The 141,186-nt window shown below is 49.0% G+C and overlaps 3 protein-coding genes across 9 annotated transcripts in view; 2 read left to right on the top strand and 1 right to left on the bottom strand.

Annotated features, from left to right (window-relative positions):
- LOC103280896 (oocyte zinc finger protein XlCOF6) overlaps nucleotides 1-4,078 on the bottom strand; it is a 9,347-nt gene extending 5,269 nt beyond the window's left edge. The window contains exons 1-3 of one of the 2 annotated variants that reach the window (XM_062977572.1): nucleotides 1,809-4,078; nucleotides 1,498-1,618; nucleotides 825-986 (exon numbers count right to left, since the gene is read on the bottom strand). The gene's annotated coding sequence lies outside the window, so the exon portion shown is untranslated. Of the gene's footprint in view, nucleotides 1-824; nucleotides 1,619-1,808 lie in introns of both variants that reach the window. The other variant, XM_062977571.1, reaches the window with a different exon arrangement.
- Nucleotides 4,079-5,719: 1,641 nt separating this feature from the next.
- Nucleotides 5,720-20,142, top strand: LOC100557715 (piwi-like protein 1). Of its 2 annotated transcripts, XM_062977551.1 has the most exons (20): nucleotides 5,720-5,963; nucleotides 7,594-7,729; nucleotides 7,823-7,948; nucleotides 9,210-9,424; nucleotides 10,252-10,373; nucleotides 10,882-10,962; nucleotides 11,884-12,081; nucleotides 12,735-12,846; nucleotides 13,806-13,932; nucleotides 14,356-14,473; nucleotides 14,561-14,675; nucleotides 14,803-14,990; nucleotides 15,528-15,600; nucleotides 15,928-16,128; nucleotides 16,545-16,648; nucleotides 17,208-17,278; nucleotides 17,696-17,849; nucleotides 18,383-18,508; nucleotides 18,742-18,889; nucleotides 19,364-20,142. In XM_062977551.1, the coding sequence occupies exons 1-20, from the start codon at nucleotides 5,853-5,855 to the stop codon at nucleotides 19,478-19,480; spliced, it is 2,643 nt and encodes an 880-aa protein (XP_062833621.1). In that variant the 5' UTR covers nucleotides 5,720-5,852; the 3' UTR covers nucleotides 19,481-20,142. The 2 variants fall into 2 exon arrangements, with proteins under 2 accessions (XP_062833621.1, XP_062833622.1); XM_062977552.1 differs by lacking the exon at nucleotides 18,742-18,889 and having other exon boundaries at nucleotides 19,364-19,502.
- An 8,581-nt stretch (nucleotides 20,143-28,723) lies between these two features.
- On the top strand, nucleotides 28,724-93,711 carry opa1 (OPA1 mitochondrial dynamin like GTPase). 5 transcript variants are annotated; one of them, XM_062977547.1, is made up of 31 exons: nucleotides 28,724-28,861; nucleotides 32,810-33,125; nucleotides 33,993-34,089; nucleotides 35,169-35,276; nucleotides 36,624-36,677; nucleotides 37,495-37,562; nucleotides 41,063-41,170; nucleotides 45,963-46,016; nucleotides 47,682-47,786; nucleotides 48,141-48,227; nucleotides 49,297-49,410; nucleotides 49,514-49,594; nucleotides 50,036-50,110; nucleotides 50,267-50,338; nucleotides 51,735-51,834; nucleotides 52,373-52,503; nucleotides 53,672-53,744; nucleotides 53,835-53,907; nucleotides 55,084-55,199; nucleotides 55,803-55,867; nucleotides 59,403-59,479; nucleotides 61,985-62,150; nucleotides 69,247-69,399; nucleotides 70,137-70,245; nucleotides 70,437-70,516; nucleotides 71,178-71,318; nucleotides 71,617-71,733; nucleotides 72,836-72,929; nucleotides 79,751-79,861; nucleotides 91,073-91,153; nucleotides 92,138-93,711. In XM_062977547.1, exons 1-30 carry the CDS (start codon nucleotides 28,833-28,835, stop codon nucleotides 91,138-91,140), a joined length of 3,042 nt encoding a protein of 1,013 aa, XP_062833617.1. In that variant the 5' UTR covers nucleotides 28,724-28,832; the 3' UTR covers nucleotides 91,141-91,153; nucleotides 92,138-93,711. The 5 variants fall into 5 exon arrangements, with proteins under 5 accessions (XP_062833617.1, XP_062833616.1, XP_062833618.1 ...); XM_062977546.1 differs by having other exon boundaries at nucleotides 92,135-93,711; XM_062977548.1 differs by lacking the exon at nucleotides 36,624-36,677 and having other exon boundaries at nucleotides 92,135-93,711.
- The last annotated feature ends 47,475 nt before the right edge of the window (nucleotides 93,712-141,186 follow it).

Raw genomic sequence — 141,186 nt, 5'->3', positions numbered from 1 at the left:
ACTGGATTGCCATCTGTCAGGGATACTTTGATGGTATGGGGTTGGACTAGATAGCCAATGGGGTCTCTTCCAACTCTATTATTCTATGATTCTATAATCTATGCTTTGATTGTGCTTTACTGTGTGGCGGAAGTGGATTAGACTGGACGGCCCTGTAGTCTTCCACTGAAACACTATTATGTTGATTTAAACTGTGTTTCAATTTAAATATAGTATTGTTCTTTTCCTTTTTTTCTTGCACTAAAAATGAATTGTGCATTGTGCATAGGAATTTGTTCATGTTTTTTTCAATTCATTCACACAAACACTCTCCATCCATCTGCCACTGGGCCGGCCCGTCTGTCAAATATTAAAACACAATGCATCAAAAAGTTTTCCCATGTCTGATATAATATAATATAATGTAGAATATATAAACCTTTCTTGGGGCTCCACAAGAAACCTTTGCTTCAAAAAGGCCTCGAGATTTTGTTCATTTGCATGGTTTCTCTAACAACCACCACGTCAAACGACACAGAGAAGCCACTGAAATCCAGAAGCATGTGGGGAATTTCAACAAAAAGGAGGAAACCATGAAAATGAACAAAATCTCGCTCCCAGGTTAGACTTAATGTCAGGGGACTATGAGGGATCGCCTAAGTTAAGTAATGTCAGGGATAAACCTTTACCTTTTAGTATTAAAAAAAACTCTTAAAATCGGGACAGTAAGTTTTTTTTTCATGTCAGGAGCAACTTGAGAAACTGCAAGTTGCTTCTGGTGTGAGAGAATTGGCCATCTGCAAGGACATTGCCCAGGGGATGCCCGGATGTTCTGATGTTTTTACCATCCTTGTGGGAGTCTTCTCTCATGTCCCCGCATGGAGCTGGAGCTGAGAGAGGGAGCTCATCCGTGCTGTCCCCGGGTTGGATTCGAACCTGGCAGCCTTCAGGTCAGCAACCCAAACTTCAAGTCACAAGGCTTTAACCCACTATGCCACCGGGGGCTCCTAGGATAGTAAATAAAAAACACCACTCAGAACGCAGAAGAATTCAGTCAGGGCCTGCTAACGCCTCCCAACAAAGGATTCCCCCAGGCAGGAAGAAGCCAGGCTTTGCAAGCTGCAAGGCTTCTCCATATTTATCAAGCTGCCTCCAATAGACAAAGAGTTTTCTTTCTTTCTCCCACCCTGGTCAATTTATTTTTTCGTGTCAGGAGCAACCGGAGTTGCTTCTGGAGTGAGAGAATCGGCCGTCTGCAAGGACGTTGCCCAGGGGATGCCCGGATGTTTTGATGTTTTTTACCATCCTTGTGGGTGGCTTCTCTCATGTCCCCGCATAGAGCTGGAGCTGATAGAGGGAGCTCATCCGCGCTCTCCCCGGGTGGGATTCGAACCTGGCAGCTTTCACGTCAGCAACCCAACCTTCCAGTCACTTAGTCCACTACGCCATCTGGGGGCTACCCTGGTCATCATTCCACAGGTATATATACAAACCCCACTTGCCTAGTTTCCATCAGACCTCACCACCTCTGAGGATGCCTGCCAGAGATGTGGGTGAAACGTCAGAAGGGACTGCTTCTGGAACATGGCCATGCAGCCCGGAAAACTCACAGCAACCCAGTGATTCCGGCCATGAAAGCCTTCGAAAACAACAATTATTATTATTATTATTGTTATTATTATTATTATTATTATTATTATTATTTACATGTACATAACATCTCATGCACATGAGCCCCAAGGCGGTCTCTTCCCAAAGGCCTGGGAAGGGTCTCTGGGAAGGTCATTCTGATCCTTCTTGTTCCCTCTGCTGGACACGGAGGCCCTTACCTGGGAGGGCGGGCGGGCGGCACTTGCGGCGGTGCTGGGGGAGGCGGGGGGGGGCTTCTTTCCTTCCCTTCAGCTGCGCTTTGCTGGGCCCGGAATTGGGGGTCAGTGGGAGGGCAAGGGGTCAGCGAAGGCGGGGGGGGGGGGGGGGGGGGAGAGGAGCTTCTTGGGAAAGGGACTGGAGGAAGGCAGGCAGGCAGGCAGGCCTTCTGGCCACCCATCCATCCATCCATCCAAACTGCAGAGCGTCAGGCCGCCAATGGGGGCCTCCAGTGGGCGTAGCTTCGCGGGCGCAGCCAATGGGAGAGGGAAGGCGGGCTCCGAAGGGAGGGGAGGAGAGGAGAGGCCGAGAGGGAGGGCTTGACAGGCCGCTGCGGCCGTGAATAATAATAATAATTTTATTTGTATCCCGCCTCCATCTCCCCCGAAGGGGACTCAGGGCGGCTTACAGCAAAATCAAAATACAAACAATGATAAAATATAAAACATCAGGACAAAAACAAAACCAATAAAAAATATACACAATTAGTTAAAAACACAACGCAGAATTAAAACATCAGGTTAAAAACAATGAGGTTGCAATAGTGGATAAGCAAAGTGTACGGTGCACATTATGGGTAACAAATTCATAAATAGATAAAGTGCATTAAAATCATTTAAGGTCACATTAGGTACGGTAGGGAGGAGTCCTGAGTAATCTCAATCAATCAGGAATCGGGAAGAGCGACCAGTGCAAAAGGTCGAGGAGGATAATAATTGTGATGGAAAAAAGATGATCTTAACCAAAGGCCTGAGTGAAAAGCCAAGTTTTCAGACTCTTCCGAAATGCCATCAAGGTGGGGGCTTGCCTGATCTCCCTAGGCAGCGAATTCCATAACCGGGATGGGGGCCACGACAGAGAAGGCCCTGTCCCTCGTCCCCACCAACCGTGCTTGCGATGCTGGGGGGAGCGAGAGGAGGGCCTCCCCCGATGACCAAAGAGACCGTACAGGTTCATAGGGGGAGAGACGATCCCGAAGGTAGATGGGTCCCAAACCAGCACTTTGAATTGGGTCCGGAAAACAAGCGGCAGCCAGTGGAGCTCCTTAAACAGGAAGAAAGTGTGTTGCTTTCAGCGTCAGGAGGAAGAGAGAGGAGGAGGGAGGCCCAGGTCCATCCTTTGCAAGGAAGGATAGGGTTGCATTTTAAGGAGGGGGTGTCTTTGCAAAGGCATGGAAAAGTTGGGGTGGAAAGATACAGACCCCCCCTTCCTTTCTTATTGTCTTGTATTGGGCCGTATGCATATTATTGTATTGTGAGTGAGAGTGTTTGGATGCCTCCCACGTCTTGAATTGCTTTGCAATTTTGCAATTTCATTGCATTGCGATGCAAATCTCTTGGTAGGAAGAAATATTTATAAGAAAATATCTATTCACAAAAATATAAAAACACCCTAACCAATCCCATCCATTCCAGACAAACTGTGGCAATGGGCTCCTCGGCTCCATAGGATCCTATGGAAGGGAACCCCAAAAGGCCATCCAGCTGGACCCCCTTTGTGCAGGAATGCAGCATCCAGACCTTCCCAACAGATGCTCCTCTGTCAATACAGCTTTGTGGCAGTGAGAATAACAATAGACAAAGCTTGGAAAGGACTGAAACAGCTATTGCTAAAGGACTGGAGAGAAAAATGATTAGAATATATCCAAATGGCAATGGCACCCAAGGAGGAAGCAATGAAGACTTTGTTGAGAAGTGGAGGCTTGCATCTGGACATCTAGAAAAGAAGACAGAAAGAAATTTCAAAGTAGTCACAAGGGGAATGAATGTATAATGTAGGTATAATGTAGGATCAAGGTAGGGTTTCCTTTCTTTTCTTTTTTGAAGACATTAGTTCATGCTGGAAGTCATGGGTGTGTCATGTGTATTCTATTAACTCTCAGTGTTTTTCTTTCTCACATTTTGTCTGTCACTAATTCACTTAATAAAATTTTATTTAAAAAGAAAAGGAAAACTATCACCAAATGTGGTGCTGCAGGATGATGTCCCTTCCACGGAAACAACGGTTTTTTTTTTTTTGCAGTTCAAGACACTTTCTCCGTGTTTCTATGGCAGAACCATTTAGGAAATAATGGCATGTCTAGCCCAGGAACAATAAACAGGCCACGTTGGGCGAGTCTGGGTTTCCAAATGCTTCTAGGGCCCCCTCAGGGTTGCTAAGGCTGAACTTGTGCTGCTGCCATTCTTCTAAGCCTGCATTTTAATGACATTCGTAGCCCTTCCTTTGGGAGCTGTCTTGGGGCAGACTCAGGACGGAATAATAATAATAATAATAATAATAATAATAAGTACCACCTCCCAGTAGTAAAGAACTGGTGGGACCACAAACCAGCAAAGGTCGTGGAAAATGAACACGCAAAGATACTGTGGGACTTCCGAATCCAGACTGACAAAGTTCTGGAACACAACACACCAGACATCACAGTTGTGGAAAAGAACAAGGTTTGGATCATTGATGTCGCCATCCCAGGTGACAGTCGCATTGATGAAAAACAACAGGAAAAACTCAGCTGCTCTCAGGACATCAAGACTGAACTTCAAAGACTCTGGCAGAAACCAGTGCAGGTGGTCCCGGTGGTGATGGGCACATTGGGTGCCGTGCCAAAAGATCTCAGCCGGCATTTGGAAACAATAGAGATTGACAAAATCACCATCTGCCAACTGCAAAAGGCCACCCTACTGGGATCTGCCGCATCATCCGAAAATACATCACAGAGTCCTAGACACTTGGGAAGTGTTCGACTTGTGGTTTTGTGAAACGAAATCCAGCATGTCTATCTTGTTTGCTGTGTCATACAACGTCGTTGTGTCTAATAATAATAATAATAATAATAATAATAATAATAATAATCTTTATTTTTATATCCCGCCCCATCTCCCCGAAGGGACTCAAGGCGGCTCACAACAAGGACAAGCCCAAAACGACGACACAAACAACGGAATACATAATGCTGTCCGCACGAGGCTCCCCTTTCGTGGGCCAGCCGCGGACTCAAAGCAGGGAGGAGTGTTGGGGGCGGAGCCAGGTAAGAGGCCACGCCCCTTCAAGGGAAGACACGCCCACTAGGCAAGAGACACAGGATTCTGCCCTGAATTTCTATGGAAGCCATCTTTCTCTCAGGAAAAATACCTCTTACCTCAGTAAAGCCCAATGGAGGTCATTTTATCTCAGAAAAAGTAACTTTTTCCTCAGTAAAGGCCTCATAAAAGGCCTCTTGAGAAGAAACTTTACCTCAGAAAAGTCTAAGAGAGGCAGGTTTCACCTCTGGAAAGTTCTAGAAAAATACCCTTTTCCCCAGAAAAGGCCAATGGAGATCATTTTTACCTCATAAAAGGTTAATTTTGAATCAAAAACTCCAATTGTAGAATGTTTTATCTCACAAAAGTCCAATGGAGACAGGCTTCACCTTTGAGAAGCTCAATGGAAGCAATTTTTACCTGAGGGAAATGAACTTTTACCTCACGAAAAGGTAAATTGTACCTGAAAGGAACGGCCTGCAGATATTATTTTTACCTCAGAGAAGTTACGTTTTACCTCAGCAGAGGAGTATCTTCCCTCACAAGAGGCCGCGCCTACCTCAAGAAAGGCCGAAAGAAAACTATAGTTTCCAGGAAAAGGTGTGGGCGGGGCCAGAGGGAGAGGCCAGAAAGAAGGCCCAGACACGGCTCGTCCCTCAGGCCTCGCTCCCCTGGCGCGCGAGGGAGGGAGGGAGGGAGAGCGCGCATGCGCCCTCTTTCCACGCCGCTGTAACGGCTCCACCTGCCTTCCCTTCCTTCGAGAAGGTTCCTCAGGCTGGCTCAGGGGCGGGGCGGGGCGGGCCAATCGGAGCGCGGCAGGGGCGGGGCGTTGAGAGGCACTCGGCGGAGGATTTAAAAGAGCGGCGGTTGGCGTGGCGGCGGGAGGCCGTTTTTCCTGCCTTCGGAGAGGAAAGCAGCCGGACGCGCCCCGGGAGCCCCGTCGCCGCCCTTCCATCCATCCATCCCGCCATCCCGCCATCCCGCCTCGCCATGTCGGGCCGCGCCAGGGCCAGAGCCAGAGGCCGAGTCCGGCCTGCGCAGCCCCAGGACGACGCCGCCGCCGCCTCAGCCGTGGGCCTCGCCGCCGGAGCCGGAGCCGCGGTCAGTGAGAGGAAAAGGTGTTGTCGAAGGCTTTCGTGGCTGGAATCGCAGGGTGGTTGTGTGTTTTCCGGGCTGCCTGGCCATGTCCCAGAAGCATTCTCTCCTGACCTCTGAGGATGCGTGCCATAGATGTGGGCGAAACGTCAGGAGAGAATGCTTCTGGAACATGGCCAGACAGCACAGCACGGAAAACAACCACAGTGAGGAAAGTCTGCGGGGGGCGGGGCCCATGGCTGGGGGCGGGGCCAGGCAGCGAAGCCACGCCCACCGCTCTGTTTTGGGCTCTCCCTCCCTCCAGGTGTTCCCCCCCCCCCCCCATTGTTATTTGCCTGTTGTTTTGAGAGTTCCCCGGTTCCTAATCCAGGGGAAGGGCTGCCTATATTGCATGGAACATTAGCACATGTGGCCCTCCTTGTGGACCTGTGGAACTATGGGCCAAGGAATTTGGGGAGGAGGAGGAGGGGGGGAAGGAAGGCAGAAATGGGAGAGGAAGCCACCCTTGTCACAGCCCCCGACGCTGCTACAAACCCAGTACGGTTGGATCTCTGCATCCACGGCTTGATCGTACTAAAAACTTCCAAGGGAGGCAAATCTTGATTCAGCCATTTTATATAATATTATTATTAATTTATTTATTTATATACCACTCCATCATCTTGAGAGGACTCAGGGCAGTTTCCAACATGAACATAAAAAACATTCAGTTATCAAAAAAGACTGTGCAACAAAGTTAAACGTCTTCTTTATTCCGTCAATCATTTCCGACTCTTCGTGACCTCATGGACCAGTCTGCGCCAGAGCTCCCTGTCAAGGTAAACATAGTAAACAGAATAAACAACATCATAATACAGAGCCAAAACAATTCTGTTACAAACAGACATAAAATTACAAATCCATATAAGGGATGATATCCTTAGCCATATCGGATCAGCCCCCTCCCTCCTAGCCTTTAGAAAGAGAGTGAAAATATGGCTGTGGGAGCAGGCCTTTGATAAATAAAGCAGTGTACTAATTTTATCTGGAAATTGTGCAATGGGTTATGGAACGGCTTTAGACCTTATCTTTGGATTATGTGTCTCATATTGGAATGCATTTTAATTATGTTTTATATCTGTTTTATAATAATTATAATAATAAAACTATACCACGCTCCCATCTTCCAAAGTACTCAGGGTGGCTTACACTGGGACAAGCCCAAAAACGTATTACATCAATAAAAACAGTTACACAAGAAAATCAGAGTATAATAGCACATCTTACAAAAGTAAAAATAACTTAAAACATAGACAGTAATTCCAATCAATAGTCAATAATTCTATTCATGTCTGTGCTTTATGGCCAAGGCACTGCACAGATGCCATTTGTAAGCTGCCTTGAGTCCCCCTCGGATAGAGAAATGTGGGATATAAATATTGTAAATAAATAAATGCCATTTGCATCTCTTGTAGTATCTAAGGGGACCCCAAAAGCAATCCCCCTGTAGATTCCTACAGTAAAATGCTTGGTCTTCTGCCCCTGTGGGACTCCTCTTCCAGCGTCCGGTGCCCCGTGTGCCACATACTTTAGCAACCCCTCCGGCCGCAGTGTCAGTGATGTGCCTGCCATTGTTCTCTTGTCGCCCTGGATGCAGCTTCAGCCCCTCCTGGGTTATGGAGCCCCTCGGCCTGGGCAGCAGCCGCCTCAGCCGGAGCCGCCGGCAGAAGGGCCGCTCATCGGTCGCGGGCGCCAGAGAGGAGGAGGGCTGCCTGCACAGGGCCCCCCCAAGGGTAAGGACAGGCTCCTATCCCATGGAGATCTGCACTCTTTCCTCACTACCCATCCCTGGATATACCCAAGAACGGCTTCTCTTCCTATTGCAGAACTAGAAATCTCAGCAGGGTTTCAAGAAATGTCATTGGGGGAGAGAGGCGGGTATCGAAGGAATTACAATGACATTGGTGTCTACACCCGCCAGTCGATGGAACATGTTAAGGAGGCTAAAACTGGTACGTGATATTTCTAAGATTCTAAATGTATACAAACAGTGGCAGCAGTGGGCGAGCCCATTGTATTTCTATTCCACAGAATCATTCGGCCCTAAGGTAGGCCACAAGGGCCATCTGGTCCAAGCCCTGAGATCTAGGGCTCCAGCCTGGGATTTAATATGCTTGGGTTTAAAGGTTTCCCAAGAACTGGACCCGCATCTCTGAGGCAGTCTGTTCTACCATGGAAGGACTTCATGGGTTTAACAGTGATCATATTTATTTATCCTTTAGCCAGTTGTTTTCTCATTTGGATCAAGAAGGGAAACCGACCCATTGAAATGCCCCATAAAGCACTGGTAGAAACGCAGGACATACAACAGTGCATATTAAACAGATTAGAAGTCATGGTTTTAAAGTCTTCTGGATAGGCTTGCCAGCAGCAGAGACAAGTCTTTATTGCTACTTTAGATTCAGGTGGCGGATTCAGCTGCCCATTGCCCTTTGTGGCGCCTGAAGGGAAAGGAGGTCCTCTTCTGGGTGACGCTTGTCAGGAGGCTGCTCTCAGAGGAAGTTGCTTTTCATGGCAGTCACTTCGGCGCTTCATTAAGAGAACGGGCATTCCCGCCCCGTGATTCCTCTGAGTAAAGCCAAGAACGTCCCACTGGATTCTTGTGAGAAATCTCATTCTGGGCTGGCTGGGAGGGGGTCTCCACCCTTCTCTGCTATAGGTGGCTCCTTTTCTGCTCTTCTCATAGAGGGTGAGGTCAGAGGGTTCTTTTTATCTGCTCCTTTTCCTGCTGATGTCTTGTCAAAGCTGTTTTATGTGGACGCCTCCTTTTTTCCCAGCCCAGAATGTTCCCCTTCCTGGGAATTCTCCAACGAGGCATTCCATCTCTTCTCTGGTTTTGCTGCTTTTATCAATTTAGCTGCTCTTGCTCGTATACTGTGTTTCCTCTTTATGGTTTCCTGCCTAAGATTGGGTTCTGAGAAATAGAAGATGAACTCGGACTCCTTGTGGGAATGCATAGCCTCCTTGCTTCTTCTGTAGAGTGAGCCACAAGCCAAGCCCTGCGCAGCCCCCAAGGATCCTCTCGGGCCCCAAAGGCTCTGTCTTGTGACAAAGGCATCTGATGTGCTACCAAGTGGCACTGTATGTCTAATGCTTTCCAAGGCAAGAATGGGAGAAGTTACATTATTGTCTACTGAAAGCCTAGGTAGCTGGTGGCAAAGCTGTTGAAGGCACAGCCATAGATGACTAATAGGGGCTGATGTGTCTCTGCAGGTGTTTCGGGGACTGCAATCGCCTTGAGCACCAACCACTTCCGCCTGACTTCGCGCCCCCAGTGGACCTTGTACCAGTACCACATTGATTTCAGCCCACCCATGGAGTCTCGGCGCCTGCGCTGCGCCCTCCTGTTCCAGCATGAGGACATCCTTGGGAGGACACACGCCTTTGACGGGACCATCTTGTTTCTGCCCAAGAAAGTGGGGAACAAGGTTGGATGCCTGCTCAGCAGTCGGGGTCTAAGTGGGCAGGACAGCCTGGCACATCTATGGGAATACCTTTGACCAATGTAGAGTGCTCCTTTGGTCTGTACTTGAATACTTGGTTTTGTAGAACAAGAATGTGAGAGCATTGGGAGGAACTGCCAGGGTCCCATCTTCTCCCATTATGCTATGCAGCCTAAGTATGACATAGAGTGTGAGCGCTTCATTGCAACTGCTCCCTCAGCATCCATATTGGCCATTCCATACGGACAGCATCCCAGGCCTTCTCTTCCATGAAATGCCCTCCCAAAATACCTTGTTTCTCTTCAGAGCTCCAGGGACTGAGGTGCAGCCATGGGGCTCAGCCTCCACCTGAAGCAGGGGCTCCTAACTTCTAGGAGAGAGACCATCTTCTTTGGCTGCTCTACTCAAGGAGCGGGCACTCCTTGCCCTCGGGACACAGGAGCAGGCTCTCAAAGAGCAGGGCAGGCAGGGCAAGGGCACCTCTTCCTGAGGCCTCTGGAGCCATGACCCTCTGGTGGGGGCTGGGGGGGCCCTGGCTTTGTGCCCAGGCAGGCCAGCACTTGCAAGCCTTGCGCCCCAAAACCTGGAGGGTCAGGAATTTTGACGTCAGTATTTCAGGAACATAGTGTTCCTAGAAGGAGGGAGGCCCCTGTGTTTGCATCTGGCTTTTGTGTTTCAGGTGGGAAGGGCAACAAGCACACAGGACCTGGCTGAGTGCTGCACCCCTGGGTCTATGTTTGCTTCCTTTTGAATCTTCCAAATTCATCCAGTTTAGTCAAAGTGTCAATGAAACTCCTGTTGATTTTCTTTAGGTTACCGAAGTTTATAGCCAGACCAGGCAGGGAGAGACGGTGAAGATTACCATCACCTTAACCAATGAGTTGCCATCGACCTCACCAACGTGCCTCCAGTTCTACAACATTATTTTCAGAAGGTTGGCTTTGATGCGTATAATGTCTATTAAAAGTTCTCTCACCAATATGCCTGGGAGTATGCTGTACCATGAATGTTCCTTCTCTATGTGTTGGAGCTCTGCCTTCCTAGATTTTCTTCTGCATAAGGGCAGGAAGTAGGCATGCCTCCTTTTTTTTTTTAGAAAAGCAGTGTGGGGAGTATCCAGTAAGGAGTCAACTGCTCTTATTGCCCCTCTTCCAACCTAATGTTTCCAAAAGGCTTACTCAGTTCTGCTGTGCATGTTGGGCTCCCCTGAGCTGTGACTGTTTCTCAAGGCCATCATGGTGCTGGAGATGCAGCCGCACTCAGCCCTGAGGGGTGGGTGTCTTGCAGTTGGAGGCAAGAGCCCTAGAGCCAGGCTCCTCCACTTTGCACACGGATGTTCTTCGGGAGAGTCCGCTTCTCTATACCTGTTACGTTGGATGTGGTAGTACATTGTGATACACAATATATATATAACAGCAGTCTTTGTGGGTTTTCTTTTTCAGAGTGCTGAAAATAATGAATTTGCAACAAATTGGGCGGAATTACTACAATCCCAGTGACCCCATCAGTGTTCCAAAACACCGGTAATGAATGGGCTTCAGCCATCAGATTTTAAAACAGTTTAATACTGAAGTGTCTTCCTTTAAGGCAGTGGAGTTTCCCAGGACCCACACTTCCATCTCATTTGCACTAGAGGCAGGCTTCAGCATACTTGAGTTTTATTGAACCACGTACTTACAACATCTTCATGTGTCTGAAGGTGTTTTGCCTCTTGGAGTTCAGAATGACATTGACAGCTCCATTGAAATCTTCATCCCATCAGATCCGGGGGGGAGGGGGGGGGGCTCAGTGTGGAAGAGGGCTTGACATGAGATGACGACTGGGCCCTAAGGATAGATCCAGAGGCGGGACGCACATGACATGAAGCAGAAGGGAATGGGCTCTGGCTTTGTGGCCTCTGTAGGCCACACAGTTGGGAATCTTGGTGCCTTTTCTAGGAAGTGTTGTGTTGCTGTGACCATTGCCTGGCTCTTCCCATGGATTGTAGCGGGGAACAATAACAACGTATTATAATACCTTCTATGCCATCAGTTAAGGCATAAATAAGCATACTGTAATTTAAAGTGGTCTATATAAGTGGTCTGTTTTTATTATTGTTTTTATTTTTATTATTTTAAAGCTAAGTGTATTGTTTTAATCTATTTCTGTAAACCGCTCTGAGCCAAACTGGGAGTAGCGGTATACAAGTCTAATAAATAAAATAATAATAAATAAATATAGTGATTGGAATCTGAGGCCTTGGGAGACATTCTGGGGCCTTTCTTTGAGAACAGAGGAGGCATCCGGAGACAGAAAGCCGTAAGACAACAACGGCCCTGGGTTTGTGATCTTCTGTCATGTGGTTCTCATTTGCTTGAAAGGAGTAGCCTCTCTGAGAGTCCACATGCAGTGACCGCTCTCTTAGAGTAATGGGTTAAAGGGCTGTGCCTTGTTTGCAACCACAGGCTGATGGTGTGGCCGGGCTTCACCACCTCCATCTTGCAGTACGAGACCAGCGTCATGCTCTGCTCTGACGTGAGCCACAAGGTCCTCCGGAGCGAGACCGTCCTGGACTTCATGTACTCCTTGTATGAGCAAGTGGGGGAGCAGAGGTTCAAGGAGGCGTGCGCTAAGGAACTGGTCGGCCTGATTGTCCTCACGAGGTAAAACCACCTGGGTGGGTTTCCAGTCATACCAGTGTTGATTGAGGCAGGATGTGCAGAGCAGGAGAGTCGGGTGGGCGTCTCTCTCGGGTAGTTGCAGCGCGTTGGAGCCTCTTTATTTGGCGGAGCCACTTTGTCCTACAAACATGGATGGGGAGGAACCCAGAGAGATTGGTAGGGTATGGTTTGGGGCTGCTCCCAGGTCTCCCCTCTCCATCCCTCTCGCCTTTCAGGTAGCTGCCAAGCCTTTGGGGTAAGGAAGGGGTCTGCTTCCTCTGGGACCCTGTATTCCTCCCAGAGGGGGAACTCCAAGGGAGGAGGGGCAAGGAACAGACCCTACAGCCCCCTCCTCACATCTCCCCACCACCACTCTGTGCCACCTCACAGTCCTTGAACTGCTCTGTATAGAATGGGTCCAGAGAAGGGCAGCAACGAAGACGGGAGGGCAGAGGGAAGAAGGTGGAGGGAGTGGGGCCTGATCCTCCTGCTGAAGAGGCTCCCACAGGGAGGGAGGGAACGCCTGCTCCCCCTTTTCAACCTTGCCCACTTCATAACAGAAGGCTTAAATATTCTGGATGGGAGTTTTTATTCACAGTATTTTGAATATTTTTCTTGGGAAAGAAATACCGTACTCAAACATCCAACACTTGCAGGTATAATAACAAAACGTATCGTGTGGATGACATTTCTTGGGATTCCAGTCCTAAGGATAGATTCAAGAAGGCCGATGGGTCAGAGATCAGCTTTGTGGATTACTACCAAATGGTAAGAAATGCTTCCTTCCAATAGGTTCTAGGTCTTGTAAACAAAGCAAGGGTTGGAGGTAACAAAACTATTGATTTCCCCCGTTTCAGTTTGGTAACGCTTTGTTTGCACGATGCCTTTTTGCCTCTCAGCAAACTCTTGCGACCCCACTGAGGCATCTTCCCTCCTTCCTTCTCAAAAGCAGGAAAAGGGGGCCTGAAAGAGGTTCGGCTTCCTCTGAGAATGGGGATCTCAGTTACCTTGGTGCTCAAGGTGAATTGCCATGCTTCCGGTTCATAGCATAACACCTGGAGCAGGGCATGGCGGGGAAGAGGCCTCGTCCATGCGCTCTAGGTGACCTCTCTCCAGACCCTTGGGCTGCAGGGGGTCTTTTCAGCCCAGAAAGAGCCAGAGGCCCCGCAACCCCCACCACTTTGTTCTGTGGGAATATGAGGAGCCTTCCTGGCACAGATTCTGGGACCGTCACCCAGGCCCCTATGCAGGACACTTGTCTCTCTCTGAGCTCCCGCTGGGCCTTGGGGGAGCTGGGCCTGAGCTGGAGGAGGGCCACTCTGCTAGGGATCCATGCCGCTCCCCGCCAGACAATCCTGCCCCTCTCACTGGCTATATATACTCTGTGGGGAATGTGGGCGGGGCTACCGCCATTTTGTACTAAAAGAGCTTTCTAGAAGATTTCGAAGCTGTCTGCGTAGGCGCAGGAAATACCATATGTGCGTATTTCACAGTTGACCACGCTGGAGAAACAATGCAGAGATATGTGTTTACGATGCATGTGCAGTGTAAATAGTTTGCTTTTAGGCTTGGGTCTCATCTGCATAATTCTGCATAATGTGCATATATGCAAATGCGGATATCCCAAAATCCCGTCCTCCCCAAAAAAAAACCTTAAATCCCTGCTCGAGTCCAGTGTCTTGCAAGTGAAGCCCCTGAACCTGCTTCCCGGTGCCCTTTCCCTTCAGCAATACAACCAGGAAGTCAAGGACCTGAACCAGCCTCTGCTGCTGAGCCAGCCAAAGAGGAAGAGGGGCCCCGGAGGCGCAGTGCCCGGCCCAGCCGCCCTCGTCCCCGAGCTCTGCTTCCTGACCGGTAGGAAGGATGGAAGGAAGGAAGGAAGGGGGCGGCCTTGGCCGTGGTTCCCCTCCCTCCAGGAGGGCTCAGCAGGAGCCTGGGACCCAAGGTCCTTTAGAAAAAGAGGGGCACCCCGGAGGGGAAAGTGGGGGATGAGGAGGAGACCGACTGGGGGGGGGGGGGGGAGTGTGAGGTGTGCCTTCAAGGGAGCTTTCCTGTGCCTGTTTTGGTCAAGGCAGGTGATGCCTGGGCAGGCAGCCCTTGAGGCGCAGGCCTGAGCGCTGAAGGGAGCCCACCCCTCTGTGTGCTCTCTGCCTCTGGCAGGGACCCTGGGGGGGGGGGGAGGAGGGAGGGAGGCTCTCTTGGGAAGAGACTGCATTTCCTGCCGCCCTCGTCTTCACTGTTCCTTGGACCAAGTCATCAAAGGACGCTGTCTTGCAGGGCTGACGGATAAAATGCGGAGTGACTTCTCCGTCATGAAGGACCTCGCTGTCCACACCCGGCTTGCACCGGAACAAAGGATGCGTGAGATTGGGAAGCTGGTGGATTACATCAATAAGTACGTGACTTCAGTTCCCTCTGGTTCGCTTTCCCTTGTAAACGTATAAGGTGCAGGGTTTTTGCTGAGCGCGCCTTGATTTTCCAGGGATGCGAACGTTCAGCAAGAACTGCGAGACTGGGGTTTGAGCTTTGACTCCAACTTGCTGTCCTTCTCGGGGCGAGTCGTTCAGTCCGAGAGGATCCACCAGGGAGGGAAAGTGGTGAGTGGCTTCCAGGCCAAGGATCCTCGGGTCTGGAGAAGAGCGGGCCACCAGCGCAAGAGCAGGGGACAGCCTCCCTCCCCTCCACCCCACCTTCAGGGCCGCCTCTTTCTCTCGCTTCTTCCAGTTCGACTACAACCCGCAAGCGGCCGACTGGTCCCGGGAGACGAGGGGCGCCCCCCTGATGAGAGCGAAGCCCCTGGACAACTGGCTCCTGCTCTTCCCCCGCCGGAACTACGACGCGGCCAACACGCTGGTGCAGAACCTCTTCAAGGTCACCCCCGCCATGGGCATCCAGATGAAGAAAGCCACCATGTAAGTGGCGTAAGGGGGTGATGTGTTTCTGGGTGGGACTAAGTCAGGAAGGGCACCTGTGGGGATTGGCAGAGATGGACCCAGTCCGGAGATGTCCTTCAGCCTCAAGACGGGTGGGTTTGCGCCCCCAACGTGTTTTGTGGGTCCACAGACCTGCTAGAGGGGGTTCCCAGAATGCAGTGGGGGCTTGCAAGAGGGAGGAGGTGTGGGGGAGGCTGCTGATTTTGGAGAAAGAATGCCTGAACCGCTGCTCTATGAAGGGGGGCAGAGGGAGTGGAATAACGCCCAAGGGTCTGTGCAGCTGCATGGCCAGGAGGAAGGATGCCCAGCCCTTCTCCCAGGGCTGCAGACCTGGCTTGCAAGGCCCTCTGTCTCCGTCAGTGCCGGCAAGGGTGACGAGGTTCCGGTCTCGGCATTGATTTGGGGGGGGGGGGGTCACTCTTTCCCCTCTTGATAGTCTGTGACACTATTCTTGAATGTCTTACTTTGGAGTGAGGGCTAAGGAACATGCAGCAAAACTGTGATCTCCCTTCATAGGGTTGAAGTGGAAGACAGGACAGAGGCCTACCTGAGAGCCTTGAAGCAAACCGTTACCTCCGATACGCAAATGGTGCGTATTGAGCAACGTCTTGAAAATTCATGGGTTCCCTGAACTGTGCTAGGAAGAACCCTCAAACTTAATTGATTTGCCTGGAAGGCAGAGGGAGCCTGAAATCATTCTGTAAAACAGAGAGGACTGAAAACAGCCTGGGATTTTCCTCTTGCCTGGAAGATCCTTTGTGGTGGACCCTGTGGCCTTGTGCCAGCAGCAGAGTAGTGCGCTCTGCCAGCTCTGCTTGTGCAGAAGAGCCCAGAAGGCGGGTGGGCGGGCGGGCGGGCTTTGGGGAATCTGCAATCTCATTGTGACGCTGGGGCGCTCTCCTGTCCTGTCCCCCAGGTGGTCTGCCTCCTGTCCAGCAGCCGCAAGGACAAGTACGACACCATCAAGAAGTTCCTCTGCAGCGACTGCCCCACTCCCAGCCAGTGCGTCCTCGCCCGCACTTTGGGCAAGGCCCAGACGGTGATGGCCGTCGCCACCAAGATCGCTCTGCAGATGAACTGCAAGATGGGAGGAGAGCTCTGGAGCGTGGAGGTTCCCGTAAGGAAGCAGCCCCCGTTTCCCCAGAGGCGCCTGGGTGGGCTTGCTGGGTGGGCTTGGCTTGGGGGCCTTCATTGGGACACAGGGCTTGGTCTCAGGAGGAACCTTGCGCTTTTCCTGCACGGCTGATGGGCCTCGGCCCTTCAGTCCCATACGGCAGCCTCTCCCCTCTTCGGTCTTCCCATGTCTTGTCATTGAGATGGGCTTCATTAGCACTGTAGTCAAGTGGTTCGCACAGGACGCTCAACACTGCATTGAGGGAATTCTCTGCAGGGTTTCCATGCCCAGAGAGCGGGGGGGGGATGGACCATTATGCCATTGCAGCCCAGGAGGCCCCTCGGTGGCAGGGGTCCCCTGCGGCCTTTCACCACCCCCCCTCCTCCTCACCCGCTCTGTGTTTCTCTGATGCCTTCCAGCTGAAGCAGCTCATGGTTGTGGGCATCGACTGCTACCACGACACCTCGGCCGGCCGGCGGTCCATCGCAGCATTTGTTGCCAGCTTGAACCAGGGAATGACACGGTAAGGAGAGGGCCAGGCGGTTGGGGGTAATTTCAGCATTAAAAAGGCTTGCATGCTTCTTGTGAGATGCCTCTTCCGAGTCTCTTAGTCTTGCCTTACTCTTACTGTCCCCAGAGATGTTCTCTCGAAAGGTAATAGGCCAGTGCTATTAGGAGCCCTTGAGACATTTCTCTGATCTGGGCCTTGTGGGTGGTGAGCTCAGGCTTCTCTGAGGGAAATCATGCGGCATTTCAAGTTCCAGAACAAATGGGTAGGAAATCCATGCAGGCTCAGGTGTGTAATGGAGGAGGATAGCAGAGGGATGGAAAGCGCCTGGGCCCCATCTGGGAAGAAGGGAAACAAAGATGGAGAGCACCACACCTGGCTTGGGGGCAGCCCCCCAGAAAATGGCCCAGGACTCTCATGGATCACAAGTGGAACATTCCATCTACGTGTGTCTCTCCCCTGAAGGGCTTTAGGCCTCCTCTCTGACTTGCATGCTTTTGTTGCCCAAGAAGCAAGGCCTGGCTGTTTGGTGGGGGGCCTCTCTGCTCAAGCCTTGCCTTTCCTTTCTCTTTAGCTGGTATTCGCGCTGCGTCCTCCAGGACCGAGGGCAGGAAGTGGTGGACGGGCTCAAAGTTTGCTTCCAGGGTAAGGCTCCCCTTATGGGGCAATTTCTTCATGGGGTTTGGGCTGCGGCCTTTCTCCTCTCCCAGAGACAGTTGCTGGGGAGTGCACTGTGGGCATTGCAGCATAAATAAGAGGGCTCCTTGTAACGGAGAGAATAAGGGGCAAGGGAAACCCTCTGGGAGGCCCTTCCTGGGGGAGTCATACTCTCTCAGCCTCAGGAAGCCAACAGCCAGAAATGCCATAGTAACGGCTGGGTGTTTGAGCTGTCTTGCCTTCACTGGGGGAATGTTTAACTATGATCAAACACAGGGCTGAGCCTGGCTGGGCCTGGGCCTGGCAGGCACAGTCCTTGGGACAGAGATAGGCAAGGGCTGCTGCTGCACCTGAGCATCATCCTCACTTACTATGTGCTTGCTTGTGTGGTGTTCTCTCTGGAAGCTGCCCTGAGGACGTGGTACACCCACAACCAGCACTTGCCGTCCAGAATAATAGTCTACCGGGACGGAGTGGGAGATGGCCAGCTGAAGACACTGGTCTCCTATGAAGTGCCTCAGTTCCTGGAGTGCCTGAAAACCATAGGCCAGGACTACAGGTGAGCTCAGTGCGTGGCTGTTAGCAGTGTGTGTGCAGCAGAGAGAGAACCATGAGAGAGATCACACCTCAGGAGCTAGGCCAGCCTTTCCTCCTTCAAGGGCCTCCTTCTGGGGAAGCATGTGCCTGGGTTCCATCCCTGTCCTTGGCCAGCATTTCTTTCCCCTCTGAATAATAAACTGGGAGGCGCAAATCCCTCCTGGGTCCCAGGCTCATGTGGCCGCTGGACCCCGAAGCAAAGGATTGAGTGGGTCTGCTCTGCAAAGGCTGGCATGTGGGGTCTTGCTTCCAGGAACCCTGAGGACTTCGTTATGCTGTTTGCTCACGGTTCCTTGGACTCGCAGTGGCCCCAGGCTTCAGTTGCATTGTGTTCTGTTTTAGTTAACAGTTTGATTGACCAGTAATGTGTATGTTTTTAGCCATCTAGATTTCTCAGGGAAAATAAAGGTCATTCATTCAGTTCTCTCAGGAAAGGCCTTTATGAAAAGCAGTCTTAACTCTCCAAACTAAACTTCTCGTGTGATTTTCCTAAAGCCCAAAACTGACTGTGATTGTGGTGAAGAAGCGCCTGAATAACAGGTTCTTTGCACGCATCGATGGGCGACTCCAGAACCCGCCGCCCGGCACCGTGGTGGACGTGGAGGTGACCCGGCCAGAATGGTGAGTTGTGGGGAAAGAGCCAAGCTCCTTCCTTCTTTCTTTCCTTCCTTCCTTCTCTCCTTCTGGGGCTGATCTCCTGGCTCTGTGAGGAGGGAGGGGAGGGGAGGGGAGGGGGCCTGGGTCCCCGGGGCAGAGAAGGGCCCCAAAAGGGCCAGAGAGAAGGAGGGGCTGTGGCCTGAAGGCATCCGTGTCCCAGAGCAACTCCTAGCGTTCCTTCCATTCCTCCTGAACAGGTACGATTTCTTTATCGTGAGCCAATCCGTGAAGTGTGGGACTGTGGCACCAACACATTATAATGTGATTTATGACAGCAGCGCACTGAAGCCCGATCATATGCAGCGGCTGACTTACAAACTCTGCCATATGTACTACAACTGGCCGGTATGTATGGCGTCCGGCAGGGCCTTGGCTGTTCAGTGCCTGATGGGGGTCATCGTGACAGTAATGTCCTTGCACGGCTTGTCCTCCTCCCACCAGACCTAGGGCTCCGTCCTTTCCCTCCTGGGTCCGCCCTGAGGCCACTGCAGACAGACCGGGGGGGGGGGGGGGCTGGTGTTTCCCTCCTGAATCATCCTCCGTCCAGGCGGGTGCCAGGAGCGCGTGGAGCTCCCTCGTATTGACCCTGCCATGAAATGATTTCCCAATATGGATGGTTTTTGTTCCTTCATTCTTTGAATGTATGAATCACTTTGTGCCTTGTCGGCTAAGACAACAGGCTGCTCCTGCTGAGTAGAGCTGCCTTTGTCCCCTGGGTCGCTTGTGAGAGAGAAGGGCAGAGCCTGGTGGGCAGTGCCTGGGTGGCCCTGCTTCCAGTGGCTGATGAGCCCCCTCCCCTTTTTGTCCCTTTACATGCAGGGCGTGATCCGTGTGCCAGCCCCGTGCCAGTATGCGCACAAGCTGGCCTTCCTGGTCGGGCAGAGCATCCACCGGGAGCCCAACCTGGCCCTGGCCGAGAATCTTTACTACCTTTGAAGAGGAAGAAGGCAGACAAGTGGCTCCTTTTCAAGTCGTGTGCCTTTCGGGGGGGGGGGGGGAGGGGTGTTTTTCTTTGTCGGTTTGGCCTTGCACTTTTTGATATGGTCCTAAGATTGACCATTTCCCAAGACGGCCATGACCTCCCGCATTGTTCTGTTCTCTGATATTCACTTGCAATAATGAGCGTTCTTCAGCTTATTGTCAAAGGTTTTCACAGCTGGAATCACAGCTGGTTGTGTGGTTGGCATGTTCTGGCAGCATTCTCTCCTTTGCCTGCATCTGATCCTCTGAAGATTCCAGGTGAAATGTCAGGAGAAAATGCTGCTTGAACATGGCCAAACAGCCCAGAAACCACACAACATCCCAGTTCTTGTTACTTGTCTAATTTTATTGCTGCCAATGAATTCAATTGGTACAAAGCAAGAGTTGTTCTCTTTGTTTTAATTATACGTGTAAATGTTTTTTCTGACATTGACTGTTTGCAATGTTCTTGTGTTAACACTTGAAATCCGTCCTGAGTCCCTTTGAGGTGCGGGTTAAGAATAACATATTGTTATTATTATACAATAGTGTTATAGTGATGCTGTTTAAGAACCTTTATTTTACAATGTATGAAATTTTACATGTCCAGGTTTGTTCAGTAAAGGCCTTGTTGGGCATCCTTGTCTCTCGTCCTTGTTGGCCTCTCTGGCATGTCACCCTCCTCCTCCTCCTCCTCCGCAGAGCTCGCCAGCCTCCCATTGGCCTGCATTCACAAGGACCATGAAGGAGCACACTCCTCATTGTACCCGTATTTACTCATCTAATGCGCCATCTTATCTAATGTGCTCCTCAATTTTCAAAGCCCTGAAACCAAAAACCAAAGTTTTTGCTGCCGAATGTAACGGGCAGTGGGAAAAGGTACACTCTTTGTAATACGGCCATTGCAGTTCCCGCCTACTTAGAATTCCTTCTTCAAAAACAAAAGTGTTAGAACACCAAAGCTTTCAGCAATGGAAAAGAAAACCTTGGGGTGCATTTATGCTGCAGATTGGACCCACTTTAACTGCCTTCGTTCAGTACTAGGGAGTCATGGGTGATGTAGTTTGACAAGGCCTTGAGCCTTCTCTGGCAAAGAGTGCAGATGCCTCACCAAACTACAAATCTCAGGATGACGTAACATTGAGATTCCATGGCCATTGGATTAGAGATGATGCCCCTCAAAGAAGAGATCCAGGTACACCTCAAGAAGCTTCCCCTATGGCTTCTGCAAATCTAATGCACACTCTAATTTTTGTGAGCTTAAAAAGGTGAGCATTAGATTCGAGCAGATGCAGTAGTTTTTCAAGTGGCCTGTTAATTCACACCACACATGCGCATCATCCCCACTTGCCATTCCTCTTAAACACACACTTCTCAGAAGTTGAATTTACGGGTCTTTCAGCGTGTTCACACTGGAGCCCCCAGTGGCGCAATAGGTTAAACCCTTGTTCCAGGCAGGACTGCTGACTCAAAGGTTGGGTTGCTGACCTGGAGGTTGAGGCATTCCGCAACAAATCCAACCTGGGGAGAGTACGGATGAGCTCCCTCTATCAGCTCCAGCTCTCCACATGGAGACATGAGAAAGGCCTCCCACAAGGATAGTAAAAATGTCAAAACCATCCAGGCATCCCCCTGGGCAGACGGCCAATTCTCACACCAGAAGTGACTTTTAATTTCTCAAGTTGCTCCTGACACGGAAAAAGCGCATTCACAAAGCAGTTCAGAACTGTTGAGATCTTTAGGATGAAACATTTTGGCTTTGGCCCCGCCCACGCTCCCATTTGAGTATATATAACAGTGAGTGGAGATAGAGCCTCCGTTCCTTTTTTCTGTTGCTTTAACAGCAGCTGGGAACCCCTCTCGTCTTAATGCTATAGCTGTTAATGGTGCTGGCTCTGACTTTCTTTTGGACAACAGTTACTCCTTATGGATCAGGCTAGTTCTACTGGTTTACCCTTAATGCTCGAGATGCGGAATGCGACTCGGAAGATTCTGAAGCACCAGAGAATGCCACTGACCTAGATCCTCTCTTGTCGGGACCTGCTGGGATTTTCAGCTCTTCTAATCCGTCTAGCGTGGCCTCCCAACCTGCCTACTCTTCCACCCTCTACTTCTGTGGAGGATCCAGTGTTTCCATCACTGCAATAACAGATGCCGGTGGCGACTGCTGCCGTCTCTGCCATATCTTATGCAGCTGACCAAGGGCAGGTCCCTCTCTCTTTGTGCAGAGAATTTGTACAGTGTGGATCTCTCCATAACAGATTGGTACAATTAACAAGCCTAACTCCATAGTGGTGGACTTCAGTCAACCATGTGCTTCCCAAAGTTCACATTCAGTACCTGTTGATAAAGAAGGGAAGAAGCTAGATGCAATGGGCAGGGAGATATACACACCTCGGTTTGTCTTTACCAGACTGACACACTGTGGGGCTGAGATGGGGGCCTGACAAGAAGATACGCACCTTGATGGGCTGTTAAGAACTGTGGGAGTTGAAGTCTAAAACACCTGGACGGCTGACGTTTGCCCATGCCTGATAAAGGAACTTGGGAGTCCAATTCTATGTCAGAGTTGGAGAGGCATTCTACTCTTGAATGTGTTGTCGAATGGTTTCATGCTCATAATCACAGGGTTGCTGTGGGTTTTCCAGGCTGTCTGGCCATGCTCCAGAAGCATTCTCTCCTGATGTTCTGCCCACAGCTGTAGAACGTCCAGGGTGGGAGAAAGAACTATTGGAGCCAAATAACATCTCCCAACAAAGGTTTCCTTCAGGCAGGAAGCAGCCAGGAAAGTGTAGTTTCATGAGGCACTTTGGGAGAGAAGGATAAGGGCCTTGTGAAACTATAACCCCCAGGATTCCATAGTGCAGAGCCACTGCAGTGCAAGTGGTGCCACATTGTGTTTGTACTATAATGTTGATGCACCCTCTACATTCTATAATGTGGAGTCTTCCGTGTTCCCACTTGGCCACTTTCTCAATGATTTCACAAGGAAATGCTCTCAGTGTAAACTTTGAAACAGACACTCCAGACACCAATAAGGTAGCAATCTCTTTTGCAATTTCAAGGGAATTTTCGAGGCCGGAGGGAAAAGCCTTTCTCCTTCTCCGGGGATGCAGGAAGCACTTTGTTTCTGGGCCAAGTGCTGACAAGGGGATTTCCTTGCCAGGTGGCGCGAAATGAAGGGGCAAAGACGTAAAAATGCTCCTCTTAATCCACAGTCAAAAGCAGGAGGCCACTTTCTGTGGACAGGGAGGGCGAGGAAGGACACCACGAAAGGGGGATCTGCAAACTGCAAAAAGCTATTTATTGCGAGCTTAGCAATAACAACAAAAATGCATACTTCAATGCAATCAAAGGATTTGTCGCCACCTGGAAAATGGTTGCAAGGCTTTTTATCACTTTCGCAGAAAGGAGAAAACATATTCTTATTGGCTTACAAAGATCATTTACCCCATTCTTCTAATATTGGCTACGTCACAAGCATCTTAACCATCATGCAATTCCACTGGTTTTCTTTGTTGTAACACATGTGACTCTTTAGACTAGGGGTCCCCAAACTTTTTAAACAGGGGGCCAGTTCACGATCCCTCGGATTGTTGGAGGGCCAGACTATAGTTGGCCACCGAGCAATAATAAATAAATAAATAAATAAATAATAAAGAGGGTTGGAAGAGACCCTTTGGGCCATTGAGTCCAATCCTCTTCTGCCTTTGTGCACTGAAAGCACAAGCAAAGCATCCCTGACAGATGGCCACCCAGCCTCAATGTTAATAATAATAACAATAACAACAACAACAACAACAACAACAACAACACAGGGTTTTGGAACACAATACTCCTGACCTCACAATCGGGTTAAAAACAAAGTATGGATTGTCAATGTTGCAATCCAAGGTGACAGCAGGATTGAGAAGAAACAACTGGAAAAGCTGACACGATATGAGGATTTAAAGATTGAATTACAAAGACTCTGGCACAAGCCAGTCAAGGTGGTCCCAGTGGTGATCGGCACACTGGGTGCAGTGCCTAAAGGCCTGGGCCTGCACTTAAACACAATCGGTGCTGACAAAATTACCACCTGCCCGCTGCAGAAGGCCACCTTACGGGGATCTGCACGCATTATTCGCCAATACATCACACAGTCCTAGGCACTTGGGAAGTGTCTGGTGTGTGATCCAGTACAACAGCCAGCAGAATGTCTGCTGTGGACTCATCTTGTATTTCAAATAATAATAATAATAATAACAATAATAATAATAATAAGGGCAGTAAGAGAAGAAGAGACCATTGGGTCATTTAGCACATCCCCCTTCTGCCCTTGTGCCATGGGGGCCGGATAAATGGCTTTGATGGGCCGCATCCGGCCCCCGGGCCTTAGTTTGGGGACCCCTGCTTTAGACAATTTAGACAATTTCATGTAATTGACCTTGATCTCAGTACCTGCTTATCTACATCTTGTGGCAAGTATTAGGTTCAAATCCGCTGGGAACCCTATGGAGTGTTGACTAACCGGTTCTGTCTTGATGTAATAATAAAAAATAAATAAATAAATAATAAAACTTTATTTATACCCCGCCACCATCTCCCCGCAGGGACTCAGGGCGGCTTACATGAGGCAAAGGCCCAAACAACATAACGACAAGATAAACGACAACATAATACAAATTGCAATATAAAAAGATAAAACAGTAATACAATATGAAACAAGAGTATTATAACAGTTAAAACCAGTCAATTAAAACAACAATACAAGGATAAAAAATTGCATTTAAAACACATAAATGGTAAAGCCGTAATAAATACAGGATAGATTATTAAAAACCATCTGGGGCTGATTAGTTAATGACTGTTTCACCGAAGGCCTGCCGAAACATCCAAGTTGCTTCCTGAAGGAGGGCAGAGAGGGAGCTAATCTAATGTATTGTTGTTCTTAAAAAGTAACTTCTTTTTCTCTGCAAGAACTCTTTTCCCAGACATCAGCATTTTTTCTCAAACATAGGCCTTTTGCAAGTTAGGTCATAGAATCATAGAATCATAGAATCGTAGAGTTGGAAGAGACCTCCTGGGCCATCCAGTCCAACCCCATTCTGCCAAGAAGCAGGAAATCGCATTCAAAGCACCCCCGACAGATGGCCATCCAGCCTCTGCTTAAAAGCCTCCAAGTGTTGTCGACCGCGTTTCTAGGGGATCAGGCCCCTTAAGGAGAGAGCCGATCCGGTCCTGAGAGAACGGACCTTGGCGGAGCCAATAGGAGAATATGAGCCGCAATACAACCTGGAGCCGAAATGAAGAAGGTCCGCCAAAGATGAAGGAAAATCCGCCAAGGAGTCTTTATTGAGCGATTCAGCTGAAAAGGACACTAGTAGCGATCATTCAGTCTACTAGCATATCATATATTCAAAATAAAGCCATATTTATACAATGTTTCGGTCTGACAGCCCCTTGAATATCCCGCCCCGCTCCCCCGCCCATCTGATCGCGGATAGGCTAGAAGGTTGAACGAGGCGGGCTTTCGTTTCCCGCCTTGCTCTGCTGGCCCAATGGGGAGCCGCTTTTTGTCCCCACTCGGGCCAATCAGAGAGGAGAAGGCGGGAGCTATTGAAACAATGAAGTGACTGAGCAGGAAGGATCGGATTAGTTCTTGTCCGGCCGAATTCTAAAGGGATTAATGACAGCCATCAGGGGTTCCTGTCATGTACACTGATTTCAGATATGCCTTGAGGTGTCAGGGGGGGGGGGGGGAAGTAAGGATGGGTGGCAATGGGCTCAGCAGGGCGTCTTCCTGAGACGTCCTGGTTTTCCCTTTGGAGGAGATATGACAATGTTTGCCTTGGGGGCGAATCACCTTTTATTCGGCGACTCAAGCCCTATATTGTCCATGCAATCTGATTCTGATTAGGTTATGCGGCAGCGGATTAACCTTTTGTTTTGGGGAAGGTAAACCTGGGTCATAGGAGCTGGGGTTCATGTTGGGGTCAAAATATTTCCCATTTGATTTCATGATTTGACAATTATATGAAATAAAATGAAAAATAAAATAAAGTTGGAGCGTAAACCCAGCTGGGAAAAACACATATTTTCCGGGGATCCCAAAGAGTACAAATACATATAGGCAGATAGATAGATTTCAAGGAAGTAAGGGAGAATCCATAGAGGTGGGTTACATTGCATAAAGGGGAATCATGGATGATATAAACAATTGAAAACATTTGATAAGAACGAGGTTTACAACATCTGGGGAACCCAATATGGAAAGTCATAGAAGTGGAGTTCTAGCAGCATGATTTCACAATTCATGAAGTTAGCCCAACGATTAGAAATTCATACAACGGTGGGTCATGAGGGTGTCCAGGTACATAGAATATGAAAATTCACGGATACATGAGGAAAAGAGTTCATCTGTTGGTGGAAGGAATTCATAGAGAGGGCATGGGGAAGAGGCACATGTGGGTTGCAGTCTTTGGAAGTATAAGATTTCATAAGTTCAGGGATAGGTCTGGGGAAGAGTGTTCTTCTCCTTCATAAAATTATGAAGGTATGAATGAAACGTGGAGGGCACCCGTCCGGGCACCCCCTGGCAGCTGTAGGGAGGGTGAGGGTCCTTGGAGAACTATGTCTCCCCAGCGGGAGAGCGATCCCCCCATCCCCAGTTCACAGAAAGGGACCAGGGATCTCTTAAAACCATCCCGCGGGTCGCGGGGAGAGGAAAGTCCGGGATAAGGCTGGAAGAGAGCAGTCTGGCTTGAAAAGAGCAGTCGGTCCCGTTTGACAGTCAGCTGATGAGGTGCCGAGAACTGGACCGATTTTGGTTCCGCTGGTGGTCCTTGGGTCAGGAGCCTTAGAAAGGGTTAGGACTAAAAGAAGAGTGTGCTAGGGGTAATTTTGATAAAGATATGAGCCAATTTGTACCGTCCGCCGTATTAATCTATGGCGGAGAAACCTCCGCCAGGGTTTAAAGATCAGACGGGTTAGTGAGAGGGAGAGAGAGAGAGAAATTGCATGCAAAGGAAGGAGTCAGAGAATGACACAAAATAACCAGATAGAGAGTGTTACTGTTAAAATAAATGCTACTTTTATTGGGGGATTTGTTACATAGTTCAGGGAAGGGGAAAGTGAAGAAAAAAAGTTTTTTTAATAATAGTCTGCTGCGGTCCCACTCCGTTCCTTTTGGTGATGGATCTGCGGAACTCTCCGCTGCGGGTCCAAATCAATTTGAAAGCCGGGGTGACGGTCATCACAAGGAAGGAGCCTCCACCACAGCCCGGGGGAGAGAGTTCCACTGTCGAACAGCCCTCACAGTGAGGAAGGTCAAATGGCAGTTAATCAGAACATATGGGACTTGTAGTCATTAGAAGTATCTCTGAAACTTCTCTTTTTAAACCCACGTCCCCCTCACTCACAGCAACAAGGGAAGCCAAGCAAGCCAGGCTGTGGGTGAGAAGGGCAGGATAGAAGTATTGCAATAAATAAAGATAAATAAATGCCAGACAAGAGTTCTTTTCCCCTCCACCCTGGACATCATTCCACTCCCAGGCAGGAAGCAGCCAGGCTGTGAAGCTGGAAGGCTATTCGCTCCAACCCCCACTGTCTTCCGCAAGCAATTAAAAACATGGCTGTTCCGTTGTGCTTTTGAGAAGGCAAGTCCGTTATAACCTGGCCCGTATCCACATGGAAACTTTCCCTGTCACTTTATAGTTTGATTTCCGTTCAGATTTATCTTCCCTGCTTGTCGTGTCTATTTGATGGATGTTCTGTTCTGTAATAGACGCTCCCTTCATCAGTTTGACTCTCGCCCAGACTGTGGTCCTATATTGGACCTTTTAACGCCTCGGATGATTGTTTAATATTTTAATTATGTCTATTTTAGATCATGACTTGTTAATTTGCTTTTTTAAATGCATTGATGTCTTAACTGTTGATTTTATGATATTATATGATTGAAATTAGGCAAGCTGCCACCTTGGAAGTGTTTAGGAAGAGCCTGAAAAACTGGCTCTTTACACAGGCTTTTGAATAAGTACCGCCAATTTGTATATTAAACTCTTGCACTAACAGTTACTTTTTGATTGGTTAAACCCGCATGGTTAATTTTTTTTCATATAGCTTTAGGGTTCACCCCCCATTTTAAGGTTCTCCCCCATGATCTTATAGCACTTTAACTTCCTCCATGTTTACAAGCCTTACTTAGGGCACTTTTGCCCAGTTCATTTTATGATTTTATTGCTGTATTTTAACCTGTGTTTTATTAATGATTGTGATTTTATTTTATGTCTTTTTAATTTACGATTGCGTGTTTTTTGGGACATGATATATTGTATGTTTGTTTTGTATTTGTAAGCCGTCCCGAGTCCCCCTGGGGAGATGGATGCGGGGTATAAAAATAAAATAATAATAATAATAATAATAATTATTATTATTATTATTGGGCTTGCACCCGTGTGAGCTGCTCCGAGTCCCCGTTGGGGAGATGGAGGCGGCATACAAAAATAAAATTTTATTATTATTATTATTATTATTACAGTAGAGTCTCGGTTATCCAATGTAAACGGGCTGGCAGAAGCTTGGATAAGCGAATATATTGGATAATAAGGAGGCATTAAGGACAAGCCTATTAAACATCAAAATAGGTTATGATTTTACAAATAAAGCACCAAAACATCATGTTAGACAACAAATTTGACAGAAAACGTAGTTCAATACACAGTAATGCTATGTAGTAATTACTGTATTTACGAATTTAGCACCAAAATATGTATTGAAAGCATTGACTACAAAAATGTGTTAGATAATCCAGAATGTTGGATAAGCGAGACTCTACTGTATTATTAAATGCTAATTCACCTAGAAGGCTATTCAATGCTAATCAAGCGGGACATCATTCCACAGAGAATGCCTCCAGCAGCAACGGCCAGGCTTTGAAGCTGCAAGGCCATTCAATGCTAACCAAGGTGGTTAATGGCAACATCCACACTTGCCTCCCACAGACAAGAGTTCTTTCTTCCACAGATATATGAACCCCACTTGCCTAATTTCCCACAGACCTCACAGCCTATGAGGAGACCTGTGAAACGTCAGGAGAGAATGCTTCGGGGACAAAATACCCCACGGCAATCCAGTTCCGCTCTTGACGTTCCTATCTCTATGGGCCGCGCAGGCGCACGACGCGCTCCACTTCCGCCCTTAGGGGAACCTCGGGGAGCGTAAGGCGCAGGACCGGAAGTGGCGGCTGATTTCTCCTCAGGGACGGGCGGCCGGGCCGGAAGTAGTGTCGGAGCGGCTGAGGAGGGCGACGGAGGCGGCGGCGGCACGGCTCCGCTCCGGCAGCAGGATGTGGCGGGCCCCGGCGGCTGCGGCCTGGTCAGTACTGGGAGGGAGGGAGGGAAGGAGGGACCATTATACTATGGAACACCCAGTCCGGACGACGTTCTCTCCCTGGTTTGGACGTGGTGTTGTTTCCCGCTTCATGGCGCGGCCCTGCCTTCGACAGTCGTCGTTCTCCTCATGAAGCGTCGTCGTTGTTGTTTCTGAGGGAAAGACGGGGATTTCCTTCAGTCTAGGACAGCCAGGGGCAAGCTTGGGCCCTCCATGTGTTTTGGACTCCAACTCCCAGAATTCCTAGCAGCCTCAGGCCCCTTTCTTTTTCCCCTCAGCCGCTTAAGCGGCTGAGGGGAAAAAGAAAGGGGCCTGAGGCTGCTAGGAATTCTGGGAGTTGGAGTCCAAAACACATGGAGGGAAGGAGGGCCTAATTTGGCCCATGCCTGATCTAGACACTAAATTCCTAGAATCACATCCGCCTTTTTAGCTGCTGCATCCCTCTCCTTGCTCATGTTCAGCATTTGGTGTCTACCAAGACTCCCAAACCCCTTTCTTATGAACTGTTTCCAAGCCATTTCTCTCCTATCTTGGACCTGCGCACTTCATTTTTTAAAAATTTATTTTTTAATTTATTCTTGTACCCCGCCCCATCTCCCCGAAGGGACTCGGGGCGGCTCACATGGGGCCTTATTTATTTATTTATTTATTTATTACAATATTTATATCCCGCCCTTCTCACCCAACAGGGGACTCAGGGCGGCTTACAATAAAACAGACATATAAAAACAGTACAATACACTATAAATCAGTTAAAAAATTAACTTACATATAACATTCATAAAATGCATTTATAAAATATAGATAGGCGTGTACAAGTTTAAAAGACTGGGTCTGTCAATTGAGTTCCAGTATACATAATAGTAATTAATGCTGCTGATTCTTATTCTGCCTGCCTTGCCCAACATCACAATATAAAATCAAAACAAAAACACAAATTTACAACAATAAATCAACAATATCGGTAAAACAATCGAAAAGGACAATCTTACAAGATAAAATGTTAAAACAGGTATATCAAACACAAGTCTGGGCCGAAAGGTGAATGTGTCAAATCGGGAGGAGATAGTTACACAATTGACATAGTCAATGAAGTACTATAAATGACAATAGTGACAATAAAAGGGCAGATCAGTGGGTCTATTATTACATAGGCAGGCATCTTAAACCAACAAAAGTCACTCATCAAAGGCTTTCCGGAAAAGCCAGGTTTTCAGATTCTTCCGGAAGGAGAGGAGGGTGGGGGCCAGCCTAATCTCCCTAGGGAGCAGGTTCCAAAGCTGGGGGGCCACGACAGAGAAGGCCCTCTCTCTCGTCCCCACCAACCGCGACTGCGAGGGCGGTGGAAGCGAGAGAAGGGCCTCCCCCCGACGAGCGAAGAGATCGTGCAGGTTCATAGGGGGAAATGCGGTCTCTAAGGTAGGCGGGTCCCAAACCGTTTAGGGCTTTGTAGGTAAGAAACTGCACCTTGAATTGGGCTCGGAAAGTAAGCAGCAGCCAGCGGAGCTCCTTAAACAGAAGCGTTGAACGTGCCCTGTAATTTGCTCCAGTTAGAAACCTGGCTGCCGTGCGTTGAACTAATTGCAGTTTCCGGACCGTCTTCAAAGGCAGCCCCACGTAGAGCGCATTGCAATAATCCAGTCTAGAGGTAACTAAGGCGTGGACCACCATGGTCAGATCTGACTTCTTGAGGTATGGTCGCAGCTGGAGCACAAGTTTTAATTGTGCAAAGGCTCTCCTGGCCACGGCCCGACACCTGGGCTTCAAGCGTCAGCCCCGAATCCAGGAGGACCCCCAAGCTGCGGACCTGCGCCTTCAGGGGGAGTGTGACCCCATCAAGCGTCCCACCATACATTTGTCCCATCATACATTTGTCACCATCACTGCATCCATCTCAGCATCTTCCCAATCTCTCCCTTTCCAGAGAGCCTTTTGTGCTGATTAATTCATCTTTTTATTAGTTTTAATTAGTTAAATTTTTTATAATTGTGCATGTCTTTTGTCTGTTGTGTTTTATATTGCTGTTGTTTTTATTCAGGCCTGGCCCCATGTAAGCCGCTGTGAGTCCCCTTTATTTATTTATTTACAACATTTATGCCCCGCCCTTCTCACCCGAGGGGACTCAGGGTGGCTTACAAAAATTGGCAAAATTTAATGTCCAAAATGCAATCATAAAAACAAAGCAATATAAACAGATCTATTAATAACATTGTTAAAACACATTATAAAAACCTTAAAACCTCCCTTTGGGGAGATGGAGGCGGGGTATAAAAATAAAATTATTATTATTATTTATTTATTTTATTTATTATTTATTTGCTCTATTTCTACCACACCTTTCTCTACCCCGAAGGGGACTCAAGGCAGCTTACATGGAGGCAATAATTCATTGCTTTAAAATATATAATACAGACATCAAAATAAATTAGATTAAAAACAGGCGTATTTAACACTTTAAAGCATTACATTAAAATCACGCCATCCATAATCATAATCCAGGCCTTTCCACAGTCAATTCCATATTTCCAAATCTGTTATGGCACTGCCCTATTCACTAAAAGCCTGATCCCACAACCAAGTTTTTATCCTTCTTGTAAAGGCTAGGAGGGAGCGGGCTGATCTAATGTCATTGGGGAGGTGATTGATTTATGGGGCAGACTTGCTGCCCTGTTCTATATCTCATCCGGAGGCTTCCCCCCTTTGTCCCTTGCGCCCTTGTTGCGCTAATGAGCTAATTGTTGAAGAATCCCCTCCAGACCCCTGGGAGGCCTGTTGACAGGCCCACCTTTCTGCCCATTTGGATAGACTCCATCTACGAAGTCGTGGCCCTTCGCTTGCAAAACCTTTAATGCCCTACCAGCTCCTTCCATGCCTTTGTTTCCCTTCCTTCTCCCCAACTGCACCCCCTTGCCTCAAGGAAATCTGATTTATTTTTTTGTCATTTCAAGATTGCATCTTAATCTGCTTGCAACAGGATGGGCACTCTGTGCCCATAAATTAAACTATCCCCAGCTTTAAATGTGTATGTATATAGGTAGAGGGAGAGAGAGCGCAAATTTTATTTAAGGAACATTGTTTTACTCCATCCTCATATATATAGGATTTGAGCACCTATGGAGAGTTCCTAGAACTAAACCCCAGCAGATACTAAGGGCCACTGTTGTTGTATTTTTTTACTTAAGAATTTGATTTGTATGTACTTGGAAGTTAGAACTAGCTTAATCATTATTGCTGTGATAGAACTGGGTCTCCATACTCACAGTTTTAAATATTCAATAGTAAAGAAAAGAAGAAGCTTCCTTTGTATATCTATTTTGTATACCTGTATAACTTGCCCAAAGGCTGGCAAGTTGAAAAGGGTTAAGAAGCCCTGCTGTAGAGCATTTTGAGCAGGAGGGAGCTGTCCAGCATCTTTTGGAGATGTGCAGAAAAGGAGACTGCACCGCCTCCCTAGGCATTTGGCAGTAATGCTCTTACCTTCAAGCGGTATCTTCTCATGTTTGACCGGAATCTGCACTCTTGTCATTTAACACCTTTAGACCTAGTAAAGGCAGTGGAGGGTGGCCTTCTGCTTCCTTTCTGGGGTGGCCCTTGAGGGTGTAAAGAGGGCCCTCCTGTCACCCCTCGGTCTGAATTGAGGAGAACAGGGGAGGCACTGGGGACTCACACGCCACCCTTTAGGAAAGCACAACTGCAGGTGCAACAGTGGCACTTGTGGAGCTCCCTCTGTGCAGCTACAGGCTGAATTTGGAAATCACATTATGGCAAAAAACGCACAACTGCAAGCGTGAAGGGATCTTCCTTGTGCATAAAAGACCAACGAGACACCAACCAGCTTTGTTAGGCTCTTTCAGCATAAAATGGGCAAAGAGCAGGAGGGAATGAGGAGAAGGAACCTGTGCTCATAGGCTTTCTTTCTCTCTTCTCCTTCAGCATCATCTGTCGAAACCTCACAAACGGGGCCCATGGAGTGAGAGGGAAGTCGCTGCTGCAGAAACGGCACCTCGTGTCCCGAAGTATCCATCATTCCCGCCATCCCGTGTCCAGATTTCAGAGGCCTCCATTGCGGACCCCCACGCAGCCCTTCTCCTCCCTCAGCCGCCTCCCTTTGCGGGGCACCCGGCTCCTTGTGAAGTATGGATCCCAGCCCCACCGGACCTTCTGGCTGGGCAGAGTGGCTGCAAGGCTCCTGAAGCTGCGATACATCCTCCTCGGTTCCGCCGTGGGAGGGGGCTACACTGCCAAAAAGGTACCCACCGGGGCAGGCAGCAGCCACTCTTCTGGGCATTCTTTCTTTCTCTTGGTTTGTTTGTGAAATTGGGAGAGTCTGGAATGGTCGTCTGGTGAAGTAAAGGATTTGGTGCTGAAGAGGGCACACCACCCTATTGCTTTTCTTAGGATTTTTATGACCAGATTTATTCAGAGGGGATTTGCATCCATTCCACCCTCGGAGGTCGAATGAATGTGACTTCCAATGGCTGCTCAGGGAGGTTCCACATGGATTCTTGAACTTCTAGTACAAAACCCAAGCCGCTGTGCCATGTTGTCTCCCCAAAATATTTATTCACATCCAGGGTAGGGTTGCTAACATTGCCTTTGGGAAAAGTAGCTTGGTCTCCCCAGAATTAGTAATGATCTGTCTGCCAACATTGATGGCCCCCTCCCTAGTTTTGGGGTCACTGTTTTTGCCTGTCTGTTTCTCACAGACTTTAACTTGGCGTGTCTCTACACTGGTAGATTAATGCAGTTTGAGCTGTAGTTTACAAGGTATTTGGCTTTATCTACCAAAGAATGCTGCTGCTTCTCCAAACTACAACTGCCAGGACTCCATACTATAAAGCCCTGGCAGTTAAAGTGTCAAACTGCAATCAAGCCAACAGTTTTGAGGTGCCCAGGGACATTGTTACGGGGTTCCATCAGACAGCGCTGCTTCACCGATTGCTGGAGGGTGGAAAGGGAATGATCTGGGAAGCTACAGCCCTTTATGCTTTGTTCCTGCCTGGCAGGGTGCAACCGGACTGGGAGCCCCCGCGGCCTCTTCCAACGCTGTTTCTATGGTGTTGTGCTATTTCCATATTGCAAAAGCTTGATCATGTCTCTCTTCTTCTGGCCTTAGACATATGACCAGTGGAAGGACATGCTGCCTGATCTTGGCGAATATAAGTGGATTGTGCCCGACTTTATCTGGGATCTCGATGAATATGTAGACTTTGGTAGGCACTTGGCTTTATTTATTTATTTTTCTTTCTCCCTTGAGTGCTGAGTTTTGTAGAGCTTCGATGTCAAAAACATAGATAAAAACGCATCACTGAAAACAATTTTCTTTTTTTCTGAAAAAAATTGAAGCATTTTTCTGGAGGATAGAAGGTCTGTTTTGGTTGCTTAAAGTGCCTGGGAGCTTTTATTCATAATTTGCCTGGACAAAATGTGGATTTTATGTGCATAATGCATATTGGCCAACAAGAGCAGTCTTCACTGTGCAGAAGCACTCTGTTTTTCTAAGGCACGAAAGCAACCCATGTTAGCAGAAGGCTTAAAAGACAATGTGCAGCTGGGGGGGAGGGGGGGGGGGCGCATGTCACCAGAATTAGAGAGAGAGAGAGAGAGAGAGAGAGAGATTTCTGGGGCGTTTCATTTTGTAAGGTGCCGTACAAAAGGCTACGGTCCCATCTACACTGACCATTGAATGCAGTCTGAAGCTGGCTTCAAAATGCAGCAGTCAGACAACAGTATTTCACAAGAGCATGTTAAAGAATTATTTATTTATTGATTTCTATCATTTCTACCCCGCCCTTCTCACCCGAGGGGACTCAGGGCGGCTTACAGACAGGGAATTTATGCCGATAGACCATAGTACAATAAAATAAACATCAAAACAGTTAAAACAATTATAATATACAATATACAAAATGCCCTGAATGTGCACCAGTATCCTCTTAGTTTATATACTCACCCTCCAGGCCTCACGCTGCTTCCAGGATTCCCTGTGCAATCATCTGCACTGTGAAACCACTTTCTTCCATACTGGTTTGAAACTGTTAAATGGTCAAGGTAGACGGGGACTGAAACAGTCATGGGCAAACTTTAGCCCTCCCTCCAGGTATTTTGGACCAACTCCCAGTAGACAGTTGGAATTGTGGGAGTTGAAGCCCAAAACACCTGGAGGAGGGCTGAAGTTGGCCCATGCCTGCTTTAGTGTCTTAGCGCTGGACCCCAAGGCAGCAATCTCTTACTGTTCCCCCAAAATCCAGAAGTAACTCATGTGCCCCCCTCTTTTTTTTCTCCTTCCCAGAAAAACTCAAGAACGCTCTCCCTGACTCTGAAGACCTGGCTAAGCTGATGCCTGACTTTGACAAGATCGGAGAGAGCATCAGTTCGCTGACGGGGCTTTTCACACCAGGTAAGGACATGTTTCGGAACAGCAAATGGGAATGACAGAAGCTGGAAAGGAATAACCTCCTGTGCTAATCCGAAACGTATTTTATTCCTTCCTCAGTAGAGTGAGTGCCTGTTTTTTGGGCTTTGGTGCCAATGTGTGGAGGTGGGAATAATACCTAACAGCTGTCGTATGTCGTGCTCCTTGTGCCATCTCTCTCTCTCTCTCTCTCTCTCTCTCTCTCTCTCTCTCTGGGTTTTGTTTTGTTTTTTTGTTGTTGTTTTTTTTGCTGAGAAGACTTTATTCAGAAACCTTGCTGTCTTCTCAAGGCATCTGATAATACATTCTTATTCAGGGTGCTCTAAAATGAAAATGCAAAGGATGAATGGTTTGCTTTTAAATATGTGGGGTTGGAGTGATGCTGCAGATGTAGCTAGACTTCCCAACCCCCTAGCAGCCTGCCCCGTGGCCGGGGATAATGGGAATGGCCTTCTGGCAGTTCTAGTGGCTCACCCTTGGAGTCTGAAACCCTCGCCAGTCCTTTGCCTGCCCCCCAGTGCCTCCCCCTGCCCTCTTTCTTTTCCTGTCACCCACTTTCCGGAGAGGGCCCTGTTTTTGCTATGCCAAGCTCCTATTCCTAATTCACTTCCGCTTCCAACTCCGGCGGCCTTTTAATATCGAGCTTCAGAGCATTTTGTCTATTTGCTGACACTCATGTTGCAGTTGTGGTGTGGCTTCTTGTGCCTTCAGATTGCCTGTCCACTTCTGGGAGACCCGTGGATTGCACAGAGGTTTCTTGTGCAAGGGCTTCTCAGAGATAATTGAACATTGCATTCCTCTGAAACCTATCCTGGTGTTCTTTGGCTGTTGTGTATTGGTTGGTATTAAAACACACTGTTTGTGTATGGGCCAACTTGGGCCCTCCCTCCCTCCAGGTGTTTTGGACCTCAGCACTTAAGCGGCTGAGGAGGAAAAGGAAGGGGCCTGAGGCTGTTAGGAAAGGTGGGAGTTGAAGTCCAAAACACCTGGAGGGAGGGAGGGAGGGCCCAAGTTGGCCCATGCCTGATATAGAAGGCTCTGTGGAGACCTGTCTGGGCGATCCCTATGAGGAAACAAACGACAAGTAGATGAGACCCTCCTATGCACTTTGCTTTGTTTTTAAAAAGCGGGAATGTGAATCCGCACTCCACTGTGGATTTTCATTTTGGCCACTTCGACCGTCCTCTGCCTGTTGGCCTGCCCTCTGTGCCTGAATGTGCCACTCTGTCTGTCTGGCTCTCGCAGCGTCCAAGACCAAAGGGTCTCTCATTTGCTTCGCCATTTGTTTGTATTTATAATTTTTATTTCCCCTTTTTTGCTGGTTCTCCACAGGTTACAATTTGGTTAGTGAAGTCATAGGAGCTTCTGGTCTACTTCTCTTGTTGGGTGTGTAAAAAGCACTTTTTCTCTACCATCCCTTAATATTCCCCTTCCCTTTGAAAACAAAATAAAAGCTTGGCCAAAGCAGAAAAGGGTTCATAAGTTAATATGGAATGTGTCTTTTATTTTCATGAGTCATTTTGGACCCCAAGTTGGGAGAGAGGCAGTGTGTACAAATAAATGTAGGGACTCCTTGGGTTTGTTCTTGGTAGACTCCGTTCTGTTAAATAATTTGATTTTTGTGCGCATTAGAAATTTTGATTCTCAGTTTGAGAAAAATCTAAACACAAATTCCTATGGGGAAGGTCAGTGCTTCTTGTGAGAGCCTTATTTTTTCTTGAAAAAACACCAGTTGCTTGCATAAAGCTAAACCTTTTGAGGCAGAACAACGGAAGAGAGCCCTGGGCTTCTCACTAAGCATTTCCCTGGTTTGGGAATCCCTGCTTTTGCCATTGACTTAAATGTCCCTATAATATACTGTATGTATATATACTTGTAAACCGCCCTGAGTCCCCTTCGTGGTGAGAAGGGCAGGATCTAAATGTCACTAATAAATAATAATACATAAATTGAGGCAACTGAAGATGGCTGTGGTGCCCTGTATATGTGCTGTCCTTGCACCTGAAAGCCTTTTGGTCAGTTCGGCTGCACTTTTGCACATAAGAGAGAGAGAGAGTCTTTTAAAGAGATTCCGTTTCTCATTTACAAAAGAGTGTTATTAGAAAGCTGGGCAGTCACACTGCCTAATTGATGCAGCTTTGTCTCTTTGCTGTGCAAAACGAGGAGGAGTGTGCAGTGTTGAGTCCTCCATCTTCCTTTGCAGGCTCTCCCGGGGACACGGCCTTCAGAGCCACAGACCAAGGGAGCGATCGCGAGAAGCAGTTCAAGAAGGTGAGCTTTCAAGGAGAAACGCTTCCGATTACAGAAGGGGAAGGGCAGAGCAGTCCGCCTGGCAGAGCGGCAGCGCCTGGGCTGCCAGGAAGGGGACAGAGTGCCTTGGTCAGATCTGTGCAGCTGAGGGGATCCCTAGGGGCAGTTTGTGTGTGTGTGTGTGTGTGTGTGTGGTGGGGAGCGGGGTGTTGCAAGAGTTTTGCCTGCAGGAATTGGGCTTTAAGCCACACGGAAGGGAATGTAGGCTAAGGTTTGGTGGCATTTCTTCTCCGTCTCAGGCAAATCTTCCTGAAAAACTCAGGCTTTCAGATGTTCAGTGTAATTGCCAGAATGAGCCAACTGGGTCCTGAAAATATTACTTGGGCTTCTAACTGTTAATTTGGTGTCCTAGTGACAAAGGCATCATACTTCCTTTTTTAACCGCCATTGAATTGGCCTTGACTTCTAGGGACCCTGTTATCACAGACCCTGATGAGATCTTGCAGAATAGGGGCGGCTGTGGCTTTCTTGCTTGGGTTTATCCATCTGTAATGCTGTCATCCTCTTTTCCTTCTATCTTCCACCTTTCCAAGCGTTATTGCCTTTTCTAGGGAGTCCTGTCTTCTCTTGATATGTCCAGACATATGTCCAGGCTTAGTCATCTGGGCTTCTAAGGAAAGTTAAGGTTTGGTTTACTCCAGGACCCATATATTTGTCTTTTTGGCGGTCCATGGCATCCATACAAAATCCTTCTCTGCATTTCAACTGAACTGATATTCTTCTTAGCAGTTTTCTTCGCTGTCCAACTTTCACAATTATGCATAGGAATGGGAAATGCAACAGTGTGGGCCATCCTAACAGTATTCAGTGAAACGTCTTGACACTTCAGGGTCTTACCTAGTTCCTTTACAGCTGTCGCTCCAAGTTCTCACCATCTTCTGATTTCTTGAATGTAGTGTCTGTTCTAACTATGGAAAAAGTACAGAAAATCCTTAGCTAATCAAATGTTTTTGTCATCTAATGTTATGAAAACAATCTGTGGTCATTATTTTTGTTCTTAATGTTTGTACTTCCTTCAAGTTTCTAGACTTTGCTATTTTCTGCTATTGGTATAGTTCATTTGCATATCTCACATAGTTGGTGTTCCTCCCTCCATGTCTCCTCTGGGTCCAATTTATTTTACATATGACATGTTCAGTATACAAGGCGCCAATTGGAAATCCTGAGTATAGGTTGCGCGTCAGGACAGTCCAGTGTGGTGCACACCCTTTAAGAGAGATCCATAATTTATCATGATATAGCATACACAATCAAAGACTTTTCTCCAATCTATAAGGCAGAGGCTGGTTGTCTTGGACATTCTTTGGTGCGCTCCATTTTCGAGCATATGCTTGCAGCATAATCCCTTGTGACTCCTGCTTTCCTGAACTTCTCTTGGAGAGCTAGCATTTCTCTCTTCGTGTATGGAAGAAGTCACGCACGTGGTTTAAGATGATCCTGATGGTCTGAGAATCTGATCTGAGCCAAGTGGAGCAGGCCTCAGATTAGGAGGCTTTTGCCTGATGTAGTGGCAGTGCAAAGCATAAGAGGAGTACCCAGGAGCATGGCATGCTCTAGCCAGATCCTTCCCTAGATGGATGCTATTTGGTTTTATGTGTTCCTTCATGCTCATTCTTTTGAGTTATTTATTGTTCTTGTGTTTTGATAGTTACTGGTTTCCCCCCAAAGTGTTGCTGAGCCCCAGAATGATGTGAAAGTCAGACTTTAAGGGTAACTGAAATCACTTGTGTCCATTTGATTCAGCATGTGCTGTTAACAAAGGAGGCACAAGAGCGCATGCTGAGAACTCCTGCTTTTGTCAGTCAGCCCTGCCTCTTTGTGTCTGATGGCTCCACTTGGTCTTGTGTTTGGCCTGCTGAGCCTTTTTATTTTTAAGGAAAACACCCCAAGGTCCTCTTCTAATGCAGCAGTGGGCCTCTAATGATGTCCAACTTTCAATTTCTAGGCAAGGTCCTGGAGCGTGTGGTGGCTTCCCAACTCCAGGGCTTTCTGGATGAAGTGGATTATCTAAATCAAGCCTGCACAACTTGTGGCTCTCCCAAGTGTTTGGACTTCAGCTCCCAGTATTCCTGGCCACTGGGCAAATTGGCTAGGGCTTCTGGAAGTTGGAGGCCCAAACATCTGGAGGGCTGCAGGTTGTGCTGGCCTGAATTAGATCCATTTCAGTTTGATCCCAGGCAGAGGCAGCCTTGGTCGCCTTAGTGGATAATCTCCACAGAGAACTGGACAGGGGAGTGTGTCCCTGTTGGTTCTCCTGGACTTTTCAGTGGCTTTTGATACCATTGACTGTGGAATCCTTCTGGGCTGCCTTTCTAGAACAGGGCTTGGAGGTCCTGTTCTTCCATGGCTCCATTCCTTCCTGTCAGAAGGAGGTGCTGGGCGGCTCCTGTTTAACTCCTTGGCCTGTGGTGTCCCTCAGGGTTCCGTCCAGTACCCCGTTCTGTTTAACATCTGCATGGAAGTTTTGGAGTGCAGTGCCACCTATATGCAGATGGCACCCAACTCTACTAATCCAGACAAGACAGAGGTGCTCCTGGTCAGTCAGAAGGTGGGTCAGAGAAGAGACATCCATCCTGTGCTGGATGAGGCCACATTCCCCCTGAAAACACGTCTGCAGTTTGGACTTGGTGGAGAACTTGGAGGCCCAGGAGCTCCTTCTTTGCACATTTAAAACGTGCTCCAACTATGCTCATTCCTTGAGAAGCCAGACCTTGCCACAGGGGTTCATGCCTTAGTGACATCCTGTCTGGAAGACAGTAATGAGCTCTCTGTGGGGCTGCCTTTGTAGAGTGTTTGGAAACTCCAGCTGGACTAAAGGGCTGCGGCCAGGCTGCTTCGTGGGGCTGGCAATGGCCACGCACACCTTTCGGCACCTCACTCCTGTTGCAGCAGCTCCACTGGCTGCCAGTCTGTTTCTGAATTTAAAGAGCTCATTATGGTCTGATTTCTAAACAGCTCAGGTCCAGATGATAAAACCCTAGAGTTCTCCTTGGTTTTTGTGGGTGCCCAGTGTTTGGACACAAATGATAGATGTCTGGGAAGAAGAAAAAAACCCTGAAGTCAGTTGCATCCTAAAATGCAGCTGGGCATTTTTCGTGCTCTCTAGAGAATACCTCATGTTTTCTTGCTTTACGTGACACATTCCTGAGAGAGGAATCTGTGTGAACTGTTGAGGGGGCATTTCAGACACTTCTGTCCCAGCAAAGCGGTTGCAGCCTGTCTCTTTTTCATTCAAAGTGTTGCTAAGGAGCAGAAGCTCCGTCAGCGTGGGCTCCGTTTGCTCTCCTTTACCTTTGTCTGCTGGAACCTCCCCAGCCGCCCCTTTTCACCCGCCTTCCTCCGCGTGTGTCCACCCATCTGTCCGTCTGTGTTATATTCCTTTGGTTTGACATTACGGCTCCCCTCACCTCCATTTTCTTTTTCCTTCTCCCCACCTTCCTCTCATGGTAAACTGGCGGCAGGGCCTCCTGGGAGAACTCATTTTCTTGCAGCAGCAAATCCAGCAGCACGAAGAGGAGACTCGCAGAGACCACTTCGGCTCCTCCCAGCAGCAGCAGCAGAAGCGAAAGGTGATGCCTCGGGGACACCCCCACCCCCAAATAACACAATAACACACTCTGGGTGCCCTCTGGTCCCCCTCTGCTCCTCCTCTCCCCCCACCTCAAATCAAGCACAGTGATTTGCAACCCATCCACAAATCACTGATTTGGTTGTGGGTCTTGGCAGTGATCTTGCAATCCATTTGTTTAAAAATCACAAGAATATACTTGATTATGCTTCTCTGTAACCTTCCCTTCTAGCACAGTGGTTTCTGTGATTTTACTTCTAATGACAAAAATGAGATTTGTGGGAGAATTACACTTGACTTTGTTTCCAGGAGTTCTGCTGCTCACTTGAGTGTTCACCTGTTCATAGACCCAAAGAATACTCTCCTAGAATCCTAGTGCTGGAAGGCCATCCAGTCCAACCCCCTTCTGTCATGTGGAAAGACACAACCCAAGCCCTCCTGACAGATGGCCATCCCACCTTTCATGGATAATAGCTCTGACTGCAAGGGAGAGGAGGTACTGCTTGAAGAGCCAGCCTTGGAGCCAGGGCCCAGCAGCTTCCTCAGCTGAGCTTGGAAGGAGGGCCTATGGAGGACGCTACCCCTTCTCAGCCTGCAGAGCAAAAGTCCATCTCACAGGCAGAGGAAGGAACAAGTGTTCTGGCTCTCTTAGGCTTGTGAAGGGAAAAGGCTCAACTTTGCAGGTGCTGCAGGTTTGCAGAGAAAGAAGCACTCTACAGGCAACACCTGAGGGCCTGGTGCAAAAAGTGCTCAAGAGTGGCACCTTCTTGCTGGCAGCAACTTCAGCCTTTTGAGCCATGACCTTGGCTGTTGGCCATCTCTGGACTGTGGACTATCTCTTGGGCTCTGCAGTTCGGATTTTTGGATTAACCCTGAACAATGATTTTTAGATTAACCATTCGGTATTTGTTGGAATCGACTGGATCTGGAATGGACTACTGGGTTGCCTGGTGTTATTCCCTGCAGTTTGTGTCTCTGATTATTTCTGTGGCTTGGACTTGGACTGTTTACTGATTTCCTGTTTGAAAACCGGGCTTTGGCTTTACGACACAGCCTCTGCTCAAAGGCCTCCAGAGAAAGAAGGCTCCTCCAACGGACTCCTGGGCATCAGCAGCCTATTCCTCTCTCAAACAGCCGTGACCCCCAGGGAGTTCTTCCTAATGTTTACATGGGGTCTCTTCTCCTGAACCCATTGCTCCATTGTGTCCCAGTCTTCATCCTCAGTGAGACCTCCTTTCAGATAGTTATGCATGGTTCTCATCTTCCCTTCTTTTTCCAAGCTAAACATCCCCCTGCTTCCTAAGCCCCTCTTCAGAGGAAACCATAGTTTCCAGATCTGTGGCCATTTTGGTCGCCCGTCTCTGGCAGTCTGCCTTTCAATGCCTGGCAGAACCTCAGGAAGGCAGGCTTTGCATTGACTTCTTCATTATACTGATAATTCCCACCCAGCCCCATGAACAGGTTTAAGGCATCATTTCACTTACAGAAGAGGTCATTTGATGGAATTTGTCAGCTAGCCACTACGACTATCAGTTTCCTCTCATGATCTTTTGCCCACTCTGACTGCCAACGCATGTACCATATTGTTCAGATGTTTCTCCCTTCTATCCAGTTGGGTGCGGAGTTTCCCTGGCCTTCTGGTCTGCCTCCAGAGAGACACCTTTAACTAGTCACCCTTATTCTGGTTACGTGCCTTTGCGTGATTGAATCATGTTTAGTGACAGTATGACCAAGTACCACTGAAGCCCACTTTTTGGTTTTCCCCTGTCTGAAGTGGACTCTTCATTTTAATCTTATATGTGTAATGCCGAGAACGGTCTCTATCAAATGCTCTTAACTTTCTAAATCTAGAGGCCAGGCTGCCATGGCACTGATCCAGGTCAGGCTCCCGAGGGGCCCCTCTGGCCTCACCCCTCCGTTGCGCTCAAGCCTTCCTGTTTTCTTCTTCCTTTCCCCGTTTTTGACCCACAAGTGGACCTCGCTTCTTCCCTGATACTGAGTGGGTGCAAAACACCTTTGTGTGGGATTCCAGCAACAGCCTTCAAGGAATCTGACGGGACAATGTCTCCCCGGTCCTTCCTGGCCGTGCATTCACTTCCAAGGGATCCTGAAAAGGTTCTGGAGACAGGGTTGGGTTTTGTAACAGAATAGTTCATTCAGCTTCTCCGCAGTCCCTTTTCCTCTCTTCAGGATGCCTTTAATACCAGTCATGTTGGCCGTTGAAGATTGTCACACCTTTTAAGTTCATATCAAGAGAATTGGCTTTTCATCTAGTCTGAATGCAAGCCAGGGCTTTATGGGTTATCACTGGCACTGTCATATCCAGAAATGAACTGGTAGCCAGTTAAAGTGTTAAATGTGCTCCACAATGTTGATTCTGCTCGTTACGTAGCTGTCCTCAGTGCGGCCGCATGGCTCACCCAGAGGTGCCTTCGGTGTATGCCTTTGGGAGAGCCAAGGAAGGGCAGGAGTGCCTGGTTATTTCTCAGCTTGGCAATGTCCATCAGTCCTCTTTGATGCTTGTGTCTCTGAGAAATTATGAGGAGGAAACAGCTGCCTGCGCTTGGACCAGATATCTCACCCCCCATTTCGTCTCCAGACCAATTGGCAAAAACTACTTGAGAATGCCTGAGGATGGATTCTTTCCTCTTTGGACCCGTGTCTTGCCCTTTTTTGAGCTGGTTTCTTTTGAGCCCAGGGACCTGGCTGAGCCCGGAGTCTGCCCTTCTTTCTCGGGGTCTCCTTCTGGGGCCTCTTTCAGTAACCTGAGAGGATTCCCGTCCCTCTCTATGTCGCCGGGGAGGACACTCACTCACCTTCCTCATTCCAATTGGAGGCAGCATTGCTTCTTAAAAGAAACAATCCCTGCAGGCATATCTTTTTACTTGCCACAGTGTGGGAAAACAGCCCCATCTCTGTCCTGTTCATTTCTTTTTTTGAGTGTGTGAGAGAGAGAGGCAGGAAAAGCCTTCAGATTGATAAGGCCACACAGCAGAGACATTCCTGTTGAGTTGCCTCTTAAGAATTACCCTTTTGCTGGAATGTTTTATATTTTAGCTGTTTTTGTAAGCCACTCCGAGCCCTGGGGGAGTGTTTTTAAGATTTTTTAATAGATATTTTAAAGATGTTTTTAAATTGTTAGATTTTAGCCTTTCTTGTAAGCCGCCCCGAGCCCTAGGGGAGTGGCGGCATATAAGTTTAAATAAATAAATAAATAAAATGTTAGTAGAAGACATTACGCTCATGAAACCGTTGTGTTCTTGCCTGGTGTTCTATTTTGGCAAACATAAACTTGTTCCAATCTTGTCATTGCAAAGAGTAAGTAGCCCTGGGTAGCTGCAAATTAAGAGCATTCTCTTCCTGTGGGGAAGGTCTTGGCCTTGGGAAGGAAGGAAGGGGCCTTGAGCACTCAGACCTTTCCAGAGCAGATCCTTTGAATGGAACAACGTCTCAGGAGCTTTCCTGAAAGTTCTCATGATTTTTAAAGGCAACGTACCAAAGTTTCTTTGCAAGCGATGGACAAGAATTTAAGAATATGGGTGCCAGAGCTGGGTTTGCAATAGGATCATTTGTTTACGCCTTGTTCAGCTTTGCCCCTGTTGAACCTGGTTGAGGTGTACTTCTTTAAAAACAAAAAATGACTTCTTAAAGAACAGGTGGGTGGGAATCAGCAGCTTTGGGAAGCCTTACTTGTGATCCAGCTGCTCCGCCTTCTTCCTGGGACAAAACCTGCAGGTGGCAAAAGGGCCGGCAGGCAGTTGCATCCCTGGGAGGCTAATTCCTGCCTGCAAGAACTGTGGCTCCCATTGTTTTACAAATACATCCAGTCCCCCGCATTCTCTGGGGTTCAGGACACAGGAGTCCAGTGAAAATAAATAACCCAAAACATTGCTGTTTTCTTTACCTGAGAGAGCAACCCCTCTCTTGGGATTTCTAGGTCTTTGAGCCTGACTCTGTGGTTGGATGCGGACCATAGAATTGCATTGGAGGAACTGGAGATGTCTAGAGGCGTCTTCTCTCTGTGAATCTCTAGATCCTCCAGCATGAATAGAAGAAGTCGACTGGAGGATCTAGAAATCTATAGAGAGAACATTTTAATTAAATCCATAAATAACACCATGTAATAAAATTTGATTTTTTTTTCTGTTCCTAGTTTGACAGTGATATGCCCTGTTTAATTGTGTGGCATTTACTTTGAAAGTAGTTGTTCTTCTCCAGTTGTTTTTTTGTGGGTGCCACAACCTCTGTTGAATTGGCTGAGACTCGATGACTGAAAAACTAAAGCAAAATGTGCTGCAAGATATCCAACGTTTTTGCAGCTTAATAAACTTTGACCATTTTTTTATGATAGAACCAATCAGGAAGTGACATTTATAACCCAGGAACAAAAATTGTGTTGCAGAGTGTAATCATTCCACAAAAGCCAGAACAATAAATATGACAGAGTGGCTGTTGTTTATTTGCAGTGACCTTGGCCCGTAGTCTTCTGGCTGTGCAGCTTAATTCTTTTGGGCTTAGTTCCTATGTTGTTTTTAGCAATAAAGAGTGAGTGTAGGCTGTACTGTAAACTGATCCCGATCTCTGGAAGAGGTGTACTGCAGGACAAAAGCTCCCTTGATATTCTGTCCCTTTCCCTTGATTGCTTTTTGTCTCAAGCGGTCAGTTTGATGGCAGGTCTTGACCGGACCCTTCTTAGGAAGCGGATGCCTTCTCCCGTTCAGGGTTAGCCATTCTGTTCTGAATACAGGACCGACCCAAGGTGTTTCTCATGCCTCGCTTTTGGCTCTTTTCAGGCTTCCGACAAAGAGAAGGTCGACCAGCTGCAGGAGGAACTGCTGCGGACTCAGGTAGGCCTGGCGCCTGGTTTGGGGACAACCTTCCCTTTGGCCGGATGGGCGGGAACCAAAGACAAAGCACACAATACACCTATGCATGGAACAAAAATTCAAACACACTTTTTGTACTATTTAGAATTTTCAACCACTGGAATTCTGTTGCTGAGAATTGTAAATATTAATCCCCAAATTGCAAGTCCTGGGATTCCTGGAATGGGAGCACGGCAACGAGAATGGAGCGATAATGCTATCATTCTGTTGCACACAAAGGCAGAGAGAGGGACAACCATTATTTTTTAACTTAGCGGTCAGTGCTCTTTAGCTTTTACCCAGTTTATGTCCCCAGGTGTTATTGGACGACCACTCTCATGATCCTCCATGTGGACTGGGGCTGATGGGTTTGCTGTCCAGCAGCACTTGTGGCTCTGAAGTTCTGGGAAGGTTAAAGGGCATTTTAATGCCAGGCATCCTGTCCACAAGCCTTGTATCTCACTGCACACCCCACTCTCCTGACTCAGCAGATTGAACTGCAGCCTCCCAGGTGTTCCTGTGTCCCGACTCCCTTCAGCCCTATTCATGATGAGGAAGTTGTGGTCCAGCATCTGGACGAGGGAGGGCCACGTTAAGTGGCATGGCAGGATGGATTTGGCCTGCGGGCCTTGTGATTGGCATGACAATCCTTTTTATTTTCCCATTCCTGTTCATACATTGGGCATTAAGTCCCCTCCGGTTGATGAGTCACTTGCATTGGCTTACAATTGAATGGGTTTCTATTGTGCAGAAGTTGGCAGGAAAGGCTTCACCAAAACCTTTCCCACTCTTTGATTTGTCTCAGTTCTATTTTCAGCAGAACTGGCCAGTTTCAAAACATTAGTCCCATAGAGTTCAATAAGAATCTGGGCTATAAGCTTAGACATGTAACTCCACGTAAAAACATGTTTTCTCCCAGTGGGGGGCAATATTGTTTTTCCTGCAAATCACAATATCTTAGTTTATATTTGTGAAAACACAGGTTGGGTATTCCTCATTCAAGATGCTTGGGGCCTGAAGTGTTTTGGATTTTGAGGACGGGACCTGAGTCTAAACATTACATTTGTTTACATTTTATATACACCTTATGCACATAGCTTGAAGGCAGTCTTATATACAGGACTTTAAATTTGATGAGCATGTAAAGTACAGATGCTCCACAAATGAAACCAAGGTTGTGTACACTGTACATTGAATCACCAGAGAGCAAAGGTGTCACTCTGTCAGCCACCAGGTACACCATTTTGGAGTCTAGATTAAGGACACTCACTCTGTAGGAATAATTAGAAGGACCCAGAATAATTTGATTGTGTGCAATTAAATTATGTTGAGGCTCCTGTAGACTAAGAAGGAACCCTTGGTTTGGTTGCATATATTTCCATTCAAATGAAGTGGTAACTGTTGGGGAGATCAGAGGAATTCCTTGCTGATGTGCCTAGATCACCCTTTTGCAGAAGGAGGAGATCTGAAGTGTGCGGGAGCCTGTCTGTCCTGAAGCTAGACAGCCTTGTATATTAGCGGAGGAGGGGTGTTTCATGCGCTGCGCTGTTTTGCCTCTCCTGCCCCCTCCCTCCCCCTCCCCCCTCCCTCCCCCTCCCTCCCCCTCCCTCCCTTCCCCTTGGAGTTCTAGCGTCTCCTCTCTTGCAGTTGAAATACCAGCGGATGCTGGAGCGTTTGGAGAAGGAGAACAAGGAGCTGCGGAAGATCGTCTTGCAGCGGGACGACAAGGGCATCCACCAGAGGAAGCTGAAGGTGCCGCCTGCGAGACGTGGGCTTCCCACGTCCCGTGCCCCCCTGGCCCCCCTTGCTCACTTCTGAGAACTAGAACCGGTCCCTTTGGGGGCTGGCGTTCCCTGTAACCCTGGGGTGGATGTAGCATTAATGCCCCCTGGATATTTGGTGGTGGGCTGCCCTCCCCGGAAGGGGCACTTGCTGGCCACAGCCTCGGTTGCCCCTGTCTCCTGTCCTTCCATCGCGAGGCCTTTGAGACCGGAGGGCAGGGATCACCCTTTCAGTTTCCTGAAACCAAGCCGCCGTTCCGTTGCCTTTTTCAGGATTGTCTTTAGCTGGACCCACTTGAGCTCCCATTTCCTCTTTCTCCCCCAGAAGTCCCTGATTGACATGTATTCGGAAGTCCTGGACACTCTCTCGGATTACGATGCCAGCTACAACACCCACGATCATTTGCCCCGGGTAAGGAGCCGGCGGGCGCCCAAGGGCTCTGGCCTTGCAGCAAAGTCCGGCGTAGCTTCGGGTCTTGCATTTCAATCATGAACAAGAGGAAATCCTAACACCATTGAGTAGAGTCTCACTTATCCAACATAAATGGGCTGGCAGAATTTTGGATAAGCGAAAATGTTGGATAATAAGGAGGGATTCAGGAAAAGCCTATTAAACATCAAATTACATTATGATTTTAAAAATTAAGCACCAAACATCATGTTTTACAACAAATCAACAGAAAAAGCAGTTCAATACATGGTAACGTTACGTAGTAATAGCTGTATTTGCGAATTTAGCACCAAAACTTTACAATGTATTGAAAAACTCACTACAAAAACACTGACTGCTAAAAGGCAAACTGCGTTGGATAATACAGAACGTTGGATAAGTGAAGGTTGGATAAGTGAGACTCTACCATACTTGCAAGCAGGGCGATATTAGCGCTAGGCAGGACTGGGACAAATAAGAACCGGGGCCAAAGGGGCAGAACTGAGCTGGACCCAAACAAAGGCAGGTCCTGCGCAGCCTGATGTCCTGACCCATCGCCATCCAGTGCCTTCTCCTGGGTGACTTTGCCCAGTCCCCTTTGGAAGGCATTCACGTTAGTGCCTGCCATCGTTGTTTACTAGTATTTACTGTATTTCTACCCCATGTTTCCCCAAAAACAGGATTTGGGTGGATTACACATGAAAACAAGCACAATATAGGCAAAATACACAGAACATGGACATGGTTACATTATTAGCAGCATTAAAATCATTCAAAACCTACAGTTACAATGTTCAAAAGCATACAAAGCCATGAAAACAATAGAGGAATCTCTTACAAACCCTTTTCCGCTTAAGAGCCCTCATATGTCACTCGGTTGTGCATTTTCTGTAACTGCAACTGAATGTCTGGAAATCGTTGCTTCCTCCCGAAAACACCCAGCAGTTCTGATCAGATTTCCGGGGAAGGTTTGCCTTTTGCCCCCAAACATGCGAGTGTGTGTTTGCATGTTGCGTGTTTGAGAAACCGTGGCTGGGCATTCCTGCTGCAGGTGGTGGTGGTCGGGGACCAGAGTGCCGGGAAGACCAGCGTCCTGGAGATGATCGCCCAGGCACGGATCTTCCCACGCGGCTCCGGAGAGATGATGACCCGCTCCCCTGTGAAGGTGCGGAGGGGACCCCAAGGGATCAGGGCGCAGCTGGGGGCAGGGACCCTCGGCCTTCTCTTGACCGGTTGCCCTTCCTTCCCTTCCTGCCTTGGGCCCTTAGGTCACCCTGAGCGAAGGCCCCCACCACGTGGCCCTCTTCAAGGACAGCTCCCGGGAGTTTGACCTCACCAAGAAGGAGGACGTAAGTCACCACCGGGGCTTTGATTTGGGACTGGTATGGTCTGCACGGGTGGCGTGACTGAGGAACCCGGTGTAGAAGTACATCCATCGATGTTGCCCTCCAGCCCAGTGCCTTGCCTTAAGGAAGACTCTCTACAGAGGTGGTTCCAATGGCAAGAAGGGTCTCCCCGCATTGACAAAGGAGGAGGAAGGGGGCCCAGAATTGTAAAAGTCCAGATGCATCTGGAGGTTATTTTGATGGCTCTCCTGCTCCATTTCATTTGGAACATAGAATGGATGTGCCCTTTGGAAACTTCCTTTCTGTCTCTTGAATTAAAATAGAATGAATGCTGCAGGAGTCTGATGCAAATATCTTGATTCTTGTTTCCAATTTCTGATCTCTCTCTCTCTCTCTCTCTCTCTCTCTCTCTCTCTCTCTCTCTCTCTCTCTCTGTGGAGACAGCTGGCAGCCCTGCGGAATGAGATTGAGATCCGGATGCGGAAGAGCGTGAGCGAAGGCTGCACCGTCAGCGCAGAGGTGAGGCCTGGGCTGCTGCCTGGGGGTCTCTGCCCCCCATTTCCTCAGAGGTCTCCCCGGGGCCCCTTCCCAAACTGGCTTCCGGGGGCAGAGCCTCCAGCAGGGCGCTGAGTTTGTATTGCGGCGCAAGCCTCCCTCGTGTGCTCTCTCTTGCAGACCATCTCCCTCAGCGTGAAGGGGCCGGGCCTCCAGAGGATGGTGCTGGTGGACCTGCCGGGCGTCATCAGCGTGAGTGTGCAGCGGCACTTGGAGGGGCATCAGCGACCTCCTGGGAGCCTTGCAGTGTCCGTATAGGCTTCCTCTGCCTCAGTGTCCCTTGCCGAAGAGCAGAGCTCCAGCTGGTCCGTATTGCAAGTCCCAGGGAGAACGGCTCAGGATTTTTCTGGACAGAGTCTGCCTGGGAATCTGGTGGAGTCTCTTTCTTTTGGAGGCCTTTAAACAGCGGCTAGATGGCCGTTTGTTAGGAAGGATCGGATGGTGTCTCCCTGCATGGTGGAAGGGGGCTGGACTGGGCGGCCCTGGGGGGGGGGGGGGCTCTTGAACTCTAGGAGTCTGAGAGAGCCAGCCCCCTTCTGCCTTGCAGGGAGACACCATCCGATCCCGAGCCACAGTTTGAGGACAGCGTAATGAATCTATTACACTGTGTAACGTGATTTTTGTTCCTGGGTTATCAATGTCACTAGTTGGTTCTATCATAAAAACCTAGGAAAAGTTTATCAAACTGTTGTGGGAGGGAGGGACATTATCCTGCAGCACATTTTGCTCCAGTGTCTTAATATCTCATAGAGTCTCAACCAATTCAACCTAGGTTGTGGCAACCACAACAATGATGTTTCTGGAGTAGAATAACAACTTTCAAAGTAAGGGCCACACAGTTAAACAGAAAATAACATTTTTAAACCAAGAGCATTTTTTTCTAAATTTTGTTACATAATGTTATTTCCTGAACTAATATTCTCAAGATAAAAACTTAATTTCAGAGATTCGGATAACAAACTATAACGTGGACATTGTCAGCTCAGATAGTTACTGTACCATATGTTTATTGGTAACATAGTCTTACATCCCATGGTCAGGTTGTGCTTTCCTATCCCTTCTCAGGCTTCCCCTCCTCTGCCCTGAGATTCATAGCATCCCCTGCAGCCCACTCTCCACCATGTTCTCCCGTGGGAAAAACAACCTTTTAATGCCATCCCTCAGACTCAGACCAGGCCTACCGTATCTAGACCAGGCATAGGCAAACTGGGGCCCTCCCTCCAGGCGCTTTGGACTTCAACTACCACAACTCCTAAGAGCCAGAAGACGGTTAGGAATGGTGGGAGTTGAAGTCCAAACCACTTGGAGGGAGGGCCCAGGTTGGTCCATGCCTTGTCTAGAGTCACTGACCTGTTAGCGGCAAGGTGGCTGCCCACATCCTCCTTCCTTCCTTCCTTCCTTCCTTCCTTCCTTCCTTCCTTCCTTCCTTCCTTCCTTCCTTCCTTCCTTCCGTCCTTCTTTAATCCTCCACCGCTTTGCTTCAACGGAGGAGAGTGGGAAGGGGTCACACGTGAGGGATGCGTCTCCTGAGTCAGGACCCCGTTCCCTCCTTCCATGCTCCACACCCTCCTGCGTCTTCTTTTCCCAGACGGTGACTTCGGGGATGGCCCCCGACACGAAGGAGACCATCTTCAGCATCAGCAAGGCCTACATGCAGAACCCCAACGCCATCATCCTCTGCATCCAAGGTAAGCAGGGAGGCCCTTCTGCGGCGGGAGTGCATTGCCTTGGCTCTCGATGGGCCACAATCCTCGCTGCTGCAAACGGTGAGCGTTCCCAAGAAAAGTGATATTTGCATAATGATTTCCCTTGCAACTCATTGCAATGGGTTGCAAGGCAAATAGGCGCTTAAAACCCAAATCACATAAAACAAGCCTTTTCCCTCGTTTTAACTAGAAATCTACAACGGCGAACAAAATCAACACACAAAATGTACAAAACTCATAAACAAACATAAAAACTAAAATATTAATCTAACTAATCTACAGACATCACTCTGCCTGATGGTTTCTTTGTTTTGACTAGTCTAATCCCTTTAAGAAATGTTACATACTCACACTTCTGCCTTTAATGACACATTGCTAGCTCAAAAATCTCCCAATTATTCAGTCTCCTAATCTTACATTAATCACTAAATCCACAATCTCTGGAAGTTGGGCAGAGACATCTCCTCCACCAGCCTATTCCATTTGTGGGTCTTCGTTAACCCTCGTCCTGTCTTTCCAGACGGATCAGTGGACGCTGAGCGCAGCATCGTCACAGACCTGGTCAGCCAGATGGACCCTCAGGGCAAGAGGACCATCTTCGTCTTGACCAAAGTGGACCTTGCGGAGAAGAACGTGGCCAGTCCCAGCAGGGTGAGGAAGGCCGGAGGGGCAAGAAGAGATGGTTTTCTCCCATTGCTGCCCTTCGATTCTTCCAGAAAGACAAGGAAACATACTGGGGATCCAAAGGGGAAGCCTTGTTCTGGCAGCTGGGCTCGGCCGACAGTTAGACGTAGCGGACTGAGTCCATCCTCCCAGAAGCCAGGCTTGTTTTCCAGTTACGTGCTAGGGAATCATTTTCACGGAGGGCCTTGTGGATGCCTCCAAAGGGCCATTGGATCCGTGAATAGAGAATCTGTGGGCACACAGAGAGGGTCAACTCTTTATTTCTTTTACATAGTTTTTACCCAGTTTGGGTCCCCAGATGTGACTGAAGGACAATTCCCATCCCTTTTGATGACAGGCCAATGGAAATTGCGACCCAACAGAAACCGGTATCGAGCTCCTATTTTTTCAGGGAGTGCATAGAAAACTAAAATCTGGTTTGTTCCTTAGCTCTTGAGAAAGAAAAAAAAGGAACACACAGGCATAGTTTTATGGGCCCAACATCACATGGCCGAATTCCCTTTCCTCTGGTCCATGTTCGGAATCTGCCTTGCGCCCCCGGAGCTGCTCCTGTGCTGAGCCTCTCAGGGCTTTCTTTTCCACCAGGGCCCCCACCCCACCCCACCCAGGAAGCCCCTGTTTCTGTATGTCCTGAGAGCAGGCCCCAACCTCTGAGCATTTGGTGTTCAGCAAAATGGCCTTGCCTACCAAATGGAGCTTCCAGTTGCGCTGTGTGTTAAAGCGCTGAGCTGCTGAACTTGCAGACTGAAAGGTCCCAGGTTCAAATCCGAGGAGCGAAATGAGCGCCCGCTGTTAGCTACAGCTTCTGCCAGCCTAGCAGTTTGAAAACATGCCAATGTGAGTAGATCAATAGGTACCGCTCCAGCGGGAAGGTAACGGTGCTCCATGCAGTCATGCCTATGGCCACATGACCTTGGAGGTGTCTGCAGACAACTCCGGCTCTTCGGCTTAGAAATGGAGATGAGCACCAACCCCCAGAGTTGGTCACGACTGGACTTAACGTCAGGGGAAACCTTTACCTTTACTACCAAATGCTGGGTTCCAGATGTTAGCATGAATGGCTTTACATTCTGAACAAAGGAAATGCAGGCGTGAGCATCAAAGGAACTGCATGGCATCTTCCTTGTTTTTGCAGATCCAGCAGATAATTGAAGGCAAGCTCTTCCCCATGAAGGCTCTCGGCTATTTTGCAGTCGTCACCGGAAAAGGTCAGAGGGATTTCCCACTTGGACGTGTGTTGCACGTGTGGGGTGCCACTCAATTCTCACCTTTCTTTTTTGTTTCCTTTCTTTCTCCAGGAAATACTTCTGAGAGTATTGAATCTATTAAAGAGTACGAAGAGGAGTTTTTCCAGAACTCCAAACTACTAAAGTAAGCTTTTAGAAGTTGGTCTTGTGAGCTCAATGCCCCTCGCTGGGGCAGAATCCCCTTTGGCCTTTCTGGGTCACCGGCTCCTCACCCTTTGGTCCTCCAGGTGTTTGGGACTTCAATGCCCAGAAATCCCAGACAGATTGCCAGATGTCAGGTATTGTGGGAGCTGAAGCCCAAAACACCTGGAGGATCAAAGGCAGGGGACCACCGACCTGGGTGCTTCTGGTGTGCTTGGGAAATTTGGGACATGTTTCTGACTCCACCTGATGGTCTTTTGAGCTTGCCCCTGAACTGCTGCCTTTTGCTCTGGAGCTTTGGGGTAGTTTGTTCCTTCATGCCTTGCCTGTGGCCCAGGGTGCCTACAAATGCACCAACACTAAATCGTGAACTTACTTAAAATATTATGATTTTTGTGGGCATTTTTTTGTAACTCAATTGCATGGTTCTCAAGCGAGAACTTTGTAGCCGTGAGTAGAGATGGACAATAAATAAAACTATTATTATTATTATTATTATTATTATTATTATTATTATTATTACTACTACTACTACTACTACTACTAATTCGCATTATAATTCTAAGAACTTTTCGGCAGTTTTAAAAGACACTCTGAATGGGCAGCATATAATTAGGATTAGCATGCGAGGACTTGCTTTTGCTTCTTTGTGGTGGTGGATATCATGAAAATCATGCCCTGTTTTGATTTCTTTTTTCTCATCAGCTATCCTTATTGTTAGTGTAGTTTGGGTGTAGCCAGAAGCAATTCTTTTTCTTCCAGTGAGGCTCATGGAAGCCAAAGGGTGGACATGCCTGGTTAACTGTTGTTTTTTGCTCTCTTTTAAGCCTGTGTTGCAAGCCGCTTTGCATCCGAGCTTGAAGGACAGGCAGAAGGAGGCAGGCCTGGAAGCCCGCTGAGCGACCTGGGAGAAGCCTTATTCTCCCTCCGGAAGGCAAAGGCCAGGCTCCTCTGAAAAGACTTGCCAACAAAGCCTCCAGATAGGGCTGCCTTAGAGTTCACTTAGGTCCAAAATGACTTGGACCAGTTCTGCCCCTGACCCTTGTCCATTGCAGTAAATGGCTGAAAGGAATAAAAGGCGTTGTCCACCTCGGTCTGTATGACCTCCATCCCATTGCCAGTGCGCTTGCAGGGCTTTTGTCCTCTTTCTCCCGTGCAGGAACTGCATGCTGAAGGCCCACCAAGTGACCACCCGGAACCTGAGCCTGGCCGTCTCCGACTGCTTTTGGAAGATGGTCCGGGAGTCTGTGGAGCAGCAGGCGGATGCCTTCAAAGGTGACGGGACCAATGGGAAGCCACCACCCCCTTGAAAACATGGCCTCTCCTAAAAGCTGGAAGGGTCAGGCTCTGGAGTTCTTCCCAGGGCCCTCCTTGCATTATGCAGTCTGTGAGCTGCCCAGGGTCCGGCCTCTGAGCTAGGACAGCTGTGTGACCTCTGCCTTCCTAAGGCTTCCAGGAGAAAAAAACAGGACTTACCATTTTAGGTGCTCCCAAATGTATGTGCACCTCATCCAGGTTGCATTGGATCAGTAGGCAAGGGATGTGTATGTCTCTTGATTCTTCTCATTGCTGCACAGAGAAGATATGGAGAATCAGGGGGCTTAAGAAAAATGCAGAGATTGGTTTCAGCAAGGGTTGGGTGCAGGCACGGGGAAAGTTCGATGCTCCAGGTGTTTGGACTTCAACTCTCACCATTTTATCAGCCATTGAGGACGTTGAAGTCCAAAACACCTGGAGTTGGTCCATGCCTGTAATAAACCTTTGTTTTTAAGGGGATGCTGGGAGTTGTAGTCTGTCAATGTCTGGAAGGGTGCCTTTGGTTCCCAGAGCGTAAGCCTCCCAAATGACAGATTGGTTTCACTTCTGTTCTTCCCACAGCAACTCGCTTTAACTTAGAGACTGAATGGAAGAATAACTATCCCCGTTTGCGGGAACTGGACCGGGTGAGTAGCCTTCGTGGGCAGTTGTGGGGGATGGCGGTGGTCAAGGCTGTGGATGATACTCTCAAGGGACATCAAGGTGTTGTTGCGCCCCGAGTCCCCTTGGGTGAGAAGGGAGGGGTATAAATGCTGGAAATAAATGCTGCTGCAGCAGAGTTGGGGCCACTTTCTCAGTACTCCATAACTCTCAGCTTTCAGCTTTCACAGACATTTCCTTAAACTCCTCTACAACACAGCTGTGTCAGTCTGGGAAACCAGTATACAAAGGGATTTTGTAGCACCTTAGAGATTAATTGGGGAAAAGAAGTCACTTTCACATTTGAGGAAGTAGACTTAAACCTATGAAAACATACATCATCATTCTCACAGTTACTTCTAAGGTGTCAGAAGATCCCTTTGAAGGCTCCCCTCAGATGGTTTGCCTTCAGAGGCTGAGATTCTTATTCCCCACTCAGCCAAAATATATATAGTACTAGCTGTACCCGACCACGCGTTGCTGTGACGTAGTCCTTAATGGGGTTTTCTTCGTGGCATGGAAGGTGGCCTAAAGAGGATTCCCCGTAGGTATGAAGCAGCCAGCCTTGGATGCTGCAAGGTTATTCAATGGTATTGAAGTTGGGCAACAATGGAGTCCCTAGGTATGAAGCAGCCAGCCTTTGATGCTGCAAGGCTATTCAATGGTATTGAAGTTGGCCATCAATGGAGTCCCCTAGGTATGAAGCAGCCAGGCATTGATGCTGCAAGGCTATTCAATGGTATTGAAGTTGGCCATCAATGGAGTCCCCTAGGCATGAAGCAGCCAGGCTTTGATGCTGCAAGGCTATTCAATGGTATTGAAGTTGGGCAACAATGGAGTCCCCTAGGCATGAAGCAGCCAGGCTTTGATGCTGCAAGGCTATTCAATGGTATTGAAGTTGGGCAACAATGGAGTCCCCTAGGTATGAAGCAGCCAGGCATTGATGCTGCAAGGCTATTCAATGGTATTGAAGTTGGCCATCAATGGAGTCCCCTAGGCATGAAGCAGCCAGGCTTTGATGCTGCAAGGCTATTCAATGGTATTGAAGTTGGGCAACAATGGAGTCCCCTAGGTATGAAGCAGCCAGGCATTGATGCTGCAAGGCTATTCAATGGTATTGAAGTTGGCCATCAATGGAGTCCCCTAGGCATGAAGCAGCCAGGCTTTGATGCTGCAAGGCTATTCAATGGTATTGAAGTTGGGCAACAATGGAGTCCCCTAGGTATGAAGCAGCCAGCCTTTGATGCTGCAAGGCTATTCAATGGTATTGAAGTTGGGCAACAATGGAGTCCCCTAGGCATGAAGCAGCCAGGCATTGATGCTGCAAGGCTATTCAATGGTATTGAAGTTGGCCATCAATGGAGTCCCCTAGGCATGAAGCAGCCAGGCTTTGATGCTGCAAGGCTATTCAATGGTATTGAAGTTGGGCAACAATGGAGTCCCCTAGGTATGAAGCAGCCAGGCATTGATGCTGCAAGGCTATTCAATGGTATTGAAGTTGGCCATCAATGGAGTCCCCTAGGCATGAAGCAGCCAGGCTTTGATGCTGCAAGGCTATTCAATGGTATTGAAGTTGGCCATCAATGGAGTCCCCTAGGCATGAAGCAGCCAGGCTTTGATGCTGCAAGGCTATTCAATGGTATTGAAGTTGGGCAACAATGGAGTCCCCTAGGTATGAAGCAGCCAGCCTTTGATGCTGCAAGGCTATTCAATGGTATTGAAGTTGGGCAACAATGGAGTCCCCTAGGTATGAAGCAGCCAGGCATTGATGCTGCAAGGCTTTTCAATGGTATTGAAGTTGGCCATCAATGGAGTCCCCTAGGCATGAAGCAGCCAGGCTTTGATGCTGCAAGGCTATTCAATGGTATTGAAGTTGGGCAACAATGGAGTCCCCTAGGTATGAAGCAGCCAGCCTTTGATGCTGCAAGGCTATTCAATGGTATTGAAGTTGGGCAACAATGGAGTCCCCTAGGCATGAAGCAGCCAGGCATTGATGCTGCAAGGCTATTCAATGGTATTGAAGTTGGCCATCAATGGAGTCCCCTAGGCATGAAGCAGCCAAGCTTTGATGCTGCAAGGCTATTCAATGGTATTGAAGTTGGCCTGGAGGAGGTACCTGTGACTTCCTCGTCGTCGGTGTGGTTGGCTGGCGTTTTCTCTGAGTTGGTGAAGAAGCTGAGGAGGGTGCTCTGGTAAGAGATCCTGATGATGGCGGCGAGTGAGGGGAAGGAGGCAGCCAGACGGAGAAGCTGTGGCTCCGGCTCCCAGGGGGCGGGGCTTGCGAGCAGGGCGCGCGCGGGGAACAGCCGTTGTCGGCAGGCCGGGGAGTGACGTCATGGGAGGAGGGGTCACAGAGAGAGGGGAAAGGCAAAGCTGGGCATTCCCTCTCCCGCCCTTCTTTTGGAGGAGTGTGGGGTGAGTGGGTCCTGTGGAGGTTCTGACCCGATGTTTTGTTGTTTCAACCTGGAGGCGTGGATAATGGATTCTGTTGTCAAATTTGGAGTTTGGAGGGTGTTTAGTTTTGTTGTTTTGCTCGGTGCCCGAATTCCATCACTCTTTTATATATATAGATAGCATAGTGTAATGTGGATATTAAGATGCAAGATAAAGGTAAAGGTTTCCCCGTGACATGAAGTCCAGTCGTGTCCGACTCGGGGTTGGTGCTCATCTCCATTTCTAAGCCGAAGAGCCGGCGTTGTCCACAGACGCCTCCAGGGTCATGTGGCCACTGGCATGACTGCATGGAGCGCCTTTACCTTCCCGCCAGAGCAGTACCTATTGATCTCACATTTGCATGTTTTCGAACTGCTAGGTTGGCAGAAGCTGGGGCTAACAGCAGGAGCTCCCCCCGCTCCCCGGAATTGAACTGCCAACCTTTTGGTCAGCAAATTCAGCAGCTCAACAATTTAATCCGCTGCACCCATTAAGGTGTATGCCTGTGTAATTATATCATTATATTGGCCTGGATTGTTTTAAGTATATAGGGAGGAAACATGGTAAAATTGCCCCAAGTCTCTTGTATGTGTGTTCATGTGTGTGTGTGTGTGTATCTATATCTCTATATCTCTGTATCTGTATCTATATAGATATAGATATGGGGTGACTCTCAGCCTGGCCTCAGAGGGTCATTGAGGAGAAAGTGGGGAGGAGCAACACAGTGTCCACGGCCTTGAGGTTATTGCAAGGACAGTGGGACAGAAATGTAAAAAATGGAGAAATGGGCTGTTCTCATGACCAGCCATGTTTATACTGTTTCTTCTTGTTTTCCACCTTGTTTTTGTTATTTTGCCATATACCCGTGTGGCCCTCTAGAAATGAAAGTGAGGGCAGTGGCTTCTCTCTTCTGTCCATCCTCCGTCAGTTCTGGGCTCCTTGGTTGTGATTGTCACTGGCCTTGTTGAGAGACCTTGTTGAGTGACATGCAATTTGGGCAGAAGAGTTGGAGGGTCAGGGTGGAGACCGTGCAGCAGAAACCGAACTTTGCAGGAGTAACGACAACTCTCTTTTTCATTTTCCCTTTAGAATGAATTGTTCGAAAAGGCCAAGAACGAGATCCTTGACGAAGTCATAAGCTTGAGCCAGGTGACGCCAAAGCACTGGTACAGTCATGCCTTGGTTTATCTTTTCCTCCTTCTCTTTTGTTGAGGTTTTGCTGGGGATCTGGTGGGTTGCGCTGAGAAGCAGAGGGGCTGCCGTAAATTCCCTGTGATCCTCCCAAGATGTGGTGCCTTTCTCTCAGCCCATCAAGGGCCATCCAGCCCAGCCCTCATTTGCCAGGCAGGAGACTCCATGGAAACAGGTTCAGCATCCCCTTCTCTGGAATTCCAAAAAACTCCACAAAGTTTTTTTAAAAAGGTGGCTGAGAGAGTGACACCTCTAATTTCTGAGGGTTCGGTGTACACAAAGTTCGTTTCAGGCACAACATTATTTAAAAGCTACATATAGAAGTCAAAGTATGTATGTAGGTTGGTTGGTTGATGAGTTTGTTTGATCCACAAAGGCTTCTCCATGGTGTGATGGATCTGGACCAAACATGGCACACAGACCCTTCATTGTCCAGCTTAAATTACTGGCAGGGTTTCAAGTGAAAGTTTGGTCCCTTTTGGAGGCATGGCCCCAAAAACTAACAAAATATGTGCGCAATGCTCAGAAGCAACCACAAGAGAGCAGTATATAGACAGAAAGGGAGAGGCAATAAACTGAAAGAGGATGTGCATGTCAGCATGGTGTATGGAATTGCCTTGAGGCTATGCGCATAAAGTGTGCATGAAGCATAAATGAATTTTGTGTTTAGAGTTGGGTTCCATCTCCAAGATATCTCATTCCAAAATTGGGGGTAGAGCAGGGAGTCCCAAACACTTCTGGCCCAGAGTATTCTGGATGGTGATGAGAATAATGGTGATGATAAAATGGACTGAGTCCATGAAAGATTATGCTAGGAAACCTTTTTCAAAGCTGCTCCTGGTCTCCTTTATCACTCTTCAGTTGTGCAGACGTGTGCTTTGGAAGCTCCTCTCGGTTTTTTCTTCAACAAAAAGAAACCCCAGACAGTAAGCAGTGAGTCCTTGAATCTGCAAGGCTGCATCCACACTCATCTCCAAAAAACAGGAGTTCTTTCTTTCTCCCACCCTGGACATCATTCCACATGTACTAGTTTTCAACAGACCTCACAACCTCTGAGGATGCCTGCCACAGATGTGGGCGAAATGTCAGGAGAGAATGCTTCTGGAACATGGCCAGGCTGCCTGGAAAACTCACAGCAACCCAAATAGAAAGTTTAGATTCTGTGTTACGAAGGCAGCCTGTGAATCTGTGTTTACAAAGGACTCAGCTGTAACAGATTAACTTGCTCTGCGTCAGAGCTTAACAGGAACCATGGTTTGGCTGAAGACAGAAGCATCTTTGCTTCCCGGTTCCCAAAAACCATTCCTACTTTTTCTTCTTTTAAACTTTGGAACCATATTTAAGCTCTCATAAAAAGGTCTCCCAAGATTTAAGACATCAATCCCAAGAAGGGGGGCTGGTCTGGGCCCATCTGGCCTTGTTTGGCGAGGTTGGATTCCCCGTTGTCCGGTGGAGGGTGAAAAGGCCAGAGTGTGCGCTGGCCCTCATTCCCTTTACGAAGCAGCGACGCACGGGCTCTTTGGGAGGAAGGATTAAGGTTTTCTCACTTCTGAGAAATCTTGTGCGCTTTTTCCCCATTTGTCAAAATAGGATGCACACTTTTCCTTCCTTTCCTTTCCATTTGTCAAGTCATCTGTGAGAAGGGCTGTTCGGCAGTGGAACTCTCTCTCTGCCCCAAGGGAGTGTGGTGGGGGCTCCTTCTTTGGAGGCTTTGAAGCAGAGGCTGGATGGCCGTCTGTCGGGAGTGCTTTGAATGCGATTTCCTGCTTCTTGGCAGAATGGGGTTGGACTGGATGGCCCGTGAGGTCTCTTCCAACTCTATGATTCTATGATTCTACGTGGCCCCATTCCCAGTCCACCCACTTCTTCATGGAAACACCTTGAACCCTTTCTTCTCATGTTAAAACCACCCATCATTCCAAGAAAAATAAAATGAAATTCCTTGCTTAACGAGGTTTTGCTGTGGCATTAGTTTTCTAACAAGCAGTTTTCTCATATACTCCAAACCCCCCTTACATATACATATATGAATGTTAAAGCATATAAAATGTGTCTGTAGCAGGCATGGGCACACTTTGGCTCTTTCTCCAGGTGTTTTGGACTTCAACTCCCACAAGTCCTAACAGCCTACCGGCTGCCCATGCCTGGTACATAGCTATGGCTAAATATATTATGATGAGACGCAAGAAGACCAAAGCATGTTTAACGTAGCTGTAGTAGCCAGTGTGGTTACACACAGCGGAAACACAGGGCAGGGCCACATCAGAGGACCCTGACACATGCCATCTTGAGAGTTGGGGGCCTGGGAGGAGGAGGAGGAGGGAAGAGAGCCTTCCATAAAGGAAGGAAGAAAGACCAGATCTCACAAGAAAGTCATGGAGCCCTTCCATGGCTTTGCTTCAAGGGAGCCGCGGGCTGTGTCTCTAGGCCACTCACGGCGACAGAGCCTGACCTTCTGTCCTCCTCTTCTTCCTCACCAGGGAGGACATGCTGCAGCAGTCCCTGTGGGAGAGGGTCTCCACCCACGTGATAGAAAACATCTACCTTCCGGCCGCGCAGACCATGAACTCGGGGACCTTCAACACCACCGTGGACATCAAGCTCAAGCAGTGGACGGACAAGCAGCTGCCCAACAAAGCCGTGGAGGTGAGCCTTCTGGGTCGTGGGCCGCTTTCCTGCCTTGGGACCTGTAGGTGGACCAGAGGTGGCTGGAAGCTTCCTTCTGGATAGAAAGGATGTGTAGTTCTAATGCAGTCGTTACCAGTGTCTGGTCCTCCGGGTATTGTGGATGGTCGCTCCCAGCTTCCCTGATCATTGGCTAAATTGGAGCAGGGGCTTCTGGGAGCTGGTGCTCAAAACAGATCACAAAAGCGTCCTTTGTGTGCTCCTCATGGCCCAAGAACTGTCACGACCCAGGCTGCAGAGCACCAATAACCATACACAGAGGCCAGAATCTATCTAATAACTTTATTGTAGGAATATATAAAGTTAATAAAAATAAGTGTAGAAAATAGTCCAGAATTAGACCTTTCAGGAACGGTCAGAATTAGTCCAAAAAAGCAATGTCCAATAAGAATTATTAAGGTCCAAAGTTGTAATCCAATAACCGAAACACTCACTTTGCCAAGCAAAGTGAGGGGAGATGACAAGGTCCTTTAGTCCATGAAACTTGAGCGAGGCTAGGAAATAACTTGATACTTGAAACAAGGCTTGAACGTGGAACAAGGTAACTAAGAACAAGAACAAGGTCCGTGGAATAACTTGATAAATCCGTGGAACAAGGCAAGGATTGATCCTGGGAAACAAGGCAAAGTCCGTAGATAAACAAAGGCTGGGAAGCAAGGCGAAGGCTGGATAGCAAGGCAAGGCTTGAGCAGGAGCGAGGCTTGAACCGGAGCGCGCTGTCCAGACACAACTCGCTCCGTAGGCTGACGAATTGACTCCGCGAAGTTACTACGCGGGTAAAACACCTAAATAGAGTCTAGCTTTCCCGCCGAAGCAGTTCTCTGGGAATCAGAACCGAAAGCTAACTCTGAGACCAGATGTGAGACTCCCCAAAGATTCTCACGAGAAGCAGTCTTAATTGGCCACATTCTTAGCTGCAATCCTCGCACTCCTGCGCGAAGCTGAATCCAAACTTCTCTGTTGTTTACAAAACTCCCGGCGCAAGAATACGGGAGAAGTAGGCTCTGGGCTTGTTTGACATACTTCTGGGAGACAACTTTCTTGCAGGTGCAAGGTTCCCAGATCTGCCTGGGAAAGATCTGGCTGAGAGGAATCCAGTTCAGACTGGGAAGGTAAAAAACCCAAGTTTTCATCTTCATCAGGAATTACAATGTCCTGAGCAGGACTACAAGGCCCATGGGTCATCACACTATCCCCCTCCTCAAGGCCCCTCCCAAACTGGGGTCCTCTCCCCGAGGCGCGAGGTCGCGGTTTGGTGGGATAGGTCTGATGAAAGCGACGGGTTAGATCAGGAGCATGGACTGTGGAGGCGTCTTCCCAAGAGCGTTCCTCAGGGCCAAAACCCACCCAGTCAATGAGATATTGTAGGCGGCGGCGGTGAAAGCGAGAATCCAAAATGTCCTCAACCTCGAACTCCTCCTCCCCATTCATCAAAACAGGAGGGGGGGCCGGTTGGTCTGTATCAGGTCGCACACCATCCGCCGGAAGGAGCAGGGAACGGTGAAACACTGGGTGAATGCGCATTGAACGCGGAAGTTGGAGTTTGAAAGTCACGGGGTTAAATTGCGCCACCACTGGATAGGGACCAATGAAACGGGCATCTAACTTCCGGCAAGGGCGGTGGGAGGGCAGAAAGCGAGTGGACAGGAAAACCCGATCTCCTACCTTGATTTCGGGGCCCGGCTGGCGATGTTTGTCAGCGTGGCGTTTATAGTCCTCCTTGGCTTGGTCCAGTTGCTGGAGCAAAAGTTGTTGCACCGCTGTGAGTTCCTGCAGCCAATCCTCTGCTGCGGGAACCTCTGAAGTTTCAATGACAGGGGGAAAGAAACGTGGATGGAAGCCGTAGTTTGCAAAGAACGGCGTTTCTTTTGTAGAAGCTTGAACTCCATTGTTGTAGGCAAACTCAGACAGTGGTAACAGAGAAGCCCAATTGTCCTGTTGATAGTTTACATAACAGCAAAGATACTGCTCCAAAGTGGCATTGGTGCGCTCCGTTTGCCCATCTGTTTGGGGATGATGAGCTGAAGATAAGCGAGAGTCTATGCCCAATAGTTTTTGTAGTGCCTTCCAAAAACGAGAGGTGAATTGAGATCCACGGTCTGTGACTAAACTCTTGGGCAATCCATGTAGTCTGAAAACATGTTGAAGAAATAGATCCGCAGTTTCCTTGGCCGTGGGGAGGCCTTCGCAGGGAATGAAATGGGCTAACTTGGTGAAAAGGTCCACCACCACTAAGATCGTGGTGAATCCACAGGAAGGTGGTAGGTCAGTGATGAAATCCGCGGAAATTATTTCCCATGGGCGAGATGGGGTAGGAAGGGGGTGTAAAAGCCCTGAGGGCTTCTCCCTTCGTATCTTGGAGCGCTGGCATACTGGGCAGGTGTTGACATATTTTTCCACATCCTTGCGGATCTTGGGCCACCAAAAATCCCTTAGGATCAAATGCATAGTTTTAAATAGTCCGAAGTGTCCTGCTGGTTTGCAGTCATGACACAGACGAAGCGTTTTTTCCCTGCCCGGTCCGGGTGGGATATAAACATGATTTCTATAGCAGAGCAGCCCATCTTTAAGCGAAAAGGGAAAGTGCAGACCTTGGCGAAGTTGGTCCTGCGCCCAGGCATCTGCTTGCTGACTAGCCCTGATTTCTTGAGCACAGATGGGTCCTGGAGTAGGGGAAGTTGAACCAATGGGAATGGATTTGGTGTTCCCCACCGTGAGCGTGGCAAAGTTCTCGGGTTGTAGCAGTTGGGATTCAAAGGTCTCCTTGCGTCCTGCAGCGTATTCCGGTTTACGTGACAGGGCGTCTGCTTGCTTGGTTTGGGCTGGGGTCACATAATGGATCTGGAAGTTGAAACGTTCAAAGAATAAAGCCCAACGTTGCTGCCTCTGATTTAGTTTGCGGGCAGTTCTTAGATGTTCTAGATTACGATGATCAGTGTGGACTTCAATGGGAAATTTGGCCCCTTCTAGCCAATGTCTCCAAGTTTCAAAGGCTGCCTTTATGGCCAGTAGTTCTTTTTCCCAAATGGTGTAATTCCTCTCTGGTGTGGTTAGTTGACGAGAATAAAAGGCACAGGGATGGAGGTGATCTCCCACCGGTTGTAAGAGTACAGCCCCAATTGCCACATCAGAGGCGTCCGCTTGCACCACAAAAGGGGTTCCAGGATTTGGGTGCTGTAGAATTGGCTGGGAGGTGAATAGTTTCTTTAGTTGCTGGAACCCTTTCTCTGCTTGATCAGTCCAGCGGAAAGGCTGTTTTCCACGGATGCAGCTAGTGATGGGGTCGGACCAGCGGGCAAAATCTGGAATGAACTTGCGGTAATAGTTCGCGAACCCCAAGAAACGCTGTACCTCTTTCTTGTTAGTTGGCGCCCGCCATTCCAATACTGCTGAAACCTTGGCTGGATCCATGGAAAGTCCTAGAGGCGAGATGCGGTAACCAAGGAAATCTACCTCTTGTAGATCAAAGGCGCATTTTTCCAGCTTGGCATAAAGTCCATGGTCCCGCAAGCGTTGTAACACCATTTTGACGTGGTTCTCATGTTCTGATTGTGATCTAGAAAACACCAAAAAATCGTCCAAGTAGATTATCAAGAACCTGTCTAGATAGTCCTGAAAAATGTCATTGACAAAATGCTGGAACGTTGCGGGGGCTCCGCATAAACCGAAATTCATAACTCGGGACTCGAATAGTCCGAATTTGGTCTGGAAGGCGGTCTTCCACTCGTCTCCTTCCCTGATACGAACTAAGTTGTAAGCCCCCCGAAGATCCAGCTTGGTGTAAACCTTGGCTCCTCGAAGCCGATCCAGTAGATCCGAGATTAAGGGCAGGGGGTAGCTGTTCCGCTTGGTGATATTGTTCAATGCTCTGTAGTCCACCACCAAGCGTAGTTCCCCTGACTTCTTCTTCACAAACATCACTGGGGAGGCGGCTGGGGATTGAGAGGGTCTGATGAATCCCTTGCGAAGGTTTGTCTCTAGGAATTCCCTGAGAGCTTCTTGCTCTGGTTCAGTCAGGGAGTAGAGATGCCCTCGCGGGATCGGGGCCCCCTCCACCAAGTCAATGGCACAGTCATAAGGTCTATGTGGGGGTAATTTTTCGGCTTCTTTCTCATTGAATACATCCCAATACTCGGAGTACTTCTTTGGCAAGGTGATGATGGGCTCGGTGTCTGTGGCATGGCATACCTTGGCTACGAGGCAATGGTTTTGGCAGTACGGTGAAGCAAACTGCAGTTCTCTGTTGGACCAGGAGATGTTAGGGTCGTGGAGAGTCAGCCATGGAATTCCCAAAATCACAGGGAAATGGGGGACCTCGGTAACAAAGAAGGAAATCTCTTCCATATGTTCCCTTATCCACATCCTGGTGGGTTCCGACCACTGACTTACGGGGCCCGTCTTGAGGGGACGGCCGTCTATGGCTTGCACCACACGGGCATTCTTGAAATCATGATATTGTAATCCCAGAGAGTCGGCATACTCTCTATCGATGAAATTGTTGGTAGCTCCAGAGTCTATCATGGCGTGGATCATGACGGGTCCCCTTTTTGCTGACCATAATGTAACCACGAGAAGGAACAGGACCCCGGTTGGCGGCTCTTGGATGGATTTTTTGACCGGGTTGGCGAGCCTCTCTACACCCGGTCGTTGGCTTCCCCCGCCGGCTGTGTGCCAGTCGGCTCAGACGCCTTCGTCTCCGTGGAGGACGCCGCCGCAAGACGGGCGGCAGGCTTCCCTTTGGCTGGGCACTCTCTGGCGAAGTGGCCCCCGTTCCCGCAGTACCAGCAGAGGTTTAAGCGTTGACGACGGGCCTTCTCGGCGGCATCTAGTCTGGGACGCACATTGCCCAACTGCATCGGCACCTCCTCGCCTCCTCTGGGGTATGGGGTTGGCGGTGGGGGTCTCCACACCGGACGTGGCTGAACGCTGGCGGGAGCGGGGGGTTTTGCCCCGGCTCTACTGCCCTGGCCTCGAACCCACTGTTTCCTGTTGGCAATCATGACTTCAGCCCGTAAACATTGATCAATGAGTGCCTCGAGGGTCTGGGGAGGATCCACCTTGGAGATTTCTTCCAGCATTTCAATGTTGAGACCCTCCCGGAATTGTCCCCTGAGGGCTACATCGTTCCAGCCGGTGTTGTGGGCCAGCACTCGGAACTCGGCTATATACTGAGACATAGGTCTGTCTCCTTGGAAAAGGCGACGGAGTTTGTGACCGGCTGCCTCCAAATTGTCCTCGATTCCCCAAGTCTCCTTGAGGTGGTCCAAGAAGTGTTGCGCTGATCTTAGGTGTGGAGAGGCTTGGTCGAACAGTGCCGTCGCCCAGCTGGCCGCTGGCCCGTCTAGAAGACTGTAAACCCATGCCACTTTGATGTCTTCTTGGGGAAACTCGGCAGCACGGGCCTCCAGATAAGCTTGACATTGGCGACGGAAGACATGAACCTTAGAAGCTTCTCCAGTAAACTTGGTTGGCAACGCCATGGCCGGAAGACGAACTCCGCGTTCCTTCAAACCCCTTATTTCTCCATCCTGTGCATTGAGCTTATCACGGATTCGGTCCACCTCTTCCTTGTCGATGGTGTAGGTAATCGGCTGGCCGCTCGGCCCAGGTACGACTCCGGTAGACATTCTGGCCGAGGTTAATTGGTGCTTAGGGTGGCGGAGTCAAACTGTCACGACCCAGGCTGCAGAGCACCAATAACCATACACAGAGGCCAGAATCTATCTAATAACTTTATTGTAGGAATATATAAAGTTAATAAAAATAAGTGTAGAAAATAGTCCAGAATTAGACCTTTCAGGAACGGTCAGAATTAGTCCAAAAAAGCAATGTCCAATAAGAATTATTAAGGTCCAAAGTTGTAATCCAATAACCGAAACACTCACTTTGCCAAGCAAAGTGAGGGGAGATGACAAGGTCCTTTAGTCCATGAAACTTGAGCGAGGCTAGGAAATAACTTGATACTTGAAACAAGGCTTGAACGTGGAACAAGGTAACTAAGAACAAGAACAAGGTCCGTGGAATAACTTGATAAATCCGTGGAACAAGGCAAGGATTGATCCTGGGAAACAAGGCAAAGTCCGTAGATAAACAAAGGCTGGGAAGCAAGGCGAAGGCTGGATAGCAAGGCAAGGCTTGAGCAGGAGCGAGGCTTGAACCGGAGCGCGCTGTCCAGACACAACTCGCTCCGTAGGCTGACGAATTGACTCCGCGAAGTTACTACGCGGGTAAAACACCTAAATAGAGTCTAGCTTTCCCGCCGAAGCAGTTCTCTGGGAATCAGAACCGAAAGCTAACTCTGAGACCAGATGTGAGACTCCCCAAAGATTCTCACGAGAAGCAGTCTTAATTGGCCACATTCTTAGCTGCAATCCTCGCACTCCTGCGCGAAGCTGAATCCAAACTTCTCTGTTGTTTACAAAACTCCCGGCGCAAGAATACGGGAGAAGTAGGCTCTGGGCTTGTTTGACATACTTCTGGGAGACAACTTTCTTGCAGGTGCAAGGTTCCCAGATCTGCCTGGGAAAGATCTGGCTGAGAGGAATCCAGTTCAGACTGGGAAGGTAAAAAACCCAAGTTTTCATCTTCATCAGGAATTACAATGTCCTGAGCAGGACTACAAGGCCCATGGGTCATCACAAGAACTGCATTTTGGCCACTTGGATATCAGGAATCCCCTCAGTGACATATCTGTGCTACTTTAAGCTCTCCGTGCAAGTCCCTTCCAAGGTTAGGGCTCGAAAATGAGCCGCAACCTGGAGGACATCTTTGGGCGGACACGCCTTTTCACTCTTGGGATTTTACGTGCTCCCTCACAGGAGGGCACGTTGAGAAGAATCCCACCTTGGGAGCTCTGTGGCGCCCCTGATGCCCACCTTTAGCTCTCCCAACGATGGCAGGACTGTTGGTTCATGTTCTGGAAACCTTCTGACTTGGCCAGTTAGAAGGTCCAGGACCATTCCCTGGCCATGAGAGGCCACCCGATTAAACTAAACGTGTGTGGTCCATTGGGTGGGCCACTGTTCCTGAAGGGCGGTCCTTGTCGTCCCGGGCGCAGGTGGCCTGGGGGACGCTGCAGGAGGAGTTTTCCCGCTTCATGACGGAGGAGAAGAGCAAGGAGCACGACGACATCTTCGACAAGCTCAAGCAGGCGGTCAAGGAGGAGAGCATCAAGCGGCACAAGTGGAACGAGGGCGCAGAGGACAGCCTGGTCAGTGTCAGAACTGCTTCTCTTGACGGGCAGCCCAGGCATCCCAGGAAGGAGGGAGGGAGGGAGGGCGGAGGGGGCCCTTATCCCCATGGTTCCTCTCTGGGTGTCCAGGTTGCTGCTGCTGCTGCCCGAGTGAACCTCGAACTGCAGAGAAAAAATGCTGAAACACAATAAATAATAATACAGTAGAGTCTCACTTATCCAAGCTAAGCAGGCCAGCAGAACCTTGGATAAGGGAATATCTTGGGTAATAAGGAGGGATTAAGGAAAAGCCTATTAAGCATCAAATTAGGTTATGATTTTACAAATTAAGCACCAAAACATCATGTTATACAACTAATTTGACAGAAAAAGTAGTTCAATACGCAGTAATGTTATGTTGTAATTACTGTATTTAGGAATTTAGCACCAAAATATCACAATATATTGAAAACATTGACTACAAAAATGGCTTGGATAATCCAGAGACTTGGATAAGCGAGGCTTGGATAAGTGAGACTCTACTGTAATAATAATTATAATTATAATGATAATAATGCTTTATTTTTGGGCCACCCTATCTCCCTAAAATTTTTAAAACAGAACTTATTTAAAAAGATGAAATACTCTTTAGAAATTGCAGTGCTCTTTACGACTGGGACTAAGCCGGTCCTTAATACGAAAACCACCCCCTTTGGTGAACGTGGGGGCCCTTTGGGGGCTGTGGCGCCCCTGACGCTTGCGCTCTGCTTTGCCAGAGGGTGATCCAGCACAACGCCCTGGAGGACCGCTCCATTTCGGACAAGCAGCAGTGGGACGCGGCCATCCAGTTCATGGAGGAGACGCTGCGGAGTCGCCTGAAGGACAGTGAGTGCCCCCTGCCCAGCAGTGGCCCCGGCCGTTCTGTCCACACGAACACTTGTATTGTGGTCTCCTCCCTGTCTGGGAGGGAAGAGGGAGAGACCCAGACCCAGACCCAGCTGCTGCCCTGAATTGGCCACCCCGGTGGTTCCCCCCCACCCAGGGCTTTCCTCATTTGCTCCTCTCTGCCCCTCCAGCGGAATCCGTCATTGAGGACATGGTGGGCCCGGACTGGAAGAAGAGGTGGCTCTACTGGGTGGGGCGCTCCAAGGAGCAGGTGAGAGGGGTCCGGGGCCGCTTTGTGGGAATCGGGTGGGAGGGGCTCCTCGGCCCACCTCCCATGGATGCTCCCGCTGCAACCCCCCATCCGACTGCGTTGTGGTTTGGCCTGCCTGGTTCTTGGCCCAGAGTTCAGCGGGAAAGGCCAAACTTCACCCTGGATGGACATGAGGGGAAGGGGAGGCCGGCCAGTCCTTCCCGGTCAGTCTCACATCAAGGGCTTGTAGGACGTTGTGGGGCTTCATGGGACCTGGGTGGGGCTTGGAGACCTTTCGAGGGGAGCTGTTTTGCTTTGGGACTTTCCCTGATTGTGGGGGACGGAGGACAGATAGGTGTGTGTGTGTGTGTGTGTGTGTGTGTGTGTGTGTGAAAGACAACATTGAATCATAGAAAGGGACCGTGAGGGCCAGCAGAAAGTGCCTTGCCACAGTAGGAAGTGATGGAGACACATTTCAGAGGTCAGGAAGGTGTAAAGTGTGGCAGGATGGGGCCAATGGTCTCTTCTGCCTCCGTGTATTTAGAATCAATGCTTTTCTGATTCCCGCTCCAGTCTGTGCCCTCCGCAGCCTTCTTTAGCGGCCACCTGAGAAGGGAGGCCACGGGGCGGGACAATGGCGTTGGGGGCAAACAAACCAGAGAGTGCCCCTCTTTCATTCCAGAGCATCCGCAATGAGACGAAGAACGAGCTGGAGAAGATGATGAGGTGCAACGATGAGCACCCGGCCTACCTGGCCAACGACGAGGTGACCACCGTCCGGAAGAACCTGGAGGCCCGAGGGGTTGCCGTTGACCCCTGCTTGGTAAGGACGGGCCTCTGGCGGGAGACGGGCGGCCTCTGCCTCGCTTGCTTGCTTCTTCGCTTGCATGCAGGAGAGAGGTGGGCTGGGGAATGGAGAGGCCGTCCTCTAGAGCAGGCACGGGCCAACTTCGGCCCTCCTCCAGGTCTTTTGGAATTCAACTCCCAGGACAGATGGACTTCTCCTCTGAGATGTTTTCTGCCCTCTTAGGAAGGCAGGGCCTTTGTGAGCCTCATGAATGCGGGCCAGCCATAACCATATGTGTTCTATCTCTGCCTCTCTTTCTCTTTCTGCCTCCCAGATTAAAGACACCTGGCACCAGGTGTACAGGCGGCACTTCCTGAAGAAGGCCTTGGGGCACTGCAATCTCTGCCGGAGGGGCTTCTATTACTACCAGCGGCACTTTGTGGACTCCGAGGTGAATGGGGGTGGGGGGGGGGGATTGGGAGGAGCAGGCCCCCCCCTTCAGGAATCAGTCCAGCAGGAAAAGGGAATGTTCCCAGTGCCTCTGCCCATGTCATGAATGCTTTTTGAGCCTTTAAAATGTTCTTTAATCCATTTTCAGTGGGACGGAGCTCATCAGGCACTTTCAGAGAACGGAGCAGGCATACAGGCCCAGCACTGGGTTTATAATCACTGTATAGATTATGCAGACACAAAGGGGAAGCATCACATTTCCTCTCACATCCACTCACAGTCTGCTCATTCCGCCATCCATGCTCACCGCCCTCTTTCATTCATTCATCAGGAGGAGGCGGCAGTGGCGGGTGTTGAGCGTCCTGCATTCCTCTGCACTCTGACACACTTCTTGCTGTTGTTCTGGATTGTTTTGACAACTTGTCATTCAGCTCAGACTTGCTGAAGCGCCATCCACTCCAAAACAGATGTTGTTTTTCTTCCTTAACGTAAGGGGCCTTGTTTCTGGCTTCCTTAACTCAGAGAGTCAGTGTCTCTGACTATGTAAAGCTGTGTTGTTTACACCAAAATTTCCCAGGTCAGATATGTCAGTTTGGCAGTTTTCTCATTCCAAAGTCAATGAGATCCTTCCCCTCCTCCATAATGCAGCTTTCCAGGTTCCAAATTTTTTAGGATGGCCTCTTCAGTCTTGCCAGACCTTAATCGGCCCTGAGCCAGACCAGACAAAATGTCATTCCACCCTCTCCTCACCCCGCTGTGTACAGGTGTGTGCTTGGGCAGGCAGTGGGGCCAGGACCCTCCGCCCAGGGGCCTCTTGGGGTGGACTTGGGCCCCATTGCTGCCATAGAGGATGGAAGGCGCTTGTATTCCTTAGGGCAGGCATCCTCTCTCCTACTTGGCAGCCAATGCGTCTCAAGATTTGGGGGCCCTGACAAAACGTTGTGCTTTATCCTGGTTGTCTTGCTGGAGCACTGCATTGCTGCTTTGAGGCCTGAGAGATTCTCCAGAGGGGCCTTTTGCTTTAGAGCTTCTCAAGAAGCGCGTTTCAAAGGGGGACTTTGCTGCCTCTTTGTTCCTGACTCCCTTTCCTTGACTGGTTTCAGCTGGAGTGCAATGATGTGGTTCTCTTCTGGCGCATCCAGCGCATGCTGGCCATCACCGCCAACACCTTGAGGCAACAGCTGACCAACACAGAAGGTAAGCGGATGGGGTTTGGGGGCCCTGAGCCTCAATGCTGTGCTGCAGGCCTCTCCTTCCTGAAGGGCCATTTAGGTGCTGTTGTTGTTGGGGTGTTGTGTGGTTCACGGGCAAAACATCAGGAGAAAATGCTGCTAGAACACAGCCATACAGCCCAGAAGCCACATGACACCCTAGTGATTCTGGCTGTGAAAGCCTTCAACAGTACATTTGTTATTATTATGTTAATGTGTATGATGTTTTATTTATACCCCGCCTTCTCTCTACAAAAGAGACCCAAAGCGGCCTACAGTAAGCCCAATTGAGATGCTATATATATTTATACACATACATGCACACACTAAAATATACAAACATTAAAATATAAGTAAATATGAATGATATTAAGAAGCAAACAGTTAAAATCCTTAAAAATGAATGCAAATGTATTGTTATGATTGAGCCTCATGGCTCTGTTACTGACAGACGTGGGCGTAAGACTCCTCGAGAGTCAGATACTCTCGAGGAGCGAGAAAGAAAAAGACTGCGAGACATTTTTGCAGCACCATCTGACGAAGAGTCTTTTGAGGGGTTTACGGAGAGAATGGAGGAGGGGCTGGTTAGCTCGGAGGAGGATGAGATGGATTGGACTCGGGTAAGGGAGGAATTGGGTGCCACTGGTCATGATGGGATAGAAGATGAATGGGGACTTTCAGGATTAGACCCATGGCTTAGCTGGAGGGATGGGACGGGATCCACAGCTGGAGATGCTGTGGGGCGTAGTCAGAGGTGTTCCAGCTCTGATGAGGAAAGTGATGAGGAAACGCCCGGGTTAAGGAGGACAGCTGACAGTGATGAGGATTTGTAACTGGCATAAAATGGGGCTTGGGAGCAATTGCAAATTGCGTTGGGCAAGGTAATCTGGACAAACGCTTGGGATCTGTGTGGGACGCTTTCCTGAAGACTGGTGTGTTTTCCTGTGCTGAGACCTTGACCTTCCGTCGTCTTCTTGACGGACGCCATCTCCTGCTTTGAAAACTCGGATTGAACTGACCACGGCTTGCCTTCCCCCTTCTGGACTTGGAAACTACAAACGTCTACTTCTGGCTTTGAACCACGGAAAGGAACTGTGTCAGGCTCACTTCAAAGGACCAGTCTGAACGCAGATCAAAGATAGCTGCTCTCAAATTCAATCTTTATTGAAGAATACATGACTTTGGAAAAGTCGAGAATGACCTAATGTTTACATACATCTAATTTTATCACTTCTGATGCAACGTAATATCACACGCAAATATCATCATCAAACCCCACCTTCGGGATCACATTTCTACCATGATTTCTATTCCCACACACTACAGCAATTATAATTGTTTATACTTTCAACTCTGAGTTCCCAGGCTCACTTTATCTTCTCCCGCCAGGTGCTTGCAGGGTTGTTTTATGTTATGAAGCCAGATTCAGGGCTTGGAAATTCAGCCCTGGGATCTGGCTCCATGACATGGCGCCCTCGTTTTCTTCGTCCTCCTCTTCGGTTCTTCTTTCATCATAGTTCTGAAACAAATCAAACAATAACTCTATGTGTCCATTTTGTCCAAAGTCCCCATATACTTTTTCAGTAAGCTGCGATGGAATACTGGGTGTATTTTCCCTAAACTTTTTGGCAATGCCAACTGGAAAGTCACTTCATTGATAACACCCTGTATTCTGAATGGTCCAATATATTTGGGGCCCAGTTTTCTTGAAGGTAGCCCCAATTTGATGTTTTGGGTACTTAACCACACTAGATCTCCTTTATTTAATTTATCGCCTTCCACCCTCTTTCTGTCTGCGAACGCTTTATACTTTTTGTGTGCTTCCTTTAAGGATGCAGTCACTTGACTCCAACATTCTAGCATTTGCGTTTTCCACTTCCCTGCCTCTGTTTCCTCATTTTCTGTCCACCTTGGCAACTGGGGTAAAGGCTGTATTTCATACCCGTAAACTACTTCAAAGGGGGTTTTATTTGTTGCTGAATGTATAGTTGAATTAAAGGCTAGTTCCGCAAAAGCCAACCACCTAGACCAGTCATTTTGTCTCATGTTAGAGTACATTCGAAGGAACTGCCCAAGCGTTTGCTGAGTACGTTCTACCGCCCCGTTTGTCATGGGGTGAAAAGCAGAACTTAGACTCCTTTCTGCTCCTAGCATTTCCAAGAATTTTTCCCAAAATTTTGCTGTGAACTGTACTCCTCTGTCACTGACTACTCTACTGGGACATCCATGTAGTTTGTAAATATGATTTATGTACAATTCAGCTAGTTTCTCAGCCGATGGTAGTTTCGTCAGCGCTATAAAGTGGGCCTGTTTAGAAAACAGGTCTAATACTGTCCAAATATAACGATGTCCTTTGCTAACCGGCAGTTCTCCCACAAAGTCCATAGCTACACATTCCCAAGGTCTGGTAGGTTCCGCTACTGTTTGTAACAATCCCATAGGCTTCCCTCCTCCCGATTTATTTCTGGCACAATCATCACATTGAACAACATGATTCTTTATGTCCTTCCTCATTCCTGGCCACCAACAATGTTTTACTATTGCCTTTGTTGTTTTTGTAATTCCTGTATGACCAGCGCTCTGGTTGTTGTGAAAACGATGCAGAATCTTAATCCTTAATATTGCTGGGATATACAGTTTCTTGTTTACAAACCAAAATCCCCCCTTCTGTTCCCCCTTTTCTGCGTTGGACGCGATCCATTGATCTCCTTCATAAGACTGTTTCAGTTCATTTCCCCAGTTTTCTTCCCCGCCGAGTTCAACAAAAGCCGTGTCCTCCTTTTGGGTTTGTGCTCTTGTCCTGACAGCTAAGCCCCATTGTTTGTCAGAGAATATTGTCCCCTCTTTTGCTGTGGTTATGCCTTCGTGTTGAGGCATGCGTGAAAGAGCATCTGCCAAGACGTTCTGCTTCCCTTGAAAAAACTTTAATTGGAAATCGAATCTGCTGAAGTATTGCGCCCATCTAATTTGTTTGGGGGACAATTTTCTAGGAGACTTTAAATACTGTAGGTTCTTATGGTCAGACCAAATTTCAAATGGGATTCCGCTTCCTTCGAGGAAGTGTCGCCAGCATTCTAAGGCTTTTAATATGGCTAATGCCTCTTTTTCCCATATTGGCCAACTTTTTTCAGTTTCGCTGAACTTCCGTGACAAATATCCACAGGGTTTTAAGTTCCCATTTTGATCTTTTTGCAATAGTACTGCCCCATACGCACAGTCTGAGGCATCGCAATGGATTATGAAAGGGCTCCTGATATCGGGGTGTTTTAGGATGGGTCCTTCAGTGAAGCATTCTTTTAAGGTTTCGAATGCCTTTTGGCATTCTGGCGTCCAACTCAGTTTGGCGCCAGGAGCTTTCACTTTTGCTGTCTCCCCTTTCCCTTTTGTTTTTAAAAGTTCTGTAAGGGGTGCAGTTATTTGCGCGAAACCTTTTATGAAGGGTCTGTAAAAATTTGCAAACCCCAGAAATGATTGTAATTGCCTCCTTGTTTGAGGCACTCCCCATTCTTTCACATCTGCTACTTTAGCTGGATCCATAGCTAACCCTTCTGGAGATATCCGATACCCCAGAAAGTCAATTTGAGTTTTATTGAATTCACATTTGGACAGTTTTGCGTACAGCTTTGCTTCTCTTAGTCTCTGCAAAACTTCCCGGACCAATTTTACGTGCTTTTCCTTATCTTCAGTTACAATCAAGATATCATCAAGAAATATGAATACCCCTCTGTACAATAACGGGTGTAGTATTTCATTTATAAGCTGCATAAAGCAGCCGCCTCCGTTTTTTAACCCGAAAGGCAAAATTTCGTATTCAAAATGGCCGAATGCGCAGGAAAATGCAGTTTTCCAAGTATCCTCCGGTTTGATCCTTAATTTATGATACGCTTCAATTAAATCCAGTTTAGTAAATATGCTCCCTTTCTTCAATACGGTAATTAAATCCTTGACTAAGGGCATAGGGTATTTATTGTCCTTAGTAATTGCGTTTAAATTTCGATAATCAATGCACAATCTTAGGGAGTTGTCTTTCTTTCTCCTAAATAACACTGGGGCCCCGAGAGGAGAATTGGATGGCTTAATGAAGCCTCGCGCCAGGTTTTTATCAATGTATTTCCTCAATTCCTCCTTCTCCTGCACAGACATGGGATACACTTTTGGTTTGGGTAAGTTTGCTCCTGGGGTTATTTCAATTTCTACTTCTATATTCCTTTTGGGAGGCAATTTACTGGCCTCTTTCTGATTGAAAACATCCACAAAGTCTCTGTATTCAGGTGGCAATAGCTGTGGGTCTATTTCCCCTGCTTCATCTTCCTCCTCGACCCCTCGCCACCGGTCTTTGCTGGCCGCTGCCGCTCCTGAAGCGCTTTACTTGGGCCAGGGTGGATTCGACGCGCCCCGCTAGTTGAATCCATCCCTGGAGCGTTTCGGGGTCGTCTCTGTGCGCTGCCCAGCTGAAAATCTCGGGGCGTAGTCCCTCTTTAAATAATTCCACTTTGGTCACTTCAGACCATTCTGGTACCCTTTCCGCGAGGTGAAGGAATTCCTCTGCGTACTCGGGCACTGTTTTGTCCCTCTGCTTTATTCCTTTCAGCTGGTCTCGAGCCCTCAATTGCTCTAGCCGGTCTCTGAACCGGTTTTCCAGTGCGGCGAGGAAGCGGGGCACTGACCTCAGGCATGGGTCGCGTCTGGCATGAAGCTGCACATACCAGCTGGCTGCTCCTCGCTTTAGTGTGTTGCCGATGGCTCGAACCCTGCTTGCCTCGGAGGGGAATGTGTGTGCATTGTCTTCCATGTATCCTCTGATGCTAATTAGAAAAAAGTTCAGTTCATCTGATTCCCCTCCGTATTCTAGTTTGAGATCTTCCCTTCTAGGCATCCATTCTGCAGCCCGTTGATGCTGTCTGGGAGGCATGGGGAAGGGTTGCATCAGGTTTCCTCGGGCGGCTCCTTGGAACACGCCGCGCCCCACTCCGGTGGTCATTCTGCGCGGCTCCCGAAAGTCTGCCGCCGCTGTCGGCTCTTCCGCCCATCCGCATACTGGCCTTGCTGTAGCCCCCTCATCTCGCCTTTCCTCGTCGTACGGCACATCCTCCTCCTCTTCCTGGATCCCCCGCTCCTCTCCGCCTTCGTCTGCCAATCCACTGGACCCGATCCCTGGCCCCAGTGGCCTTTCCACCCCGACGCCCATTCGGGGGGTTGGGAGCTCTGTTGGAGATGGCGGCCTCAGAGTTCCCAGGGCTCGCTGACGCTCCACTTCTCGCGCCATTCTGTCCCGGAACTCCAGCTCCCGCCAGTATTCCTCATCTCCCTCGTCCCTTGCCGCCACGGGACTCTGCGTTGACGCTCGCTGGCCCCTCTGGCTCCAATCTCCTTCTTTACTTGGTTCTCTCTCGGCGCCATATCGGCTGGGCTCCTTTTGGAGATTCTCTTCCAATAATGGCACCAATCTCCCCACGGTTTCCGACAGCCTGGATAAATTAGTTTCCAGGATGGATAACCGCAGGGCCACGGTCTCCGGCATACTTCCTCCAGATCCCCAACTGGTTTCTGCAGCCGCAGAGACGCCTCTTCCTCCCCTGGGAATTCTCTGGGTCACGCCGTTCGGCCTGGGGTACCCCGTAGAGGAAGCTATGGCTTGCAGCGTTTCTTCTCTCTTCGGCCGGGCCCCTTGCAAAGGCCTCTCTGCCCCATTTGGGCTTTGATCTCCTTCTTCACTCATTATCACTTCACTGCGAATTCCGCAGGAGGGTGAGAAATGGATTCTCGACTTTAATGTCAGGCTCACTTCAAAGGACCAGTCTGAACGCAGATCAAAGATAGCTGCTCTCAAATTCAATCTTTATTGAAGAATACATGACTTTGGAAAAGTCGAGAATGACCTAATGTTTACATACATCTAATTTTATCACTTCTGATGCAACGTAATATCACACGCAAATATCATCATCAAACCCCACCTTCGGGATCACATTTCTACCATGATTTCTATTCCCACACACTACAGCAATTATAATTGTTTATACTTTCAACTCTGAGTTCCCAGGCTCACTTTATCTTCTCCCGCCAGGTGCTTGCAGGGTTGTTTTATGTTATGAAGCCAGATTCAGGGCTTGGAAATTCAGCCCTGGGATCTGGCTCCATGACAGAACTGGGTCTACTCTTCTGCTACAATCCTTGGCTGATCTGTTCGTGTTGGAAATCCTGTCTGCTGTGTGTGTGTGGGAGCGACGCAAGTTCCTCTAAGCACAGTGTTGGCAGCAGAGAGGAATCTGCTGCCAATTAGTTGCATTCTTTTGTATCTCTTGTTCCTCGGCTTTTGTTTTGTTTACCCTCAGGCTGAAGCAAGCAGTTTGTTTTTACCCGGATTAAACTTCGGTTTAATCCGGTTTATCTTTTGTACGTTTTTTCCTTGTCCCTTTTTTGCTCCTAAAGGCTAAAATTGCCTGGCCCTTGTGTTTTACGGGCATTTTTGAGTTCTGTAATTAAATAAACTCTGTTATCTTGAACCTTGTGGCGTTCTGTCACTGACATGTATTGAACACATTTAAAACTGCAGCCTCTTCCTCCCAGCATCATGGGATTTGCACATGATTATTGTACATGATTATTCATTGTATTGTTGTAATTGTATTATGATATGTTGTTTTTATATTTTGCTATATTGTATTGTCCTGGGCATGGCCCCATGTAAGCCGCCCCGAGTCCCCGTTGAGGAGATGGTGGCGGGGTATAAATAAAGTTTTATTATTATTTATTATTATTATTATTTGCAGGATTTTCCTAAGAGTTTTGTTTTAAATTCCGTAGTACGTCGCCTGGAGAAGAACGTGAAGGAAGTTCTGGAAGACTTTGCGGAGGATTGTGAGAAGAAGATGAAGCTGCTGACGGGGAAGAGGGTTCAGCTGGCCGAGGACCTGAGTGAGTCCCTTGCGTTCCCTCTCTCTCGTTCGGGGTCTGCCAAAGGGAAAAGCCACGGGGACGGAAAGCGTTGCCCCCTCAGCCCTGAAGATGCTTCCCAGGGGTTTAAAAAGTGTGCTTGTTTCCTGAGACATCTGCTTAAAAAGCAAGAAGAGCTTGAGCCGCACCTTGAGCCATTTCCGTTAGACGTCTTTCCTTGGCTCGGCCTGTATTCAGCCGGCTTCTGGCGGCCTTTCCGGTTTGTGGCGCTTTCCCTGCCTCTTTATCAATGTCCTCCGCTGGCGCATGGGATTACACTCCTCAGAAGTTTAGGGTCTGTTTTTAAAGGGTGCTTTTTGCTTTAGGCTTATGTTGCAATATCCAGTGGACGTTGTCTCATTTAGGCTGCTTCCCTGCGCTTCACCCGAAAAAGGGATTTCGGGCGACCTTTCCAGTTTTGTGACGCTTTTGTGCACCTTCCTTGTACCTGTATTAGGCTGGCAGTGTCTGTCAGAGATGTGGCTACACATCTTTTTGGCAACTTTGAGTTTCCAGTGCTCTTCTCTAAGCTGGAAGTGGGGCTGTGGTGTGTTGCACATGGTGGCTTTTCTTTTTTATTTATTTATTTATTTACCATATTTATATTCCGCCCTTCTTTCTCACCCCGAAGGGGACTCAGGGAGGATCACATTATACACATACAGGGCAAACATTCAATGCCCATAAACACATCGAACTGAGACAGAGACAGACAGACACTGAGGCAATTTAACCTTCTCCTGAGGGGATGTTCGATTCTGGCCACAGGGGGGAGCAGCTGCTTCATCATCCACTCTGATGGCACTTCCTCATTCCAACGTTGTAAATTAGTTAAACTTGCCTCCCCACTTTTTTTAGAAGTGGTACCTTATTTCCTACTTGATAGATGCAACTATCTTTCGGGTTGCTAGGTCAGCAACGAGCAGGGGCTATATTTTATTTTTAATTGACGGGTGCTCACCCCACCACGGGCTGGCCTCGAACTCATGACCTCATGGTCAGAGTGATTTATTGCAGCTGCTCAACAGCCTGCGCCACAGCCCGGCCCCTTTTCTGCCTTTGCTCACAGCACAGACAAGGCAGGCTTGGGTCCCGCTTGCATTTCACCTGCCAGGCTTTGTGGTGCCACGTGTTGCATTTCCTCCTTCACCTGGAGGGATGTTTGTGTCTGGAAGTCGGGGTTTGACTTCCTTTGCCGTGAGGAGGCCAGGCCATGAGGCCATTCAGTCACTTCCTGTAGGAATATTTGACATTTATTGCAGTTGCGTGCAGCATAGCCAGTGCTATATATGAGCCTGTAATTAGCTCCAGTTAGAAGCCTGGCTGCTGACCTTTGCACCAGTTGCAGTTTCTGGGCAGTGTTCAAGGGCAGCCCTACGTAGAGTGCGTTGCAACAATCCAGTCTGGATGTAACCAAGGCATGGACCACTGTGACCAAGACAGGCTTCTTGAGGTATGGTTGCTGTTGGCGCATAAGCTTCATCAAGCCTCTCCGTGCAGCAGGAAACAAAGCACCTTGAGCTGCACAAATCTAGAGGTGAAAGTATGGAGACAGGCAGGTGCCACAGGGTCCCCTCTGTCTCTGGGGCTTTCTCTGTGCGAGCGTGTCTTCCTCTTCCTCCCTTCCTTCCGGCCTTCTCTCTCTGATCTTGAAGGGCTAATTGTGTCCTTCACAATCGTGGTTTCCTTTGCAGTGGACAGACCTGTGCACGGGCCGCTCTGTGTCCGCCCTGGGCCGCTCTGCCCGTCAGAGGGAGCCCCAGGCCGCCTTTCCTTCCGAGGAAGAAGCTGCCGGCAGCCGGCTGTTGGCTGGCGGGCCTCCTTTCCCCCCCCCCCCCCCCCCCCGCCTCCCTCCTTCAATGTTTGCATGTTCGAGTCTCCCGTTGAGAGCTGAGCTGTGAGCATTTCTGCCCAACCAAGCCTTTCTCTGGCTGGCCGGCTTGTCTGCCTGTCGGGGCTTGCTGCTGCCGCTGCTGCCGGATGCAGGGCCGTGCGCTGTTGCTAAGGGAATGTCCACACTTGACACCCTGTGGCTGGAAGGGCTTTGTGGCTGTTTCCTTCTTACCCCAAGGCAGGAGCCCTGGATGCCATCGCGGTCTCTGGTTCTTGAGCGGCCGCCAAGCCCCCCTTGGTCCCAGCAGATGCGGAGCTTTGTTCTTGGTTTTCCTTCCTCCTCTGGAGGAGACTTGGGAAGATTTGAGGGAAGCAGTGATTAACTAAACGTGTTTTTTTTTCCTCAGGGAGTCAATTCCCCCCCCCCCCCCATTTTATTATTGTGCTATGTAACACGGTTTTTGTCCCTGGGTTATAAATGTCATTTCCTAATTGGTTCTCTCATAGTAAGTAAGTAAGTAACTTTCTTTTTCTATCCCGCCACCATCTCCCAGCAGGGCGACTAACATGGGACAAAGCCCAAAAACAGTAACCAAAATACAACCATGAAAACATTTCAAAGAGTAAAAACACAATAAAAACTACATTATACCGAACAATACATCAATCCATAAAAACTCATTTAAAGCATCAAATGAGTAACAATACAATAAAATAAGATGGACCACCAATTTGGTGGAGGGGGATAGCATGGAGGGGCTATTTAAACTAAAGTGCAATGGTATGGTTATAAAGGGCTTTGGGGCAAGAGCACAAAAGTACAAGCCTATCTCATAGAAACAAGGAAAAGGTTTATTAAACTGCAAAAACGTTGTTTCTGCAAGAGGGACATTCTTCTGGAGCACATTTTGCTCTAGTTTTTCAGTGAATATCTGACAAGTGTCCCAAGAATTCAACGTAGTTTGTGGCAGCCACAAAAACAAAGTTTCTGGATTAGAACAGCTCTTTTCAAGGGAAGGGCCGCACAATGAAACAGGAAAGAACACTTTCAAACCAGGAACAGAAAAACTTTCATATTTTGTTCCATAGTGTGATTATTAATGGGCTTGATCCCCGTTAAGCCCTGAGACACACACCGGTTTGGAAGAGAATCCCTTGAGAAAGCAAACCAGCCGCGATGGTCTCCCTTGAAGTGTTATGTCCTGTGGAAAGTCAGATGTTTTATGAACGCATGAAAACAGAACACGTGATTTCGTTAGAAATACAGTTTGGGCTTTGGAATGCAACCAGCTTTAGCCTTAATGTTGTTGGAACGGGATCAAGAATGATATTTTCCAGCCCCAAAACACATCTGAAAAAGCTGGAGACAAGAATGTTGCGTGCTGGAATACTTTGCCCAAATATCCCGGCTCGTCTGTAATGCTTCCAGCTGGACGTGTGTGTTCCTCCCGGGGTTGGTTTCACTGCCTTCCTCCCGCCGGGCTCTGCCTTCACTCTGGCCCTGGCCAAAGACACGGACTTGGAGATTTCAGGAAGGTGTTTGGCTCAAGTGGCGCTGACCATCCTGCCCTGAGATGCCGCCTTTACTGGTGACCAGCCGGGGAAGGGAACGAGTGGGTCCGTGATCGGGGGGGGGGGCACACCAGCCGTGGAGCCAGGAAGGGGTGAGCGGAGCGCCAGTCCTTTCTCCAACTCCACGCTTCTGCCTGGAATTTCTGAGAAGCCTGCCTTCTGTTTCATCCTCCAAGTCAACACTTAGGCTGTGACAGATACAGGATGGGGACACCCAACCAGGAAACAGTCCGTGGGAAAGGGATCGAGGAGCCGTAGGAGACCACAAGCGGAACACGGGTCCACAGTGCGATGCAGCAGCCCAGAAGCATGTAGTGCCCAGATCAAGGGAAGTCCTGGTCCTTTCTCTTCTGTGTTGGTCAGGCCTCCTCGCCCGGAATAATAACAACCCGGTGTCCAGTTTTGGGAAAAGCTTTTCAAGGAAGAGATGGAGGAGGTGGACTCCCTCCGAGGAACAGCTTCGGAAATGGAGCATGTTGCTGTGATGCCAGGTCTCCTACTGTGATCTTCCAAGTACATTTGGTGTTTGGGGGGTAGACCCTGGAAAACCTTCACTCCCAATAAAGCCTGGGGCTCCAGTAAGAATCCCACCTCATTTAATAATAATAATAACAACAACAATAATATAGTACTTTATGTATATTCCGCTCTATCTCCCCGAGGGGACTCAGAGTGGATGACAGGTGAATGTGTGGTCAACATTCCATGCCGTTATCCATTTGAACAAAGACCGGACGGTACGTGCACAGAGGCAGGCTTCCCTCTTTTTCCATCTCCGGCATCTGGAGGCTGCGCTTGACTCGGCCATGGTGAAGTGCTGTCGCTCCATTCTTCCGTGCCGAGAAGCGTTATCATTCATAGACTCCCTCCTGATCAGACCGCTGGCATATTTTTCATTTCGCTAAAAGTGGTGCCTATTTATGTACTTACAATTGCTGTTTCCGAACTGCAAGGTAGGCAGACGCTAGGCTGACAGCGGGAGCTCACCCCGCCCATGGCTTGAACCGCTAACCTTCCAGTCGACAAGATTTTTTTTCCCTGTAGCTGGCGGTTAATCCACTGTGCTACGCTGTATCCTTGGAACCAAAAGAAAGCTTTTCGGTCAAAAAAGCATTACCAGTGCCACGCAGAATAGCTGTCACGTTCTTACCTGAAATGGAAACCCCGAAGGGTCGGGCTCAGATAAATGACCTCTTGCTGCCTCGCTTGACTTGGGAAACCCTGCCAGCGCCTCCTTTTCCCACCTCCACGTAATGGGTTCAAAGTACCAGAATTTCCTTTTCAGCCACGGCCTTATACTGAGCAATGAGATTGGAATACGGATTCACTCAGGAGCATCGAGAAAAGAAGACTGAGAGAAGGGGAGAACCATGCTTCCATACTGGAAAGGGCGTCACGTTGAGGAGAAGGGGGCAAGCCTGCTTTCTGCTTCTCCAAAGACTAAGACACAACGGAGTCTCGGATTCAAGCTGCAGGAGAAGACGTTCCACCTGAACATTAGGAAGAAATGCCCGTCAGAATGAGCTGCTCAACCTTGGAGTGAGTGAGCCTGCCTCTTCCTGGGAGTCCGGAGGAGTCTCCTTCCTGCTCCGAAGGCTTTTCAGCAGAGGCTGGATGGCCATCTCTTGGGGGCGCTTTGGTTGTGTCTTGGCAAAAGGGGGTTGGCCTGAGTGACCTTTGGGGGTCTTCTCCAGCTCTGTGTCTCTTGGCTGACATCCCAGGACAGTTGGTTGGAGCCTTTTGTCGGGCGCCTTTCTCTCCTTGGGGCCTGTTGGGACACGTCCCTCCGGCCCCGACGCCTGGCCCTCCCGCATTGCGACCGCGTCCCTTCGTCCCTTCCCTTCGCCTACAAGGCCAAGCTCTGAACAACGACTGCAGGCGCCCATGGCGTTGTTGCTGTGTTTGCAGCCGTTGCCAGGCCTGTGGCTTTGTCTGGAGAGATTTGCAAATGCTCCCCACACGCCCTGCTCTCTTTCAGCCCAGATCTTGGGTTGTTTTCCCTTTTCAAAGCCAAGAAAGGATGTTACTGACCCCAGCAGGCCCTGGAAGCCTTGCTCTAAAGCAGGCATGGGCCAACTTGGGCCCTCCGGGTGTTTTGGACTTTAGCTCTCACAATCCCTAACAGCCGGTAGAGCCCTTTGAAGGTGGAATCACTTGCTGCCGAGGGGCCTGGTGGAGTCTCCCTCTCTGGAGGTCGTCTGCCAGGAGGGCTTGGACTGTGTTTCTCTATATGCCAGAAGAGGGGTGGGTTGCATGGCCTCAGATAGCAAAAGGGGCTTTGGGCAGAAGCTGTACCATAGAAACATAGAATTGGATGAGACCACATGGGCTGGCTAGTCCAACCCCCTTCTGCCATGCATAATCGAAGCCCTCCCAACAGATGGCCGTCCTGCCTGTTTGAAATCCTCCAAGGAAGGGGCTTCCATCGGACTCTGAGGCAGGGAGTTCCCCTGCTGGACAGCTCTCTCCCATCCGCAGCGTCCTTGTGGCGCTGCCTCTTTTAAAGGGACTTTGGGTTTTCCGGTCTTCCTCTCAAAGATGCCTTCTCCCCCCTTCCAAATGACAACTCTTTGGCCTCTGGTTCTGCCTGGGCCTCAGCAGAAGAGAACGGAAACTCTCCCCATGGACAAAAATCATAGGGATTGCTCTTTTCCATGACAGTGCTCTTTGAGAGGGGGGAGCACCTGAATTGTATCCCCTTGGGAAGCAGGGAGGGGGGCCTGCCTTCAGAGAGGCGTGTGGCTTTGCCTCCGTCCCGTTCATTGTCGGCACCTGGGCCGTGTCGCAGGCGAGTCCGGGCAGCGTCCCGAACACAAAGCCCCCCTTGTTTCCCCTTCCCATCAGCCGGGCACTTGCATTCCAGGGCTTTGCATGGCCAGGTGGGCCGGGCCAGGGGGCTTAGGCCACCCAGGGAGCGGCAGGCGGGCTTCCCGGGCTTCCCTCAAGGTTGTCCCCACCTCAGGGCCGCTTCTTGGGGGCGTTTCTGCGCATTCTTCCAGCCAAGGCCTCTCCCCATTGAGCCTTGTGCCTTCCACATCCGTTCTCGTGTCCTGATCCCTGGAGCAGCGGGAAACAAGATTCCAGATATTTCACCACGCCTCTTATGCCCCATCTTTCCCTAAATATAATCAGCTCTTTACACTGCTCCTCAGAGGGATCCATCCATGGCTTCCAGACCTCTGATCACTTGGTGGCCCTTCTTTAAACACCTTCCAGCTGGTCCATATTCTTGAACTGCAGTGCCCAGAACCGAAGCAGAAGAGACTAGGACCCTGGCTTCCCTCCATCTGGACACTAGACTCCTGTTGATGCCGCCTAGAATCACATTGGCCTTTTTAGCTGCCACATCACACTCTTGCCTTATGTTCAACTTGTGGTCTGTCTACCAAGACTCCCAGACCCCTTTCCCATGAACTGTTTCCAAGCCACTTCTCTCCTATCTTAGGCCTGTGCACTTCATTTTTCCTGCCTAAGTGTCCTACCATACATTTGTCACCATAATAATATAATAAAAATAATAACTTTATTTTTATACCCCGCCCCATCTCCACGGAGGGACTCGGAGCGGCTTACATGGGGACAAAGCCCGACATATACAACAGTAAAACAGTGAAGCGAATATTTCAACAATAAAACATCAACATCAATAAAACCATCACTGCATCCATCTCAGCTCAGCGTTTCCAGGTCTCCCCCTTTCCAGAGAGGCCTTTGTGGTGATAGATTCATGGGGCGGACTTGCTGCCCTGTATAAATCCCACCCCAAGGCCCCCCCCCCCCCCCCTTGGCAGCCCTTTGTCCCTGGTGCCCTTGTTGCGCTAATGAGCTAATTGTTTAAGAATCCCCTCCAGACCCCTTTGACGCCTGTTGACAGGCCCACCTTTCTGCCCATTTGACGGGCGGGCGGGACGGGACGCAGGAGGAACAGGCGCAGCCTTTGTCAGCCCCCAAAGAAAAGGGCCTTTTCCATCCGCTTCCGTCTTGACCCCCTTTTCTCCCCCGGCTGCGTCCCAAATACCGCGCTGCAGACAAGCGGATCCTCCCCTGTGTTTTCTCCGGGCCTTTCTCTCCCCATCTGGTTTGGCAGCCCTAAAGCAGCTGCATTGTGCCTCTGTTCTCCCCAGTGATCGATGGGATCTCCCTCTTACTGGGAAGCTGCCTGGGTGGCTTCATCGGCTCTTGCTCCTCCTCCTCCTCCTCCTCCTCCTCCTCATCCGGGGAGATATGCACGCAAGAAGGAAATGAGAAGCATTACTGTACATTGAATTGGGTTGCTGTGAGGCTTTCGGGCTGTATGGTCAGTAGCATTCCCTCCTGATGCTACTGGAACATGGCCATACAACGGGAAAAACTCACAATGATTCTGGCCACAAAAGGCTTTGACCACACAGTCAATTGTTTTGAACAAAACATGGATCACGTAGTTCAGGCAGCATCTAGTTGGATCCTGACCCTGGGTCATAGAATCCTAGAGTTGAAAGAGACCTGGTGGGCCATCCATTCCAACCCCATTCTGCCAAGGAGCAGGAAAATCACACTCAAAGTGACAGATGGCCATCTAGGCACTGCTTAAAAACCTCCAAAGAAGGATCCTTCACCACACTCCACACGGAGTGGAGTAGATGGGGCAGAGGGTAGTGGATGGATGGATCGATGGATGGATGGATAGATAGATAGATAGATAGATAGATAGGAAGAGAGAGAGGTGGGAAGATGCAGGTAGACAGATGAGAGATGCAAAGAGAGAGAGATTGGATGGATGAATGCACAGAGAGAGAGATGAGAGACATATAGAGATGCAAAGAGAGAAATTGGATGGATAGATGATGCAGAGAGAGAGGGAGATGAGAGACAGATATAGAAAAGATAAAGAGAGAGAAGATGGATGGATGGACAGATAAATAGACAGATCAGAGGTTCAGATGGATGGGTGGGCAGGCTAAACATTAACCAAAATGGCAGCTGAAATTGTCACTTTATTCGTCTCTAAGCCCTCCACCAGGATGTAGGGGAGGCTGTGATGATGGAGAAGTGCGTACCCCCCCCCCCCGCTGTGCGCATGTGGCCACGATCCAGCCCGGGCCTTGCCCCAGTGAGAGGGAGGCTGCCCTTTGGGGGATCCAGGCCTTGGTGGTCCATTTAGCCCCGTGGATCCCAACTGGGAGCTGCAGAGGCCTTATGGGACTTCCTTCCTTGTCGGCCCCCAAGGTTCCTCTTAAGGCCAGTGGGGCTGACCCCCTTCCTTTCCAGCAGGAGGCCCCATTGGCATCATCTTTCTCTTCCATCATCCCCGACCCCTTTACACTGGCCCTTGAAGGCCCTGGGATTCCCATGATCATCCTAGGGCAGGCTTGGGCCAGCTTCAGCCCTCCCTCCAGGTGTTTTGGACTTCAACCCATAATTCCTTTACAGCTGGTAGGCTGCTGGGAATTGTAGGAGTTGAAATCCAAAACACCTGAAGGATTTTGCCCATGCTTGTCCGGAAGGGTCTCCTGGTCCCAAAAGGATCCATTGGTTTCTGGGAAAGTTTCCTATGATGTCAGTAGCCGTTGGGGCTCAGCAAGAGGCTGGGGATTTCTCAGACGACGAGGGGGATGATGGGTTTCCAACTGAGGAGTCTGTGTGTGAATTGCAGGACTTTGATCAGAGAGAAATGCAGGCAGTTGAAGATGAGACAGAAGATGTTTTGGATTCCAATGTTCGTTCCTTAGCAACAAGAGAGACTGGTGAAAGGTCCATTTCTCTTGGGAATCGGCCTTCAGTTGATGGGGAGTTTTCCCATGATACCAGATTAGGTCTCCAGACAGAGGGAGTGAAGAATAGATTAATTAGGCATTCAGAGAGACTTCATGAGAAATTCTTAAAACCCAGATATGTGAGGTATGATCTCATGGCTTCTTGGTCGGGCTTGGGCTTAAATTAAGTGATGTTTACTTGGTGTCTCTCAGAGCAGGCAACGTTGCCAAAAGGTTCAAGTTCCTGTCTCAGCTCTCAAGTTCATGATTCAAGTTTCCTGTGTATGTTCCTGAAAGAGTTTTCCCTTGGAAAAAGTTCCTGCTCCCATGTTATGGATTTATGCCTGTGATCTTGACTTCCTTGACTTCATGTGCCTTGCCATTTTGGACCACTGCTCTTTTGTGTATGGACTACTGTTATTTTATAGCTCTTTTGGGAAATGCCCCCTTTCCCCCTTTGTGTGCTTTTCTTTGTACCTGCTTTTCTTAATAACCTGCTGTTGTGAGTACTACTGAACTCTGGTGCGGTGCTGGGTGAAAGGGTGTCTCAAGGCTAGAGTTCAACAGTAGCCAAGTGGGCATCAAATAAGAGAGGAATATCAGGATTTGGGGGAAGATGTTGTCCTTCCTCATGCGGCCTTCTCCCCCTTTTGAGGCAGCCTGCCACCCCGAGCGCCCTGCTTCCCAGGGCTTTGTCTTGCTCCTCTCCCGGGAGTGTATTCACCCCTAATTACAGATCAATTAGCTGCCTGGGATCCCCCTTCGTGGTGGTAATCAGGGGATTAATGCCGAGAGGAGGCGCCTGTGTGTGTCCGACCGGGGTGCCGTTTCATGTGGGATCAAGGGCCGCCCGCGCATGAATGGCTCTCTCTTGTGGGGCCTTTTCGCTTCCCTTGTCAGACGGGGCTTATGGATATTGCGGAGGGAGGGAGGGAGGGAGGGAGGGAGGGGGATTATGGGAATATTCATGACCGGAATGAATCGAGACAGGGAGCAGATCATCTTTTGGGTAAACAGGGAGGAAGCATTCAATGCAGAGGAGGAGGAGGGGGGGGGGCGGCCACCCCCTCGGGGGTCTTTCATTGTGGCCAAGATGGGAGGAAGGGCTTTGTGCCGCACGGAGGACCCTGTTCCGCAGGTGCCGGTCGGCCTCCCGTCTCTCGCTCTGCAGAGAAGAACCATATTTATGCTACTTTGCATTCAGAAATAATGTAAAAGAGGAGAAACAAGACCAAAACAGCAGATTTCTGTTATACATATCGCCGAAACCTAGTGGCTAATCAACTAGTCACTACAGCGTAGTACACAACTAAATCAAAAGCAGACACTGTAACCTAGCATATACCTATATTAACATGTGCGTCTTGACTTACAGGTGCATAACTATAGGTGTAGTTTTTTTCCATAATACATGTCACACTGAAACAAAATTAAATCTAAAACATACATACCTAAAGCATACCTAAAATGATAAATACATACTAAACACTCAACTACTAAAACTATTCTATGAACCCCATGCTCAGGGGCTGTTGATGTTTACTTGTGATTATTCTTTTGGTTAATGTGCAAATATTACAATTGGTGCATGTTATTGCTTATTGATGTATTGTATATTGTTATTGTTTTGTATTTGATATTTCTGTGAGCCTCCCTGAATCCCCTCGGGGGAGATGGTGGCGGGATACAAATAAACTTATTATTATTATTATTATTATTATTATTATTATTATTATTATTATTATTATTATTCTGCTCTGTTTAAATAGTATTATATAACCATGGATGTGATTATAAGTCTTCTCTCTCGGGATGCCCAGGTCCTCCATGTGGCTCTGTGGTGGGCTTCCAGTGTTGTGCTGGAAGATCAAGAAATCCAGGTCTAGAAAACTCCTTTCCCTTCCAGAGTGAAGACAATGACTCCCTGGCCATGTGTTTTGCAGCCTTTGACGTCCCTTTCCTCTCCCTGTCCGGCTCCGAGGTTCGCCTGCCTCCCTCCCTCCTCCCTGGATGGAGCTCCGCTGTTCTGACGGCAGCGTCTTTCTCTTTCCAGAAAAAGTCCGGGAGATCCAGGAGAAACTTGAAGCCTTCATTGAAGCCCTCCATCAAGAGGAGAAGTAGGCGGCGGGCGCAGGTAGGGCCCCTTTGGCAGCGAGAGCCGCGACCTTCCTGTCCAGGCCTGGGACCCTCGGCTTGGAGGGGGACGGGCCCCTTGGCACTGGCGCCAGGCCTGCCCCATTTGTGCCGTAGGCCAAGTCCCATGGGGCACAAGGGGGGAGTAAAAGCTCTTATAAAACGGTTTGCTTTTGGGATATTTATTTACATTATTGATATTCCTCCCTTCTCAGGGCAGAGCACAGAACATACATATGCGGAAAACAGTCCATGCCGCTTATACACGGACCAGACAGACCATTGTACATAGAGGTACCTATATAGGCGTTTCCCATCTTCGGCATCTTGGAGGCTTGTGCCTTGTTCCAGCCATGGGGGATGGGGGGCTGCTATTGCTCCATCTCCCTGTCAAAGAGTTTTGTTTATAAACTTCCTCCTTTGGTTTTCCTGGCATTTCCTTATGGGTGCCTTAAAATACCTCCCCGCTTTTAAGCGGTCCCTATTTATCTACTCACATTTTGCTTTTGAACCGCTAGATAGGCAGAAGTTGGGCTGAAGGCCAAGAGCTCTCCCCGACCTGAGCTGCGAACTGTCAACCTTTACTGCAGCGGATGGTTTAACCTGCTGTGCTAAAGCCCAGCACACACACATATTCTTATGTGTGTATATGTTTCCAAAAAGCAAACCATTTTATAGGGGGTTTTCTACACCCTTGTCTACCATGGGACTTCTATCCCTGGGGTCACTTGAACATTTCTCTTTTTTTTGTGGGGGGGGGGGGGGGGAAGTAGGCTCACTAGTTGAAAAAGTTCAAGAAGCCTTGCAATAAAGGCATTCATTTGTGAAAAGGGGGAAAGAGTTCCGTAGATCTAAGAAACAGCAGGCCTGCCCCACAGGGATCTGACTCAAGCCTCTTTGAGTCTCTGCGGGGAGAAAAAGCGGGGTGCAAATAAACATAATAATAACAATAATCCATATCTGTTTTTGTCTTATCTTTCAGTAGGACATTTTCGGCGAGGACGCGGCCCCTGCCTGAGCAAGAGGAGCTCTCCTTCTGCCCCCCCTCCTCCCCCCACCCCCATTTCTGTCCCCCTCCCACAAATGTCACAACCGCAGTGTCCCACCTGCAAGAAAGGCCCTCCCCGGCCCCTTCCCCGGGAGGGATGAGTGGCTGCCTTTCCATTCCCGAGAGGACGGACGGGCGCTTTCCGCCAGCGAGGCCCAGGCTCCTCCTCAGGCGGTTTCGGCCCAACTTGGCTGGGCTCCGCTGTGTAAAAAGAAGGAAAAAAACACCGGGGGAGGGGGCATGAAATAAAAAAGAGTCTTTGTACATATATGTTGGTGACGCCACCAAGTCATCCTTGTTTGAGTGTGCAGAGCCGTGTGCTTGTGTGCTCCCAAGGGGCAAACATGTGCTTTAAGTATCTGTTGAGAAACAACGTCTTGGAGAATCGTCGATGGACCTGGTTGTCGCTGGAGAAAGATTCCTGCTGGTTCCCGGCTTTGTGGCCGCTGTGCGCTGAAGGTGTGCCTGCAGTGTTTGTCTGGGGCTCCCGTCGAACGCATTTCACTTTCCATCCCTTGTGACGCCCGGGCTGAAGAAGCAGCGGCCTGGAGGGTCCCGATCTGTGCTGGGACCTTCCCACAGCTGGGTTTCTTCTCCTCTTCTTCCTCCTCAGCAGAGCCTCACCTTTGCTAAACCCTGTCCATGTTATTTAGTGTCTGCTCCCCTGTTCCTCCCTTGAACCAGCCACGTCTTCACCCCTTTGGGTGTCATGGAGGGGCGCCATTGTGAGAGACCCCCACCCTGCTGGAAGCACTTCAGGCCCCCAAAACGCGGGTCATTTGCCCATAGTCTCTTCCTTGCCCCCGTGGCTTCCTCCCCTGGTCTTTGAGGCCAAGAGCTTGTCACGGGGAGCGTTGGCCCTCTCCCCTCCCCAAGTGCCCGTGATGACCACCCCGGCCCTGGACCCCCGCCCTCTCCCACCCGTCTCTGCCCAAACCCCTCCTTCCCTGTTTCCTGGATTAAGATGCTTCACTTCTCCCTGCGTTGGCTCCCAAGTGTCCGGCAGAAGGCTTGAGCTCCTTGGTCTACGGTGGCCATTGCTTTGGTGGGACAAGGTGGCTGCTGATGGAGGAAGAGACGCAGGACGAGGCCACTTCTTCTTCCAGTTCCCGGCCAGAAAAGCAGACTGACCGACTGCCCCTCCACCCTTCAGTCATCGGTGGGCATGATGTGGAAGGCGGCGCAAGTGGAGCCTCCCAAGGTGTGTTTGCAAGAAAGCAAATAGCTTCTACCTCCTTGGCGTCTCCTGGACTGGAATGAGCTGAAACGTGATGGAAGGAGTCTTGCCCGCGAGCCCACGCTTGCCTGTGTGGCCGCTCTGCCCACACACTTCGTGCCCCGAGAGGAGGGGAGGCCTTCCGTGACTGCCACACGCCCGGCGCCTGGAGCACTTTGGGGCCGCCAGCCTCGGCCGCCGATCTGAGAATCCGCATGATGTATCCTGTGGGAGTTTATTATTTATTGAATGCAGATGTCAGTGGAGGAAACGTTCAATAAATAGGTTTTGAACACTTGGTGGCTCATGTTGCGTGTGTGTGAGCGTGCGCTTGCCTGTGCGTTGGGGTGACGTAGAGCCAGAGAATCCTAGACCTGAAAGAGACCCCAAAGGCCATCCAGTCCAAGCCCTTTTAGCCGGGCAGGAAGACACAACACAACAATCTAAGCACTCCCAACAGATGTCCACTGAGCCTCATGGACACGAGCAGGTTCATGGAGGAGCAGGGCGATAGAATCATAAGATCGTAGAGTTGGAAGGGACCCCAAAGGCTATCCAGTCCAGCCCCCTTCTGCCAGGCAAAAAAAGCACTATCAAAATCTTCCTGACAGATGGCCATCCAGCCTCTGCTGTAGCCAGCTGCAGTAAATCACTACTGACTGAGAGGTCATGAGTTCGAAGCCAGCCCGGGTCGGATTGAGCTCCCGACCATTAATAGCCTAGCTCGCTGTTGACCTATGCAGCCTGAAAGACAGTTGCACCTGTTGAGTAGAAAATTTTGGTACCGCTTTATGCAGGGAGGCTAATTTAACTAATTTACTAATTTAACTAATTTACGATGCCATAAAAACAGTGTGCTGAAGACTGAGGAAGTCCTCCATCCGTGGCTTCAGGCCTTGGACCCCTTTGGGGACCATCTCTGGCCTTTCCCCTTGGGCTTCCTTTTCAGCGCTAAGAGGGGCTTCTGCGTTCATTCCTTTCTCAAAATGCGAATCCTTCACCTGCCTAATTAACGAAGACGGATCCCTTTTGGGAAAGTGCGCAGCCGCGCTGGGTGTCGATGCCGCACCTCGCTAAGTGCCAGGGTGATTGGCGTTCCCGTTTAATTAGCTGGAATCGGCGCATGGCGGAGAGGCGGGCTGGCAGCACTTTGCCTGAAACTGTATTAAAACAAAATTACCCTAATTATGGGATGATTGGTTAGAACAAAGGAATGATAGTGCATTAACCAGACGTTCGCCCATCAATCCCTCCCTGGAGTGGCAGCTCGGTCTCCAAATGGGTTTTTTTTGGGGGGGGGGTCTTGATGGAAGGAAGCGGAGGAGGATAGACATGGGGGGGGGGGCATCGCATTGACCCAAATGGGAGGGAGCCATAAATAGGAGTTGTAGCCCTGCAGCATGGAGAAACCTGGGCGGTGCGTGTCCTTCCTGTGCATTTCTGAATGTTCTGCAATGAGAATGTGGCGTGGCCTGGACGGATGCGGGGCTGAAGGGCTTCTCAGTTGTGCCTTTGGTCATGGAAGACAGTCCTCTTTTCGGCGGAAATGAGGCAGGAAGGCCTTCGTGGACTCACTTTGGGAGATTAAAAGGGTCCGTTTGCACCGTGGCATTTTGTTGGGAATCTATTGAGTGGTTAGACTCAATAATAACCCTCTCTTGGGGTGATTCCTCAGAAATACAGCAGAGTGGCAGAACCACGTTTCATAAACGGCAGAAACTTACGTGTGGTGAGCAGGGAGAGGCCTTCCTTCCTTAGGATGGGAAAGGATTGCAGAGTCTCGATTATAGGTTCAAAATCATTTATTGTGGCAAAAAGAAATCCATTGTAGATAGAAAAGGTTCTTGGAGCTAACCAGCTCTCTAGGCTAGCTTCTAAGGAAGGTAAGAAGGTAAAAATAACAAAATATCTAAATAGCTACATTTTGCCTTGAGGAGGGCAAAATGTGGCCTCTCCGGTAGGAGACCTCTCGGGCAGGAAGAGGGGCCAAAATGGAGCTGACCATGTGGTCAAAGCCTTGGGGCAATTAACATTCCAAAGATAGAGGAGATCACATTACTACGACAAGGTAGGGAAGGGAAGATAAACAAGAAATCAAGAGTGGAAGGCAGCAAAGGCCTTTCTGGGCATGCATGGGAATACAGAGAAGATTCCCTCCTCTAATTCCACCCTCTCCCTAACTGCTTGAGACTTGTGCAGTCCAGGATGACAACCAACACATTTCTGACTTCTGTGCATGGATTTGGAGGCTGGGCAGCAAAGAGAATCAACGCAGTAGTAGTAGTAGTAGTAGTAGTAAACTTTTATTACGGTCAATGACCAGCTCGTAACAGGGGTACCCAGTTCTGTACATCCATGTCAGACTTCGTTAATAATAATAAAATTATAATAAAAAAAATGTAAAAACCACTATAAAATTGAATTATTTACCAATTTAAAATCTAGGCTAAAGACCACATGCAAGTAACTATTGAAACCCAACTAATCCCACAGGATCCTCTGGGGCAGTCTCAAGGGAGGGAGTGGGGTGACACCGGGGGGGAGGGGGAGTAACCATAACTGTAAATAACAGCCTAGAACTATAATTATCCGTCTATTTCTGATTCCCCATCTATACTGTGTAGGAGATGCTTAAGTCTTTTGGCTCTCAATCATCTTCTGCCGAATTTTAATTGCAGCCGTGCAGAACTTGGCAACGTTTTATGTCACAGCCGAGATGGTATCTGAGAGCAGTAAGGTTACGTAAAATTGTCTGGAGCGTCCTGGGTATTTAGTTGTTCATGGCGTAATGAGACGCGAACGAATGTCTCTATAAACCAGGCACTGCAGAAGCACATGTTCTGTTGTTTCTATGTGACCTGAGAATCAATGCAGTTGACATTTGGGAGGAAACTGCAGGCAGAAAGGACTTGGGGTGTGAACAACACAAAATTTGAAAAATGTCCTGTTCCTGGTTCGAAGGTGTTGGGAATCTATTGAGCGGTTAGACTCAAAATAACTCTCTCTTGGGGTGATTTCACCAAAAACATCGCAGAGTGCCAGAAGCAGACTTCACTCCCAGCAGAAACTCACGCGTGGAGAGCTGGAATAAGCCTCTGTTGCTTAGGATGGTGAAGGGACACAAGGGGCCTGATTTAATTTGATTCCATCTGATTCATAAATAGCAATGGTATTCAGAATAGTTTGATTAAATAAATTTTCTTCCTAATAGTTGGAAGATGTCAGTAAGAAATGTTTGCCACAAACACCACTAAATGGCCAGCAATAAAGCAAGCCCATCGCCTTCCTGGGGATGCAAAGGAAATCAATTGACCAGGAGCTCACACATACAGGCAGGGAAATAAAACCTTAGGAACAGTCCTAGATGTGAGGATCAGAGATAATAATAAATAATAATAAAAAAACTTTATTTATACCCCGCCACCATCTCCCCATGGGGACTTGGGGCAGCTTACATGGGGCAGAGGCCCAAACAACATAGAACAAAACATAAGCAACATAATACAAATCACACTATAAAAAGATAAAACAGTAATACAATATATCAATTAAAACAAAAATACAGGATAAAAAATTGCATTTAAAACACATAAAAGGTAAAATTGTAATAAAAACGGGATAGATTATTAAAAACCCTCTGGGGCTGATTAATTAATGACTGTATTAATTAATGACTGCTTTGTTTCAGTTTGATTTTGATAGATGGACATTTGTTGTTTGTTGTTTTGATAAATGTCAGGATGAAACAAGATGAAAGAAGGAGGGGCGTGAAAACAGGATGTTTGTGAAGTGAATTGTACCTGGAAGAATATTATAAATACCGCATCTGAAATCTCAGTCGGTGTGCCACTCCTTTTCTTGATGGCCACCCACAGCTCTATTTGCAAATAAATCTGTGTATTTCTATCTCCTCTGCCTCCTAGTTCCTTTGTTGGAAAACCGGCACGAGGGGGTTCTGCAAGGTTTGCCTTCTTTAAAAAGGGGCCTCGCATCCGAGCCTCAACAATGGCACAGGATTGCAGAGCCAAAAATAAAAGTCCAAAAGTATTTATTGAAGGAAGAGAAATACATTCTGGACAGGAAAGTTCTTGCAGCTAACTCACTTTCTCAGTCTCCTATTCTAAGGAAGGCAAAAGGTAAAACTATCAATCATGTGCCTGCAGCTACATCTTGCCTGGAGAATGGCAAGACAAAAGGCAGAAGAGAAAGTTAACGTGGTCAAAGCCTAGGCCCCATCTTAACACCAATAGGGAGGAAGTTACCTCATACCCCAAGGAGATCACGTGGCCACATCTTCAGATGGGGGGAGATAGTGGTCAGGCCGGAAGAGAAGCCGAGAGGCAGACCGGCCCTTTTGGAAGGCATGCATGGCCATCGAGAAGGAGCCCCTCGTCCCAGTCCTGGCTTCTTAGTCTAGCTACTCTCTGGGGACTGGAGGCTTGTGGAGTCCAGGATGACACCCAACAGAAAGTGTTATTTCCTGTTTAATTGTTTGGTCCTTACTTTGACAGTTGTTACTATTGTAGCGGAAACCAGACTTCCCCTCTTCTCGGCTTGTGTGTCTGTGCGGACGCAGTGGAAGTAGGAGACAGACAACTGGAGGTTTTTTTCCAAAGAAAGCAGTTTACTAAAAGTTTCCTGCAGCTGCAGAGGTTCATCCCACGCACAACTAGATGCTGAAAGGGAGAACCCCGCAGACAGGGTCGAGTGTCTATTTATACAATTCAGTGGGTTCAGTTTACGACCGCCCACATATCAAACCATTGGTGCATATTTGTGGTGCAGTATTACATTTCATTACTTTCGTTTCTCTCAAAACACATGATTTCAGGGAAACCATGTGATAACCCATCGGCTGTGTTCCTGGCCTGCTCGTACCTCCTTATATGGCCATTTCCTCCTACCCCTTCATTCCTGCCTTATTCCCCCATTTTTTTTTTTTTTTTTGCGAAGCGTGTATACAAAAGCTGAAGCAAACTAAATGAGCAGACTTATGGGTCCCTCCAATCCCTTCTAGCTTGCAGCCAAGCTATCTTTTCAGTGGAAAATGAGCGCAGAATAGCATTTGTACATAGTTTCATCACCAGAGGTAAACAACACATGAGGATTAAAAATATTAATCAGGTTTTAGAAAGGACATAGTCCACAGTAGAATTCTGATCTAGCCCAGTCATTTGGCTTCTTCCGATGATGGATTTGTTGCTATGGCCAGAGGTGGCCATTCACATACATGTCCAACTTTCAGGTCTTTTCAGTCTTTGGCATAAAGTCAAACTGGGGGTGTGTTTCCTCTTCCTTGATCAAAGGAATAATGTTCAGTTAATTTGAAGAAAGTCTCTTTGTCCAATCAAGTCTCTAGTCTCTAAGAATTGTCTCTGTGTAAAGAAAAGTCTGTAAAGAAAATCTCCATCTCTCACAGGGCTTTAGCTGTTATACCCAGTATGTGTGGCGTGGGGTAGACTTAAACTCCTACGGGTTTTTGATTCCAAAACAGGCCTTCCAGTAATAATGCCTTATGGATCTCCATTTTGGAAAACAGGCCTCTCAGTAACAATGCCTTATGGATCTCCAATTTAGGAACAGGAGTCCAAAAAGCTGAAAAAGAAAGCAGGAAGACAGTGAGAGAGAATGGGGGAGGGGGAACGGATTACCCATCTGTCGATCATCCTGTTCGGCATCACTTTTGTCTCAGCCAATCTTGTTGAAATCCCTTGTCTCTCCACGGGTGAGGCAGGTAGGCCACTATTCAGCTCCCTAACGACCCCTCCATGGCCTCTTGAGAAATGATTCCTCCATGGGCCTTCTTTCGCGATCTGCAGTAATCCTTTTTACTCTGGTCCTGCTGCAATGGTTAACTTATTTTATTCTTTGTCACATTGCCTCCGTGCTATATCCTCCTTTTGGCTTAAAAAGCAAGGTTGTTAGATGGCATATGAAAAAGTCCCTCATTGTCTCTCAAATCCGTCAAAAATCCGAATTATTTGCAATGTCCCATTACAAAAGGTCCTATCCAGGAGAGTTGGGTCAAAATAGAAAATTGTATGTTGTTGAGTTGGTCAGCCCTTACAGCCTCCAGCCTTATGCCACACTCCATCACAGCCTTAGCACTCAGCAACACCTATAGGCCCTCCCAGGCCTCTCAATAAACTTGTCTCATAGACTTCTGGGTTTATCCCATACAGGAGTTCAGGACCTGTAGCAAAAAACAATGAGAGGGAAAAGAAGGGGAGGGAAATACTCATCCTTCCAGGCTGTATGGCTCTTGAAGCACTCTCTCTAGTCGTTTCGCTCACATCCAAGGCAGGCCTCCTCAGAGGTTGTGCCTTTGACAACACACTCATCTGTCTTGAAATCCAACAAAATCTTTCTTCTCCACATCTTTTTCTTTTCCTTTCCGCAAACGATTTAACAATCGTGTATCCACTTGCTGCAATGCAATCTTCCACTCCAGTCCTGCTGCAGTGTTAAACTTACTCAATTCCCCTTTTACACCGACTCGTTGAACAGCTCAAAATTTGTTAGTAACACACGTTGAAAAGCCTCCTGCCGCTTCTCAAATCTGGCAAAATCCAGGCTGGGGGCGATGGAAAAAAATGCCCCTATTTGCATGATCTAATGTCCCGTTTACAAAAGTCCTAGTCCTTCCTTTCCGTAACCTTTAGAAAGAGTTGGGCCAAAATCACAAAGTCCAGAATCCAAATCTCACAAAATTATTATGAAGCAACATGAGACGTAGCCAATTATATCATGTCTTTGGTTCTCAAAAGGATAACTTTTTATCACTTGGGCACTAGCTCCCTTTTTGAATAAAATGTCAATCAAAAATTTAAAAATCAATGTCAGTTCTTAATCCTTCTGTGTCAGGAATATGGGGTCAATTTTTTTTTCAAAAACAAATATATATATATATTTTTTTCTTGCACTGCCAACTTGTGACAGTTTTCCATACAAAGTCTCTACAACCAATAACTCCTCTCCTTGTATTCCAAAGTGCTGCAAAAAAAAAAGAACCTCCAACATTTCCCTATAACCTGTAAGGGGTTTAAAGTCTGTAGCACCATGTTCTCTAAAAACACTGAAGCATTGTTCTTTCAAAACAAGGATTTTTTTTTTCAAGCCTAAGACCATTTTTTTTTTCCAAAAAAAATATCTACAGCTTCCGAATTGCTTCTGAACAAATCTACTAACATTGTTTATAACTCTTTATGCATTTTGAATTCAACACATACATCTCATTCACACAAGGTCCACAGGAATTCTGATTAGTGGTTAGTTGTTTAGATAAAGTCACACACTCTATCTCAGCTCATGAAACATTCTCACCCAGTTGTCCCAAAATAAGTCCAAAAGCAAGGATTTAAGATCCAGGTGAAAGACAGAACCCCAATATATATATATATATACACACATTTACATCATCATTTTCTTTCTTTCTTTTTTTCATATTAAATTCACATTACATTTTTACAGCGGCTTTCATTGACCTTGGCTGTCCACTGGAATTCCATTATCTTTCTCTGGGCATTTCGCCTGAGTTTTAACAAGAATAACAGGGAGTTTTTACCTTGAACTGTTGCCAAGATTTTCCCACTATCTTTTTGGCATGAGGCCCAGGTGCAAAGGAAAACTTTTTAAGAAAACAGCCTTTGTTCCTCAGAAATAACAAGGAAAAAAAAAAAACTTTCTGAGCCTCAACACCACTTTAACTCCCTCCCTTTTTCTCGCCTCTCTGCAGCTTGTCAGCAAAAGCAAACTAACACAGACAGACCCTCTTCGGATCAGATTTTTTCAACCGTAATAAAACATTTCTAGATATTTGTGCTCAACATTTTTTGTGTAAATCTATAGACTCATTTTTCATTTTCACTTCAATATTTCCACGAAACATGCAGAACTTGAAACTCATTATTCCCCACACATAACAAAGAAATCAAACAGTTTTTTTTTTTCCTTTCCCCGGGAGTTGCGACTCCTCATGAGTCCTGCACGACTTGGTCTTGGGGCACCCTCACAAGTCTTGTTCTCTGGGGAATTCCTTCTACGGCTCTACTTGCAACTGAGCCGAAATTGTCTAACATACACTGTAATGGGGTGGTGGATTTGAACCCACTGCCTCCCATCCTGCCTAATAGAGGGGACTGCCTTGGACTGGGCACCTGGACACTCAACGGTGTGTGTCAGGAATAACAAGACAGAACCCCTTTATACCTCCCTGGGAACCTTTGTGTCCCTCCCGGCGCTGTTCCCTTAGTGTCTCATTTTAACCACTATACTTGCCAGATTGCTGTAGACGTCGGACCAACCTTCGCCCCTGGACTTTTCCCTGGATCCTTTTCCCTGCCTGGTTTCTTTGGAACCTCGCTGTCGTTGCGGCTCCCACCGTCGGCCGGCGTTGGCATCAGAGGCAAGTACCGCAGCCGGTCTTACAATATTCAGGGGCCCCTTCTCGTCTCACGGTAGTTGCCTCTGGCCCCCACCGCCGAGTTGGGACCGTCCCGCCAACGGGATCTGTCTCCGATCTCCTGGCCCGTCTTATTGTGGAATCACGTCGGGGTCACCAGAAAATGTAGCGGAAACCAGACTTCCCCTCTTCTCGGCTTGTGTGTCTGTGCGGACGCAGTGGAAGTAGGAGACAGACAACTGGAGGTTTTTTTCCAAAGAAAGCAGTTTACTAAAAGTTTCCTGCAGCTGCAGAGGTTCATCCCACGCACAACTAGATGCTGAAAGGGAGAACCCCGCAGACAGGGTCGAGTGTCTATTTATACAATTCAGTGGGTTCAGTTTACGACCGCCCACATATCAAACCATTGGTGCATATTTGTGGTGCAGTATTACATTTCATTACTTTCGTTTCTCTCAAAACACATGATTTCAGGGAAACCATGTGATAACCCATCGGCTGTGTTCCTGGCCTGCTCGTACCTCCTTATATGGCCATTTCCTCCTACCCCTTCATTCCTGCCTTACTATGATCCAGAAACTTTGGTTTTGTGCCTGCCACAAAGTAGTTTTCAATGGGATATTCACTGAAAAGCTAGAGCAAAATGTGATGCTGCAGGATGATGTCCTTCCTGCAAGAACAAAGTTCTGGCAGTTCCATAAACTTTTCCCAAGGTTTTTCAATGCTAATCAAGGCAATTAATTGCAACATTCGCACTGGCCTCCAACAGACAAGAGCTCTTCCTCCCTCCCTGGACACCATTCCAGAGGAACACACATCGTGCCCCACAGCGCAATCGGAGGCCTCCGGCTCCCTGGACTCTCCCTTGTTTGCCTTGGAAGCCCCTTTCACAGAGAGCCTGGAAGAAAAGGTGAAGGTTTCCCCTGACATTGAGTCCAGTTGTGACTGACTCTGGGGGTTGGTGCCCATCTCCATTTCTAAGCCGAAGAGCCGGCGTTGTCCGTAGACACCTCCAAGGTCACGTGACCACTGGCATGACTGCATGGAGCGCCGTTACCTTCCCGCCAGAGCGGTACCTGTTACTCTACTCACATTGGCATGTTTTCAAACTGCTAGGTTGGCAGAAGCTGGGGCTAACAGCGGGTGCTCACTCCTCTCCCGGGGTTTGAACCTGGGACCTTTCGGTCTGCAAGTTCAGCAGCTCAGCACTTTAATGCACTTCGCCACCGGGGCTCCGCTGGAAGAAAAGGAGGGTGTAATTTGCCCCAGAGTCACCTCGGGGGTCTTGTTTCCATGAGGTCCAGGAAGCCAAGCAACGCCCACCCCCTGAACAGGCTTTCCCCTTTGACCCCTGGGCTGCCCCCACTCAGTCTCTCCTTTGGACGCCCCCCCCCCATCACCCCTCCCATTGGCATCTGCAAGGCCTCCCTGCCTGTCAGGGCTGTTGTTGGGGAGGGGGCTGGCAGGACTCTTGGGTGGAGGCACAAAGGGGCTGGGGGCAGGACCCGTCTTGCCGGGGCAGGAGACCCTCCCCTCCCAGAATGGTTCTGAGGCAGCCCATGAATGCAGCAGGCGGTGGGTGGGCTGAGGGGGGGGGTCTCCTTTGTGGCCCAGACCCTCCGGCCTTGTTTCCTTGTTTCCGGCCTTGTCGCCTCCCTCCCTGCCTCCCTCCCTGAGGGGAGTTCATGCCAGTCTTGTCTCCACAACCCCCCCCCCCCCCCCAAGCAGAAAGGACACACAACACACTAAGTATCAACAGAGGGAAACAACCCTGGAAAGGCTGGACTAAATGGCAGGGAAGGCAGACGAAGCGGCCGCCTCATGCTCTCTGTGCTGGTTTTGGAAAGCATGGCCCTTCTGGCACACCTGGGCTCCCAAAAGGAGGCAAAGGAGGCCTGTTTTGGGCTTCAATAAAACACCTGGAGGGAGGGAAAGATTTGGGGAAAGTTGCCTACAGAGAGTGAATAACAACAACAACAACAACAACAACAACAACAACAACAACAACAACGCTACTTGGATAAAACAAAGGGCTGTGGCGCAGGCTGGTGAGCAGCCAGCTGCAATAAATCACTCTGACCAAGAGGCCATGAGTTCGAGGCCAGCCGTGTAGGGGTGAGCACCCAACAATTAAAAATAAAATATAGCCCCTGCTCGTTGCTGACCTAAGCAACCCAAAAGATAGTTGCATCTATCAAGTAGGAAATTTAGGTACCACTTATATGTTGGGGGGGGGGGGGACTAATTTACAACCCCATAAAAATCACCCAGCCGCCGTTGGAATGAGGAAGTTGCCGTCGCAGTGGATGATGAAGCAGCTGCTCCCCCTGTGGCCGGAATCAAGCATACCCTCAGGAAGCTGGAAGCTGGAGAAGGTTTAAATTGCCTCTGCGTCTGTCTCTGTCTCTGTTCTATGTTATATGGCATTGAATGTTTGCCTAATATGTATAATGTGATCCGCCCTGAGTCCCCTTCGGGGTGAGAAAGAAGGGTGGAATATAAATACTATAAATAAATAAATAAATAAGATACATGTATTAAAAGACATACATGGACCCTGTGGAACTAGGGGCCTGGAGGCTCATTTCACCACAAACCACACACTCTCCAGATAACCCAAAATAATAATAATAATAATAATAATAATAATAATAATAATAATAATTTCAGCATATTTATCTTGTTTGCTGTGTCATAAATAATAACAACAACAACAATAATAATAATAATAATAATAATAATAATAATAATAATAATAATAATACTTTATTTATATACCGCCCTGTCTCCCGGATGGGACTCAGGGCGGTTTACAGTCATAAAAGCAACACAAACATTACATAACAACATAGTAACACATTATTAAACAAAGTAAAATAATACAATTATAACAATAAATCACACTTACATGACCAGATCAAGGGGACGGGAACCATAAACCCAATATATTAAAATGCATCATTTTAGGCTAGGGAAATCTTGTGCTATATATTCATATATAAGAGTTTAATAAAGCAGAGGATAATAAAAGCTGTTTATATGAAAAGCAAGCAAATATAAAAAAGGAAATCAACGTTCAAAGGGTTATGTCCATAGAAGCCAACATCCAAAAATCCGTACAGAGAAAGTCTCTAACAGAATCCCCTTGAGATAATTCCAGACCAGGTACATCGATCCACGACAGGCAAAGCTATGCCTCGTGAAACAAGATCACAGGAACAGCTTGAAGACTTGGTTACATGAATGACAAGGTCCTTGACACCGAGAGGTCTGGACCTGAACGCAGCATTGGGCTCACAACGATTGAATCAACATGAACCACTTTTAAAACCCAAAAATCTCTCCCATGAGGTCATTTCCTTTGCACCTGGCCTCCTTATCTCTGAGCTGACAGGAGAAGCCATTCCTCCATTGCCAACCCCGTTGTCTTTCCTCTAATCTCTTTGACCTCGATAGATATTCATCTTCTCCAACATCCTTGGACTGCTCTTCTGGCAGGTTCCCATGGGAATGGCCTTCACCGTTTTCCTGGGAACCATCAGGAGATTCCAAAGCATCTCTTCCAGAAGATTCCATAACATTTCTCTCTGAACATCTCTCCCAGCCTCATCTTCTGGACATCAGAATCTGACCAGACCACAACAGACCCAAAGTAGGAGGATGGATGTTGTTCCGAGGAGAAGCATGAAGAGCATGGAAGGAAGACCATGCCACAAGGCATCCATGCGTCCGGAGCAAGTCTTGAGGGGTCTGCCCTCCTGAGGAAGCAGGAAGGGCTCTTCTTCTTTGGAGGTCTTCAAGCAGAAGCAGCCAGATGGGCATCTTTCAGGAAGGCTTCAACGGTGGATTCCGGTACTGCTGGAAGGGGGTTGGACTTCATTGCTGCTTCTTAAGCTGTGGGTCTCAGCTCCAGATGGGCTCTCTTAGCTCAATGTCGGGGCCACAAAAAATCTGGCAAGAGGGAAAGGTTTCTGGATGCCACCCATTGACACGAATCTGTGAGCAAGAATGTGCAGGGTTTGCAATGGACTCTGTGGAAAATGCTCCAGGTGTGCTCCACAAACAATACGACCAGCAAGTCTTGACAATGCAATGCTTGATTTTTTATACCTATTTCATACTTATTTTATATACTTATATACCTGGGGTCATGTAAGATTTTTTCAAGTAGAAAGAGGCCACAAGTAGAAAAAATTTAAGACGCCCTGGTCTAGATGACCTTTGGGGTTCTTCTGCCTTGGTCCGACCACACCTGGAATCACACTGAGTCCAATTCTGGGCAACGCAATTGGAGGGAGATGTTGACTCTAAGCTGGAAGGTGTCCAGAGCAGGGCATCCCCAAAGGATCAAGGGTCTGGAGAACAATCCCTATGAGGAGCGGCTGAAAGAGCTGGGCTGTTTAGCCTGCAGAAGAGAAGGCAGAGAGGAGACATGACAGCCATGTATAAATATGTGAGGGGAATGTCATGATTCTGGAGTCAGAAAAAAGCTCAAAGTGAGCATGAAGCCTGGAATACAGGACTTTGTGACGTTGCTGGTTTTGGGGAGGGGGCTGTTTTCCACTGGCGTACTGACCGAGAGAGCGGCAAGGCTTCCCAGAAACACAGCGAGCATTTGGGGGGGGGGGGGGAGGTGTCGCTTGCAACCACGGTTCAAGACAATATGCTGGAAATCATTTCCTTGTCAAAACTGTGTATCCATGACATTGATTGATAGCGGAGCTGATTTGATTTACATCTTACCTTTCTCCTAAAACTGAGCCAAAGAGAGTAGCTCACAGAGGAGGATGAGTTTGGAAAAAAATAGTATCACAATGCCCAGAAAGAGACACACAACTTGGCGAAACTCTGGTGCCTGGGAGGGGAAGCGGCCCTTCCTTCCTTCCTTCCTTCCTTCCTTCCTTCCTTCCTTCCTTCCTTCCTTCCTTCCTTCCTTCTCCTTCCTTCTTCCCTTCCTTCCTTCCTTCCTTCCCTTCCTTCCTTCCTTCCTTCCTTCTTCCCTTCCTTCCTTCCTTCCTTCCTTCCTTCCTTCCTTCCTTCCTTCCCTTCCTTCCTTCTTCCCTTCCTCCCCTCCCTCCCTCCCTCCCTCCCTCCCTCCCTCCTTCCTTCTTCCTTCCTTCCTTCCTTCCTTCCTTCCTTCTTCCCTTCCTTCCTTCCTTTCTTCCCTTCCTTCCTTCCTTCCTTCCTTCCTTCTTCCTTCCTTCCTTCCTTCCTTCCTTCCTCCCTCCCTCCCTCCCTCCTCCCTTCCTTCCTTCCTTCCTTCCTTCCATCATCCCTTCCTTCCTTCCTTCTTCCCTTCCTTCCTTCCTTCCTTCTTCCCTTCCTTCCTTCCTTCCTCCCTCCCTCCCTCCCTCCCTCCCTTCCTTCCTTCCTTCCTTCCTTCCTCCCTCCCTCCCTCCCTCCCTCCCTCCCTTCCTTCCTTCCTTCCTTCCTTCTTCCCTTCCTTCCTTCCTTCTTCCCTTCCTCCTCCTTCCTTCCTTCCTTCCTTCCTTCCTTCCTTCCTCCTCCCTCCCTCCCCTCCCTCCCCTCCCTCCTTCCTTCCTTCTTCTTCCTTCCTTCCTTCCTTCCTTCCTTCCTTCCTTCCTTCCTTCCTTCTTCCCTTCCTTCCTTCCTTCCTTCCTTCTTCCTTCTTCCCTTCCTTCCTTCCTTCTTCCCTTCCTTCCTTCCTTCTTCCCTTCCTTCCTTCCTTCCATCCTTCCTCCCTCCCTCCCTCCCTCCTCCCTTCCTTCCTTCCTTCCTCCTTCTTCCCTTCCTTCCTTCCTTCTTTCCTTCCTTCCTTCCTTCCTTCCTTCCTTCCTTCCTTCCTTCCGTTCCTTCCTCCCTCCCTCCCTTCCTTCCTTCCTTCCTTCCTTCCTTTCTTCCCCTTCCTTCCTTCCTTCTTCCCTTCCTTCCTTCCTTCTTCCCTTCCTTCCTTCCTTCCTCCCTCCCTCCCTCCCTCCCTTCTTCCCTTCCTTCCTTCCTGCCTTCCTTCCTTCCTTCCTTCCTCCCTCCCTCCCTCCCTCCCTCCCTCCCTCCCTCCTCCCTTCCTTCCTTCTTCCCTTCCTTCCTTCCTTCCTTCCTTCCTTCCTTCCTTCCTCCTCCCTCCCTCCCTCCCTCCCTTCTTCCTTCCTTCCTTCTTCCCTTTCCTTCCTTCCTTCTTCCCTTCCTTCCTTCCTTCCTTCCTTCCTTCCTTCCTTCCTGCCTTCCTTCCTCCCTCTCTCCCTCCCTCCCTCCCTCCCTTCCTTCCTTCCTTCCTTCCTTCCTTCCTTCCTCCCTCCCTCCCTCCCTCCCTCCCTCCCTCCCTTCCTTCCTTCCTTCCTTCCTTCCTTCTTCCTTCCTTCCTTCCTTCTTCCCTTCCTTCCTTCCTTCTTCCCTTCCTTCCTTCCTTCCTTCCTTCCTTCCTTCCTCCCTCCCTCCCTCCCTCCCTCCCTCCCTCCCTTCCTTCCTTCCTTCCTTCTTCCCTTCCTTCCTTCCTTCTTCCCTTCCTTCCTTCCTTCTTCCCTTCCTTCCTTCCTTCTTCCCTTCCTTCCTTCCTTCTTCCCTTCCTTCCTTCCTTCCTTCCTCCCTCTCTCCCTCCCTCCCTCCCTCCCTTCCTTCCTTCCTTCCTTCCTTCCTTCCTCCCTCCCTCCCTCCCTCCCTCCCTCCCTCCCTTCCTTCCTTCCTTCCTTCCTTCTTCCCTTCCTTCCTTCCTTCCTTCCTTCCTTCCTTCCTTCCTTCCTTCCTTCCTCCCTCTCTCTCCCTCCCTCCCTCCCTCCCTCCCTTCCTACTTCCTTCCTTCCTTCCTTCCTCCCTCCCTCTCTCCATCCCTCCCTCCCTCCCTTCCTTCCTTCCTTCCTTCCTTCCTCCCCTCCCTCCCTCCCTCCCTCCCTCCCTTCCTCCCTCCCTCCCTCCCTCCCTCCCTCCCTTCCTTCCTTCCTTCCTTCCTTCCTTCCTCCCTCTTCCTCCCTCCCTCCCTCCCTCCCTCCCTCCCTCCCTTCCTTCCTTCCTTCCTTCTTCCCTTCCTTCCTTCCTTCTTCCCTTCCTTCCTTCCTTCTTCCCTTCCTACCTTCCTTCCTTCCTTCCTTCCTTCCTCCTGTGATGATCCATGGGCCTTGTAGTCCTGCTCAGGACATTGTAATTCCTGATGAAGATGAGAACTTGGGTTTTTTTACCTTCCCAGTCTGAACTGGATTCCTCTCAGCCAGATCTTTTCCCAGGCAGATCTGGGAACCTTGCACCTGCAAGAAAGTTGTCTCCCAGAAGTATGTCAAACAAGCCCAGAGCCTACTTTCTCCCGTGTTCTTGCGCCGGGGAGTTTTGTAAACAACAGAGAAGTATGGATTCAGCTTCGCGCAGGAGTGCGAGGATTGCAGCTAAGAATGTAGCCAATTAAGACTGCTTTCTCGTGAGAATCTTTAAGGAGTTTAACATCTGGTCTCAGAGTTTAGCTTTCGTTTCTGATTCCCAGAGAACTGCTTCGGTGGGAAAGTTAGACTCTATATAGATGTTTTACCCGCGTAGTAACTTCGCGGAGTCAATTCGTCAGCCTACGGAGCGAGTTGTGTCTGGACAGCGCGCTCCGATTCAAGCCTCGCTCCTGCTCAAGCCTTGCCTTGCTATCCAGCACTTCGCCTTGCTTCCCAGCCTTTGTTTATCTACGGACTTTGCCTTGTTCCCCAGGACCAATCCTTGCCTTGTTCCACGGATTTTACCAAGTTATTCCACGGACCTTGTTCTTGTTCCTAGTTACCTTGTTCCACGTTTTAAGCCTTGTTTCAAGTATCAAGTTATTTCCTAGCCTTGCTCAAGTTTATGGACTAAAGGACCTTGTCATCTCCCCTCACTTTGCTTGGCAAAGTGAGTGTTTCGGTTATTGGATTACAACTTTGGACCTTAATATTTCATATTGGACATTATTTCTTTGGACTAATTTTGGACCTTTCCTGAAAGGTCTGCTTCTGGACTATCTTTTACATTTGCTTTTACTAACTTTATATATTTCCTTAATAAAGATATTAGATAGAATCTGGCCTCTGCGTATGGTTATTGGTGCTCTGTAGCCTGGGTCGTGACAGTTTGACTCCGCCAACCCTAAGCACCAATTAACCTCGGCCAGAATGTCTACCGGAACCGTGCCCGGTGGGCAGCCACTGAGCTACACCATCAGCAAGGACGAAGTGGATCGCATCCGCGACAGACTCAACGCCCAGGATGGAGAAATAAAGGGCTTGCGGGAGCGCGGAATCCGCCTCCCGGCCATGGCGTTGCCTACCAAGTTTACTGGAGAAGCTTCTAAGGTTCATGTTTTCCGTCGCCAATGTCAAGCTTATCTAGAGGCCCGTGATGCCGAGTTTCCCCAAGAAGACATCAAAGTGGCGTGGGTTTACAGTCTTCTAGACGGGCCAGCGGCCAACTGGGCGACGGCACTGTTCGACCAAGCCTCTCCACACCTAAGATCAGCGCAACACTTCTTGGACCACCTCAAGGAGACTTGGGGAATCGAGGACAATTTGGAGGCAGCCGGTCACAAACTCCGTCGCCTTTTCCAAGGAGACAGACCTATGTCTCAGTATATAGCCGAGTTCCGAGTGCTGGCCCACAACACCGGCTGGAACGATGTAGCCCTCAGAGGACAATTCCGGGAGGGTCTCAACATTGAAATGCTGGAAGAAATCTCCAAGGTGGATCCTCCCCAGACCCTCGAGGCACTCATTGATCAATGTTTACGGGCTGAAGTCATGATTGCCAACAGGAAACAGTGGGTTCGAGGCCAGGGCAGTAGAGCCGGGGCAAAACCCCCCGCTCCCGCCAGCGTTCAGCCACGTCCAGTGTGGAGACCCCCACCGCCAACCCCATACCCCAGAGGAGGCGAGGAGGTGCCGATGCAGTTGGGCAATGTGCGTCCCAGACTAGATGCCGCCGAGAAGGCCCGTCGTCAACGCTTAAACCTCTGCTGGTACTGCGGGAACGGGGGCCACTTCGCCAGAGAGTGCCCAGCCAAAGGGAAGCCTGCCGCCCGTCTTGCGGCGGCGTCCTCCACGGAGACGAAGGCGTCTGAGCCGACTGGCACACAGCCGGCGGGGGAAGCCAACGACCGGGTGTAGAGAGGCTCGCCAACCCGGTCAAAAAATCCATTCAAGAGCCGCCAACCGGGGTCCTGTTCCTTCTCGTGGTCACATTATGGTCAGCAAAAAGGGGACCCGTCATGATCCACGCCATGATAGACTCTGGAGCTACCAACAATTTCATTGATAGAGAGTATGCCGACTCTCTGGGATTACAATATCATGATTTCAAGAATGCCCGTGTGGTGCAAGCCATAGACGGCCGCCCCCTCAAGACGGGGCCCGTAAGTCAGTGGTCGGAACCCACCAGGATGTGGATAAGGGAACATATGGAAGAGATTTCCTTCTTTGTTACCGAGGTTCCCCATTTCCCTGTGATTTTGGGAATCCCATGGCTGACTCTCCACGACCCTAACATCTCCTGGTCCAACAGAGAACTGCAGTTTGCTTCACCGTACTGCCAAAACCATTGCCTCGTAGCCAAGGTCTGCCATGCCATAGACACCGAGCCCATCATCACCTTGCCAAAGAAGTACTCCGAGTATTGGGATGTATTCAATGAGAAAGAAGCCGAAAAATTACCCCCACATAGACCTTATGACTGTGCCATTGACTTGGTGGAGGGGGCCCCGATCCCGCGAGGGCATCTCTACTCCCTGACTGAACCAGAGCAAGAAGCTCTCAGGGAATTCCTAGAGACAAACCTTCGCAAGGGATTCATCAGACCCTCTCAATCCCCAGCCGCCTCCCCAGTGATGTTTGTGAAGAAGAAGTCAGGGGAACTACGCTTGGTGGTGGACTACAGAGCATTGAACAATATCACCAAGCGGAACAGCTATCCCCTGCCCTTAATCTCAGATCTACTGGACCGGCTTCGAGGAGCCAAGGTTTACACCAAGCTGGATCTTCGGGGGGCTTACAACTTAGTTCGCATCAGGGAAGGGGACGAGTGGAAGACCGCCTTCCAGACCAAGTTTGGATTATTCGAGTCCCGAGTTATGAATTTCGGTTTATGCGGAGCTCCCGCAACGTTCCAGCATTTTGTCAATGACATTTTTCAGGACTATCTAGACAGGTTCTTGATAATCTACCTGGACGATTTTTTGGTGTTTTCTAGATCACAATCAGAACATGAGAACCACGTCAAAATGGTGTTACAACGATTGCGGGATCATGGACTTTATGCCAAGCTGGAAAAATGCGCCTTTGATCTACAAGAGGTAGATTTCCTTGGTTACCGCATCTCGCCTCTAGGGCTTTCCATGGATCCAGCCAAGGTTTCAGCAGTATTGGAATGGCGGGCGCCAACTAACAAGAAAGAGGTGCAGCGTTTCTTGGGGTTCGCGAACTATTACCGCAAGTTCATTCCAGATTTTGCCCGCTGGTCCGACCCCATCACTAGCTGCATCCGTGGAAAGCAGCCTTTCCGCTGGACTGATCAAGCAGAGAAAGGGTTCCAGCAACTAAAGAAACTATTCACCTCCCAGCCAATTCTACAGCACCCAAATCCTGGAACCCCTTTTGTGGTGCAAGCGGACGCCTCTGATGTGGCAATTGGGGCTGTACTCTTACAACCGGTGGGAGACCACCTCCATCCCTGTGCCTTTTACTCTCGTCAACTAACCACACCGGAGAGGAATTACACCATTTGGGAAAAAGAACTACTGGCCATAAAGGCAGCCTTTGAAACTTGGAGACATTGGCTAGAAGGGGCCAAATTTCCCATTGAAGTCCACACTGATCATCGTAATCTAGAACATCTAAGAACTGCCCGCAAACTAAATCAGAGGCAGCAACGTTGGGCTTTATTCTTTGAACGTTTCAACTTCCAGATCCATTATGTGACCCCAGCCCAAACCAAGCAAGCAGACGCCCTGTCACGTAAACCGGAATACGCTGCAGGACGCAAGGAGACCTTTGAATCCCAACTACTACAACCCGAGAACTTTGCCACGCTCACAGTGGGAAACACCAAATCCACTCCCATTGGTTCAACTTCCTCTACTCCAGGACCCATCTGTGCTCAAGAAATCAGGGCTAGTCAGCAAGCAGATGCCTGGGCGCAGGACCAACTTCGTCAAGGTCTGCATTTTCCCTTTTCGCTTAAAGACGGACTGCTTTGCTATAGAAATCATGTTTATATCCCACCCGGACCGGGCAGGGAAAAAGCGCTTCGTCTGTGTCATGACTGCAAACCAGCAGGGCATTTCGGACTATTTAAAACCATGCATCTGATCCTAAGGGACTTTTGGTGGCCCAAGATCCGCAAAGATGTGGAAAAATATGTCAACACCTGCCCAGTATGCCAGCGCTCCAAGATAAGAAGGGAGAAACCCTCAGGGCTTCTACATCCCCTTCCTACCCCATCTCGCCCATGGGAAATAATTTCTGCGGATTTCATCACTGACCTACCACCTTCCTGTGGATTCACCACGATCCTAGTGGTGATGGACCTTTTCACCAAGTTAGCCCATTTCATTCCCTGTGAAGGTCTTCCCACGGCCAAAGAGACTGCAGATCTATTCCTCCAACATGTTTTCAGACTACATGGATTGCCCAAGAGTTTAGTCACAGACCGTGGTTCTCAATTCACCTCTCGTTTTTGGAAGGCACTACAAAAACTATTGGGCATAGACTCTCGTTTATCTTCAGCTCATCATCCCCAAACAGATGGGCAAACGGAGCGCACCAATGCCACTTTGGAGCAGTATCTTCGCTGTTATGTAAACTACCAACAGGACAATTGGGCTTCTCTGTTACCACTGTCAGAGTTTGCTTATAACAATGGAGTTCAAGCTTCTACAAAAGAAACGCCGTTCTTTGCAAACTACGGCTTCCACCCACGTTTCTTTCCCCCTGTCATTGAAACTTCAGAAGTTCCCGCAGCAGAGGATTGGCTGCAGGAACTCACAGCGGTACAACAACTTTTGCTCCAGCAACTGGACCAAGCCAAGGAGGACTATAAACGCCACGCGGACAAACATCGCCAGCCGGGCCCCGAAATCAAGGTAGGAGATCGGGTTTTCCTGTCCACTCGCTTTCTGCCCTCCCACCGCCCTTGCCGGAAGTTAGATGCCCGTTTCATTGGTCCCTATCCAGTGGTGGCGCAATTAAACCCCGTGACTTTCAAACTCCAACTTCCGCGTTCAATGCGCATCCACCCAGTGTTTCACCGTTCCCTGCTCCTTCCGGCGGAAGGTGTGCGTCCTGATACAGACCAACCGGCCCCCCCTCCTGTTTTGATGAATGGGGAGGAGGAGTTCGAGGTTGAGGACATTTTGGATTCTCGCTTTCACCGCCGCCGCCTGCAATATCTCATTGACTGGGTAGGTTTTGGCCCTGAGGAGCGCTCTTGGGAAGACGCCTCCACAGTTCACGCTCCTGATCTAACCCGTCGCTTTCATCAGACCTATCCCGCCAAGCCGCGACCTCGCGCCTCGGGGAGAGGGCCCCAGTTTGGGAGGGGCCTTGAGGAGGGGGATAGTGTGATGACCCATGGGCCTTGTAGTCCTGCTCAGGACATTGTAATTCCTGATGAAGATGAGAACTTGGGTTTTTTACCTTCCCAGTCTGAACTGGATTCCTCTCAGCCAGATCTTTCCCAGGCAGATCTGGGAACCTTGCACCTGCAAGAAAGTTGTCTCCCAGAAGTATGTCAAACAAGCCCAGAGCCTACTTCTCCCGTGTTCTTGCGCCGGGAGTTTTGTAAACAACAGAGAAGTTTGGATTCAGCTTCGCGCAGGAGTGCGAGGATTGCAGCTAAGAATGTAGCCAATTAAGATTGCTTCTCGTGAGAATCTTTAAGGAGTTTAACATCTGGTCTCAGAGTTTAGCTTTCGTTTCTGTTTCCCAGAGAACTGCTTCGGTGGGAAAGTTAGACTCTATATAGATGTTTTACCCGCGTAGTAACTTCGCGGAGTCAATTCGTCAGCCTACGGAGCGAGTTGTGTCTGGACAGCGCGCTCCGATTCAAGCCTCGCTCCTGCTCAAGCCTTGCCTTGCTATCCAGCCTTCGCCTTGCTTCCCAGCCTTTGTTTATCTACGGACTTTGCCTTGTTCCCCAGGACCAATCCTTGCCTTGTTCCACGGATTTTACCAAGTTATTCCACGGACCTTGTTCTTGTTCCTAGTTACCTTGTTCCACGTTTTAAGCCTTGTTTCAAGTATCAAGTTATTTCCTAGCCTTGCTCAAGTTTATGGACTAAAGGACCTTGTCATCTCCCCTCACTTTGCTTGGCAAAGTGAGTGTTTCGGTTATTGGATTACAACTTTGGACCTTAATATTTCATATTGGACATTATTTCTTTGGACTAATTTTGACCTTTCCTGAAAGGTCTGCTTCTGGACTATCTTTTACATTTGCTTTTACTAACTTTATATATTTCCTTAATAAAGATATTAGATAGAATCTGGCCTCTGCGTATGGTTATTGGTGCTCTGTAGCCTGGGTCGTGACACCTCCCTCTCTCCCTCCCTCCCTCCCTCCCTTCCTTCCTTCCTTCCTTCCTTCCTTCCTTCCTTCCTCCCTCCCTCCCTCCCTCCCTCCCTTCCTTCCTTCCTTCCTTCCTTCTTCCCTTCCTTCCTTCCTTCTTCCCTTCCTTCCTTCCTTCTTCCCTTCCTTCCTTCCTTCCTTCCTTCCTTCCTTCCTCCCTCTCTCCCTCCCTTCCTTCCTTCCTTCCTTCCTTCCTTCCTCCCTCCCTCCCTCCCTCCCTCCCTCCCTCCCTCCCTTCCTTCCTTCCTTCCTTCCTTCCTTCCTTCTTCCCTTCCTTCCTTCCTTCTTCCCTTCCTTCCTTCCTTCCTTCCTTCCTTCCTCCCTCTCTCCCTCCCTCCCTCCCTCCCTCCCTTCCTTCCTTCCTTCCTTCCTCCCTCCCTCCCTCCCTCCCTCCCTCCCTCCCTCCCTCCCTCCCTTCCTTCCTTCCTTCCTTCCTTCTCATCCTGCCTAATTACGAGGACCCCACATGTTCCCCAAGGGTTGCAAGCATCCAGCTCAGCCCAGGAACATTTCAGGTGTGCCGTTATGGTCCTGGTTCATGTGGAGCAAAACGAACGCCTCTGTGGTTTTGTGGTGTCTCTCCCAGGAGAAGATTCCTTGGATCCCCAACATCTATCCTCTAGATTGTTTTTCTATCTTATGTCCCTGTTCTCCGTGGTTGTATTCTTATCCTTTTCTCACCCCAAGTTTTAACTAAGTGTCTCATGCGGCCCGCCCTGCTCTCTCTCTCTCTCTCTCTCTCTCTCTATATATATATATATATATATATATATATATATTGTGTTGCATTGTACATGATTATTTATTGTATTGTTTAATTGTATTATGATATGTTGTTTTATATTTTGCTATATTGTACTGTTCTGGGCATGGCCCCATGTAAGCCGCCCCGAGTCCCCTTTGGGGAGATGGTGGCGGGGTATAAATAAAGTTTTATTATTTTATTATTATTATTATCCCCCAAAAGGCATGCCTGGAAGATGGCCCTGCACAAGGGAGGTTCTCCCTCAGGAAATATGTGCGTGTGCACAGCCCAGCAGTTGTTGTCGGTCCTTAGTCAGCAGGGTTTGGTGTCGGCACCAGGTCTTGGTCTGAACATTAAAGCTTCCCCTTTAGAAGCAGGACTGGTGTTGAACCCCAGGACTCTTGCACATATGTCAATTCATATTCAGTGAAGGATTTGTGTGGCTGAGGCCTCTTAATGTCTGAATACATGTTACATGCACAGTGTTCAAAACCCAGATCTGGTGCGCATGGTGTCTTATTAGAACCCCTCTAGTCTGGTTCCCAGCTCAGCCCTGTTCTCTGTATCAAAAGAACTTTGTTTGGACCTCTTTAGTCACACTTGGAATCAGGGGCTGCAGCCCACTTCCGTCAGGCCTTCATCACCCGCTGTCTCTGTGGGGTGCTTGAGGAGGGAGCCCCTTCCCCACAGGGAACTTCAGAGAATCTAGGGAGGACTGGCTCCTAAAATGCCTTCCCTGCAGGAACGTATCTCCCTTTTTGTATCTGGGCTGGAACCGCTCAAAGCCCAAGTGAGCCATCCTTGCCGGTCCAAAACACCCACCCTTTGGGGGCAAATATTGACCTAACTTCTTGAGTCTGATGGCCCCACACACACACACACACACACACTCTCTCTCTCTCCAAGGCAACAAATGGCCTTGTCCCCTTTCATCCCTATGGTGTGCAACTTGGCTCCGGATCCCGGAACAATGCTCCTTGTGCAAACAGTGCTATGCCTTGGAGGGCCCCGGGTGTTTGCTCTGCCACTGGAGAGATCTCAAGAGGGGGCCGCCTGGAAAGGGACCCCCTCCTCCCCTCCCGATGCCCCCCTGCCATGATAACCTCGGACGCGACCCCAGAGGATGACGCAGGAGACGGACGCGAAGGAAGGAAGGAAGTAATGAAGGCCTTTCCTTTGCAAGGGGCTCCTCGGAGGCGCCACCGGGCTCCGTGCAGGCCCTGCTTTGCCCAATGGATCTGGACCCCCCCCCACCCCCACCCCCGGGCTCAGGGCTCTCTGTCCAACCCCGTTCTCAGCGGCCAATGGAAGCAACTGGCTTCTAAACCTGTTCTGGATTTGGGTCCCAAGGGTCATAAGGGTCTCCAAGGGGAGAGATTCAGGACCTCGGAGAGCGGCTGCTGCTGCTGCTCTTTCTTGGAGCAAAAGTTCTTCAAGCTTCTGCACGCTCTGGTGTTTTGTTTGGCAGGCACCGGGCCTGCTTCCAAACAAAAACTTTGCTAGGTCTTACTTTCGGGGGAGGCCTTATATTTAGCAATTCAGCAAAACCTCTACTAGGTCTTATTTTCCGGGGATGTCTTATTTTTGGGGTTACATGTTTGTTATTTTTACCTTTCTTATTTTTCCTTAGAAACCAGTCTAGAGTAGACTAGATAGCTCCCAAGCCTTTCTATTTACAATGGAGTTCTTTTTACTTGAATAAATGCTTTTTGAACTTTTACTGAGACTCTGCAATCCATTGCCATCCTAAGAGAAAAAGGCTTCTCTTTGCTCACCGTGTGTAAGTATCTGCTGCTCAAGAAAGTCTTCTTTCGCTCCTTTGCTGCATTTTGGTGGAATCTCCCCCACAGAGGGTTAAATTGAGTAACTGCTCAGAAATGACCACAACACAGAGGATGTGGTGCTGGTCAAGCAAGTGGAGTATATATACCTGTGGAATAATACCCGGGGTGGGAGGAAAGAACCACTGTCTGTTAAACTAGAGTAAAGAGGGCAGTTAGCAAGCACTGTGTTGAGTGGGATCCAAAGAGAACAAAGGCCAGTCTTCTTCTATGCAGATGCCCTCACTAATTGACTATGTTATCTTCATGGTCACTCACATGCTATACTGTTCAACAGTGGAACTCTCTGCCTCGGAGTGCGGTGGAGGCTGCTCTCAGATGGCATTTTAATTCTATCCTGAATTTCATTAGGTCCCTCATCACTTAAGTATTTCAACTTATTATGTTATTCCTATTTAGCTGCTGCAGTTCCTCCACCTATGCAGGCGACAGAACTGTACCTGGCTGATTGATATTATTAATTGTTGTAAACTCTTGTTTTTATTGTATTACTGTTTTATCTTTTGTATATTGTGAATTGTATTTATGCTGTGGTTTTTTGCTTAATTATATTGTTCTGGCCTTGCCCCATGTGAGCCGCCCCGAGTCCCCGCGGGGAGAAGGTGACGGGGTATAAATAAAGTTTATTATTATTATTATTATTATTATTATTATTATTATTATTATTATTATTATTCTCTGGAGGCTTTTAAGCAAAGGCTGAGTGGCCATCTGTCAGGAGGGGTTTGATTGAGCTTTTCCCGCCTGGCAGAAGAGGGATGGTCTGGGTGGTCTCTTCCAGCCTTATGATTCTAGGATCTCTTCCTTCGTTTTGCGTGCTGTGGGTGTCATAGGGACCGTGATTGGCAGGCTGACAGGCTGACAGGCAGGCAGGCAGAGCCTTCTTCCCAACGGCTGCCCCGGACACCCTTGGGCCCCTTCATTGCCATGCGCCTGGTGTTGCGGAGAAGGTCCGAGGAGCCTCCCGTTGCCATGCGCCACCATTGCTCTTCTGCCATGAATGCGCTCCCAGGACCCCTCCCCTTGATTATGGGATGGCGGCCTATTGTGGGCTGAGGGAGCGATGGGGAGGCCTTTGGGGGCATGGACCCCCCTTCCCCCCTTTGAGAGCCTTTGGGGGCTGCGCATGGGCCGTGGGCTCCTCTCCTGCGCTTTAGGGCAGAACAAGGGCCGCATTTGTGCCGTGGAGGCACCTGTGGCCACGGGCGGACTCTGCCGCCCCCCCCAAGCCCCCGGCCCCTCTTTTGCATGGGGTGATGCCGGAGGGAGGGGGGCTGGCGACAGGGGGGCACAAGGGGGTCCCTGTCGCCCTCACAAAGGGCCAGGTGGGGCCGCCCTGCCCCCCGCTCGGCCTTTTCGGGTGTCTGAGGGTGACAATGAGGCCGGGGTTCCTACATCAAAGCTGTTTCTGTCCAACAGCCATAGAATCATAGATCAGAGACACCGAGGGACATCCAGCCCCCCCCCCCCCCACACACACACACACTGCCAGGCAGGAGGGCACAATCCAAGCCCTCTCAACAGATGGCCACCCAGCCTCTGTTTAGACACCTCCAGAGAAGGAAGCTCCGCCAGACTCCCAGGCGGTCTGTATTCTGCTAGAGTTGGAAGAGCACCCCAAAGGTCATCTAGTCAGGCAGGTAAAGCACAATCCAAGCACTCCCGACAGATGACCAAACCTGGCTGCTTTGCCACAATGATGAGCCCAGAGGAATGGCGTCCCTTTTGCGCCCATTCGTCATGCGGAAGGCTGAGGCCGGTTGTGCTTTCTCTGTGAAGTGTTGTAGCTCAGCAAGCGGCAGAGGATTTTATAACATTTCAGAGAATGAGGGGTTCAATGGGTTTCAAAGTGAGGAGTCTGTCAGTGTTAGGAGAGAATTGCAGGTAGATGAGACTGATGTTTTGGATTCCTGTGCTCATTCCCAGGCAAGCGGGGAAAGTGAAAGTTCCAGTTCTCTTGAGAAACAGCCTTCGGCCGATGAATAATTTTCCTGAGAAGCCAGATTATGACTGAGAATGGAGGGAGTGAGAAAAAGACAGACGTTCCCAGAGAATCCGTGATAAGACCTTGAAGTCCAGGTGCATTTGGCATGACCTCATGGGTCCTTGGACAGGCTTAAATTAAGTGGTGTTGGCTTCACGCCTCTCAGAGGAGACAACGTTGCCATACGGGGTGGCTCTCCCGTCTGCTTCTGCTCTCACATTCATGATTCAAATATTCTCAAGTTTCCTGTTCTGATCCTTGAAGGGTTTACCTTGGAAAAGTTCCTCTTTCTTGTTTATGGATTTATGTTTGAAGTACTGCTGTGGATTTTGATCTCTTGACTTGATGTACTTTTGCATTTTGGGGATTATTGCTCTTTTATATTTGCTATTCTTCTGATTCTTCTTGGAAATGCCCTTTCCCCCCTTTTCCCCTGCTTTCTTCAATTAACGTTTTTAGGTAGAACTAATGGACTCTGGTGTGGTGCTGGGCGAAAGGGGGCTTTCAGGGCTAGAGGGCAACAGGAAGAGAAAGCCCAGCTGCCTCGGATGAGCTTCATTCTGGACTGGAAAGGCCGAGGGACAGCAAGGATGCCGCCCCATGAAGCCTGCCCGCAATGGGGTGGGTGGCCCTCTCTGCAGAAGGGGAGGCCGAGAGGCCGGAGGAGCCAAGCCCCTGGTCAGTGGGGCCGTGATGTCCCCAGCCTGGGCACATAGGTATTCCTTTGATCCCATCCCGCCCTGCCTGTGCCTGCCTTCCTTCCCTCTGTTGTGGTAATCTCTGAGCGGTTAGACTCAATGTAACCCTCTCTGGGGGAGATTCCACCAAAATGCAGCAGAGTAGCAAAAGCAAAGCTTTCAAATGCAACAGTTACTTACACGGGGCGAGCAAAGAGAAGCCTTTGACCATTTAGGATGGCAATGGAGTGCAGAGTCTCAGTAAAAGTTCAAAAAGTATTTATTCAGGTAAAAAGAACTCCATTGTAGATAGAAAGGCTTGGGAGCTGTCTAGTCTACTCTAGACTGGTTTCTAAGGAAAAATAAGAAAGGAAAAATAACAAACATCTACATAGTTACATCTTGCCAGGAGAGATGGCAGGACGTGTTGTTAGCTTGAAGAACAAAAGGAGAAGAGAGAACCAAAATGGTTCCAACCTCATGGTCCAGTTTATTGGGGCCATAAAAGACATTCTGACCAATGAGAAGTTAGTGTCCCTAAAGATTCACGTTTCTACTAACTTCAAAGTAAGTGATGTGACGTAAACAGGATAGAGTGAAACACAGTGACGCCTGTCTAGGCATGCTTTGGAAACAGGGAAAGGATTCCCTCAATCTAACTCTATCATCTATATAACTACATTTAGACTTGAGTAGTCCAGGGTGATTCCCAACAAGTGGTGCCGGGCTTGTCCTCCAGACCTTTGAGGGCAACTAAAATGATCAAAGGTCTGGAGAACAAGCCCTATGAGGAGCGGCTTAAAGAACTGGGCATGTTTAGCCTGCAGAAGAGACGGCTGAGAGGAGACATGATAGCCATGTACAAATACGTGAAGGGAAGTCAAAGGGAGGAGGGAGGGAGCTTCCTTTCTGCTGCCCTGCAGACTAGGACGCAAGGGAACAAGGGCTTCAAACTACAGGAAAGGAAGGAGATTCCGTCTGAACATCAGGAAGAACTTCCTCACTGTGAGGGCTGTTCGGCAGTGGAACTCTCTCCCCCGGACTGTGGTGGAGGCTCCTTCTTTGGAGGCTTTTAAGCAGAGGCTGGATGGCCATCTGTCGGGGGGACTTTGAATGAGATTTCCTGCTTCTTGGCAGAATGGGGTTGGACTGGGTGGCCCACGAGGTCTCTTCCAACTCTACGATTCTATGATTCTATGATTCCTCCCCCATTTTCTCAGTCTAATCACCCTTTCAAAAGGTGGGATGCTTCCTGCGTGTGCGCACAGGCATAAAAGCCAAGTTCACTCCCAAAGGTGTTAATTATAGTCCATTTGCAGCAATGGGGGGAGAGGGAGGGAGAGGCGGAGGTGGAGCTGAAGTTCTGCTTGAGTGGGGCTCCAATTAACAGTAGAAGCAGGCAGGGCTCTCCAGGCCCCCCTTCGCTCTCTCTCTCCTCCTTGAGCTGGAAGGAAGGCAGCTCCTCCTTTGCAGGGTTCTCCTTTGAGACAGGCACCCCCCCCCCTTGACTTCCAGTTTGGGGGAGACCCTCCTGGCAAATGCTCTGCCTTCCCACGTTCCCACGCTACAGAACAGCGATTCCCAAAGTGGGTGCTACCGCCCCCTGGTGGGCACTGCAGCGATCCAGGGGGGCGGTGATGGCCACAGGTGCATTTTTTGTATTACCTTTCTATTCTGAGTTCAAAAAATAGTTTCATAATTCCAAACTTCAATGTTTCTAATTTACACCTTTCTTTATTATATTTTACAAAAAAGGTAGAAACATTCATACATATATCTTTCTGTTGAATTGCTATTAAAATTAAAAAAAAATTAATTTCCAGGGAATTAATTAAATAAATGGGGAAATTGATAGACAAAGAAAATATAAAGAACTGAATCATTCTCTATTTACGATTCATCAATTAAAATAATATCTGAATGAAAGAAAGTATGTTCCCAGAGGGTGGGGGGAGGGAGGAGTGGAAAACCAATAGACACCAGTGGGAGATAAAGGTGGAATTGGTAAGGATAATGTTACTAATAATATATCATTCGATATGTATATTGAAATGGTGAGGGATTTTGATACTATTCTACTGGTGTTTACAATAAAAACAATTTTTAAAAAAACACTTGCAAATCAAGCTTGCTAATTGCATCCTTTACACTTGTTTAACAGGCAACAGTTGTGTTGGAAATTACAACTTTCTTCAAGCCTCATCTAGCAATGTGTTAAGCTATGATTCTGTTTGCTTACATTTTGTATGCGTTTTTTGGTATGCAGCTTTCCCTTTACTCTATGTTTCTTGAGGTTGTGGGAGGGGCTGCAGACCACATGACCAGATCTGGGACTGTTCAGAGCTCAGACTCCATTTTAGAACAGAGAGATGCTATTAGACTTTGGACTGTTAAGAGCAAACCTATGTTGCATTAAATTGTAAGAAAGATGCCCTGTGTTATCTACACAGAGAAATCACTTCAAATCTATCTGTTACTGGATTGAAAAGTGATGTCCCTGTATACTGAATACATGAAGGTTGTGAGTAAACCAGATATGTTTCTTTTAACAAAGTCTACCTTATTTTTGTTTCTTGGGAGCATGATATAGAAACAAGATATTATATGGGCGAGTAGATGCATTTTTGGGCACTGAAAAGAACACTTCTGAAGAACTGCTGTGTTTTTGTGCATTGGCATAATCTTTGTTCCTAACAGATTAGAGACAATCAGGTTATCAGTCTAACAACTGAAAGCCAAATTGCTTTGCCTAAGTACATGTGGTCATACATCACTGAAAAGAAGATTTTACTCAAATAAATTTTTGGCCTTTGTCTGGAAGATCAGACATTTACAAAAGGTAATGATTTTCAAATGGTTGTCAATACCGTTATTCTCCAAAGGGTTGTGGAGATTCTAGTTTTTCCAGGAGGTTATGCTCTCTAAAAGGACCTGCCTTTCCAAAAGGCTCTTTCCTCCCACCCTGGACTTCATTCTGCAGGTATATGTACTCCACTTGCTTCCTACCATCAGATCCTCCGAAGATGCCAGTCACAGATGCAGGCGAAATGCCAGGAGAAAATGCTGCAAGAACACGTACAGCCCGGAAACCACACAGCACCCCAACGGAGGTGTTGTTTGGTGCAGGATGTGGGCCCTTGTGAGGCTTTGAGACATCCAATCCATGCGGAGCTGGTGATGGATGGGCGGCAGGTGAAGAGCTGGGCTAATCCCGGCACACTTCTCAAGTTCTCCCTGGGCAAGCAGAGCACGGCCCCCCGCGCAGCCGGACCCCCCCCCCCCCCAATTCTGCTCTTCCTCTTGAGGCTCCTGCTCAGACCTCCACTAGGCCCGGCCGCCCCCTCCACCCCCAGGTCTCCGTTTCACCCGGAATTTGGCGCCTGCTTGAATTTCCCCCGACGCAGGGAAAGGGGTGCCAAGCGGCCCATATGCGCTCCCTGCCCCAAGGCCCACTCGGGCACCGGCATGCGCGGAGGTCCGCTGGCTCCCTCCCTCCCTCCCTCCCTCCCTTGCAACGGGATCCAAGGCAGCCGGGCAAAGCAAACCTGGGCAACGCTCCCGGAGACGTTGGGGGTGACTCCGGGTGTTGGGTGGCTCTGGACACCGGGGGATGGGGGTCGCCATCGGGGAGGCCTCTGCAATGTGCCGCAAAGACCCCCAGCCACCTCTGGAAAGGCCCACTGGACAGACTGGGAGGGAATCCCCCAAATAATAATAATAATAATAATAATAATAATAATAATAATAATAATAATAATAACTTTATTTTATACCCCGCCTCTATCTCCCCGGAGGGGACTCAGGGCGGCTTACATGGGGCCAAACCCAAATAGCAAAGTATCCAGGATACTGGGCAGAGCATTCAGCTCACAGCAAGCAGCAGTCATATGGTGCTGCTGTAAAGAATTCTTGGGCTTAAGGAAGCGAGACGCAGAGTCCAAGCTTAAAAGTTTCCAAAAAGTTTATTGAAACATAAGAAAAGGACTGAATGATAGAAAAGGATTGGTTCTATCGGACTGGTAACTACCGGTAGTAGAAAATTATTTTAGAAGAATGAAGAATTAAAAGATCATTAAAATTTGGAGAAGAATTAAGGACAGAAGGACCATCAATAATTTAGAGGAAAGAAACAACAGAATAGGGTTGTATGTTTTCCGGGCTGTATGGCCATGTTCCAGAAGTATTCTCTCCTGACGTTTCGCCCACATCTATGGCAGGCATCCTCAGAGGTTGTGAGGTATGGGTGAAACGTCAGGAGAGAATACTTGAGGAACATGGCCATACAGCCCGGAAAACATACAACAACCCTGTGATCCCGGCCATGAAAGCCTTCGACAACACATTAAACAACAAACCCTAACCACAAAGGATTAAAGGAAGTCACCACATTTTTTCCTCTACCATTCTCCCCTTCCCTGTTCACTCTCTTTCCTAGACCCAGGCTTCCTCTCTAACTCCATGACTTTTACGTTCACACAAAAGGAGAAATCTCTAAAGATTAAAATTTCCCATCCACACACAACTAGAGAGAGACTCGGAAAGAAGTGGAGGCAAAAAAGGAATGAATGACACAGAAGCCACAAAAGACAGGGAAAAGCGTCCTGAGGAATCCCATTCCATCTCACCAAGGAGGGTGGGAGGAAACAACAGCAACAGGCATTTGGGGATGAATGAGGGGGAAAGAAGGGGTTCCCTCCGCCTAGATCAGCCGAAATACAGAATGGGGGACGATGCCTGGCTCGATAGCAGTACATGTGAAAAAGACCTTGGAGTCCTCGTGGGGAACAAGTTAAACATGAGCCAGCAATGTGATGCGGCTGCTAAGGAAGCCAATGGGATTCTGTCCTGCATCAATAGGGGAATAGCGTCTAGATCCAGGGAAGTCCTGCTCCCCCTTATTCTATTCTGCCTTGGTCAGACCACACCTGGAATCATACTGTGTCCAATTCTGGGCACCGCAATTGAAGGGAGATGTTGACTCTAAGCTGGAAAGCGTCCAGAGGAGGGCGACTAAAATGATTAAGGGTCTGGAGAACAAGCCCTATGAGGAGCGGCTTAAAGAGCTGGGCATGTTTTGCCTGCAGAAGAGAAGGCTGAGAGGAGACATGATAGCCATGTACAAATATGTGAGGGGAAATCAGACTAGGACACGGAACAATGGCTTCAAACTACAGGGAAGGAGATTCCACGTGAACATCAGGAAGAACTTCCTCACTGTGAGAAGGGCTGTTCACCAGTGGAACTCTCTCTCTGCCCCGGGCTGTGGTGGAGGCTCCTTCCTTGGAGGCTTTTAAGCAGAGGCTGGATGGCCATCTGTCGAGGGTGCTTTGAATGCGATTTCCTGCTTCTTGGCAGAATGGGGTTGGACTGGATGGCCTGTGAGGTCTCTTCCAACTCTACTGTTCTATGATTCTATGCCATCCATCTGCTTCTCATTGAGGACTACAGGCTTGGCTGGTGTGAGGCTGAATTCCAACAGGTTTTGTTTTTTTTCATGTCAGGAGCAACCGGAGTTGCTTCTGGAGGTGAAGTCCTGGAAGAAAGGTGCCAGGCCCACCTCTTCCCTTTCTGTCTGGAAGGTTCAGGACTGAGGGGTGACTCCTTGGAGGCTGGGGGCTCTTCCAAACCCAGCCCAGGTGACCTCGCTTGACCCTTCTGCTCCGGCCACGTCTACAGTCTCTGCACCCCCCCCCCCGAAACGTTTGCTTCTCCCCTTCCTCCCCATGTGTCTCCCCACTGCTGGCTTGTATGGAGTTGCCCCGTGTGTTTCTGACCCTGCGGGGCCTTGGGGTGGGGTCTCCAAAAGCCCCTCCGTCTCTCATTGCCCTTTGTGGTTGCCATGGCGACGTGCGGCCTCCCCACCGGCTTCCCGTGTTGTCCCTCCTCCGCCCGAATGGCCACCGCAGGCCGTGACACGGAGCGCTTGTCTGCGGCCGTCCGGAGGGGCCCCGCCCGCCGCCCTTTGTCCCGCCTTGTCCGAGGGACGGCCGCCGCCTCGAGCCCTTTGTCGCACGTGTGGCCGGCCAGAGCCAGAGTTAATGGGGCCTTGTTGGGGGGCAGCGGGGCAGAAAGCGGCTTTGTCGGGGGCACAAAGGGCCCGTGGGCCACCCTGGGGCGGGGGGGGGAGGGGCGGGCAAGGCCCCAGGGACACCCAGCCCGACCCCCTCCTGCCGACCCTCCAGCCCCCTTGGCCACAGCTTGGCCGGAGCCACAAAAGGGCTTTTCTCTGTCAAAGGTGTCAGTCGCGTCGCCCTTTGGGCCGCCCGTGGGTTGGGGTCTCTGGCGAGTCTTCTTCTTCTCCGGGGGCCTTGAAGAGAGGCAGCAGAGGCACCCGCCCTTGGGTCTCTTGCAGAGAAATGTCCAGATTATCTTTCTACAGAATAAAAGTGAAAACGGTGTATGTGCATATGTGGAGAGACAGCCTCCTTCCCACCTCCACAAACAGCTCTAGTTCCCACTGCGCAGGATACACGGATAGCCCTCCCTCCACTCACATGAAAGTTATAGTGAGCGCCATGAACATCATCATCATCATTTAGTTACTTATTAATCGCCCTCCATCCAAGATGCTCTAGGCGATTTACAAGCTAAAAACATGTAGCCCAACCCCTGCCAGTGTCCCCCCCAATCACCATTCAACCTCCCACCCAAATGAAGGTGACAATTCCATCCTAGATGTTCTGTTTTTCCTCCAGAATGGACATCCCAGGATTCCTTCATTTGCATGACCCCGCCCACCGCCTCTTCCTTAACCCTTTCCTACCCCTTCCTATGGCACACAGTTCACAGAAGAATTGATCACCAACTGAACAAGAGGTTTGCAGAGAGTTCACCATGATATACAAGAGTTGTACTTGACCGACATCCAGAGAGCACTGTGAACCCAACCAACAATGGATCTGGACCACACTTGCCACAGATGATGGGACTTGCAGTACCTTCACTGATACTGTGACCCCCCCCCCCCCCCCAGCAACAATGGACTGGGACCAAACTTGGCACAGAGAAGCCGCATGACTAACTGAACATACTGCAGGGGGTTAGGGGAATGGAACTTGATTTAGGGAGTTATAGTTCACCAGCATCCAAAAAGCATCCAAAAAGCACTGAACCCAGCTGACATCAGATCTGGACCAAACTTGGCACAGAGAAGCCACATACTGAACATACTGCAGGGCTTAGTGGGAATGGACCTTGGTTTTGAGAGTTATAGTTCACCTGCATCCAGAAAGCACTGAACTCAGCTGACATCAGATCTGGACCAAACTTGGCACAGAGACCCAACATGGCCAACTGTGCATACGGGCCTGGTTTGGGGGTGATTGACCTCGGATCTAGAAGATATAGTTCACCTTTATCCAGAGAGCCTTGAACCCAGCCAATGACAGATCTGGACCAAACTTGGCACAGAGACCCAACATGGCCAACTGCAAATACTGGCAGGGTTTGAGGGTGATTGCCCTGGGAACCTGGGAGTTGTAGTTCACCTTTATCCACACAGTGATATTATCTAACATCTCAAAACAAACAATGCCTTCTTCTAATAACCCAGGCACTGTCGGGTCCCCAAGCTAGTAATAAATAAAATGCGCAGATAGAGAATGGGGGACATGGGCTTGTCCTGGTGAAAGGCCACAAGCTGAACACGAGCCAGAAGTGTGATGCAGCAGTACAAAAAGCCAATGCAATCCCAGGCTGCCTCCATAGGAGTCGAGTGTCCAGATGGAGGGAAGTCACCGTCCCTCTCTTTGATGCTTTGGTCAGACCCCTTCACCTGGAAGGAAGGACAGCCCTGTGTCCAGTTCTGGGCAAAGCGATTCAAGGAAGAGATGGACAGGATGAAACAGAGAAGGGCGGCCAAAATGGCCCGAGGTCTGGAAACTATGAATCCCTCTGAGGAGCAACGGAAGGAGCTGGGGATGTTTAGCCTGGAGAAAGGAAGGAAGGCTGAGAGAAGGGGGCACGAGAGCAGCCGTTTGGGTCCCATTGAGGAAGAAGAGGCACGGTCCATTGTCTCCTGCGCCAGAGACGCAAATGGAGCAAAGGGTTAAAATTGTAGGAAAAGAGATTGATTTATTTATTTATAGTATTTATATTCCACCCTTCTTTCTCATCCCGAAGGGGACTCAGGGCGGATCACATTGTACACATATAAGGCAAACATTCAGTGCCATATAACATAGAACAGAGACAGAGACAGACGCAGAGGCAATTTAAACCTTCTCCAGCTTCCAGCTTCCTGAGGGTATGCTTGATTCCGGTCACAGGGGGAGCAGCTGCTTCATCATCCACTGCGACGGCACTTTCTCATTCCAACGGTGGCTGGGTGATTTTTATAGTGTTGTAAATTAGCCTCCCCGTATATAAGTGGTACCTAAATTTCCTACTTGATAGATGCAACTATCTTTCAAGTTGTTGAGGTCAACGAGTAGGGGCTATATTTTTATTTTAATTGTCGGGTGCTCACCCTGACACAGGCTGGCCTCGAACTCATGACGTCTTGGTCAGAGTGATTTATTGCAGCTGGCTGCTAACCAGCCTGCGCCACAGCCCGGATTCCACCGAAACATTAGGAAGAACTTCGAGAAGGCAGGAGCTGGAGGATCTGCTTCTTGCAGGGCGTCTGATGGAGCCTCCTTCCTTCTGCCTGGAGGTTTTGAAGCATGGGCTTGATGGCCATCTGTCAGGAGGGCTTGGATTGTGTCTTCCTGCATAGTAGAAGGGGGCTGGACTGGACGGCCCCTGGGGTCCCCCCAAGTGGATTATTCTCTTTCGCAACGAGTTGCTCTCTCCTGCCTATTGATTCCTGGGCCTGCAATGATGATGGGGGGGGGGTGTCTTGTGAGCGATGCATACAGAGGCTGCGATTATGCTAACGAGGCCCTAAATTAGTGCATTACACGCCCCATTAAGCGGCTTGTGCCAAACCTGAAAGCAGCCGTAAATCCAGTGCCGAGGGTCAAGACGAAGGAAATGATGGATCTGCTGCCATCACTTAGCCTGGAAATTAAAGCTTGACAGCTCCCTGTCGGTTCCAATTTGCTTAAATGGCATCTTTCCATCTTCCCAGTTGCACTGAAGGGGGAGGGGGGTGGGTTAGATAATGGGGAGGGGTCTTCATCCCCAAAGAAAGGCTGCCGATTCTTTCTGCTGCTTTAAATGGACATTAAACATGCTGGCCTTTCTGGACAGAGGCTGGACCTTTGGAAGGCTGGACTTGTGCCTCCTGACCGGGGCTGGATGGCCATCTGTTGGGAGGGCTTGGACTGTGTCTTAGATTGGACTGGACGGCCTCTGGGGGTCCCTTCCAATTCTAGGATTCTACTGTGATGCCATTGTGACATAAAAGGATAAGCCAATCAAGGTTGAAGGCTGCCTTTTGTGGGGACTACAACACCCAGAATCCCCCAGCCGGTATCAGGATGCTTGGGGAAGGGCTGTGAAAAGCGGCCTCGCTGGAGGGTCAAAGGGGAAGCCCCTCCTGTGTCCATCCGAGCCAAGGCCTCCCCTCGGACCCATCACCCCAATGGTCACTTCGCTTGTCCAGCCAATGATTCAGGGTCAGGGATGAAAGCGGGCGCCTTCAGAATGTTGACAAAGTTACTAATTGAACTGCAGCCAATCGGATGGAGTCCACTGGAGGTTGCTTTTGCCAAGGTCAACTGGGAAGGAGCCCATTCTGTCCTGAGGTCCCTGCTCCTTCCATGAAAGGTCCTTTGAAGGTGAATTGCCCCACAAAGGGGCTCAGGAGAGGGAATCCAAACGGTCATGGTTTGCCCATTGAAAACCACAGTCCTTTTAGACTTATATCTATATGTTATATAGTCCAGTACGTGCTCCTAAATCTCATTAATGCTCCAAGGGAAGCAGGAGAGGCAGACTTTGAGAGATCAAAAGATACAGCCCAGCCAATTTCCATTCGATTTTTATTTCTTCCCAGCTGAGGAATTAAACAGCGGAAAGCAAATAGATGTGGGAAATGAGGGGCCTCCGAGATGGGGCGGAGGGACGGCCGTGCGTTTCATTTCTCAGCAGCACCCACAAAGCCATATAAATTCATGCGCCAGTCGATTCCACAAGTGAAACGGCGTCTTTATGTCACCATGCATTATTTTTATTTAAGGGTCCCTGTTTCACAATGCAGCGCTAGATATGTCTGCTCTATAGGGTGCGTCTACAGTGTTGAATGGATGCAGTTTGACCTCACTTCATCTGCCATGGCTCAATGATGTGGAATAACGTGAGACGTTGCACTATTGCGGCACGGCAGTTACATTGGGGACAGGCTGCATTCATTCTACAGCAGGCATAGGCACATTTCGGCCCTCCAGGTGTTTGGGACTTCAGCTCCCATAATTCCTTTGGTAGGAATTGTGAGATCTGGAGTCCAAAACACCTAGAGGGCTGAAGTTTGCCCATGTCTGTTCTACAGTGTAGATGTTTCCAAAAGGATTTGGGAGAAAGACCCTTCAAAGAAGGAGGCTGAACAGTTCTTCTTCTTCTTCTTCTTCTTCTTCTTCTTCTTCTTCTTCTTCTTCTTCTTCTTCTTCTTCCTCTTCTTCTTCTTCTTCTTCTTCTTCTTCTTCCTCCTCCTCCTCCTCCTCCTCCTCCTCCTCCTAATATTTAGGTGAAATCTCTTTTCCTGAAGTATGAATCCATAGCTCCATAGTGTCCTAGGGTGCACCTGCTATCGAAAAATTTGACCCTATATGATATTATTTCCTAGAGTGAAGAAGCCACATGGGCCATCCATTCCAACCCCCTTCTGCCAGTCACAAAGTACCCTTGACAGATGGACCTCCGGCCTCTTTTTCTGGCTTCACCTGATATGATCTGGGTTATCTGTGGGAATGTTTCTTCCACAGGAGGAGCTGCGGTGATCTTTAGGCAGTCCATCGCCCTGATCAGATGCGCCGTTCCGCAATCTCCGAGGTTCGAGTGTGTTTTCCTGAAGGTGGGAGCCCGAGACAGCTTGGGGATTCTGCTGGTGTACCGTCCACCCCGCGACCCAGCAGTCTCTCTGTCTGAGCTAGCAGAAGTAGTCTCCAATGCGGCTCTTGTCTCCCAACAACTGATAGTGTTGGGAGACTTTAACATTCATGCTGAGACCACATTGACAGGAGCAGCTCAGGATTTCATGGCTGCCATGACAACCATGGGGCTGTCTCAAATTATATCTGGGCCCACACATCAGGCAGGACACACTTTGGACCTTGTTTTTATTGTGGACGGTGGGACAGTCAGAGTGGAAGAGCAAAATATTCTTCCATTGTCATGGTCTGACCATCATCTGATCTGTTTAAGTATCGCCGTTTCTTCTAACCTCCGCAGGGGTGGTGGACCCACTAAGATGGTCCGCCCCAGGAGACTGATGGATCCGGATGGACTTCTGAGGTCTCTTGGGGATCTTCCTGTTCTGGAGACTGGCGATCCTGTTGATGTCCTGGCTGATCGTTATAACAGCGAGTTGGCAAGGGCACTTGACACGATCGCTCCCGAACGTCCCCTCTCGCTACGTAGAGCCACGTCGACTCCTTGGTTCACTGAGGAGCTGGCTGTGATGAAGTGTGCGCGGAGGGGACTAGAGTGCATCTGGAGGAAATCTCGGGATGTGTCTGACCAAGCACGGGCTAAAGCCGCTATTAGGGCTTACTCCGTGGCTTTGCGAGCAGCCAGGAAAGCTTTCACGACTGCCCGCATAGCGTCTGCGGCCAATAGGCCATCGGAGTTGTTCCGAGTTGTTGGGGAGCTCCTGCGGCCTCCTGAGGCACAGGGGCTTCCCAATGACTCGGCAACTAGGTGCAGCGATTTCGCTCACCATTTTGCAGGCAAAGTTGCTCAGATACGCCTTGAGCTAGACTCCAGTTTAATTGTAGCTCCAGAGGAGGTAACCGAGGTACCTGTCTGTTCGATCTTATGGGATTCTTTCCGGCTTGTTCTTCCTGATGACGTGGAGGGGATTCTCGGGTCTGTGAGGGCGACCACCTGCGCTCTGGATCCTTGCCCCTCCTGGTTGGTCAAGCTGGCCAAAGATGGGTTGTTGGATTGGTTTGTGACCATAATAAATGCCTCTTTGGTTCAGGGGTCAGTTCCATCCTGCTTTAAGCAGGCGGTAGTAAAACCACTATTAAAAAAGCCTTCGCTTGATCCATCTATTTGTAACAACTACAGACCAATCTCCAACCTCCCATTCTTGGGCAAGGTGCTGGAGCGGGTGGTTGCCAAGCAGCTCCAGGAGTTTCTCGATGACACTGATTTTCTGGACTGCTCGCAGTCTGGCTTTAGACCTGGGCACAGTACTGAGACGGCTTTGGTCGCCTTGGTGGATGACCTCCGCAGGGAGCTGGACAGGGGGAGTGTGACCCTGCTGGTTCTCTTGGACATCTCAGCGGCTTTCGATACCATCGACCATGGTATCCTTCTGGGGAGGCTCTCTGGGATGGGGCTTGGTGGCACTGTGCTGCAGTGGCTCCGGTCCTTCCTGGGGGGTCGTTCCCAGATGGTGAAGCTGGGGGACTCCTGCTCGGACCCCTGGCCATTGACCTGTGGGGTCCCGCAGGGGTCTATTCTATCCCCCATGCTATTCAACATCTACATGAAACCGCTGGGAGAGGTCATCCGGAGTTTTGGAGGGCGTTGCCATCTCTACGCAGATGACACGCAAATCCACTACTCCTTTCCATCTGAATCCAAGGAAGCCCCTCGGATGCTGAACCAGTGCCTGGCCGCTGTGGCGGACTGGATGAGGAGGAACAAGCTGAGGATCAATCCTGACAAGACAGAGGCCCTCCTGGTCAGTCGCGCGTCGGATCGGGGTATTGGGTGGCAACCTGTCCTGGACGGGGTTGCACTCCCCCTGAAATCACAGGTCCGCAGTTTGGGGGTCCTTCTGGACTCAGCGCTGACGCTTGAGGCGCAGGTGTCGGCGGTGGCCGGGAGGGCCTTCGCACAACTCAAACTTGTGCGCCAACTGCGACCATACCTCGTGAAGTCTGACTTGACCACGGTGGTGCATGCCTTAGTTACCTCTAGACTGGACTACTGTAATGCGCTCTACGTGGGGCTTCCCTTGAAGACGGCCCGGAAACTACAATTGGTTCAGCGCTCGGCGGCCAGATTAATTACAGGGGCGAGCTACAGGGAGAGATCTACTCCCCTGTTCAAGGAGCTCCACTGGCTGCCGTTCACCTTCCGGTCCCAATTCAAGGTGAATACCATCATTTATAAGGCCCTAAACGGTTTGGGACCCACCTACCTTCGTGACCGTATCTCCTATTATAAACCTATTCGATCCCTCCGCTCATCCGGGGAGGCCCTTCTTTCGCCACTGCCTCTATCCCAGGCCCGTCTAGTGGGAACGAGAGAGAGGGCCTTTTCTGCTGTGGCCCCCCGACTGTGGAATTCATTGCCCTCTGAGATCAGGCAAGCCCCCACCTTATTGGCTTTTAAGAAAGATCTAAAAACGTGGCTTTTTCGATGTGCCTTCGGGGAGTAAATGTTATATACCTCTTGATTACTCCCCTTGGATTCTATCCTTTGGACTGTTTGGACTGTTCCGTCTTATACCCCTGTTCTCTTTATTTATATGCCTCTCTCTCCTGAGTTTTTAATTAAATGTTCATGTGGCCCGCCCTGTCTGCTCTGATTTGCGTTGTAATGTATATGATTATTTTTGTACTATTATATTGTGTTATGATATATTGTTTTATTTTGTTATATTGTATCGTGTCTGGGCATGGCCCCATGTAAGCCGCCCCGAGTCCCCATTGGGGAGATGGTGGCGGGTTATAAATAAAGTTTTATTATTATTATTATTATTATTATTACCACACTCCAAGCCAGACTCACCCTTATGGCACCCATTGAGACAGGCATCACCTTAAGCACCCTTTGTTTATCTGGACTAACACCATTGTATCAACCAGGGCTAGAGCATTAAGCCCATTATCGATTGACCCACCGCATTCCTTTCTGATCACACCTCTCTCGTGTGCTTATTGATAAACGGACATACTCTTCAAAATAATCCAGTGTCAGTTTATGAACGTTGCCAACCACAATGAAGACCAACCAGCGATGACATCAGACACTTTGTGAGCCTGTCAGGGGCCTACACAGCAAACTTGAATAGTTATCAAAGTGCTATAAATATTTATGTGTGTTTGCACTTGGGGATATCAGTTCTTTGGAGCGCTGTCTCCGCTGACATCCTCTCTGGCCATTGAGAATAAAGCCTCTGATTTTGCCTTCAGCCCTTTGGAAACCTGGCACTCTGGGCCCCAAACCCGCGGTTTTAGCTCGAGGCGGGTTACAACATTGCTAAAAACACATAATCATGTAAAAACATTCCATAAAATACACACAATAAAGGACATTTCTACAAAATACATATTAAAATGTACAGAACAAAGATCAAACATAAGATGCAAGTTTAACATTCGTTGTTGGAACTGGCTGGGTTAGCTTTAAGCCCATTTTTAAAATCTCTTTTGTTGTCCAAAGCAGAGGCACACTGGATTCCAATAAGTTCGTTGGGAGCCACTGCAAACAACACCATGATCAGAAAAAGTTGCACCCTGGGCTTTAGACGATGGGTTTTTAATTGACATTGTATTGGTATATATATGATTTTAATGTGTTTTAGACTCTGCTTTTTCATGTAGGTATTTCAATGGTCTTATGTCTTACATATGTATTTTAACTGTGTTGTACTTTGCTTTGAGCTGTGAGGAGAGGAGAGTAACTGTTGTTGTTGTTGCTGTTGTTGCCACCCAGATGGAGGTCAGGAATTAACCAAGGCTGATGCTGTTGTGTGCCTTTAAGTCGTTTCTAACCCTGAGGCAAACCTGTCCTAGGGTTTCCTGGGCTGAGAGTGTGTGACTCACCCAACACTCTGTGGGTTTCCATGGCCAAATGGGGATTTGAACCCTGGCCTCCAGAGCCACGGTCCTCCACTGAAACCACAGCACCAGGCTGGCCATTACAGAGCAGTGTGTGCTTGTTGTTGCGTGCCGGGATAAACATCAAGTACGCTGTATTTAATTATGCCGGTGCTTTGAAAGAGAGGCCTTTCATGTTGTGGTAATCTCTGAGCGGTTAGACTCAATTTAAACATCTCTGGGGGAGATTCCACCAAAATGCAGCAGAGTAGCAAAAGCAAAAGCTTTCAAATGCAACAGTTACTTACACGGGGCGAGCAAGAGAAACCTTTGACTATTTAGGATTGCATTGTAGATAGAAAGGCTTGGGAGCGGTCTAGTCTACTCTAGACTGGTTTCTAAGGAAAAATAAGAAAGGAAAAATAACAAACATCTAAATAGTTACATCTTGCCAGGAGAGATGGCAAGACGTGTTGTGAGCTAGAAGAACAAAAGGAGAAGAGAGAACCAAAATGGTTCAACCTCATGGTCCAGTTTATTGGGGCCATAAAAGACATTCTGACCAATGAGAAGTTAGTGTCCTAGAGATTGACATTTCTACTAACTTCAAAGTAAGGGATGTGACGTAAACAGGATAGAGTGAAACACAGTAAAGCCTGTCTAGGCATGCTTTGGAGACAGGGAAAGGATTCCCTCAATCTAACTCTATCATCTATCTAACTACATCTAGACTTGAGTCGTCCAGGGTGATTACCAACATTTCACAGTCCTTGCAAACTCCAGGCAGCGGCCATGGCTTCCTTGGTGGAGCCCTTCTTCCTTTAAGAAGGCCCTGAGCATTTCTCCTTTTCCAGTGACTCACCTTCCCTGGTGATTGGCTCAAACCAACAAAATGCCTTCTTTGCTTGTGTTCTGGGGAAGGAAGCATAGATCTGGGGGTGGCCTTGTGTGCTTGTTCTGCAAGGGCTCCGTGCCCTGCAGAGTGGCTTTGCTCTTCTCCCGCCTTCTTCTTTGCCCAACACGGTCACCTGGTCCACTGCCTCTTGCTATCTCCAAACATGGCCTCAGTAAGCTCTCAGACTAATCAGTTTATTTTCTGGGGGTCCAGGCTGTGCATAGAGCTCTCTTCCAGTCCCATATTCCTCTTCCTGCCCAGCTTTCCCGTCCACATGTAAGTCAGTGGGGTTGCCCAGCAGAAAATGTGCCCAGAGAGGCATCTGCCATGAGGCCACGTCCCATCTTGTGGTCTTCAAGATGTGGGAACTGAGTCACAGACCCATGGAGGTGGAAGAAGGCGCAAAGGCCGTCCAGTCCAACCCGATTGAAGTTCAGGCCAGAGGAGAGGGTCCAAGGGGGGCATGGATGTTCCCCTTCTGACCCCAAGAGGGCGCTCTTGACCCACTGACCGGAGGCCCTTTGGCCAGTGCTGGGGCTTGCCAAGGAGGCCAAGGGCAACCTGAAAGGCACTCTCTCTCCAGGTGTTTTGGACTCCAACTCCCACCATTCCTCACAGCCTCGGGCCCCTTCCTTTTCCCCCTCGGCCGCTTAAGCCCCTACTCTAGACTGGTTTCTAAGGAAAAATAAGAAAGGAAAAATAACAAACATCTACATAGTTACATCTTGCCAGGAGAGACAGCAAGATGCTTCTTGTTAGCTAGAAGAACAAAGGGAGAGGAGGCTTAGAGAGGGGCGACTGACCGCATGGTCGTGCCTTTTATTGGAGCAATAAACATTCCAATGCATAGGAAGTTAGGAAGTAAGGGATGTGACGTACATAGGATAGAGTGAAACACAGTGAAGCCTGTCTAGGCATGCTTTGGAAACAGGGAAAGGATTCCCTCCGTCTAACTCAATCATCTATCTAACTACATCTAGACTTGAGTAGTCCAGGGTGGTTCCCAACACTCTGCACTAGTCACCTTTTGCCGTGTGCAAAATTGATCTTCAGGCCTTTAAAGTAATTGTCTTATTATGCAGTTTTTGTTTATTGTTGGAATGTTTTATTTTGCTGTTAAATATTTTACATGTAATGCTATGTTATGTTGTTGTTCGGGCTTGTCCTTGTGTAAGCTGCCCCGAGTCAACTTCGGGGAGATGGGACAGGGTATAAAAATAAAGTGTATTATTATTAATTATTTATTATTGTGCCATTTCAGCACCACTGCCTTTGCAGCGCTGTGTTGTTTTCCAACCAGTTGGCCCTTGGGAAGGGAGGGCAGGCGGGCCCCGGAAGCCGCGATGGGGGAAAGGCCCCTGGCAGTGTTCAGGGGGTCACCAGCCAGGAAGGCAATGGGGCAGTGAGGTCCCGCTGGTCTTCTGTGCCCAGCGTGGGGCCTTCCGTCCGCCCTCCACACACACCGATGCGCAGCCAGCCAGCCAGCCAGCCTGGGCTCCTTGGCCTTCCTCCAGCCCCCAAGGAGGAAACTCTTGTCCTGCAAAGGGAGGGAGGGAGGGAGGGGGGCATGCGCTGGGCTCCAGAAACAATATTTGTCTGGAGGTGAGATCAGAGAGCAGAGCGGGGGCCTTGGGAGGGGCTGGCTTTGAAGCGGGGCCTTCATGCGCTCAGTGCCTGGCTCCGGTGGGCGCAGGCCAAGCATCACTCACAGGTTCCCCCCTTCCCCCCCCCACATTCTCATGGAAGCCCCTCCCCGAGATGCCAGGATGAAGGCGCTTCTGGTGCTCACTTCCCAAAGAGAGAGCCATGCCAGGCGGGGAGGCTGTGGCTGCCTTCCTTCCTTACTTTCTTTCTTCCTTCCTTTCTTTCTTTCTTTCTTTCTTTCTTTCTTTCTTTCTTTCTTTCTTTCTTTCTTTCTTTCTTTCTTTCTTTCTTTCTTTCTTTCATGCGCGCAATGTCCTCCAATGTGCTGCCCAAACAGCGCACCCAGAGTTGCACTTGCAGATCTATGGCGCATGGATGTCTGTGGATGTGCCCCTGGATGCGTGCTGGGTGTTTTAGTTCATCTGCAAAACGTTGCCCATCTACATATTTTACTCTAGTCTAATGTGCCTAGTCTATTGCTTTAAAAGTTGGAATTTTAAATATGTTTTGCTAATTGCTGTTATATTGGTTTCTTGTATTTTGTATGATGTATATGTATTGAATGTTTTTCTTATGTGTCTGAGTCCCCACGGGAGATAGAGTGGGAAATAAATAAAGTTTGTTGTTGTCGTTGTTGCCATCAAATCTAATGCGCACCTCCATGTTCAAAATCCTGGAACCAAAAGAAGTGTAATGCTCAGCGGCAAAAAGTGTGCTCTTTGTAATTTGGCCAAAACAAAATGTGCATGAGAGTTGCATAGAATGCGCAGAATGCTTTCTTTACAAATACTTGTGTTAGAACGCCAAGGCTTCTAGCAATAGAAATGGAAAGCTTGGGCTGCATCCAGTCTGCAGAATGAATTCACTTTAACTGCCTTGGTTCAATGCTATCTCATCATGGGTGCTGTAGTTTGACAAGGTTTGAGAAAGAATGTTGGTGTTTCACCAAACTCCAGATCCCAGCGTTGCATAGCATTGAGCCATTAAATGAGAAGTGACAGATCCCTCAAAGAGGAGCTCCAGGCGCATCTCCTGAAGCAGCTTCCCCTTTGGATTTGGCTCTGTAACGATTGGATGACGTGCATCTAATGCGCACCCTGGTTTGGCAAGGCCGTTTAGCCAAAAAGTGTGAGCATTAGATTTGGGTAAATATGGCAGTTCGCATAGCACAGCTCTCAAGCAGCAATTCATTCAGCACAACCCTGATGTAGACCTTGGGGCTTGTAGTCTTGTCAAGAGCCAGCCTTGTGTGGTGATCTGAGTGTTGGGCTTGGGCCTTGCATCCCTCCCTGGCCATGGAAACTCCCCGGGAGACCTTAGGCAAGGCACACTCTCTCAGCCTCAGAAGAGGACCATGCTGGCAAAGTGCCCTTTGGAGGGAAGACAACTAGCTGCATCTATGCATGCACCACAACTTGGGGAAGTTACTTTTCAGACTACAATTCCCATAACCCCCAACCAGAAAGATACCAGACTGACCAGAAACCTTGGCTGCGCCTCCTAGGACCAACAGCAGGCTTGGCCCCATTGTGCAGCAGGCTCCATGCTCAACGTGTTCCATTGTGAAATGTGTCCCTTTGCACAACGAAAGCCTCCATAACAAAAATGAGCTTTTTGTGTGGTGCCCTGTTGTGCGTCATTGCAGTTCAAGACCATGGTTGTACATCATGCCAGTAACACAGGACCCTGGAATCCTAGAATCTTAAGAGGTCAAGGGACCCCAAAGGCCATGTAGTCTGACCCCATTTGTCCATGCATCAGTGTGTAATTAAAGCATTTCACTGAGACAACTCTATGATGCAGCTTGTGCCTAAAGAGAAGAAAAGCCCACACTTGCGCCACGGGCAAAAACAGTTTATACAATAAGGAAATTCTTCCTCCGACTGATGTTTGCACAATTCCAATGCACAGCAAGTCCCATTGTGGAAAGTGCCCTGCTGTGCCATTTATTTTATTTTATTTATTTACAGCATTTATATTCCGCCCTTCTTTCTCACCCCGAAGGGGACTCAGGGCGGATCACATTACACATATAGGCAAACATTCAATGCCTTTTAACATAGAACAAAGACAGGACAAACATAGGCTCCGAGCGGGCCTTGAATTCATGACCTCCTGGTCAGAGTGATTCATTGCAGTGATTCATTGCAGCTGCTCTCCAGCCTGCGCCACAGCCCGAGCCCATCACAGCTCGAGCAAAACTCCCTGTGGCCAGAGCCCAGCTGGCATCCGACTCATGCGGTGCCTTCCTGCCCGGCAGAAGGGGCTGGACTGGATGGCCTCTGGGGGTCCTTTCCACCTCTGTGACCCTGTGGTTCCAAGTGAAAGCACCCGGCCAGGAGCAATGAGATGTTTCTCTCCTGGAGTTGCAGACATAGGGATGCAGCTGTGGCCACATGGCACATTCGGTTCTGTATCCCACAGGAGGGCACATGATGCCTTGATGCGCATAGAACATGAGACCTTGATGTGCTGTGCACCCAGTGGCATGTCTGGCGTGAGTTGTGCAACACAAGGGCTGTGTCCTGTCCTAAGTGCCCAATGCAGAGATTGTTTTTGCTGTCTCAGTGCTGGGCAAAGGAGGGTCTTTGGCAAAGGTGGGCTTCTTGGTCAGATGGGGAGCAAGGCATCCGACCCAGAAGCATGCGAAGCCCCTTTCCTCCTCCAAAGCCTGACCCGGAGAGGAAGGGGTTAACCTCCTGGGCTGTCCCATTAACACCTTCTGGGCCCCATTGTGATTGCCTCGGGGGATCAGCCCAAGGGAGACCTCCCCAGGGACAAAGGGCTGGATTTGCATAGATTGCCTATCTCTCTTGGCCCCCTCCCCAGAACAAACCCAACAGAGCAAACTCCCCCATCCCAATCACGAGGAGCCTTTCTCATGCAAAGGGATGGCTTCCAAAGCTCCTGCAGAAGGACAATCCACAGAGATGGAGGAGATGCCATCGCTCTGGGCGCCAGGGACCCGCTCCTCCTTGCCCAAATTCCACCTGAGAACAAAGGCGACTGCCTTCCAGCCCCCAACCCAGAAAGGGCAACGGAACAGATGGGGAGATTTCCTAGTCCAGCCACATCCACAAAAGATCTGGCAACGTCATTGGGCCACCCAACTGCAGAATGCGCATCATGCAAGCAGTCTAAGCCTCAAGGCTTCTTCCTGGGACCAGGATGTCAACAATGGGAAGAGGT

This window comes from Anolis carolinensis, chromosome 3 (assembly GCF_035594765.1).
Source record: "Anolis carolinensis isolate JA03-04 chromosome 3, rAnoCar3.1.pri, whole genome shotgun sequence".
NCBI classification, from domain to species: domain Eukaryota; kingdom Metazoa; phylum Chordata; class Lepidosauria; order Squamata; family Dactyloidae; genus Anolis; species Anolis carolinensis.
Note: the sequence above shows the minus strand (reverse complement) of the source record. Positions and strands in the feature narration are given on the sequence as shown.

What these genes read in the sequence shown, in the direction of transcription:
- LOC100557715 (XM_062977551.1), top strand. Translation starts at nt 5,853, where the DNA reads ATGTCGGGCCGCGCCAGGGCCAGAGCCAGAGGCCGAGTCCGGCCTGCG. An exon ending in CGAGCTCTGCTTCCTGACCG is followed by an intron (nt 13,933 to 14,355) that starts GTAGGAAGGATG and finishes GCTGTCTTGCAG; the next exon opens with GGCTGACGGATAAAATGCGG. An exon ending in TTACCTCCGATACGCAAATG is followed by an intron (nt 15,601 to 15,927) that starts GTGCGTATTGAG and finishes CCTGTCCCCCAG; the next exon opens with GTGGTCTGCCTCCTGTCCAG.
- opa1 (XM_062977547.1), top strand. Translation starts at nt 28,833, where the DNA reads ATGTGGCGGGCCCCGGCGGCTGCGGCCTG. An exon ending in GCGAGAAGCAGTTCAAGAAG is followed by an intron (nt 37,563 to 41,062) that starts GTGAGCTTTCAA and finishes AACTGGCGGCAG; the next exon opens with GGCCTCCTGGGAGAACTCAT. An exon ending in TGACCCGCTCCCCTGTGAAG is followed by an intron (nt 49,411 to 49,513) that starts GTGCGGAGGGGA and finishes TTGGGCCCTTAG; the next exon opens with GTCACCCTGAGCGAAGGCCC.